The 144,179-nt window shown below is 40.7% G+C and overlaps 3 protein-coding genes across 16 annotated transcripts in view; 2 read left to right on the top strand and 1 right to left on the bottom strand.

The window, feature by feature from the left end:
• ntng1a (netrin g1a) overlaps window positions 1-33,364 on the top strand; it is an 83,378-nt gene extending 50,014 nt beyond the window's left edge. For 2 of the 11 annotated variants that reach the window (XM_079662153.1, XM_079662150.1), the window contains exons 4-9: window positions 5,923-6,095; window positions 17,608-17,634; window positions 21,456-21,500; window positions 22,540-22,599; window positions 26,348-26,482; window positions 31,812-33,364. In XM_079662153.1, the coding sequence (XP_079518279.1) occupies window positions 5,923-6,095; window positions 17,608-17,634; window positions 21,456-21,500; window positions 22,540-22,599; window positions 26,348-26,482; window positions 31,812-32,047 (676 nt within the window). In that variant the 3' untranslated portion in view covers window positions 32,048-33,364. Of the gene's footprint in view, window positions 1-5,922; window positions 6,096-17,607; window positions 17,635-21,455; window positions 21,501-22,539; window positions 22,600-24,146; window positions 24,315-26,347; window positions 26,483-31,811 lie in introns of all 11 variants that reach the window. The other 9 variants (XM_079662154.1, XM_079662155.1, XM_079662156.1 and 6 more) reach the window with 9 other exon arrangements.
• An 18,228-nt stretch (window positions 33,365-51,592) lies between these two features.
• Window positions 51,593-134,241, bottom strand: vav3 (vav guanine nucleotide exchange factor 3). 4 transcript variants are annotated; one of them, XM_079661503.1, is made up of 28 exons: window positions 133,827-134,241; window positions 119,225-119,341; window positions 96,838-96,896; window positions 96,644-96,709; window positions 94,394-94,502; window positions 93,450-93,551; window positions 92,220-92,288; window positions 91,773-91,876; window positions 91,539-91,638; window positions 91,172-91,267; window positions 88,352-88,420; window positions 87,601-87,687; window positions 87,413-87,498; window positions 86,009-86,141; window positions 82,502-82,611; window positions 78,531-78,632; window positions 76,970-77,061; window positions 74,821-75,149; window positions 73,780-73,798; window positions 71,033-71,163; window positions 69,110-69,175; window positions 68,418-68,452; window positions 68,206-68,322; window positions 64,219-64,306; window positions 63,497-63,626; window positions 58,158-58,238; window positions 56,739-56,890; window positions 51,593-55,427 (listed from the first exon to the last, which is right to left on the bottom strand). In XM_079661503.1, the coding sequence occupies exons 1-28, from the start codon at window positions 134,031-134,033 to the stop codon at window positions 55,383-55,385; spliced, it is 2,901 nt and encodes a 966-aa protein (XP_079517629.1). In that variant the 5' UTR covers window positions 134,034-134,241; the 3' UTR covers window positions 51,593-55,382. The 4 variants fall into 4 exon arrangements, with proteins under 4 accessions (XP_079517629.1, XP_079517631.1, XP_079517630.1 ...); XM_079661505.1 differs by having other exon boundaries at window positions 74,821-74,843; XM_079661504.1 differs by lacking the exon at window positions 58,158-58,238.
• A 6,845-nt stretch (window positions 134,242-141,086) lies between these two features.
• LOC307026717 (crystallin J1B-like) overlaps window positions 141,087-144,179 on the top strand; it is a 5,970-nt gene continuing 2,877 nt past the window's right edge. The window contains exons 1-4 of the mRNA XM_079662312.1: window positions 141,087-141,173; window positions 141,739-141,805; window positions 142,578-142,757; window positions 143,546-143,644. Of these exons, the coding sequence (XP_079518438.1) occupies window positions 141,739-141,805; window positions 142,578-142,757; window positions 143,546-143,644 (346 nt within the window). The 5' untranslated portion in view covers window positions 141,087-141,173. The remainder of the gene's footprint in view (window positions 141,174-141,738; window positions 141,806-142,577; window positions 142,758-143,545; window positions 143,645-144,179) is intronic.

Genomic DNA, 144,179 nt, shown 5'->3' with positions numbered 1-144,179 from the left:
AGTTTTGCAAGACTGCAAGAAGTCTTTTTTTTCTAAATGTATAATGAATTATTTTTAGAGGAACATACAACAGAAACAAGAACCCCTCACCAGCTCACCAAAACAATCATTACAAATCATTTAGAGTGCTGCAATTTTTAAACCAGCTGCCATAGTTCAGCTAGGTCCGTGTTCTGAGTGACACTTCAAGTCTTAATTGGCTACTTAAGCGTATCAATTTTTTACACAACAAATATACTATTGTCATCATGAGCGCAGCCAGGCTGTAAAACGTGGCAGTTATGACTTCTGATTCAACTCCCTATGTTTATTGCATTTATACAAAATAAACCGAATTAAAAACATGATTTAAAAATGGTAAACCAGCCTGGGTTAGACTTTGGGTTAGACTAGCCGTCAATCAGAAGGTGCTTTCCTTTTCTGTAGCCTGTACATTTTTTTTAAACAAATGTATTCACCTCGATGTGAGATCTGCAACAAGTTCTGTCATCTAAGATAGATCAAATTGCATTTTTAAATACTTAAAAGCCCTATAAATCAGTTGCTCTGTAAATTACTTTTTTCGCATGCAACAAAAAATATAAGAAAGAAGTAAAGAATGGGCCATGATTCTTCTCACAATCTCCATTTGCCTCTTAACTGCATACTTTCTGATACAGAAGGATGCAATTAAGGGGAGGTTTACGGGCGAGGTCCATCCCAGGAGACATCGTGCTGATATCCCATTTAATCCTCTTCCTCCCACAATGCAGAGCAGGCTGGGGGAAAGAGGTAGAGGAGGAAATTAGTAAGTAAGACGTAAGCAGACAGGATGATATGTTTCAAGCCAATACATACGTCAGCTGCAAGGTATACATGTCAATGTGTAAGAGCTATAAAACGGTGCGTGTGCGTGTGCATAAAGTAAAGTGCATTTCCAAAAATATGGAACTATTCTTTGAAAATTATGCACAATAGGTAAACGATATAAAGATTAAACTTTGTATAACAAAATGTTTAGGAACTAGAAGAAAACAATCTACTTGAAGTCTTCTTTTTGTACACCGAACAGCAGCAATACAGAAATGAACTCAGTACATATAGATGTTAACCGTGTGTGTGTGTGTGTGTGTGTGTGTGTGTGTGTGTGTGTGTGTGTGTGTGTGTGTGTGTGTGTGTGTGTGTGTGTGTGTGTGTGTGTGTGTGTGTGTGTGTGTGTGTGTGTGTGTGTGTGTGTGTGTGTGTGTGTGTGTGTGTGTGTGTGTGTGTGTGTGTGTGTGTGTGTGTGTGTTAAAATGTTCTATGGTATCTTTTTACCAGTCCCCATTTCGTCAGCATGGAGTTACCGTCCCCTTTCGGTAATGTAGGTGTGTGCGTGTGTGTGAAATATAACTTAAACAAACACACGCCTGAAGGCCATTTTAACAGCCACTCCTGTTTTTATATTTCCTTTTTCATCACACATAATTAAGCCTGAGTGCTCTCTGAACCACCAGACCCCCCGGACACCCCCCCACCCCACTGCCCGACCTCTGCAACCCCCTGTCTGTTGTCGCTTATTTGCACGCCACACTGAATGCAGACACAGGCTTTAAAAAAGTGTTTATTAGCCGTGTTTGACCCAATTGGCTGCATATGAAAACACCTGGGCGTTAGATTGAAATTTAATTGCTTCACTTAGTTAACCCACTTAAGGACCATGTTGAGTTTAGTCTGCTCAATTTGTTGGGTTCAGCAGCTTTGTGCGTCGGGGATGTTGTAGGCTTGGATTATGGATAATTACTATCAATTAGTGGCTGATACTTTGGCTTTGAAGCCGCTACGAGCTAAATAGAGCAATGTCAGGGAAGGAACTTGGCTAAACGAAGATGATGCCGATATTGGCTGAAGTAATAGAAAGGATACGGAATAAAAATTCTGAAACAGGGCATTGTTTTGGTCTGTTTTTGTTTGTGGCTGCTGGCATCATCAGTGGAAAGGCGCAATATGTCGCCTGAACCCATGGTGTCAATCAGAATCCCATTACTGCAGAGGTCATAGACACACTGCTCCAGGTGAGCTAAGTCCGTTGGGCCGCTCTCGTTTCCACCAGGATAAAGGAAAATAATACATTTGGGCCAAACAATATTTCCTGTCTCCCACATTTTAAGGAGAACTTTAAACTTTTGTCAGATTTGAGAATATGTGTGCTGCTTTCTCTCAGAAAAAATGGAATGTAAACTTCACTCAAGGTTTTTTTTTCTTTTCTTTTGCCAGTCAAGCAATTTGAGCTCATAGCCTCATGGGTAATTTTATGAATACATATCAGGACCTTTCGCTCACCGCCGGTGGCTGGCACACTCAATATTGCCTCAAGCAATATCACTTTGAGAGCACCACACAAAAACAAAGATGCTTAAGCTCCATGAATATTTATTAACAGGAGATTAATAGGTGGATGCAGAAGAGAGATATGAAAAGAATGATATAAAGAATGACGGAGAGTCAGAAGGAGAAAACCTACAGAGTTTTCAAAGTGAAGCGGAGCCAAAAGGGAAATTAAGACAAAAAACACACGTTGGGGAGCGCTGGAGGGATTTTGCTATTAAAATGCTGTCAAATGCACGTTTACTGAGATCCTTCTCTGAAAATGTTGCTGCTGGCACAGCGATGAGGGAGCCTCCCTTGGTATCCACATTCAGGGGCCACTGCTGATTGGCAGCACAACAGTTCTTGTGGGTATAAGACCCTCAGGGCGTGAGCGGCGGTCTCCACCATTATGCCGACGGCAGTATCATTTCTGGACGCTGATTAAATTGTTGCCGATGTTAAAAAAAGCTGAAGGTTAAACCACAAAGGGCCATGTGAAGTCGTTTCACAGCTCATCCTCCAGCCGCTCCTCACGTCCACACACTCACACACACATACACACTATCAAGACTGTTATAACAGAGAAGGAAGGGAAGTGAATTGACCAGGGCTGTGTAGGACTTCATTCTGTTCTTACCTTGATTTTAGCCACTAATGGACGCTGACTCAACTCACACCACTTTATCTCGATCAATCCCTCTGCGTCTCAGTGTGGTCTGGATATAACTGCCATAGCTGCTGAAGATTTAATCCAGTGTTACAAAGGGATGTCACAGTCTAGCTCCTCAAAGTGGACTCCTTTAGAGGCTCTAAAGTGCTGGCTATTATTTATTTGAGAATACTTAAGTAGACTTTATTTTTATATGGGTGCTTATTACCTAGATTAGGTACGACGCTTTCAGAAAAGTCCCTTCCTAGGAACAAACATCACTCATTACATTGTAAGTGCGATAAAACAAATGTGGACAATTGAAATAAAATCAGCAGCTGGGATTGCATTCATTTGAATCTGGATTGTTTCAAACTCAAAGATTGGATTTAGGTATGTAATGGGTTTCTGTTAGCCTAGGAAACAGAAACACTCGTACAGTAGTGAGTGGCAGGCAGCCTTATTACTGCTCACATCCTGAAGCTACAACATGGAAAGAACATGAGTAGCATGAGATAGGAAATGCTTTCAAATGTTTCAGACATGATATAATAACAGGTGTTATTCTTACTTCTGTCAACCTTATTTTCCATGAGCTACTGACTCCAAATAAAGACTACTCCGTAGCCTGGTACTAAAGAGTACTACAAAGTAGCCAGGTATCAAACCACAACAAGCAGGTAACTTCAGGGTCAGGGTAAAGGAGTGTTGAGTGATTTGAAGAATGTAGAACCTCCACATTATTGGAGTTTTTTATTTTTGAATTATGTATTTATTTCAAGAAGGACTATGCATACAAATACATTCATCTCAGAAAAGAGAAGATATGAATTATGCCAGATTATAGCTAATAGCTCATTTCCATCTGCAGTCCTAGTACCCACGTATCAAGCAGAATCGGCAGGGTTTGACAGAGACCAGCTGTCAAACTCATCTCTAACTAAGACGATAGCGAACACAACTGTAGGGCTGTAGGTGTCATCTCATTCACCTTTTTTAGTCTAGCTCTCACTCTGCCTTAGGAAGGAATAGAAAAATGACTTTAACCTTTCTCTTAGTAAAGAAAAAGCATTTTCAAAGTAAGAAGTCTGGTTTGTATTGTGCCATTTTGTTTGGCTCTTAGCCTTTAATCCTAAAATAAACAAACACAGTTCCATGATTTCAGGATGAGTCATGCGTGTTGGAATTCAGTTTTCCAGTTTTTTATTTAAGTTGCAGCCAGGGTTGGCATTGATACTATGTCATGACTCACTCTGCGCTTAGGACACATTACTGTTATCTTCGAAAATAAAGCATCCTCATGCTGGTAATGTTTGTGGAGTGTGTCGTGTCACATTTCTGCATTAGATCTCAGATCAGTCAAACTCTCTTGTAGCAGGCCAACCAAAACACCAGACAAAAGAGCCACTTTTTTGGTGATGGTGTTAATGTGATGAGTCCATGTCAGGTCCTCAGTGATGTGGACACAGAGGAACCTGAAGCTGCTGACTCTCTCCAACCTAGTCCCATTAATGGCGATGGGGGCGTGTCCCTCTCCCTGCTGCTTCCTGTAATCCACAATCAGCTCCTTGGTTTTGCTGACTTTGAGATGGAGGTTGTTATCCTCCTCTCTGTACGCCGTCTCGTCGCCGTCGGCGATCAGGCCGATGACGGTCGTGTCGTCAGCAAACTTCACGATGGTGTTGGAGCTGTGTGTGGCCACGCAGTAGTGTGAAAAGGAAGTAGAGGAGAGGGCTGAGCACGCAGCCTAGAGGGGCTCCGGTGTTGAGGATCAGGGTGGAGGTTGGGATGTTTCCCACCCGCACTGCACAGAGGGCACTGCTTAGCCTGAGGTCCCTGAGCTTGATGATGAGATTGGAGGGCAAAATTGTGTTGAAAGCTGAATTGTGGTCATTGAACTGTATTCTCACATATGTGTTCCTCTGCTATGCCTGTGGGATGTGATCTTATCATTATTCGAAAGGCTAATACATGTGTACACACAACAATTATACATTCTCAAATAGAAAAATGTGATCCTTATGTTTACGCACTATATCTAATATATCTAAAATTGTCCTATATCTAAAGTCAAATAAACCATTGGAAACCCCAAAGGACTATGTTGAAATGCCATGAAACAACGCTTCATGACTTCCTTTGCATACTGGATTTTGAAACGACTCACTCACATTGTCTTCTATGCAAATGTCTTTCAAAAATAAGTCTTAACAATTCCCCATATTCCTCAAAGTACGCTGCGCGAGGATCATAAATTAATTGAACAGATAGATATCCCCTCAATGCTCATCTAGCCACAGCACAAAATGAATTTAGTTGAGTTTATTGTTAAATGAAGGTTCTGCAAGAAGGATGTGCATGAGAATTAAGTGCACCTTAAGGGAGTCCCTCTCTCCAAAGTGGAAATATGCTTCTGAGATCTCATCTCATATTAATTTGTCATAGCTAACGTAGCCGTGCTGTTGCTCACCGCCGCCCTCTGGCTAACTCTGAGCTATTTCTCGCCTCGCAGATCCACAAGCCTCTGTGCCTTCGTTTTCCCATTTAACTTGGCTTGTTTTCATCAGCCCCCCCCTCGCACCTCTTTGTCCCTCTCTCCCTCCTCATCTTCCCCCTCCCATCGACTATGACCTTACAGTTTTGCATCCTCCAGTGGGACAATTAAAACTACCTTCCCGAGGGGGGGGGGGAAGAAAAAGGGAAGAAATAATGATGCCAGATTTGTTCGTGCAATTGCTTGCCTTTGAACTAGCTCCTCTTAAGTTGAACAAGCAACTGTTATAGCCGGTCTGACTGTGTTCCAATGCCACCGCTAGTCAAGGACATGCTGCCCTTCAGCCAACAAAATAGAATCTGTCTGATGTTCATTCAGTGCCAGAAAATTCACTCATGTTCACATATTTTTCCCTTTCAAATTCCCTCCCTCTCTCTACCACTCTTGACAGGTGCAAGTGCAACCTTCACGCCAACAGCTGTGTGTTTGACAAAGAGAAGTTGGGCTGCGAGTGTGAACACAACACCACTGGGCCTGACTGTGGCCGCTGCAAGAAGAGCTACCAGGGCCGAGCCTGGAGTTCTGGCTCCTACCTGCCCATCCCCAAGGGCACCGCTAATATCTGTGAGTACACACACACACACACACACACACACACACACACACACACACGCACACACGTACGCACACACACACACACACAAACACACACACACACACACACACACACACACACACACACACACACACACACACACACATGTTGAGTAATTAAAAAGGATGGGTCACATGACAATATAGGTATTAATATAGATATAGATATGAACAGAATATTGAAGACTTCCCCAAGGCTTTTGTTGCCGGTTCCCAATTAGCAGCATTCTGTGTGTCATCTAGAGTTCTGGGGTTTCAAAGCCATGCAAAGCAATAACAAATGTGACAATAAGATAAAAGTTTATTGAGCAAACAGAGTGTGGATTTACCTTCTATTGTGGGTCTATATTTAAGCAATAGCTCACGACAGGTCGTGGTATATGCTCATTATATCACAGCTAAGGGGCGTGGTTTGGCCCGACGCGAAGAAGATGAATACCTGAACAGACTTGCTTTTATACATTCTTTTATTGTTGATAATCATTCCACCAGTGTTTATGTAGTGGGTGATATGAATGCTGACATATCAGACAAAAGGTCCTTGTTTGCTATGCATATGCTACAGTTTTGTGATGATAACAATCTTATATTATCAAACCAAATACTTCTGCCTACAGATAGCTATTCATATATAAGCGGGGCCTGGCATACAACTTCATGGCTTGACCATTGCATAAGCACTGCTAATGACCATGACATTGTAAGATCAATTGAGATTGTGTATGAGGCATCAATGTCAGATCACATTCCTTTTATAATGTCACTAGATTATGGTAGTCTCCCTGAGATGTCTCAGGAGGTTAAAAATGCCTGTACCACTAAAGTGGATTGGTCCAAGCTCACAAATGAGGATAGGCTATTGTACTATGGGAGAACTGATGTCCTATTGAGTGATGTACTGTATATCTACCCAAAGTGGCAACTCTGTGTGTTGATGTGGGTTGTAATGAAAGCTCTCACCGTGAAGACCTCTGTAACATGTATGACTGTATTGTGGGAGCTGTATGGGAGGCCAGTAGACCGTGCTATACCTACTCTAGGAAGAGACACAACGTCAAGCCAGGGTGGAATAAACATGTGGCTGATCAATACGCTGAAGCCAAGAATGCTTTTGGGGCCTGGGTCCGGGCAGGAAGGCCCAGAGAGGGGCCTGTCCTGGATCTCAAAAAGCTTACAAATGCTAGATATAAATATGCAGTTTGTTATGTCAACAAACATACAGAAACATTGAGAGCGGATTCTATGTCTGAAAAGCTCCTTCATAATGATGTGACTGGCTTCTGGAAGGAGGTGAGAGCTCTGAACAGGGCCAGTACATCGTTACCATGTACCATAGAGGGAGTATCTGGAGCCCATAACATAGCGGAGTTGTGGAGGCAACATTACTCTACTATACTTAACTGTGTTAAAAGTGACCCCTACAAAGTTGGTAATGTTGTGAAAAGTGACACAGTGGGAATCACAGCTAATGAGGTTTATTGATCAATTGCACAGCTAGCTGATAACAAAGCATGCGGCTCTGACCGAATCACTGCAGAGCACCTTAAACTGGCAAGCCCGAAGGTTGCAGTTCTTCTTGCCATTTGTTTTACCGGCCTCATGACTCATGGTGTGTTGCCAGACTCTTTGTGACTGTTACTTTGGTCCCTGTCATTAAGGACAAAGCGGGCAAGGTAGGGAGCTCGGATAACTATAGACCAATTGCTCTAGCCAGTGTGTTATCCAAAGTCCTGGAAAGAATTTTGTTGGATAGACTATGTTCTTATTTATGTACCTCAGAAAAACAGTTTGGCTTCAAGGCTAAGCATGCATCTATGCTTTGAAGGAAATGGTAGAAACATATAGAAGACAGAATTCCACTGTTCTGATTGGTTTCATTGATGCCTCTAAGGCTTTTGACCGAGTTAAGCATCATAAACTGTTTTTAAAATTGAGACAAAGGGGTGTGCCTAACAGTATAATTAGGATCCTGGCTTATTGGTATGCCAATCAGAGCATGCGGATCAAATGGGGGAATGCAGTCTCGGCGCCATTTGGTGTTAATGGAGTTCGCCAGGGGGGGCTCCTCTCACCATGCCTTTTTAATATCTATATGAATGATCTATTAGATGATTTAAATGTCTGTGAAACAGGGTGTGTGATTGGTAATGTGATTGTAAACCATCTTATGTATGCTGATGATCTGGCAATTGTTTCTCCTAGCAGTGCTGGTTTTCAACAGTTGCTAAATGTTTGTTCTGATTACGGAGTCAAATTTGACGTTAAATACAATGCTAAGAAGAGCGCTGTAATGATCTGCAGAGCAAAACGGGATAAGAACTTTTGTTTTCCAACATTCTGTCTGTCAGGACAGGTGCTGTCTGTTTGCTGTAAAACAAAATATCTGGGACACATCATCAACGATGAAATGGCTGATGATGATGACATCTATAGACAGCGGCGTGTCTTATATATACAAGCCAACATGTTGGCTAGAAAATTCTCTTGGTGTTCAGATAAGGTTATGGTGAACCTCTTTAGAGCTTATTGCACTCCTCTCTATACTGCCCCCTTGTGGGTCAAGTATAAGAAGGCGAGCCTCCGGAAGCTCCAGTTTGCATATAATGACTGTCTGCGTATACTGCTGCCTTAGAAAACCAAGGTGGTGCAGTGCAAGTGAAATGTTTTGTAATGCACGAGTCAACACGTTCCATGCTCTTTTGAGAAATCTAATGTACAAATTCATCTGTCGATTGAATGTTTCTCATAACTCTGTCATTATGCTGCTGTCAAATCCGTGTCTCAGTGCTGTACCATACCAGTCACCTCTGTGGAAACATTGGTATAACTGCCTTTTTTAATTTATATTTGAGTGTTGTATGTATTGTAATAATGGACCAAGAGTCTCTTTGAATAAAGAAGAAGATGATGATGATGATGATGATGATGATGATGATGATGATGATGATGATGATGATGATGATGATGATGATGACTTGTCCGTTTTATAAAGTACAGGATATTTGTATCTGTTGTCCCTTGCTGTGGTTTAGACTAATCAAACAGAGCTATTTTGACATAAAATAATATCAAGAGCAGATATTGGACCAACAAATTACACAATTACAATAACTACTAATTATATCAAAACTGTAACAAATTATTATTACAAAAGCTTGAACTGAAGCAGTCAAATATAAGGGAACACCCTGTTCCATATCAGCAATATGCTATAACTAATGTATTACGCAAGAAAGTTTGGGGCTCTCTGCTGGAACTGCTACCCCCGCGACCCGACCACGGATAAGCGGGAGAAGATGGGTGGATGGATAATGTATTACGCATGTTGCAGTGTACAGCAGGTGCAGTAGGATTATTGCATATGTGAGCGTTACAGGGTTCAGCAGATGCCCTGTGTCTGACTTCACTCTTTGATACTGTCTTCCTATCCTTTTAAAATAACACCCACAGCAGTGAGTGAAAAGACTGCACGCCCTCTCCCTCCGTATGTGCAAACTGAGTGTGCAGGGTAAGGGCTTTAGTGCACTTTAACTGTCAATTACAAGTTTGTTTCATCTGTACTTAAGGATGAACTGCCAGCTCTATCATTCAAATGATCTCAAGTATTCACATTAACTGAAGAAAACAGTTACCATGCTGATTTAACCATGGACTGTGCTGAGTGTGCATATTTCTGAAGAGTGTTTCATCTTCAAACTTCTTGACATTTTAAAGGTTTAGGTAAAAATAGGGTTTTCTTTCTAGAATAAAAACAAGACATGACCTAGAAACATGTTCATATTAATGTAAGCAATTAGCCTGCATGTACAAATGTTCCAAAAACAGAGTGGAACCCTGATGCTAATGACTTTATCTCCCAAAAGCGCACCTACTCATGAACACTTATGTTTCATGAAGTTAAAACGAGCAATTTACAAATGTATTGTGCCGTTAGAGAGTGTGCTGAATCAAACTCATAGCACTCCTGAGTATATAGATAAGAACATAAAAATGTCTTGCAGGCGGCCCTTCCTTTGAGATATTGCGCTTTCCTGATAAACTTGCCTCAAATAAAAGAAGGAATCCAAAGCTTTTAACCAGCAATATTTGGCAATATCTCTGTTCCCTCTTTTTATAAAGGTTCTCTATCTTACACCCAAACGTTTGCTGTTAGTTTATTTGGATCCCAAACTCTTCTCAAGTGGTGAAAAAAAAGAAAATGTCTCCTTACATTAGGAAGTTTAGTGGCACTGAAGTCACGAACTAAGCTACGATCAATATCAATCACGTTAGCATAAAAACAATCACCATCGGCCCATTCTTGTTATCCTCTCCAGTTTGCCTGCCATACATCAGCTCAAACAGCAGGGTGAAGAGAGGCAGGGCTATAAGTTGGAGCGTTCCTGCATTCATTTGTAAGCCTACGTTTTATCCCGCTCTGTCCCCTTATTGCATCCGCTGTGATTTCTTCCCTCTGTGGTGCTGGAGGACTCTGGGCCACCGGCTGATGACTTATTCTGCCTCCCAGAGGATCCGTGTTATGAGATCTAGGGAGGGTTAGTAAAATGGCCATTCCCAGAGCCCAGATTGACAGCACATTATTAAAAAAGGTGACACACACACACACACACACACACACAGGTGCTCATCCAGACCTCCTTATTTCACACACACACACACACACACACACACACACACACACACACACACACACACACACACACACACACACACACATCCATAACTACTACACAAGGACACACACTCTCCCTTTGCCCTGCAAGTGATGAAAAACAGTCTTAGTATAAAGTGCATTATTATACTTTGTCTTGGAGGGGAGAAAATCCATAATGTAATAACACAGTGGAAAATCTATAGAAATGCAAGGCTTTCCCTCCTGAATAGAAAAGAAAAGTCTGACAGAAAAATGCACCTTGTGCTGTTTGGTAATTGTCAAGCCTATTCAAGTCCAATTCCAAAAGTCTCCTTCACTCTCAATGTTTTCCCCCAAGCCCAGTGAGCATATGGCAGCTCTTCGGAGACAAATTTGTCAAAGATGAAAATGTAATTAAGATTTAATTTATTTTTACTTTGCCCATCAAGACGTCTGATGCGATAAGGAGATCGATGAATCATCATTGGGGGTGTGGAGTTGGGGAGGGGGAGGAGGCGGGGGCGATATTTTGTCGTACAATGGCGTTAAGAAGAAGAAGAACATGATTTAAAAAGTGATGAAGAGAGAAAAGGATGGTGGAGATAGAAGGAGGGGAAGTGGGCATCACTCTCTGTCACAGCTAACTCAGCCTTCTGGGGTGGCTCTGTCTCTCTCGCTTTTCCTCTCTCCATCTATGTCTCTCACCCCCCCTCTCCCCTCACCCGTCTCTCAGCCTCACGCATTCTCGTTTTTTCCCTCTGTGGAGACAGAAGGAGAGGGATCAGTTTGAGAATTAACCATGGCAGTTCATTTCACTGTAGGGCTGAGGACATTGAGGGAGATAGCAGCGGGAGGGGGGGCTGGGGGGGGGGGGCAGTGACTGGTGGCCTTTGAAAAGTTGATTTAGAAAATTTAAAAATATACCCTAATTTTGTTTGTACGTGAAAATCTTCAAATGCACTTTCAACTGGAGGAAATGTTTGTGTCTGAATATTATGTGTAGTAAAATAAAACATATTAGCTTAGCATGTTAGCTGCTGGATGTCAGTAGCAACTGTCTAATGTAGCTTCAACACAAAGTATAACTCAAGCTTGAATTACTTCAATGAAATCTATATCTTTGTTTTTCTTTCCTAATAAACTGAATGTACACTTTAAATAAAGGTACAACTAGGTTATCTTTAACAATGGGGTAACAGCTAGCCTAGATCAATCCAAAGGTTTGAAATAAATCTGCCTGCTAGCACCCCTAAAGCTTGCTAATTAACAATTTATGTATTGCTTGTCTAAAAGGCACACGTTGTGTTATCTTTTGGGGAATATGCGCTGGATTCATGTCTTTACTAAGTTTAGCATACAGAGAAGAAGTCAACTCTGAAGTCTCTTTGCAGAACCAAGCTAATTATCTGCTGGCTGTAGCCGGATAAATCTATTTTCCTAAATGTTAGAATAATCTTTAAGGTATTATATTTTTAACAGACTAATAACAACTTTAATTTGCCATATATTAAAATCCATATCTATATTACCATTGCATTTTGACCTCACTTAGTATAAGTGTATTTATTCAAAAATTGAAACAATGATTACCATGCTCTGATACTCACACAAAAATTTACTGTTTTTGTGTAATAACTCTATTCAGAAAGTCATCATTTCAGAAAGTTTGAAGAGATTAAGCCTTTTTTTTCTGTCTGCTGCTTGATAAAACGTATAGATCTCCTTGTCAGGACAGGATTAGGAGACACTTGTTCAGATTTAGTAGAAGCAGCCTCACAGTTTGAGGATCTCCTTTGATCAAAGCATTTAAAAGCATGGACACGCTGTGGGTTTCACTGTAATGATTAATCCACTGCCTGAAGAGAAAAATCCACATGAGACTTTCACCATCTGAATAAAACCGGGCACTTCTCGGTCCCAGGTGAAAATGAAAAGAAGGCTTGTCATATCTGGACAAGGACAGTTATTATTAAAACAACAAATTCAACTTTAATGCTGTTGTTCTCTAACTAGTGTTCTTAATGCAGGGACATCAGATGCTACATTCTTAAGGTATTTTGCCAGTCCTCCTGGGAGATGCTGATCATAGAAATGTGACCAAACACACATACACAAATATAGACCTGATTAAACCTTCCTCTTGTGTAAAGAAAGTAGGTTTCTATACATATTTCAAAGATAAATCCAAATCCCAAAGGAACTAACAATGGTCTACATCGCATTGAAGAATAAATCTAATTATTTTGTGAATGAAGACACACAATGTTTACTGTATAGGAGCCTCTGAGACGTGATTGTTGAGCATAAATGATGTGGTTTACAAAGTAAACCAACTCCAAAAATGAATTGTTTAAATATTAAATGGATTATTGAGCCCTGGTTAGCACATTACTTACTAATGCATTGATGTAATCACATTACTTTACTAATGAAGCGCTAATAAAGCACTCGTGTAATCACATTACACATGCCAGTATGTGCTAATACACTTGTTCCATTTATAAATTCAATTCAAAAGCAGTGGTTGATAAAAAAAAATAAGGTAATCATTTTTAAATGGATCATTTCCGTTGCTTAGATGTAAAAAGGACAGACTGCTCTAAAAACAGTATTTTACTTACATTCATTTAATGCCACGTGTTTACAGATCTTCACACATACACACATTTTCTGGGCTCACATAGCTTCACTCCCATCTTCTCCCCCTCACGTGCAACATCACCCACTCATTTATGCCTCTTTCCTTTTTCCACAGCTATTTGAATTTCCTTTTTATCCCGTTCGCTTTTTTTTCTCCCTCATTGCCCGTTGTTTTGCATCCCCTCATTCTGTTGCTCTTCTGCCCTTCTTCCCCACCATCATCTTCTTCTTCTGCCTGCGCCTATTCTTGCTCCATCTCTGGGTTTTGTTTCATGCTCACATTCTCTTTCTCTCTCTCTCCCACAACACCCCCAACCACCCCAGAGACCAAGCTTGTTTACTCTGTCTTTTCCACATCGCGGCTCTGTGCAGCTGTGACGGTAATCTTTCTTTCAAATATTTGTTTCTTCCATCTCCATTTTTTGTATACTTCCCCCGTAGCTACCACCACCACCGACGTACACCTCATTCCTTCCCTGAAATCTTAAAATGTGTCTTCCAACTTGGCTCCTTGGCTCTTTAAGACTTGCCACCTTCAATTCAGATCTACACACTGAAAGAGAGCGCGTTTAGCCGGGCACTCCTGAGTCCTGTGAGGCTGGCCGTAATTTGGCTCCTAAGGAATTCAATCAAGTTGCTCGCCGTTTGCTTTTGTTTTGGCAGCCTTTCCGCTGCTAACCAGTTAGCAATGGCTGTCACTACCACTAGGCTCTGTATAGCCAAAGAGCTCCACCTGATGATGGATTGCTATAAAATGATGGCAGCCAGGGAAAGTAATTACCAACTTTGCCTGCGGGGGAAATTTAGCAGTTAAGCCCCTTTTCAGAGTAGGTGGCACCAAGACAAACAGGTGAGACACATCGAAGGTCAAAGCAGAATGGATACTGACAGAAACAATGTAATGACACACACACTGCCACGCCAACAACTACATGTGGGTGAATAAATGACAGATTAGCTTGTTCAGCGAGGAAATAGGATGTATGCCTAAGATTTAGAGCCCATAGACCCATGAGAGTACATTTGATTATTGGTTTCTGATTATCCATTAGCACGGTTACAGTGGTGATCTTGGATGGATGACAACATAGCTGGAACTGCACCAGTGAAGGATGAACCTCCAACACACATTGTAACCATGGCTCTCTCATGTGAGACTTATTGTAGATCAGTTGATGGCCCACATGGCAAAGGCTCTCTTCTGTATTTGAATGCCCACATTTGTTCGTGTGTGTGTGTATTCTGTTGCTGAGCCCACATGCGAACAGATCATGTTCAGTGAATCACACACCCCGTCGCGTTCACCACCCAACGGATCGCAACCATGATCCCTGCATAACTCCTAAAAAAATCAATGGAGGACACCGTCAACATAAGCAGCTCCTAATGCTCTTCCTGTGCGATAGGACCAAATTAGATTGCAGCCATGCCCCGTAATGGCCAGGCCCGGGCAGGTGAAGGGGATTGGAAATGACGGTGATTGAAAATTAATCGAATGACCCGACATGGGATCCTGGACATCTGCTCGAACCCCACAGGTTGTTCATAAAGCGGCGAATAATTGCTCTGACAGTCCACTGGTGTTCCAAACCATGACCTGGAAGAAAAGGTTATTTGGCCCTGAACGAGACCAAATTACAAAGGGTCCTGATTTCGTAGTCATTTTGTGTGGATCAGATCACTTTTCTGACAATGGAGTGATACACAGTAAAATCCGGAGTGTTAATTCAACACTGAAATACGGACCATATGTTCACTGGCTCTCAGTGTTCAAATTAACTCTTTAAGTGTTCATTTAACACGTAAGTGGTCATTTAACACTTGAACCCCTCCCTTTAAGTCTTAATTTAACACCTAAAGAGTCAATTTTAACACTGCCAGTGAACATTTGGGGTTAAATTAACACTCCGGATTTGACTGTGTAGGCTCAACACTTATTTCGGAAAGGCAAACACGTTTCATACAATGCAGATGAATGTGTGTGAATATGTGTCTGTGTATCTGAAGAATGTTCTCTGTGCTCCAACTGTGAACTTATAGTTTGGTGACACACACTAATGGAAGTCACCTCTCTGCTGCTCCCTGGTTTTACATTTACATCCCTCTCAGGTTAATGTAACGGGTCCCCTGCCAGATTCGATGCAGGTAGCGCCTGTGTATTATTGCACTGAGTCAGCCTAATCAGACTCGTTTAGCAATGTGTTACCTATAGTTCACTTAAAGAGCTGGAAAACTTGCAGTCTCACATGTTGGACTTTGTGAGAAACTTGATGATGTATAATTGGCTTGGCATATGCATACGTAGAGATTGCAGTAGCCTAGTTACGTTAGCATTGCTACGACCCTGTAAAATGGGTTTTGAATATGAACTTGATTGACGTACTTTATATCAAGACTGAGGCTATACCTGCTCATACCAGACAAATGAAACGGTGCTTTGTGAGTTAGGCAATTGTCCTTGCCCTTGTCCTTCCTGGTTAGCATCTGCCCAGCCCCTTGAGGTTTGACCACTGATTCGCTCCTTCTCCATATGTCAGCAGAGGCCTCCTGCACTTCACAGCTTTCAGACAGGCCACAGATTTGGCTCCCTAAATACAGCTTGCAGGCAGAGATCAGAGGAAGAGTGATTGAATGACAGGAGTTTGATCAAAGTCCACAAACACAAAAACATGCACCTACGCAGGAAATACTCGCCTTCCCTCTGAGTACTTGGAGATATTTTGTGACGGCTACATTAGGCCCCCCCAAACATCCCGCACAGATACCTCCCCGGCTTCCTCAGCAGAAGATGTGGTGGTAAGCGAGTAATTGGAGAGAAGTGAGGTAGAGAGGGGAAAAAAGCCTATTTATTTAGTTTCTTCCTCTTTAGTCGACGAGGGCGCATTTCTCCTCTTGCCCAGCATGCTTCCTCTTTTCATGGTGAGGGGGTTGTTTGTTCGTGTGGGCATGCTGCCTTATTGAGGGCAGGGAGGGCAAGTCCAAACAGATGATTAGAAAAAGTGGAGCTGGCATTGATCTGGCAAATTCCTCCCAAAACAAATAGCAACCAAGAAATATAACGCAGTTACCTTCAAGCTTATAGACGCAGAGAAAAAAGGGACAAAACCAAGATGTCGGTCTAGATCATTAGCTTCGTACAAGGACTATTTTTGCCTTCTAGACATCTCAATTAAACTCAGATCTACGGCCAGCCAACGTCCTGGTGTGGGAGAGATCTGGTCACCATGGGGATGAGACAGACTTTATTATCTGCTCAGTGACAGTCTGGCACAAGGGATTGCTTGATGGAGGGATGGACAGGCAGGCAGCAGGATAAGACATGCTCTCCTACGGCAGGAATCAGACGCAGAATTTCCCAAATATGATATCATTTGACATGTTGCGTGTCTGTGTGCATCAGATTCCGTCTCATGCGTCTTTGGCAGCTCATGTTTTAAAGACAGTGTGCTGAGAAAGGGTCAACTTTTTAACTTCAAAATATATAAAATATCAAAGTCTGCCTGTGAGCTTGTGGGCTGTGCTGAAACAGTTTTTTTCAGTGATTTTGAAATATTTTCCGGTGTGTATCTTTTGCTGTACAAGAGGGCAGCAATGACCTTTCAAGGCAACAACAGGGAAATCAAAGCAGAAATAATGAAGGGAACCAGAAGAAACTAAAGAGATATTAACAACCCTCAAACCGTTCACACTCTGTCCCTATTGGCCGGAACAAACCTTGACAGGTGTGTAGTTGAGATCAAAACGGAGGCAAGAGTTCAAAGATGGATGGATGTTGTCCCAAACAGAGCTACTGTGGCTCAGTGTCCGATCTATCAATCGAAGAGTCAGTGATTCAATCCCATTCATGTCATCAGGCAAAATGCTTAACCCTATATGCTCCTGCGAATTGAAGTGTATGTAAGTCGCTTTGGATAACAGCACCTGCTAATAACATGTAATGTAAAGCAATGAAAGAGTAAAAAGTGAGGGAAGGGCCACTTTCTACCCCTGGCCTGATACTATTGTATTGTAAGTCTTCAGTTTCATGTTATACTGCTCATCAAGATTTCATGTAATGAATTGGGCGTTGGGGTATGAACTTGATAAACAGAGAGGGAGGATGGCAAGACTAACAATACAATATACTACTAGGACGAACGTTAAAGTTATTGCCTTTAAAGACAATTAGATCTCCATTAACTTGTGTTTGTTTCTCTTTCTCTCTTGCAGGTATCCCTAATAACATTGGTCCAGTTAGTAAGTACAACTTACAAAATAACTATATGAATGCTTGATGCTTTGCTTTGCTTACTGTGCCACCCTTCACCATACATCCCTAAACTTGGTGCCAAATGTTCATTTCTGATTCCAATCTTCCTAGAAAGGTTTGCTCAACAACTGTTGACAAACCTTGTTTTTTGGGAAGACAGATAAGCAATAGCTAGGGGCTATGTTCTCATGATGTAGGCATATTAATTTACCTTATCCAGACTCAACTCAACCAGACGACTCTTGCCTGGCTCTGCATGCAGAATGGCGGTTTTTTTCTCTTCTTCTCTCCCATGCATTATAAATAAATGGCATCTAGACTTTATTAAAGTGCCAAGACGTCTCTGGCAGTATAATGTCACAGGAGGTCATTTTAATATAAGCCGCAAGCGCCTGGGCTGGTATTATCTTCGTCAACCAGTAGCCCCTAAGGAGGGGAAGGAAGAAGAGAGGTGCCATGTCTCATGTTACCGCTGCCTGGAAGGCTTTGTGATACAGGAACCATGGGACTTTATTGAACAAGTCAAAGTGCATTCACAGCCTGGCTCAATTCTCTTTATCTTTTTTGTCATTGCCCTGTTCTTAGTGAATCTTCTCTGTTTCTAGCGCATTGATTAGTAAATTGCCCCCTCCATGTCTGATCCTGGACCTTCATAGTCTGGCTAGGGTTAAAGAGACATGCTTGTTTTTAATAAACTGGCCCCAATGATCAACTTGCCGGTCAAATGGTTATTAAGACAAGTCATCTACAGTATACTGTAGCTGCAATATTGTCGGCTCTGGCTAAAATGTACTTTAGAATACACTGGAATGAAGTAAAAGGACCATTATCTTATCGAAAGTAAACCAATTTACCTTTATTCGTAAGAAATGTTAACTGGTTTTAAAGTATATTTTGATATATATGCAAAAAAGTTGAAATAGTATAAAGTCAAAATCCTTTTGGGCACATTACCAATACTCTATTAACAGCAATGCCTTATCCCTCCACTTCCCATCCAGATGAGAGCCATAGCTTGACATTCTGAGTAAACATTCATTCTTTTTTTCCTTGTTTTATAATGCGAGTGTCTACTTTGACCCAATATCTAGTTCATTCCTTAGTGTAACCAAGCCAAGCGAGGACACGATAAGGACACGCTTGTTTTCATCGTTTAACGGCTAAGATGATCACTGGGCAAGTTTCCCAAACCTTGCTGTGTCAGACTCAGGCAGAAACAGAGTGTTCCCAGGTGGTTTTAATCAGGCTTTAGATTGGAAGTGAACACTGGTTGTAAAGCCTGATGCTGTGTCATGAGTCAGAAATGGACATGTGACCAAGAGCACCAAACTACCCTCTCTAAACCTCCCCCTGCTTGCCTTCCTACCTCATCACATTAGAAATAATGTGTCCAACTAATGCACTGCCTGACGAGAGTTTAGCATGTGTGTGCATGCTCCTCGTATATACATGCTTACATAATCACGTCAGTCCTCTCTATCCCATCTAAATAGGCTGTCCTCAAATCCTTTACAGGGAGAGTGTGCATGCTGATAAGTGTGTGTGTGTGTGTGTGTGTGTGTGTGTGTGTGTGTGTGTGTGTGTGTGTGTGTGTGTGTGTGTGTGTGTGTGTGTGTGTGTGTGTGTGTGTGTGTGTGTGTGTGTGTGTGTGTGTGTGTGTGTGTGTGTGTGTGTGTGTGTGTGTGTGTGTGTGTGTGTGTGTGTGTGTGTGTGTGTGTGTGTGTGTGTGTGTGTGTGTGTGTGTGTGTGTGTGTGTGTGTGTGTGTGTGTGTGTGTGTGTGTGTGTGTGTGTGTGTGTGTGTGTGTGTGTGTGTGTGTGTGAGCGTATGTTTGTTTTTTGGGAAGGGGGTTGATGTACAAAATACACAAACGAACGTCTTCACTTCTCATCCAGATTGCCCCTCAGGGATTTAGAGTTCTTCACACGAGAGGCTGTCTTGTCACTACAGCCTCCCAACAAACAAGAAAACTGAACACACTGAAGAGGATGAGGCTGTTTTAGATGCAACACAAACCAATTTTAGTTCTGCGTTCTTAATAAAGGAAGAATAAAGTGGACTTAAAAAGAATAGGAGGTCCATGAGGTTGTTAAATTGACTGAAAGCTAAACCATTGTGGAGAAAAAGAGAAAGCACAGCGTTGTTCATGCTTTAGTTTGAAGCCAATTGAATCCCTTATTGACTTTTCTCAATTCTATTTCAAGTTTATTAAGTCAGGCAGAATTTCCTAATGCGGACCATTAAAGGGAAATTAATATTTTAAAAAACAATCCTATCGACGCAAGATTGCATTTCATTATGGGTATGGCATTGATTAAAATCCGTCACCAGTCATTTAGCTTGCCTAACCTGAACATTCCCCATAACGAAATAATGAATGGAACCCAGATGTGTATAACATCCAATCAATTGCCAACACAGAATAATTAAAAATGAACTTACTGTACCAATTAGAGGTTATAGATCCAGACAACGCAGTTTGCTCATGTGTGTTTTTTTAACAAGTCAGCTTTATTCATTAGGAAACCGCTTCACCAGGAATAGAGGAACTAAATTCAGAACAAAAAATTAAGGGACATGACAATTTACAAGATATAAGACCTGAGTTTGAGTGGAGACGTGGTGGGCCCTTTTTCTTCAGCACTTTATTTTGTAAATCTGTCACTTTCAAAGAGCCTCTCATCGAGTGTCTCAAGTGTCTTCAACCCACTGGAGGTGTGGCAGTCATCACTAATTCCACAATACCCCAACAGGATCCATTGTAAAACGTTTTTGGGGGGGATAAAACAAATAGAATAAAAGGAAGAAACGGGAGGAACTGCATGATAGTCTTTCGTTCGTGCAGTTTTAAAAATCAATGATTTATGTTGTAAAGGAGGCTTAAAAGTGATTGTCACAGTGTGCAGACATGCCAAGCTCAAACCTAATATGTTATTTAATTCCAATGCAGTGGAATAAAAAAATCTTTCAATCAATAATTCCACGGGAGAAAGTCATTTTTTTAATGATCTGGCCTGAACAGAAGTCTCGTATCAGATTCAACCTTAGTTAGGCCAATAGGCTCCATGCCAAGACGCCACTGGATGTTAATTACCCAAGATTGCATGATTCATGAGTCAATAGCAAAAGGACAGAAAGATCAAGTGAAGAGATAAGGGGCACAATCAGGAAACGTATCCGTATTCCTCCCTTTGCTTGAGTCCTCTCCATTTCCAACCAATGTATTTCCCTGACACGGAAATACGGACGTGTATGTAATTATTCGGTTATGCTACCCACAGCAGTCCCTCATTCCAAGTCCCAAACACCTGCCATTATTTATTCATTGTTATTCCTCCACCAGAAATACACTGTAATTAGATATTGATTATATAGTCGATGTGATGAATTAAACAAAATGCCCCCTAACTTCTTGATTTGCTATACATAGTTTAGATTCGCTTGCATAAATCACGACTTAAATACAAAATGAAAGATTTTTTTCTTCAGTTTTTTACTCATCATTGCCATGTGCCATAAACACACAAACAGACAGCAAGCCAATGGAAGTCACACAAATTACATACAACGTCTCTCCAATGTCCTCAATGGGTCTTTGGATGCATTCCCTTTGCTCGTCCATGTCAGCCCTGCCCAACTGTTTTTGCTGTTTCCTGATTTACAGATCCAAGTCATGCAAGACATGTCCATGTCTCCAGTTCTGTGTGTACACCACCACCACCTAGTCCCCCACCCCCCTTTAGACTATATGTAAATTGCATCACATAAGTGCACATGAATAACTCCTGGTTTCTCTCAATTGCACGCAGTTCGGCCGAATGTGTCATCCCTAGGTGTCGCTAACCGAAAAGAAGGTAGGCATTTAAGAATACGCAACAACAATTTTTTTTTTTCACAGATTCATTTATATCTGGGTTTTTGCTAAAAGCACTCTTTTGTAGCAATTAGTATTTGTATATGAGCACGAGTATCTTTCCCTTTTCCAATCTTAGCTATTTTTATGACAAACTGAAAAGAACATCCTCCGCTTGCTAGTCTTTCTCCGGATTAAGGTTCAGGCTCCTTCAGTGGAGCACTCGACATGCTGCAGGGCCGTACATTATCCTCTCAATGTGTGCACTGTATGTTTATACATACACCCTCGATTTTAATTAGGTGCAGAGCTTCCAGAGATTCCCATCTTAGCGTAACAGGCGGGGAAAAGCAGGAGAGGTTCCGCTGTGTTTTTTATACAGATTGATGTTAGGCTCATCTCAGCCTAATCCATCGTGCAGATGTGATGTGCAGTCACCTCGCAAACAACAAGCACACGACCACTGAGCACTGTGTTTCCATGACTGCAGCCAAGCACACTCACTGTATGTTAGGGGCTTATGTCACCTAGTACAATAGCAGAGGCTGGGCGTATTCATTATTTTCCCACTGTTTGTTTTATGACCGTAAAGAATTTGAGGGATTGATGTGTTCACTGCTAGCCAGTTTCCTTGCCTATGCTCCTGTGCACAAATTTATAGGGTGAAAATTCTTGGATGGCCTCCATCGAGGTGGAGAGTAGTTTGTCAGTGGACCGTTTCTGTACGGGGAAACACACATAGAGGCTTCTGAATTATACAAAGCACTTGTTAATGAAATGAAGCATAAAAGAGGGACCATAATATTTGAATTCTTCTGCATCTAAAGCATTTGTAACAGATGCTGCTACATGCAGCCAACTTCACTTGGCAATGTCACTCCTTATTTCCCAATGCCATCATTCATCATTATTGCGCCTGTTTATTTATCTTTTTAGAGTTACAGTTTTATTAAGCATTATGCTCAGTAATTCTCTGACATTACATGTTTTGTTTGATGCAATATCATGATTTTTTTTGTTTCTTCTTTTAATTTGTCTAGTAGCTCCTCAGGTTGCATTATCCACTGCCCCTTCTGTCCACGTTGCAAACAGCAAGCGAGGTAGGAGCTGGAATTCATACGTTGCCCCTCAGATGACCCCCTGAGCCCCTCACTGTTTAACTGATGTTTCTGTTTTACTGTAAGCCCCCTAACCCCTGTAGCACTAACCCAATGCTAGAAGCCTGTGTATCCATATCTGGAGCTCAGTTCTGGACCGATGGTCTTCTCTGCTCAGGGCCCATTGAGGGTTCATTCATCTATGGAATCGTTTCTAAGCACTATAAAAGTCCCTTGGAATAATATCTCTTTCAGTTCAAACAAAGTGGGTGCTGGAGACTAGAACTATTTTTGGTGAATGTGTTTCCAAGAATCAAGACTTTTTATTCCTCATTCGTGCATGATTTATGACCTTAGCCTATTTCTGGAAAGGAGAGATTATTTGTCTTCTGAGAGTATGTCTGCGAGAGTGAGGCGTCTAATGTAGAAGATTTAAGCTCACAATTGGACAAGAGTTTCTGCTTTAGGTGAAATGTAGAGTGGGCTAGACTTCATTTTCAAAGCCTATTCAGGTTGTTAGCATCCGGACAGAGAGACCTGACCTCAATACAGATCCTTAATAACCACAATCCTTTGGACGAAAGCCCCATCCGCCACCACCCTGTTCTGGATCCGCAGGCATTCTGTCTGCCAGTGAGGCTTAAGGTCACATCTGTCTCTGCTGTGACACGTGGTGTCAGTGGTCACTCAGTGTGGGAGAATGATGTTTAATCGGAGAGTGGCGAGCTGGGGCTGCTGCACCCCTCAGGGTGGGCTGCCAGGAACTATCATAGAATGCAGCATGAGGTTTTACAGTCCAGCTACAACTCCATACATCTAATTCAGCATGACATAACCCTGCATAGCAGACACTCTCTGCCAGTGCAACTCAGCATATGCTCACTTTCCTTATTGACTGCTTTCCGTTGTAATAAGCCTTTAAATACAACTATCTAACCGTTTAAAAAAAAAAAAGGGGGGTAAATTAAGAGTTTTAAAAAATCAACGTCATTCATTTCATTACAGAGGGGTGTGAAATGAAGTATCTTTGAACGTTTCATCCTGCTACCTCAAACCATATTGTCCATGACAGTCAAGAGATCAATTAGAGAATTATTCTAAAACTCCCCAATACCATTCCCTGAGTTGAAAGATCCATTTCATTCATGTTCTGACCTGCCTTACGCTTCCGTTGTTGTTTCCAATGTGACCGTGTCTGTGTGTCATAATTTTTGCAGCCTCTCTTGCCTTGTGTCGTGGTGTGCTTGAAGTGATGTGACCTCTTGGGGTCCAACTAACGCCGTGCTTATTTTGTGTGATGTCTTCTTACTCTGGCTGTGTCCATGTCAGAATAATCATTAGTTACCATCCCTTTCATCATTTTCCCAACATCTCTTTCCTCACGCCCAAGTCTCCATTTTTAACCTTGCATGCCATGGTGCCTAAATTCGTGCTAACACAGCCGCCGTAGCACTCGCAGCAAGATCAACAATGCCAACACTCCCTACCGCGTCTCTCTCTTCCTTTTTCTCTCTTTCTCCCTTCTCTTCCCCTCACACTCTCTTTGCAAGACTGTGAATGCTTCGGCCACTCCAACCGATGCAGCTACATCGAGCTGCTAAACACCGTCATTTGCGTGAGCTGTAAGCACAACACTAGGGGCCAGCACTGCCAGCTGTGCAAGCTGGGCTACTACCGCAATACCTCAGCAGAACTGGACGATGAAAATGTGTGCATAGGTTAGTCGCCCACCGGCCCCTTTCATCGCCACCCTGCTTTCACACAAACTGTTCTCGCCTCACCTGTTACCAGAGAAAGTGTCATCTTTCATCCCCCACGGCTTCATCATCACTACACCCTCCTGCCTCCATGTTTTTCCGTGGTCTTCACATATTCCTGTATTGCTTCTTCTGCTCTCACACAATTTGTAGGACTTATAATTCAGCTTTAGTCAGACACACACGGTTTTAATAACTGTAGAATGATTCGTGAGTGCTACTATACCAGGGTTAGCTAGCTAGCTGTATTTATTATTTGAATTATATCATATTTATTTAATAGCTCCTTGTCTGTACTTAAAAAAAAAATAGCAAAGCATTAATAGCTAGCATAATCAGATTTGCAGGTACATATAAAAGAATAAATCTTAATGCACAACCTAATGGAAACACCTCAGACAGTCTGATGTCTATAGAGTAACATGGAGCTAGCCGCACGTTAGCATAGCTAGCTGTTTCCTATTGTTATCTATCGTTATGCTAATATTCCCTCAAATGTATAAGTAGATCATTCATGAAATGGGGACATGTCATTATACTATAAGCTTGTAACCTAATGCTTGTCTAACACCTTAAATATAGAATTACAGATTACTAGTATTCAATTTAAGATGACTTGTCTGTGAAGATATTGTCATCTTAAAGATTTTGGAATTAAAAGGCCATTTTCATCTGGTGTTTCTGTTATTTTGTCCATTACCTTTACACAGGGATTCACGCACTGCATCATTGTTTTTTTGTACATGTAAAAATGTGTGGAAAATTAAATTTCACATAGTTCCTAAGGCAGTACTTTGGTTCCCTATTGGATTCTTTAGATAGCGCGCAGAGTGTGAGTTCTTGGTACCCAGTGCCAGGTGCACTTGTGAGTCCTGAGGGGGGAGTCTGACAAGTAACAAGACTTCTTAGAGAAATGTCGCGAGGAAGCCACACCGCCAGTCAGAGGTGCCACACAAGTGCATATGTCATATAGGCCTACATGAAATGGCCTCAGGAGTAGCAGCTGAATCCCGTCACAAGGCGTTAAGAGTCACCAAGGCGTTACTTTTTGCAAACTTGACCTCACCCTGCCTCCCTCCCACTGACCCCCCTGTTTGTCACTTGCCGTCACCTCTCTCCTCTCGCCTGACCCTCGGAAGTCACTCGGGTGCAGCCACGTGCAGCCAGCGGGCCACAGAAGGTGCCATGTGACGGCCAGGACTGTCAGAGAAGGTGTCACTTTGAATGCATAGTCGCTGTTGAAAGCACCATGTCAGTTGAGCGTAGGGCAGCAGAGACACGAGAGGTGGGTTTTTTGTGTCTAATTGTGGCTGATTACCATTCTCTTATGTAAACGACAAATAGGCATTTGAAGATAATGCCAAATTCCTAGACAATGTTACATGTATTTGTTAATAAGGAATAGTTAGAACATATTACAACAATGCCCATTTCAATGTGCTTTACTCTCATTCCTCTGAAACATGAACATTCACTCTTTGTCTGTCTGTGTTGCCAATATCCACCTGGTAACTATTCATCACATGTTCCTGTCTCCTCTTTTCATCTTCTCCTAATATCTATCTCCTCTGTACCTGTGTGAATGAATACTATTTTGGAAAAGCATGTGCAGATTAGCTCACCTTGTTCATCTTATATCAAAGCTACTGATAATGCTTTGCATATTTGGCTCATTGCACGTTGTATAGCTATATACTGTAACAGTAACGTTATTTTTATTAAATGACAAATATGCTGTAATGAATAGAAAGTTTTCATGAACCTAATCATTCACTCTTTTCTCATTCCGTCTTCATAACAATTGAAATGGTAGCATTTTATTCTGTATGAGTCAGATTTGTGTCGGTTGAAAATAATCAGACTCTATGTTGTAATAATGACCTTATTATTGAACTTAAGGACGGTGGTCCACGCTGTGAAAATCCTAGACGTGTAGCAGGAAGTCAAAGCCACCCTGTTTCCAGCCTTTGTTTGTGTGTGTCTTGTTTTTCCAGAGTGTAATTGTAATCCCTTTGGCTCAGTCAATGATCGCTGTAATGGCACAGGATTTTGTATATGTAAGGAGGGCACTACAGGGCCTAAGTGTCAGCAGTGTCTACCTGGCTATTTGTGGGACGATGGCTGCAAATGTAAGTAAAACCACAACCCTCCTCACGCAGCTCCTGGCTATTCTCCTCCTCAGCTCTGTCTCTCTTTACTATCCCTCTGATTCCTTCTCTCTCTGTTTGATTCCTGAGCTCTGGCTGGAAGAATGTGCTGCATATGCGCAGGACTGCCCGGCTGCCCGGACAAATACAGACCCATAACATGAGCTAACCCAATTTACTAAGCCCTTTACTAAACCTGCAACTCACACTTGCTGCAGCTGTGTAACAATGTAAGGTGTCCTCTATGGCTCCGATAGGAACAGAGCAATGGCATGGCAGGATGCATGATGCTCCGTAACTCAGTTATCCAGCCATGTCGCACATCAACAAACAACAGCTGAGTCAATATTGACTGCTTGACATGCTGCCTGTGATCTGTTTGAGTAGCCATCACACCCCTCGCCAATCCACACCAGCACAATGCCATCCAACACTAACATTTTTCAAAGGAGAATGCTGGTCATTTTCAGTTCCAGCTCATTTATTATTATCTACCATTTACATTTCCCCAGGCCATTTTACAATGCATGCCCTGTGAAGTCATTTGTCCTCAAATGTCACCCATTTTTCTACAGGAGGTAGCCATAAGAAAGTACACACCTTAGGAGGAAGGATTCAAACTCTTTGATAATGAAAGAAACAACTTTAATTTACAAAATACCCATTGACAAACACTGTTTATACTTCATAAAGTACTAATGGAAAGAGCACAGATGATTTGGCCCCTCTGGAACTGTGCCGGTTAATACATTCACATAACATAGTGTCATAATTGCTGCTAATTAGCATTTCATCAACCATGACCTACCTTTGCATCACTGTGATCAATTTACTTCAGAATGATTTAACTTTCCCAGAAGGTGATGACATCTATTTGCCTTCCTCCTGTAGCTCAACATTAATCTTTGTCCTAACTAACAAAGGCGTCCTAAATAAAGCGACTCAACATTGTCAGGTTTCCTGTTTTGTGGAATTAAATTCTACTCGTGACCTCTACTTCTTCCTCCTATGGATGAAGCAAGTGTAATATTGCCATGAAGAATTAGGGAAAAATCTTGTCTTCTTCCTATGACGTATTTTTTCAGTCACAAACCATGAAGTATTTCCTGATCCAATCAGGATGTGAATAGGTCTAGTCATACAGTAGTTTATAGAGGCAGTACATGCAGCTTGACACTAACATGTTGGAAATAATATGATTACTACTTGCCTTTGTTAGATTTTTGTTGGCCTTTGTTAGTCTGCGAAATGTAAAAAGAATGTGTCAGGTGCAGATGAAAATGTGTGAAATGAATAATTTGTTAATTATAGCTGTTTTTGACACAGCTGGGTGTTCATTAAATTGCACTGTGTTTGACTAATAGATTCAGCGTTTAAGTGTGAATACGCACTGTCAGCACACAGAACTGTTTCTACACAAAAGGTAGAGGTTAAGGCATATGTCACATTTCATCATATGATAAAAGTGGAATCCTGAGAATGCTGAGCTGCACAACAGAAGTCATTACATGTTGGTGTCGTAGTAACAAGACAGGTAAAAAAAGACAGGGCCGATTCATACAGATGGGAAGTCTGAATGGATCAGAAGTTTTATTTGTCAGATAGGCTGTGAAACAGTTATCAGGAAATCAAACAAACACTATTGTCTGAGGTGTTCTCAAAATGCCAATGCCAACGTTTATTCTTACTTAAGATCAGACCAACTTGAAATATATATTTTGAATAAATGTTCTTCTATAGTGTCCACTCCAACTATTCTCCAATTATTTTTCATTCAGTTTTAACTTTATTGTCAATTCCTCTATTTGTGTTACACAGACAGGGGGATCAAAATTATATTTCTGACCACCCCAGAGAATAAAGAAATATATTGATGTAACAAAAGTGCTCAATAATTGTAATTCAAATAAGCACATGTCAAAAAATATTTAACATCGTATATGAAATGTATTAAACGGGAAGTACATATATGTAATGTTTATAGTGATTATAGTTACAAATATCCAAAATAACAGTAAGTACAACTGAGTAAATATAACTACCCAGTCCTACCACATCCATTGTTGTTATCCATGTAGTTTTTATAAATAAATCTCTTACTGCTCTGGCAATAACATATATATATATATATATATATATGTGTATATATATATATATATATATATATATATATATATATATATATATACAGTGAAGAACAGGCTTATTGTTCATATATATGAACAATAAGCCTGTTCTTCACTGCAATTATAAAACAATTTTTTTTATTGAAAATCATATTTTCTGTAGAACATTTAAACTAGAAACCCCTGAAAACAATGCCCGTCCAAGGAGCTTATCTTTGTTTGAGTTACCTCTCGACTGTAAAAGAAAAAACTTTTTTCAGTTTTTACCTCTCCTTGCTTCTTTACAGACAATATTCTATCTGCATGCAAACTGAAGAATGCAATTAAATCTCAAATCTCTCATCAAACACCTCCCAGTCGCAGACAGGCACACCTAGTTCAGCGGTCCTCTCTCTAAATATTATCACTCATATCAAAAGCAAACGCTACAAATCTCATCATTTACTGCCTGTGCTGGCTCTGTTTACACGCAGAGAAATGGTTCATTTGAGAGAATGAAATAAGGTGTTCTCAAAATAATTCATCTCAACACAATGCTCCACTAGAATCTTGAGTTTAACCATAATGCCCTTTGCTCTCCCCCCATAGTGTCACAGTACCTTTAATCTCATTGACCCTGTTATACATCTTTAATAAACTTGCTACTGATGTTTTTAAAAATCTATACCTCTGTTTTTTTTGGACTTCAGCGATGCTTAGTTGGCAGCAAATGAAGCGCTTTGTCTGCAGGGGTCGGCCATTACCTGAGCTTTACTTTGAAGTCAAGTGAACGTGCTATAAAGTGTTGAGCACCATGCATAATTAATATTTAAAGTAGGAGCTCAACTTAAAATGAAAATACGCTCTCAATACCTACATGTAAACAAAATGCAAGCTAGTAGGGGCTGCTTCCCCTCATTAGAAACTGCTGAAGGCCACTAGAAAATAATCCCATTTTTGTTTCTGAATACCACTCTGTCTTTCCACTTGAAAATAAATAATCAATTTCTCCCACTTTATCTCTTGCTGTATTTGGGCTTAGCCTACTTTCTGGAAGACAGTGAACCAGTTTTAAATTGAGGCTAAATGCGACCTGGGGAGAGTATATTTGCTGTTGGAAGCTATTAGTACTCCGTCATTCCCACAACATAAAGCAGCTATTCTTAGCCCACTTTTATTTGATCTGCTTTTTATATTCACTCACAATATTGTTTAACCCTGAAATCATGTTGTCTGTTGGCTTTTTATTAATAGGTGGATTTATCAAGTTGAGATTGCTGCTAAAAGTAGTTGGCAGCTATAACACAATTAACCTTCTTGATTTGGAGATGAATATAGCTTAACTAATATGGAATTACTTAATTCTGTTTGTACCCAACAGTGTGGGCTATTATCATTGCTAAAAGCTAATAATCAGCTGTTAGACGAGTCAGTGCTATTTGTCGTCCCAGTAAATAATGCAATCCTTAATATGGTGGGAAATTAACGTTGACGTGCTGTGTTCATCAAACTAATTTGTGTAAGGTTTGCATGCACAATGATGTCATGCACTTCATTTCAAGTGTTGTGTAATACTTTTAAAGCAAAAAAGTAATGCAAACCACTTTGAACATCTTTAGCAAATACAATTATAGAAGCAGGAGGGATAAGATAGACCGGGTAAGAGTAGTTCTGATTAAAGGAGCACTTCTGATCATATCAAGACCACTTGGGGAAAATCACCGGTCTTGAATTTATAAATTGCTCCTCCTTGTCGTCTTGAAGGAGACATTTCTGTTGCCATGTGAAGCCGCCTCGTTACGAGGAGAAAAAAACGACTTCCGAAGAAGGAAACAGAGGTTGCAGTTTTATATATTGACGTATTACTTTAGTTTCTGCTGAGTGGCTCAAATGGTCTTGAAATTGATATGTAATTGGGAGACAAAGACAGAGTTCAGGTGTGTGTTTTGGACCGAGGTGTGCATGGTGTTGAGCAGTGACCTGAAACTAAACTCACAGAGCCAAACTGCAGCTCCCTCTCTCCGGCGCTTAGACAAACAGGATTGGTGGAGTCAATGTTTCTTAACAAGCCCCCCCCCCCCCCATCAAAGCCCTATTTGGCTATTCCTGGGAGAAAGCAGCCATCACTCCTCACTAGTAGGAGAGGGGCCTGCTATTTGTTATTGTGATATTTACGTCCCGTAGAGTTCATAGATTGCTCACCACATTGTTTTCCACTCCCATAAAGGAGTGGAATGGGCAGGAGTGGCCCCCGTGTTTATCACTGTTTATTTGTCTCTGTTGGTTTATTAGTTTGTGTGCCGCTGCTCTGTTTGCCTGCAGCTTGCTTGACAGCCAGCCTCCTACGGGAATAGAGTGGCCTCGCTGTCCCAGCTCTAAATATACACCAATTTTCACCTGACGTTCAGTTTGTCTTAAGAAGCCGCTGTTTGGGGGAAAGCCTGTCAGGCTGTGAGGATTTCTGTACAGCAGCACTACTGACGGGAGCGGACTTTAATCAACTCTGATGTTACAATGCAAATGATTAAAAGGGAGTTTACTCACACTAAAGTCAGAGTGATCATGTTTACATTAGAAGATGATGATTCTTCTTTATTTTTCTTTTAAAGGTGGCATTGTATTATTAGAGGAATAGATTAGAGGAAGGTACAGTAGAAGTTATTAATGTGTTTTTGATTCTACCACCGGTAGAAATATTATACATTTTACACTAGGGTTAGGGTTTTAACTAGTGCTTTTACCAACAGATTTATACTAACATTACTAACCTGTTATAGTCAAATGTAACCAAATAGGATGCATGCACTGCAGAGTTTGTCTTAAATAATAATGTTACGTTACTTTTATTTATCAGGGATTATTTTTGATGGAAATGTTTACGAATGGTAGTAGAAATGTACTTTTTTGAGTAATATGAATATTGATACCACTTTTTTAAACTGCCCATGTAAAGATTCAGCTGAATTAAAGCTGCTATAAAATGTGGTAACACTTTACTTGAAGAAAATATTCTGTCAGTTTTTGATTTGTTCAAATCAGAACATACTGTAAGAAAGTGATCCCAATTATTTCAGTTTAATGTGATTTGAAATTAATTAGATTTTAGTTTTGCTTTTAATGCAGAACACTTCAGGTAAAGTGTCACCAGAAAGTCTGTTTCCTGTGTGCCTCTCACCCCTCTCTCCTGTCTCCCCCCCCCCCTGCAGCCCGGGTGTGTGACAACGAGCTCCTGCGCTGCCAGAATGGGGGTGTGTGTGTGAACAACGTGCGCTGCAGCTGTCCCTCAGACTACTCCGGCCTGCTGTGTGAGAAGTCCCGCTGCGAGGCGGAGCTGGGGGGCTGCCGGGGCCCCGACTCGGGGGCCGCCCTGCCTCCCCCCCCCCTCAGGCTGCTGCTGCTGCTGCTGAGCTCCACTCTGCTGGGGGGGGCCTCGGCGCTCTGAAGAGACCGGGACCTGGTCGGAGTTTGTCACTCCCACCTTCTCCACTCTTACCCCCCCACCCATTTCAAATAATCAACCATTAAACAAGAACATGAGCTTTCTGGACTATCCAGAGCTTGTCCGCCAGACTCTAAGGACACTCCGCTGACGATAAGAGAATGTGCCAGACTAATGAGTGCAAACACTTTTCATTGAATTTCAAAGAATATATAGAAATGAAAAAAAAACATATACTTCTAAAAATGCCAGATATTATTTAAAAAAAAATAGCCTAATAAGAGTGAAATGTGCAAAGAACAATGAGACCCCCCCCCACCCCTTCTAAGCCATACCAGGTACTCCTTCCAGTTTGAGAGGGGATAACTGAAGATGACAGACTTGTTCTCTTCCTCTCTTATTGCCACGGCAACAACAGCTGCGACCAATCAGCTCTGGAGTGAGCCGGCAGTGGTCGTCGATCCCCCCCCCCAACCCCCCCCCCGGGACGCTTCTTGCTGCTTAACGTTGGCCGGGCCGCTGCTGAAGACTTATCAGAGAAACTGAGAACAGGAGGCATTCTTTGCTGTCAGTGCATTGTGGATAGAAGGAAATCTGTCCGGACTGCCACTTTGTGACACAAACCCCCCGCCCACGTCGACCCCCCTCTAGCTTTCTGTTTCTTCCTCATCCCCCCCACCCCGCCATGCTACCACAGACCTGTGCTTTCGTGAACGTTACTCTGTAAAAACCCTTGTTGGTTGAAAGATTATTTTGTCCGATGTTAGTGATGCACATGTGTAAGAAGCCCCTCCCCCCTCCTCTCCTCCCCTCCTCTTGCAAAAAAGGTACTCCAAACTAAGCCGTCTGATTCTTTTTTCTATCTTAGAGCCGCCACGCTCCCCACGATCATGATGCGAGGATAGTTTTCGCCCGAGCAGACGAAGAGCTTAGAGAACCATCGGTGTATTTGCAAGTTCTCCTCTCGACAGAGCAAACAAAAAAGATTTGTGTAGTCCTTTTGTATCTTTGCCGAACTGTGATTGAGAAAAGGCAACCTTTAATGTATCAATTGATCCAAATGAAGAAGCAATTGTTTTTTGGTTTCTTTTATTTTTTATTGGTTTCCATTTCTTTCATTCACTTATTTTATTCGTTAATATTTCTTTTAGTTGTGCAGTTGATTTTCCTTTGTATTGGCAACGTGCTGGCATCAAAGAATATCAGTTTACATATACAGTATTAATAAAGTGTAATAAAATCCCACCAAAGGACATTATAAATGTTTTGTTCTTGCTTTAACACTTGAGAATTTAAGTGAATAAAAGTTAAAAAATGAAATGGTGTTGATCTTTTGTTGACTGCAGGTAGGTATATTATTCATTTGTTACTGAAATTGCATATTACTTTTCTGGACACTTTAACTAACTATTTGTTGGATTTATAAGTGTCTGAGTTGTTCTATATTGTTATAATATGTATATTTGCCCACGCAGCACACACTGCTCAGGAGTGCTGACACTAACACGAGATGCCCTAACAAGGCCACCCTGACAAAACAACCGCATACAAAATGTGTGTATCAGCTCTGGTGATATTTCCGTGATATTTATCTAGAATTCAATCTGGTAAAGATTTGTTTCAGCGGCACGCATTGTCGGAGGCAGTGAATTAAATATTTACAACTATCGATGTGTCAGAGAGCCTGTGTTCAAAGTTTATATAGTGGCTCCTGTCAGACACACGACATTTTATCCATAACCTGAAATATTCAATACGCAGCTCCGGCTAAACACACTCCATTTGTTTTTTAAAAGATGCCTGGGAGTAAATAAAATAACTTTGGACTGTTTGTTACACTAATAGGTAAAATATGTGTGACATGTTGTCCTTCCTTCTCAAAAGGAACACTACACTTCTCCCCTAATTTACCAACGTTTATGATGGATCAGATTTTTCTTGTTTGTGTCAGATCTCATCTTTTCAAACATCTTCAGTGTACTGTTGTAGCACTTTCATTTAACACATTTTCGAAAAATGTAAATAATGTAATGTCTTTTACTGTATTTTCTTTTTAGCTGTACACACAAATATTTTTGTAAATAATATAATATAATAATAGTATTATTTTTATAATTAATATATTTTACTTAATATTGTAATTATTCAATGTTTTTCTTTGAATTCATTGTAGTTGTCTTGTTTATGCGTATTTAATGCATAGTAGTGGAAATAAAACAATGCTTTTATAGTACTTCTACTTAATACTTAATGCTAAATAGAACATAAAGATGAAAATAGCCGCAAATGGATAGCAACATTTTTCAGAAAAGGAGATTTACTGCTACATGAATGAATTTCAAACCGGAAATGACCACTGATAGATAACAAAAGAAAACTAAAAATTGTCCTCCAACACGGTAGTGTGTGTGAGAAGTGTCCGGGGACGCCCTGATAAATTCAGTCAAAGTCACTTGTTTGTCAAGGTCCCCTGCAGTGGCCCTAATTTTAACCATGTGTTCAGCCCAGGTGTCGATGCACCATGCTGCGCGGAGAATTAAAATAGAGTTGACGTCGTTTGGGGAGAGGACTTCATCCCAGATACCTCACCTCCAGCAGCTGCCGGCTGACCCCCCCATGAAGCATTACGAGAAACTTCAGAGCAAACCGTCCGGATTATCTCCCTGCTGTAACGTGCTTTGTGGAAATGAATGGTGAAAAGTGTTCAAAGGGGACATGTTATTTTTTACTTCTGCCCTGTGGCAAGAACAGTGCGAAAGTTATCTGTGGGGAAATCAAAGACTTAAAGAAGGCATTAAACTACGGAGGCTACGAATGTTACAACTTTTTTTGTCACTCTCAGGCCACCGTAGCACTTGGGACAAGTGTCAGATTTCTGCAGGTGAAAGGTGAGTTAAATCCCGGAACACAACTCAAAACTTGAGAAGGACTTATCTTAGTCTTAAAAATCAAACATCTAAACAAAATCAAGAACTTCATTGAAGTCTGTGAACTAGTTATCTTGTGTTTTTCAAACAGTTTTGCACGGTAACACCAATGCCTCACTCTTGCAGCAACTCTTGAGGCTTTTCCCATTTGCTACCGGGCCAAATTGCCATCTGATGCATTCAGCAAATTATAGGCATCTTGATCCGTCCGCCATCTTTGCATCCTTGTGTTTTGGAGTTGTACATCAGCTGTTATGCCAAACTACATAAGAAGGCCCAGAAAGATATTTAGAGACGGTTAAAAATAATTAGCTTGAATGAAAATGTGGATTATATAATGTGTTTCCATAACAAGAGGGTGTCTTCTGCTAAAACAACTTTAAAGACGTACACACCAAATCTGATTTACCCAGACTTAACCGTAAACTCAATACTACTGAGACAGTTCTACCGACAATGACCCCGTACAGTTTGTACCCGTCTGGCTTCCTCTGTATACCAATGTTGTCCTTTTGTTCAGACCAGACAAGTCATCATGTGTCTACATTTGACAAAAGAAATCTCTGGATCTTTATCTTTGATTTTTTTTGTCCCTGAGATTCTTTGAAAAACGACCGTCTGTACATATCACGAAGGACACACGAAGACTTCAATCATCTGAAAACATTTTCTTGCCAATGGACAGGCTGTGGTTTAAAGAGAACTCTGTATTTGTTTCCTCACCCATCTTAGAATTATCATTGGTTGCTAAAGTTCAACTTGCAACTGCCAACACCTTGAAATACTTAGCATCTTTAAAGGAGTTGAACTGACAGCATGTTACATGTTCATAGTGTTCTTTCTGTACATCAGTTGACTGACGCTGTGTTAAAGGGCAATGGAAAACAGGCCTTAGCAGACTCACATTTGCTCGGGTTGAGAGGTATTGACCTTGCCCCGGCGCTCTTTTTCCCGCTATGGTTGTGATGTGTTTGTTTGTGTGATGATCAATGCACTTATTGAACTGCACACAGCACTCATTGATTAGTTTATTTTTCCTCCAGTGAGCACTGAGTGGTTCCTCCGAGCTGAAACTAGACGTACAGTATGTCCATTAATGGATACTAAAGCTGCTACTCAGCGAGAAGCCCGACTGAAGTTCTTCGACTTTCTTTTAGAAATGGTGCTTTTGAGAAGCTGAAAAGCATTTTCTCTTTCCCGTATGGCCCACATTTTTCTTTTACAGTAAATCACACTAGCATTAGCGGGGTAATCTCAATGCTCGGCTAACTAATGAATACTTTCAAGGCTCCATTTTTCAAAGGTACAGATTCCTTTGGAGACCAGCACACCTGAGAGTTTCCGCGGTGGTGCTACCGGGGTAATATGTCTCCCTGCGAGTGATGAAGTATTTAACGTCTAGAATCCTTACCTGGCTGGAATATAATGGTGTTATCCTTTGGAGCATTGTTGGTTGCAGTGCTATTGTATTGCTTTGTGTTATACTGATAGTGTGTACCTTACTAAATAAGGGTTGAGTCACATGTTTCTTTTTTCCTTTTTCACAGCTGTATAGACTTATTCATTACCTTTGATTCCCATAATAACAGCACAACGCCGGGGCCCATCACATCTCAGAGTGAGACAACACTGATGATTGAGAATTGAGACTGAGGTGACATCTTGCTGAAGTGAAAATGTTGTGCTGTTGTTATGAGAGAAGCCATCGGGATTCCAGCTTTATCATGCTCTTTCCCAATACTTCAAAATACTCTGCGCTCATGATGGGCTTCCAGCTGTGAGCAGGGAATGTTTGAAGTGTAAAGCGAGTGAAACTTCATCGTGGCTCAACGCGGTTGATGGATGTCAAATTCTGCTCTCATGCCGGCGAGAGTCAGGAGGGAAGAGGAACTGAGAGGCGGTTTCATGTGACAGTTTGGCGATGACAACCTTTTCCCGGGCCATGGAGCGATGCACCTGTAGACTAATATAATATACTGAGAATGGAATTACAACAGGATTGAGAGCTAATCCTTTTTAAGACAGTAAATCTGGATTAGCTAGCTGTAAGGCCTTGTTAATGCTACTGCAAACAAAGTGGACAGGACAACAAACAATGACTCGGGCTACATTCTAAATATACTGTACATCAATGAAGTCTGCAGCAGTGGACATTATTTGATATTATGGTAAATACTAACTCTGCCGTACCGAATCCGGAGATATAGAACGTACATATCAGTTGTTTTTAAGAAGTGATCTACTACTGATTGTCTATTGAGACATTTTTAGAATCTAATTCAGAGATCTAATCTGAACAATTTCCTTGGCAAACATTGGGTTATTGCACGGTAGTTTAACAAACATATTCTAGGATTCAACGCATCTTAGTGCATCTGTGCATTAATGCAATTTTCTGCTGCTAAACCCTTCAAACAATTCATCGCCAATCCTCAGATGTCCGTATGCAGGACTGTGGGTAATATTTGTGGGCAACTGAATGGATTCAGATTGTATTCACACTGAGAAGTCACCATCAAGGAAACAAAACTCTTTCAGATTATTATTCAGACTGTCAAAATGTGAACTGTCAAATATTTTAAATTCAATATTCTTAGAAAAGAAAGGTATTTTTATTTAATTTGTAATGGATTCATGTCTTTAAAACTATTCTTTGTTACTATATCTATGTATTATTTATTTTCTTGTATTTAAGTTTGGACCCCATAGTGAACTCACCTAATTCCTGCTATTTTAATAGAGAGCCGAAGTCCCTCCCTTTCCGGTGGAACTCCATGGGACCTTATTTTGGAAAAAACTATCTATAGAAGTCAATGGCGAGAGAAGAGTTATCTTTCGATCCCGTTTGAATTGTGCCATGAATTACACATATGATGTTTGTGAATCTTAAAAAATCATTTCCACGTCAAAAAAGTCACAGTTTTGTCGTAAAACTGTGAAGTAACACTTATTTGTTCCGCTCAATTAACTACATCTCTGGTCTCGCACAATACACGTCACCAACACCAGAATGAGGCGGAAAGCATTACACATGGTGAAAATCATTACACGTCTGGGCATGTTGAGAGCTGCTATTACACAAAAGGGGAGTTACTTATGGCACATTTCCACTGCAGCGGGGTAGCCCCGTTTAAGCGTCCCTAAGGGTCCTCGCTGCCTCGCTGGCCGTCCGAGGCCGTGGCGCATTTCCGTTACAGTTTAGGACCTGGGGTAGCAACGCAGTGTAGGCGGGGCATCTGTGCAGAGACATCCTGGAACACTTTCACATTTTCGAGTTGTTCCGTCGAGCTTTTATCATCCCCAATGAGATGTAGGAACGTCAAAAAACGCTGTGTATAAAAATGCTGCAAGCTTGCTTCTAGATATATATGCGACGCTAGGGATGATCTCGCGCGCGATCTTGTGACAATTCTCTCTGACCAATCAGCAGTCGAGAGTGTTGACGTCACTAGTTCAGCCCTGGCCCTGGTCTGATAGAGCCACGATTTTATGGGGCCGGAAAAAGAGGGAAAAAGTACCCGCTAGCCGGTGCTGCGCTATATGGAAAGGCCACCAAAAACTGGCGTGGCCGCTTGAGGACGATTAAGGACGCTTAAACGGGGCTACCCGCTGCAGTGGAAAGGCGCCATTAGTCTGTTCCATAAGAGCCATCACGCGGGACCGGCTGTACAATGTTTCGGTGAGTGTTAAACGAGTGTAATGTAACGTTAATGATAGCTAACATTAGCTAACAAGGTACTCCCGTGTTTTGTTTTAGCAACTAGTTTTCTGTGTACCTTGTCCTTGTCAACACTAATGTTATCCACAGCATACACAGCGATCACGCAGTTCTTTACGAGAAAACTAGTTGCTAAAACAAAACATGGGAGTGTACCTTGTTAGCTAATGTTAGCTAGCTGACATTAACGTTACACATTACACTCGTTTAACACTCACCGAAACCTTGTAAGCCTACAGCCGGTCCCGCATGCTGGCTCTTACGGAACCGACTAACTCCCCTTTTGTGTAATAGCAGCTCTCAACATGCCCAGACGTGGTGGGCAATGATTTCCACCTAGTTTAATACTTTTCGCCTCATTCTGGTGTTGTTGAAGTGTATTGTGCGAGACCAGAGATGTAGTTCATGGAGCGGTTTCACACAAAAATAAGTGTTACTTCGCAGTTTTACGACAAACTTTTTTTTTCTTGACTTGCAAAATTATCTTTTAAATTTACAAACATCATATGTGTAATTCATGGCACAATTCAAACGAGATCGAAAGATAACTTTTCTCTCCCATTGACTTCAATACATAATTTTTCCGAAATAAGGTCCCATGGAGTTCCACCGGAAAGGGAGGGACTTCGGCTCTCTAGGACAGACAGCTGTGTGCAACAGGTGAGTGAGAGAGGTGGCAATCAAGCCCACAGAGTTCACCGTGTGAGGGAGAGGTGTGATCAGGCAGGATTGGAGGCACCTGTGTGGGCGGAGCCAAGGTGAGCAGAGCCTTTAAAAGTCTGAGTCATTCCAGACAGAGCTTTTCATGCGTGTGACACAAGATATCAGATCTCCATAAAATGTGTTGTTTTCAGGGGTGGCGTATGATGGGAGGATTTACAAAAATGAGGGATATAGGATATAGGTTGCTTTGTTCAACTTCTATCAATTATTCTATATTTAGTACTCCGGCAAGGAAAAACATACTGTACTTCAATCAAGTCTCATGTCAAAGGAAAAAAAAAAAAAAAATGACAGATGAATATACAAGTGCTGAAATGTAAAGTACGAGACAGTGTTTGTTTTCTGTGTCACTATTGTATCAACCTGAGTACACACTCACCGTTTTCCACAGATGTAGTGTGTGCTGTGGACAAACGCCGTGTGCAACCCATAGTGTCAACACTCTGATTTGCTGATACACTGAACAAACACAGTGTCAAAGAAAAAGGCCCAAAGCCCATGTAAAAATCCTGCGAAACTAGATTCTGTTTAAGTTTAAGCACATTTTTCTCTTCTTTGTTTTGATTGTAATTACCACATCTTAAATTGCTTATCTCTGAGTAGGCATGGGCAAATAATTAAATGAATCAAAGTTTTAAGGGAAAGTCGTTGTATTGTGACTGAGCGTGGATATGTTTTGACAGTACATGATGCCACACACCAGGTACTCATTTACACATTTTATTTGAATGCAGTTCTGATCAGCGCTCACTGTTGTGTGTTTCGGACTAATCAGACAAGAGACGGCTATCTGCAGAAATGGAGTTGAATCGCTGCCATGCCCACGGCGAAACACCTGATGTATTTCAGACATGTGATACTCACAGCTTTGTCTTCACTAAACCACACTTGGAAGAGACAACAGTCTGGGCTAAATGACAAATAACAAATGAGTCAGTAATAAATAAAGAACAACTTGTCAGTCAGCCTGATATTTAAATCTCATTGTTTCTGTAAAAATGAGGACACAGTTGACATATAGTGATATGGTCATTTGAAGGTACTTTACCATAGAGGAGATGGAGGTTAGAGCATTAGCATCACTGTTGCATTGTCCACCTTCAAAGAGGCGGGCTAATTCCTGCTGTCTTTGATGTTCCTGCAGGTACACCATGTAGTGGGAAACAGGAGTAAAAGGTGACATCTGAGGGAGAGAGTGATGCCTGCTAACTACAAATGAGGGCCAAGATTGTCATCTGTGCTATCATTAGCCAGCATTCCTGCACCTTCCCTTTTATTGGGAGAACAAAAGAGCATCTCTGGGTGCTGTAAATACAACCGGCTTCACTGCTGGCATCCCTGTGGCTTTAATAAGGACGGGATAATCAGCCTTGTTGTGGCCCAGTCGTACAAATGGGAATATCTCAGCAGAGGCTCTGGCATAGACACAAACAAAAGGTTTTTATTTGGATGGTAATGAAACACAAATGGCTAAAAGTCTATTGGCCTGGAAACTTGACCAATAGGCAACCTTCAGGGTTTGGAAAGCACAGTATGTTCAGTGATGAAAACCAGGGAAAGTAAATAACCCCAGTGTTTGTTTCTCATCTACTGAAATGTAATCCAAAAGGCATCCGGTGAAATCAGGAATAGGCGTCTTGTTAAAATGGTTCCATATACGAAGATTAGCTTGTCTTAGAGTCACTGGAGACACCTGAGTGAATTTTTTGTCTTTAAAGAACAAAGTGAGAAAGGATAATGAGAGGACATGTAAGACATTTTTGTTTCCTGAAAGCGGTGTCCAGCCAGCGGAGAATCTGTGTCTGGTCTGAGCTGATGAGCGAGTGCAGTCGTAAAATAGATTGTTGCTTAGGAAGACCTTCATTAGGAGATGTCTCTGAGCAGTAGAAAATACCTTTTTGCTTTTGCTTATCCCCAAGGACACAAACAGGTGTGTGAGTGAAATAATTATGCAAGGCACGTTTGCTTCTGCACAGCTTTGGTGTATCCAGTGATGAAGATATAAATATATGTGCGGTTTCCATGATGAAGGGTATCGTTTCCTGTTTTAAAAGAGTCAAAATGAAAAGTGTGAACTTTCTGTGGAATTCTGAAAACATAATAAACCACTAACTAATATTTAACAATGACTGGGTTATTCATGTTGGCTGGAAACGGTGGCTAAAAAAATCATGATATAAGGTCTTCTAAATTTTTTGCATTGTGGCCATACAGAAGTTCACCGCCACTAACTACACATCCATTGTTTGTCTTTATCGGCAAAACCACACATACATTATACATGCTTGAGGTAAAGCAAAACGGCTGACTGTTTACTTCTGATTTAGTGTCAGTGACGGGTGTAAATATTCTCCAATACTTTGGTTTATTGCCAAATACCTGCACATTAATGGCATTAATCAGGGGCATTACCTGTACCTGGAAACATCCGGGGCTTAGCCCACAGTGGCGGCGCCAGAGATTTTCTTTTGGGGGTGCTGTGGGGTAGTTTGACGTTTCATAGAGGGTGCTCAAACATGTAGGGTTTCCCATTATGGTACTGGGCGCTACAGTGGAATTTTCTATTGAAACACTCCCCACACGCCAGAGTCCTGCATCGGGTCGGGTATCCGCGGGTACCCGACGGGTGACCCGCAAAAAAGGTGATTTGCGGGCTTTTTTCCGGGTTCGGTTCTGGGTAAAACAAAGATGATGCGGGTCGGGTTGCGGGTGTTGCATAATAAATATATGTAAATAATAATAATTTAGTTTAATGTTTAAATCCTCAGACCTCTCCCCCGCGGGACCGAGCATAATCATAACCTATCTGCTGCTGAGCGCGCCACATTGAATGGCTGAGGTGAAGCTCTCTAGCGGAGAATACAGCATTTTCAATAACTCTTCCTCAAGAGGGAAATCCAACGTCTGGGAGGCTTTTGGTGTCATCCTAGATGGAGAGAATAACCAACATCCCACGCTTTTTGAGCCAAATATGCAACTGCGTGTGTTAATAATTGCACGTTTTCACTGCTCATATATATGCGGGTTCGGGTCGGGTTGCGGATCTTGTGCCGGCGGGTCGGGTCGGGTTGCGGAACTAATTGGCAATATGTGCGGGTAGCGGGGCGGGTTTGGTATTGCACGTCGCGGGTGCGGGGCGGGAGCGGGTCTTGAAAATCAGACCCGTGCAGGACTCTGCCACACGCACACACACAGCACACCCGCGACTGTTACAATGGAGGCTTGATAATCAGCTCACGGCATATACAGTGTGGCAAAAAAGTATTTAGTCAGCCACCAATTGTGCAAGTTCTCCAACTTAAAAAGATGAGAGAGGCCTGTAATTTTCATCTTAGGTACACTTCAACTATGAGAGACAGAATGGGGGGAACGAATCCAGGAAATCACATTGTAAGATTTTTAATGAATTAATTGGTAAATTCCTCTGTAAAGTAAGTATTTGGTCACCTCCAAACAAACAAGATTTCTGGCTCTCACAGACCTGTAACTTCTTCTTTAAGAGCCTCCTCTGTCCTCCACTCGTTAACTGTATTAATGGCACCTGTTTGAACTCGTTATCAGTATAAAAGACACCTGTCCACAACCTCAAACATTCACACTCCAAACTCCACTATGGCCAAGACCAAAGAGCTGTGAAAGGACACCAGAAACAAAATTGTAGACCTGCACCAGGCTGGGAAGACTGAATCTGCAATAGGTAAGCAGCTTGGTGTGAAGAAATCAACTGTGGGAGCAATTATTAGAAAATGGAAGACATACAAGACCACTGATAATCTCCCTCGATCTGGGGCTCCACGCAAGATCTCACCCCGTGGGGTCAAAATGATCACAAGAACAGTGAGCAAAAATCCCAGAACCACACGGGGGGACCTAGTCAATGACCTGCAGAGAGCTGGGACCAAAGTAACAAAGGCTACCATCAGTAACACACTACGCCGCCAGGGACTCAAATCCTGCAGTGCCAGACGTGTCCCCCTGCTTAAGCCAGTACATGTCCAGGCCCGTCTGAAGTTTACTAGAGAGCATTTAGATGATCCAGAGAATGTCATATGGTCAGATGAAACCAAAATAGAACTTTTTGGTAAAAACTCAACTAAACGGTTTTGGAGGAGAAAGAATGCTGAGTTGCATCCAAAGAACACCATACCTACTGTAGCTAAGATAAATGTGGCACTGGGTATACCTTCTAAATCCAAGCATTTTAGCTCTGTCATTGTTAGCATAGCATTTAGCTCAAATTACTGCTAGTACAGGTGCAAAAAGGCAGTGCGGCTTTAGAATCCTATAAGGCAATGGCTCACAAATAGTAGAAATGGTTACATTTTACACTAACAATTGTTCAGGGTCCTTAAGAATCAGGAGGAGTAATCTAAATAGTTTATTTGATAAGAGAAAATGAAAAGTAGAGCACATGGCCCCGACGAAATCTTGAGTACATTGACAAAAGAGCACATTAGAGCAGGCAAAAAACGACTCCAGCAAATACACACAACGATCCAGTGCATTGTTATTCTGATGTACCTGCTGTACTAAAAATGGTTCCATTATTTCTCAATAACCTTGAACATAGATAGCAATAGATGTTTAAATAAAAACACATCTATCCTCTTGGAGCTGCAGAGCAGAAACAGCAATGACCGCTTAGCACCAAGGATTAGAAAATAATATATATATCTCACATTACCACTTGAAAAAATGTAAGACTGTAAGAAATCCTGTGTACATTTGCATATGACCTTGTTGAGTGTTCTGGTGAAACACAGAAAGGTGCTTCTCTGTGCACGCATCTAATCAGACAGCGTGATTAAACCGGGCGGACCCCCTGTTGCATGAGGGCTCTGTAGCTCACGTGTGCGAGCATACACTCATTTAAAAATCAGGGGGAATGAGTGTCAGTCAAGGTCTGACACACTGTCTTCTCAATAATCCTTACATCTTAAGTTCAGAGAGTTTTTTCCTGTGTCTTTATGGACATTTTGGGGAAATATAAGTAATTTTGTGAGCTGTTTTAACAAAGAAAAGTTGAGGATTTTATAGAAAAATATGACCCTATTATTAAATATGTATTTATGATTATATGGAGAATGAACTAATAGGATTGAAAGTGTCTTTCCAATTCACTGTGTCTCTAATGCTTCGGATCTTCTCCCAGTGTATCAAATATCAGCTAATTAACTTCCCTTTCTGGCTTCACTCATGCTCCCACTCCCTGTCGGTCTTTCTCTCTCATTTTTCTTTCTCCAGCCCATCCTCCTCCACCAGTCACACACACACACACACACACACACACACACACACACACACACACACACACACACACACACACACACACACACACACACCACCTCACTTTGTCTTCCTATGTCACTCATGTTTTCCATCTTTGCTCATTTGGTCCAAGTTTATCTTGTCATCTAACGGATTCCTCTGCAAAGTGAAAAATGACATTTTGGGTCGGGGACTTCAAGGATGGTCAAGTTAATGAATGGCCACCAGATGGCCCTTATTAGGCTAATGTGATCCCCCTCTCCGCAGCCCCAGCGCTCGCCTTGGGAGTTAACTCGCTGGCAGCCGTGTGTGTGTGTGTGTGTGTGTGTGTGTGTGTGTGTGTGTGTGTGTGTGTGTGTTAAATCGGGTTAAACTGAGGAGGATGGAAGGACGCTACACCTCCACTCAGCCGCTCTGTTTTGATGGGGTCAACTGTCCACTGCTGTCCCGGTCACTCCGGCACCCAGCTGACCCCTCGCCCCCCCCCATCTGACAGCCTGACACCACCGCTGCACTCCAGACTGAAGTTAACATGCAAAAAATAGGATTTAGGGAATGAGCATCGAGGCTTTTTCCCCTCCAATCTGACAGCGTGTTAATTGCCTCATTTATAATCCCTGCTCATCAAAATGAATAATTGCTGTAATGCTACCACAAAGACCTTTGTTAAACTCCCAAATAACACTAAATATGGCAATTCATTGAGTTTAATGTATTAGATCGTCATCAGTGTGCGCTGCCTCTGGGCCCTTTGTGTTCCTGGATGCTGTAGCTGTGAGGGAAGAGAGCAGAGCTGTCAGAGCTTTTTCAAATGAGCGCCGCCATTAGTCTCCGTTAGCCGCCGTTAGCTGCTCTACAAGTGACTACAGGCCACAACAACATCTCCCTCCGTCTGATTAAAATTCATAATTTCTCTGGTTTTGTGAACAGAATTGAATTAGTAACAGAAAACAATGGCTTGGTGTGAATGTAACCATACATTCTGATTTAACTTGTTCACTATTAGATCACACTATATGTGTATCCACACGGAACTGTTGCATTCACAAATTAATGTATAGGCTAAATGTTGAATATATTGCATGCTGTGTTTGTAAGGCCCTCTGTCAGGTCGGCTCTGGATATAAATGCACTTATGGTTCTTAGGCATTTGATATTTACATTTAAGTCACACAACTGACTTGAGGTTTTTCACAAGATTTTTTGACGTCTTGAAATCTTGACTTACTGGGACACAATATAAAAGGAGTTGTGAATGTTATATATTTGATATGAAAAAGGAAAAATGTGCTTTAAGTGGCACCATACAATGTTTGCATGCACCAATTAATAACAAGAAAACCTTCTCAGCACATTCAGATGTGGAATTGAATGGACAGACGTAGCTAACAGATCTATGAAAAGTGAGCCGGCACATAAATGAAATGCAACTGAATGAGCAGTCAATGCGTGAGTGTGCTTGCCACAGTAGACTAAATAGGGCAACAGCATCATCATTATCCATCACTCTGAAGGTATAAAACTGTAATAAGGGAGTAGGGTGACCCCAGGCGGGTTGAAACTCTCGTAGTGGTGGTGCCGCGCCATCAGTGGAGGCTGGGACATAACTGCTGACGCCACCACATTCCCAGGAATGACAAATGAGAGCTGAATACATCTGGAGGTGCTTCAGGGGACACTGGGGAATGGGCACATTGCGAATGGCACGATTGCCAGTTGAGGTTAGGAGGGAAAGAGGGAGGCAAGCAACGAGTGATAGCGACTCAAAGACCCTAAAATAGAAGCTCTGCCTCCCACATTTCCATCATCCCTCTGCCACACGGAGGAAACGGGGGTCTGCATACATAATATAGAGGACTGCATGGGTGTATACTATCAGCTAAAGTCCCTCTAGCCACAGTTATGATTTGAGCCACAGTATAGAGTTAAAGTCGAATCAACGGCTGCAGCCAAATAGAACACATTCACACAGCTCACATTGATTGTGTATATTAAAGATCCTCAACATACTGTCATTGTTGCTTTTATGTTTAAATTCCTTTCATACAGTTTATTTTTATACCTTCAGCATATTTGGTCATACATACAGTAGTCTATATTACTCTAATTTGGTCTATTTGCCATGCCATATGTGTTATTTCCGGTGGGAAGAGTATGAAAAGCCAGTTCTCCCTTTTTTGGCTCACACAATTTCTGAGGTCCAGATTACATTTTTAATTGTTATTTATTAATATTGATATTTTCCATCAGACTAAACATTTCTGGTTGCATTTTGACCTTAACACTCAAAACCCTTTACCCTATTATCTCTCAGAAAGCCAGCACAGGGCTCCAGATTTAAACACACAAACGTACTGTAAACGGCCATTTCTATGCATTGCACAACGATCCAGATAAATAATGGATGTGAAGCTCCCCAGCAGCACTTAAAATAAAAGTATCTGGTGATTTAAACAAGATGCACTGGGGCATGTGTTGGGCTCACACATAATGTTAAACCCCAAATCAAAATCTTTCACATGCTGCTCCACACCAAATATTACGGACGAGCAGTTAACATGCCAAACGTTAAAGTCATATAGATAATTGATACGTCAAACAAATGGCTCGTCATGCTGCCTGTCTGTGGTGGTTGTTCCAGCCGTGGAGATCTTGTAACTCGAGGTGTACGATGCCGGAAAGTATTCCAGTCCCACTTCAATATCACAAGGCCTGATGAGCTAATGCATTTGGAACAGAGGGGCAAATGAAATGTAACCGAGACAGCAGCTTTCCATGCAGAGTGATGGTTTCCTCATCTCCTCTGCTAAATTGAAGTGGATCAGTGTGAGCTCCACACTCCAGAATAAACCACGGGGGACGGAAGAATCACCGGCACCAGTGGAAGTTCCTCGGCTGGGTTTGAATTTCACTGGAGCACAAGTCAAACTTAAAATCTACTGGACTAAAAACAAAAGGGCAACTGAAGTTAAGTTACCCCATTTTAACTGTATGTTTCCAATATGTCTCAAACGTTGCCTTAAGAGTTCTGATAACACTTTCCACATTGTCACATGACATAAAACATAGGCTAATTCCATATATGTCTATTTTAGTGGTGCCTTGAAGTGATATTATATTAATGTGGGGAAAAATATTTAAATCTTGCTCACGCAGGATTGGACATTTGAGCCTTTTCATCTATTTTCCAACAATAGAGCATGACAAATAAGGGTCTTTTGGAAGTCATCCGGACACTGATTGAGTTGTTTTAAGATGTGTGAGATTTAATAGTACAATAAAATGTTTTGAGGTGAAACTCTAAATTCAGACATTCAGAAAGATTCAAGGTCAATGACATTTAAGAAATGGCTCTGGTGAAATCAACACATTATTTGAAGCCTCCACAATCTGCTCTCTGTACAAAAAGGAGAAACCCAAATACATATTTTTCATTACTTGCGTAAGACTTTTTCCTGTTTTCTATATTTCTATATGTCAAAATCGATTGCTATACATATAGAAAAGATTGGTTAATTATTTGTTCACCTATAATTTGTATGTGTTATGTTACCTGTGCCAGCTGTTCCCCAAATCACATGCAATATATGAATGCACCAGCTCATATCAATCAATTTTTTTGCTCATGCTTAGTTTTTGAATTCCGTGTCCTTGTACAAACATGACACTGACAATGCAAACTACAGGTAACTAATGACATAGCTCCTGCAGAATGTCAGCCATACGCATCATTATGCAGCGGCACGAGAGCTGCTAATGATGTGTCACTCATATGATGATAATAAAGAGTATTCTGTGATAGTATCACTAACAAATGTGGGTCACAGATAGGACACAAACACCTACATACACACCTCCAGATTTCACTTTTTCCTTCAATGCATGCACACAGGGAACAAACTAGAGAGTGGAACAAAGGGTGTCATCCCACCAGAGTATTTATTTAAAGCTCAAACTGAATATAACAAGTATCAGTCACACTTGTTCACGCATGTTGGATGCTTTTGTTAAGCTTGTATTTGACTCAAACTTCAGCTGTCCGGCAGATACCTGTTGACCTTGAAACTGAATTTTGAAGGACAACTGCTTGATGTTTTTGTACCCTCTCATGAGCAGAATTCTTAAATATGGAAAGTATAATGTTACCTGCCTTTAATCAAATTAAATTATACTTTTGAACTGTTTTATGATGCAGAATATTATCAAAGGCAATGTGTGTGGCACCATATGTTACTGAAGTGTGTCTATGCATATGTGTGTTAGGGACACTGCTCTTTTTTGTATGTGTGAATAAAAAATAAGGCTACGACGAAGAACTGCAGCTCTAAAAAGTGCACTCGAGTATGCATGACTGTATGCCTTCATTTTATGCCACTGCCAGTTGGAATGCAATCACACTTGGCTGCTGAGAAATGCCGAGCCATGTCAACATGCAGCGCTGTGGACGACATGCGCTCTCTTGAATCAACTTTGCAAGACTGCATATGTATGAGAATAAACCAAAGGCTATGATAATGTAGCTGCAACCTGTAAAGAAGGCTGCCGATACAGGAGTGTTTGTGTGTTTCTGAATGGACTAGTGTGTGTGTTTTATGGTGATGAGCTGTCTGAGTGTGCTCCGTAGACAGCGCCTCAGTGTTTATGCAGTGCTGATAGTCTCCAGGAAAAACAAGGGGGGAAAGAGTGCTGCTTGATATTTACACACAGCAGCTATACCATCTGGCAATGATGATGGCTCCCTCATTGCCCCAAAAGACAGTGATAAACCTGGAGAAAGCACGAGTGAGAAATAGACTGGGATATATGGAGTGCAGTCGAAGAAGTCAAAACATGACAGATTAGATGAATTGCAGGGAGATGGAAAGGAGCGTGGAGGGATGACTGCAGTGCTAAACTAAAACAAGAGAGTAAACTGAGCAGGCCATTTTGTTGCAATGGTCTTCACTGGTGTTTATTCATGTTCAAGACAGTTTGCTTTCACAGACATGTATTCAATATGCTATCATGTATGCTGCCAGGAATCCTCTGAAAGAACGTCTTCTTCCAAACATCATTTATGTTGTGTCATCATTTATGTTTGATAGATATACATTCGTCCTTACCCGTGACCATTTTACATCTATTTGTATTCACCTTATTAATGCTGCTCTCTTTAATACCAACCTCTGACTATGAAGCAAATTCATTTGAGATCAATTAGATCTAGGATAGCTAGCTGGTTTGGAAAAGCATCCAATTTAGGAGTGTGAAATGCACTGATTTCATCTGCACTTATTGTTAGGACTCATTGGAATGTCATACAGAGATGCTTGGGAGGGGGCGCTCCTGAGCCCCTTAACCCCCCCTCTGACAGACTGTGTCACGCAGGAAGGTTCTCAGTATGTACTTTGTAGACTGTGCCAGGCCCTCTCTGATTTGGGAGCAGCCTCGCTGTAACTATCAGCCACCCCTGCTCCTGTATTATCAGTGACAAGAGCTTCTGGTATTATCAGTGTCAACAACACAGAACTCTTTGCTCATCTTCAAAATCCATTTCATATCAGAGAGGACTGCAGCGGTCCAGAAAGTTTCTCCTAACAATCTTAGAGTGCTGAGAAGAGGGCTGATGTCACCGTCTCTCCAGCCATCTGTCACACTGGAGGTCCGGCCCCAGCTGGAGGAGGGGGGGGGGGGGGAGAGAGAGAATGCTGGATCCAGACTGCCTGGCCCAAAAAAAAAAAGCCCGTCTGGTGGGTGTTCAGTACAGTGTCTCTTCACCCCTGTTGGGCCACCAGTGATCCTTTTGGTCAGTTTCACTTTAGCCCCGGCAGGTAGTCAGACTCCAGATGGCAGAGGAGACCCCCACCTAACCACACGACCTGCACTCATGCATCATTTTTTACGAGAAAGCAACCATAAGCATTAACTTAGTAAGGTGTGCATCTTACTTGCAGTTTTTCAGTGTCCCCTTTTTTGCATTGAGTTTAATTTGCTATGTTTGGACTGGAGGTTTTGGTTAACTTGGTTTGTTATTAACACCTTGTTGTAATAACAGGACCTGCACGTTATCCCAACATTCAATCACACTCACATGTATTAGCCAATGAGCTAATGAGGAACAGCACCCCACTGGCTGCAGGTTATTTAAGTCCTGTGGAGGGAATAGCAACAAAACACGGCAGTAGCACCACGGCAGCTATTTAATGAGCACTACGACATTTCAAGGACTGAGGCCTAAGTTTAGCCAGGAAGTCCCTTCTGAGCCCGCTGAGCTCACAGATATTAGACCACTAAAAAGACAAAATGCTGAATTACTGAAAGAGTTCCCAACTGCATTGCGATCCTGAACCTACACATAATGATGTCAGCATTTAATAACAATCTAGGAATGCTTTATAATTAGAGTCGGAAAGGTTGAAAATGCCTTTTAGGTGTCATTATGGTTTTGTATAAAAGGGTTTATTCATTGAAATATGTCATTTGAAGGCTACAATTTTCAATAACTCTTCATTATAATTCATCATTACCATGACTCATCAAATGTAGCACCCAGCACAATATGCTCCTGCATTCCCTTAGGGTTTTTTATTTGAAATATCGTTCAAAATCCTTATTAGAAATTACATACAATTTATGTTGACTACATGGTTACTTTTTGTCTTCAGTTTTTTTCTAAAAACACAGTACGTGAGAGGCTAAAGGGCGGGACATCTCTAAGCGTTCATAACATTGCTGGTCAGCTAACCAATCAGAGCAGACTGGGCTCTGGTTTCAGACAGAGGGTGAAAAGAGGTGCTGCACCACAGGCAGTATGAGAACAATAAAGAGCTTTTTGAACATTAAAGCATGGAGACATGTCACAGTAGAGGCACAGAATAATAATATGAACCTGAATATGTCCTCTTTAAGTATATTTAATAAAATGACAACACATTAGAAGAAGCAATGTATATCTTTATTATATGCTATGTACATATTTTACAGTATGGTACAGCAACAATACACGGTAATGCTACACAGTTGAGATTGCACGGTTTTAGAGTTAGGCCACAGCGGTCGGTACCGTGGTTCTGACACAACACTGAGTGTACAGGAAGTACATCTTTGGCTTCAGGGGATCACAGAACATGGAGCGGGGACACAGAATGCAAACTTCAGTCAGGAGGGAGCAATAATACACAGAGAGGGAAGGGGGGGGGGGGGGGGGGTGATTGTGACTTGTCATTGGATTAAAGGTGGATTTTGAGCGCTGGAAGAAAGACACATTTCCTTCATGTATGGGTGATAGTATCCTGTTTCTGCTCAGGTTACTACACAAATGTCCTCATGTTGGTGGAGGAGATTGTATCCTGAACCCCTGCTGGGCTAAGACTTGCTCAGCCCTAAATCCTGTCAGAACATTTCTTCACACGTACACGGTGTGTGCCTCTGCATATAGACAGAATCTGTGCACACTCCATAGGATGAGAGGACAGAGGTGACAACCAATTCATTCTCTAATTGCTTTTATTTCGCTCTATGAATTTGCGGTCAAATTTAAAAGCAGTCCTCATTTAGTTTATAGAGAATTGCCTCTTCTATTTTCCTCCCGCCAATACAGCAGTTACAGCCTACAGAGCATCGGGGTGAGGGCCAGAATACAGAGAGAAAGACAGAGATTGGATGAAAGATAGATGGGGAAGAGAGCAGTAAAGAGAGGGAGAGAGAAGGGAAGTGACAAGGTGAGAGAGAGCGAGGGAGAGGAGTCGACAGAGAGATGGATGCAGTGGGGTCGCCGGGGTGAGGAGATGGTGTAATGATTAGATCACAGATACCCTTGAGCCTTCCTCCCGTCCCTCCTGCACACAAAAAAAAATCTGGAAGCGCACTAGGAGTGGAGGAAGGCCTGCAGTTGTAAATGGCCCAGCTGTCAGAGTTCATCTGGGCGGAGGAGGCGAGCGGAGTGGATTACGGAGTCTCTGCCTCCGCTCTGCTCCCAGGACGGAGAGGCGCTCGGGCCGGATCACATTTGGGCCGCTGCCTCACCGCAGAATTTCTAAAGATGTTATAAATGTAAAGTTTGACTGCTCAGAGACTTTTGGGAACAGGCGAGCAGGACAAATAAAAAGTTCTTGGAAATCTGGTAAAAGTCAGGGAATGTCAAGAAACTTCACAATACAACTTTTTCAAATCATTTCATATCTGCATATTTTAACCTGCTTTACTAATCCGGACGCTCTACTTCTTCAACACACTTGAATCTTGTCTTTACACACTTTGGATTTGTCAGTATGTCATCCTCTTTCCCTCATCTCCCAGCAACATGTGTGCGGCGAAGGCTAAATGCCTAAATATTGTGACCCTCCTTATCGGATGATGTCATCTCCAAACTTAAGCAAGTTGAAGGTGACTGGCTTTGGGAAGAGTTGTGTTTAGGATGCTTCCATCTAGTGGTCACTTAATGACACTGATGATACACCATTTGGAAAAAAGGGGATGTCACAATGTAAAATACATTAAGATGACTATTTCTGACACATCTTCAGTGCAGTTTTAAACAACATGACTGAGAGCAAAAAAATATATTGTCATACGTATCATAATGGCAGGGCTGGCAGGGGGTTATTATGGATGTCCACACATAATGGCTCCATTAAGAACATACAAAAGCATATCTTTACAATAAACTCTTACTTTGATTCACAAAATATATTTCTGACACAATGACATGGACACAATAGAGACATGACAGGGGAGGATGAAGGCTTTGAATAGGAGTAATGCCCTATCAGAGGTCCACTCAAACTTTCCTTAGAAAGTTCTGAATTCAATGTCTGATGCTTTTTTTTTTTGTCACCTCGAGAATGCTGCCTCTTAGTACCCAGTGATGTATGTACATTTTATTTTTACCTTCCCTTAACAGAAAAGAGATGGATGGTTTTTAAAATGTCATGTGTAGGCGTGTGTGAAAGTATATGAGGGGAAATGTAGCCAAAGTACAGCTTTAAAGAAAGAAGAATTTAAAGGATTAGTTAAAAGAGTTTGCCATGAAAATATGTACAGATTTCAAACGGGGATGTACGGTTTGTAGTGTGTTTCTCCGTCTATCCAGGAAAGAGAGAATCCTGGCTGAGATTAAAACATCGCTGCACAAAGCCAACAGCTGTTTCTGTTCTCACCTCCAGACATACATTGATCACTATTTTAATTCTGTGCACACTGTCTTCCCACTCTCTCTCTGGCTATATAATGGCTGACTAGTAAGTAAAGTGGTTGTTTATTCCCCTCAAATGTGGGAAAATCCTCTTTAAGTGTGGATTAAGGAGGCAGTGTGCATAATGTACCCAGGGGGCGAGGGTTGAACACAGAAGATACCTCGTGTCTGTTAATATTGTGACGCATAATCTGGTTAGAAATCATGTTATACAACACATCTGGGTCTCTTTCTTTTTCAAGAATGCAATCAATCATCCTATCTATCATATCTGTAGATGGTGAAAGTGAGAAACAAAGCAGAGAAAAACGTGAGATAAAAGATTAAGAATGTTGAGCTGCTCATGTTTTCTATCGGCTTTATGTTTGGTACAGGTGGCTTCGAGGTAGTGTGGCTCGTTCCCCGACAAGCTGCTAATGCCTCCAATAAGATAAACCCTGGGCCAATGTGCTCCTGTCGACAGAGCTGCCACCGATAAGAGCCGAGGATCGCTAACGGCCCAGACAACTGAAAACATGAGAGGCCGGCTCCAGATAAAGAATGTAGGAGGAAGGGAGGAAAATAGGAACAACAGCGATCAATTGCTGGCACTGCGCAGCGATGCTATCCGACGCAATCCCTCTCTTGCATCTCCTGTAGGAGTGAGTGTGTGAGGCGATCCTAATCTGAAGGGGAGGAGAGGTTGGAGGTGTGTGTGTGTGTGTGTGTGTGTGTGTGTGTGTGTGTGTGTGTGTGCGTGTGTGTGTGTGTGTGTGTGTGTGTGTGTGTGTGTGTGTGTGTGTGTGTGTGTGTGTGTGTGTGTGTGTGTGTGTGTGTGTGTGTGTGTGTGTGTGTGTGTGTGTGTGTGTGTGTGTGTGTGTGTGTGTGTGTGTGTGTGTGTGTGTGTGTGTGTGTGTGAGAAAATCTGTGTCAGGGATTCATCAATAACCAGCAGCATTAGTGGAGGAAACACATAGGCAAGGTCAAAACTCACTGAAATCCCCTCAGAGAGAAGGAGACAGAATAGTGTGGGTCTTTTCCGCCTCCAATTGCTCTATTCCCACAGGTGGGTGGGGGGGGGGATGCTTGTATGGGTGGATGGATGAGCGCATGAATGGAGGAGTAGCATTTCTACTTTTTGACAGACTGGCGACGGCCGACTTGGCAAGCAGAAACAGGTGGGAGCTGGGGGCAGAGAGGGGTTGGGGGGGCGGGTTGAATTATGGATGGATGGATGATGTGGGGGGGGGGGGGGGTGAGGGGTATCTGGCGAGGGCTCGAGCCCCGCTGAAAGGCAAGCTGCTATTTGGTGGAGTCACTTAGCCACACAGAGTCAACCAGAAATGATGGGGCATCTTCGCGTCCCTTTTCTCTCCCAAAGGATTCTGGGAGTGTTGCCGGCGTCAGGACTCCATCGAGGAGAGCGCTTCACTCCGAAAGTAACAAGCAGCGGTGCAGAAGCTCACTCTTTGTCACTGTTCTGTTCACAGTTTGCTTTCTGCACTGCTGCCGTTCTTCCTATATCTTTCTCTTCTTCCCGTGGTGGACCTTTCACTCCTCACCCTCCTCTACGTATGTGGAGGGGAACCAGCCCACCTGAGAGGGGGGGGGAGAAACGGGAATCAGTATCCACACATAGTCAATTATGCTCTCCCAGCTTCCCACATTAGTGATGTTATACATTGACCAGAATTACTTTTGGCAATCTGAAGTGAAGAGCTGTAGTGACAAAAATAAAAATGTATTTGAAATGCTAATTCTGGGATCAGAATGAATAAGTGAAAACTATGTGTGATGCTGAGGCCCGATGTTAGGCTTGGAAATTCACAAATGTGTATTAAAAACTCAAAGTTAACAAAAGTGTTTCTAACTATTAGCTATTTAATTGGAGCTTGAGCTAAAAAATAAATAATAAAAACAGATTGAGCCTGATTTAAATTTGACACACAATGTCATTTTATTCAATCGGATAAGCCAAACGATTTTTGAATAGATTAAATCTTGTGCCAAACTAGACTATTAAAATCCTTATATTAAACTCAGAAGATGTTAGCCGTACATTCCTTAAGTGTTTTTCAATTGGAAAAATCCAGCCTGCTTTTCTCGCCCAGCTGTAGCGATTGTTTTCCTGGTTGAAGGCTCTACGGAGAGTCTAACAGCTCTCGACAGACTCTACATACAGAGGTTAGTTTCCACCGGAGCAGCATCAACACACACATCAGGCTTAGTAAAAGAGAAAAGCTTCTTCATTTACAACAGCTGTTCACAAAAACACTCACGACACAGACACTGAATGCTGCAGCACACACACAAACAAATAAACAAACAAACAAACACACAGGCGGAATTTGTCACTCAGGCTAACACTCTCCACCAAGCTAAAAACGCAGTGTGAGTAGGAGTCAGTACATATTCCCCGCATCTTGAAACAGGATTTTCTCAACGCTGCATGCCTGATTATGAAGCGCTCTTGGTGTATGTATTTAAGACAAGAGTAGCACATCTACTCTTCAAAGTGATAATGTTGGGAAACACTCATGTTGGAAAGGTGTTCATGACGAGATAAAATAAACAGTCCCTTCCAGGTACCTGTACACAAGAATACCATCCTCAAAGAACCACTTTAAGCATGAGCTAAAACTGGATGTAAGGCTGTAAATAGTGAATACAACTAATACACATTTTCAAGCTGTTCTGCCTTGACTACATTTCATGAAAAGTAGACATGAATGCAGTGCAGAGCTAGTGCACAATATCTTGTACCTAAAAACGTGGGCCTTGTTCAGGGTTTTTAACAAAGTGGTCACCTGTGATCTCATATAAGACCCCAGAAGAAAGAAGATTCTCCTCATTTTGATTGGTGACTGTATCCCATGTTCACATTCCCAGTTTAAGGCTGAACCTTACCCGGCTGTTGGCCTCGCCCCTCCACCAGCCGTTGGCTCCCGACTTGGTGTAGATCTTCACCACGTCTCCCTCCTGCAGCGAGAGCTCCCGCGTGTCCCGCGAGCTGAAGTCGTACCGCGCGATCGCCACACCGATCACCTTTGGCGCAAACACTACGAAAGAAACAGAAGACAGTTGGACATTAAAATATGGTAGTTTTTGTTTTAGGTTAAGATGGGTCAAATACATCAGTTTCATCGTCAACAAATGTGCACTACATACGGATACACAAACAGATGGTGATGGACCACTTTTGTCAATTCACCCAGAAACACCTCTGGCCATCTTTCTTTCTCTCTCTTTCTTATGAAATGTAAAAATATCAGCCAAATTATCTTAATAATGGCAGAAATTCAGCTAATTCATATTGGGTTTACTTTCCAACGTAGCCTAAGTCTTTGACTAAAAGTATATTTGGGCTAAATGACATTACATGACGGCCCCGGAAGGTGTTATTCCATGCTTTTGCCGGTACGAAAATTGGTGAAAAAGCCAGGAGATCTTCCTTCCTCTACACACCATGTAACCGCCAGATGTATTTTTCAGAAAGAGAGATAAAAGAAATGCTGAATGACACTGACTTACATAAACTAATGGAACAGTTCTTATCCTACGTGCATCATAGTTATACTGTTTCATATTGTTTTGAGGGCTAAAGTTTCACCTGTCACTAGTTTGACGACAGGACTAGATGTAATGTGCGTTTATAAATGACAGTGTGTTTGTACTAGTGCATGTGATTTCATATAAATGACCGAACCACAACAAAAGCGTGGCCCAACGAAGTGCTCGTGTGTTGCACTGCTTTAGTTAAGATGGTCCAGTTGGAGTGCTGACAGCTGTGTGTGTGAGCAGACAGCTGTGTGAAAGGCAGCTGTGGAGAAGGTGAGCTAGTTTCCTCTGCTCCATCCCACACTTCTGCAGACACTGTCATGTGAGCAGGACTGGGCTGAGCTGACAGGTGGAAATGGAATGTCAGACCTCCACAACTTGGCCGTGGGGATTGAATATCTAATATAAAGGAGCACTTGTTTGGACACCTCCACCTTTACTTTGACAGACGGAAGCAAACACACAACCAAACTCAACCACATACGCCTCAAACACCACTCCTCTGCCTCACACGCTGATATGTACATGCACACACACACACTCCAAATAACATGCAATAGTTAAACAGCCAGTCCCTATTCTCCTCACAGGATGCCATGTATGTCCACACCACCACAGAAGAGGTGAAATGCTGCAATAGGAAGCTGGATGACATTCAGACGGTGATGTAATGTGAATACAGAGCTGCAGCCAGCATGCTAAGCAACATGAAAGGAAACAGAGGGACATGGTGAGAGAGGCAGACAGAGAGAGAAGAGATACCTGTACCTGACCAGAAGGGAGCAGAGGAAGGAGGAACAAAGCTGTAGCCGGCAGGAGTTACAAAAGAGAGGCCGTAGAGCAATGGGGCTAAGGCGGGGCGGGCCAGGCGGGGGGTGTGAGAGGGGGGGGGGGGGGGCAAGGGATGGTAGAAGGAGAGAAAAGCAGAGGAAAATAAATAAAACATGTCTTTTTTAATTCAAACTCTGAGGTATAAAGCATACAGTTTGAAAAAAACAAGATAAAAAGAGCTTTAGCAAGTGATACGTCATCTCTATATTTCTCTACTTTCCGGTCGCCCTCTGCTTTTGTAACTGTATCCCTCTTCCTGTATTTCCACTGGCAAAGAAGAAAAGAAGCTACAGGCATTGATCTGCTTCCAACAATGTCTGAACGGTGGCAGCACCCTGCTCTGGGGACAGAACCTCTAACACTAAAGGATCAGGATTTTAGACTTAGAGATACTTTTTTGGTCCAATTGGTTATGTTGGAATGTCAACATAGTGAGTATGGCACGAGTATAGTCAAAGGAAAAGGACAGTACAAAGTGTAAATAACAAAATGGTTGACTTAATGGATGCAAATTAAGGATTTAGTCCATAAAATGTTAACAAGTATGAATGAAACATCCAAGTCCTGGATTTATTTGTACTATCCAGGCAATGAAAAAGACATTTCAAATTCCATTAGACAGATGCAAGGAGTCAGAAGAGGATAGGTAATAAGTGGCTCATTAGTATAATGGATGTATTACTGAGTGAGCCTATTGGGACCAGGCCCGGGACCAGAGCCTCTGTATATATTGACTGTAGTCAAACTAAACAAAAAACGACAAATAGCGATGCGACATGAGTACAAAAAAAAAGAAAAACGACCACAAAGAGAAGCAAAAGAACTACAGTGAGATTCGAAAGTCATAAATAATGCAAAATGAGTGACACAACAAGTGACAACAAAAAGATAAAAAACGACCACAAAGACACAAAACGACCACAGATGTTTGCTCCAGCACAGGCGTACAATTCTGCCGCTGGGAATTGAAAATGTAATCCCCAAAATGGAAAATAAATGCCCAAACTTTATGAAAAATATGCCGCTCCCGACAATACTTCTGACAAGCTAACTGGCCGGGTTTATTGATATGCTGTAAGGAGAGCAGAGCTCCATTGGTTTTTAAAATGAATACTAATCAGCACACTGAGAGACAGCTCAGCAACCGCTCATAGTGTCTAGGTACGAGCAATATTAAGAGGGATCAACGTGCACTTCAAATAGCCATCAAAACACCAGCTGCATTTTACATGCCTCATTTTTTGCAGAATCTGATTTGTGGGACACACTGGAATACACAATAAGGGCTGATTGGCAAATGAAAGAGACTTAGATCAAGAGCAGTACACACACCAGCAGCCCAGAGTCCACAGTATTTGTCTATGGACACATATTCATTTATATGTTGGGTTTAACATTGTGTTGGGCTGGTGTAGTTAGTGAATTAGTTCAAATCAATCAATCAATCAATCAATCAATCTGTTTTGCCTTTCGAAGCTGTCCAAAAAATAAAGCATAAACATTCATTAGCAGTCTTCCAGCCGTGCTCGAGGAGGATGGAAATCAAAACAAAAGAGTCATTTAGAAGTGAAAGAGAGAAATGAAGTCTGCACACCGGGAGGAGGCCGCCGAGAAGAAGGAGCCCACACCGGAGCAAAACTAATTTGGACTGAAGCTGTCTCTGCTTGTGTCTTGAAGCAGAGTTTGAACAACAGGCTTCTCAAAGAACACCCGAACAACTCTGCACAATCTGTTCACATTTCTCCCGCTCGGAACGTGTTCGTCAGCAAGCTGTGACTTTTTTTATTCCTTTTTCCCCATTGCATGCAGCGGCACACAGCGTTCAAATGAAATCTCATCTTGCCACTGATTGCGATAAGTCGTACATTTTCCATTTGCCAACTGATGGGCACTGTTGCTTTGCCTGGCTCACACACTGTTTAATACCTTTTCTTCTGGCATGGCTCAACATTTAGCTTGTGAGGGGGGGGGGGGGGGGGGGGGATCATGGATGTTTGAGAGGGCAAACAGCACTTCATTGTTCACACCTCTCTTGATGGGTTTTCAAACGAATTCCCACCTGACATTATTAGCCAAGGCGCTAAAAACAGGATAAAAGTGATTCTACACCAATTTATTTTTATGTCTTCTGATTCTTGACTTTTTTTACTTTTAATGAGTGAAAAAACTGTTTTGTAACAGAAATGTCTGTTCACTCCTGACACGACTCTGTTTCATGTGTTGCTTCACTTCAAACATCATGTCATTAAAATCTCTTTTCAAAGTCCCACACATCTGTTGCATACAAAACAAACATCTCTCTTATTCAGGCATCTTTTATAACATACATCACCTGACTTCTGAGAGGAGTCAGGTTAGTAAGTGCAATGACGGACAAAGCTGCTCAAATGTGACGGTAAACCACAAGCATAAATAATCATCAATTTGCCCCATTTAATAAAATGTTGGTGACAAGATGATGAGGTGTTGCCAGATGTGTTCATAACAGAACAAACAGAGCATTCTCACAGGAGAGAAATATCATGCATAGCCCACAGATCCACCAGACAGCACAACATCCACAAGGACAACGTTCGCCAAAAAACGTCTTGAGACATGTTTGCTAGCAAAATGTAGCCTGTCTGAATTTTAAAGTGTTACTTCACTGAAATGTAACAATAACTTGATGGTAAGCTACAATTTCAATATCAATAACATTAACTTTGTAGGTAAATTGATTCATGGTTCAATTATCCTTTGTTTTTAGTCAGAAACATGAAATATATGATATAAATGTTTGTTTTTTTGTATTAACCTATGGTATTAACTCATAATGGATGATTATTGATCTACATTCAGTAACACCCACACGGTAGGTAAGACTATAACTCTGATTATAAATGCTTCTGACTATGGTTAGCTCGTTGAAGGGTCTATCCGATTATCTCTCCTTCCTCTGGATGTTTACTGAAGATCACATCGATTTGACTTTCACAGAGTGTTATCAAATCTAATAACATGCTTAGTTGATTCTCCAACCACCATTTGACAGTTCGGTCAAAAGCGATTAACGTCAAAAGAGACCAGACTCTTTACCACAAATAGCTACCTAGCACTTTTAAGGCTGTGAAGATGATGCCAATGGAATGGAAGCAGTGTGTGAGAGAAGCTGAAAAGGTGATGGATAAGTAGACAAAACAGGGAGCTGAAGGAGTGATGGGGGGATTCAGAAGAGCCAGTGACAGCAGCATGTTGCAGGTTAAATAGAAAAGTATTTACAACAAAAGGAACATGAGTCTTCGTTTTGGAATTTTCAGATTTCAAAGACATGAATCTAGGACATCCATCCATCCATCCATCCATCTTCTCCCGCTTCTCCGTGGTCGGGTCGCGGGGCTAGCAGTTCCAGCAGAGAGCCCCAAACTTTCTTTTCCCTGGCCACATCAACCAGCTCTGACTGGGGGATCCCAAGGCGCTCCCAGGCCAGAGAAGAGATATAATCCCTCCACCTGGTTCTATGTCTACCCCTTGGTCTCTTCCCAGCTGGACGTGCCTGGAACACCTCCATAGGGAGGCGCCCAGGTGGCATCCTAACTAGGTGCCCGAACCACCTCAACTGGCTCCTTTTGACGCGAAGGAGGAGCGGTTCAACTCCGAGTCCCTCCCGGATGACCGAACTTCTCACCTTATCCCTAAGGGAGACACCAGCCACCCTGCGGAGAAAACCATCTCGGACGCTTGTACCCGCGATCTCGTTCTTTCGGTCATGACCCATCCTTCATGACCATAGGTGAGGGTAGGAACGAAAATGACGCGGTAGACAGAGAGCTTAGCCTTCTGGCTCAGCTCCCTTTTCGTCACAACGGTGCGGTAAAACGACTGCAGTACCGCTCCCGCTGCTCCGATTCTCCGACCCATCTCACGCTCCATTGTTCCCTCACTCGAGAACAAGACCCCGAGATACTTGAACTCCTTCACTTGGGGTAAGGACTCATTCCCTACTTGGAGTGGACAGTCCATCGGTTTCCTGCTGAGAACCATGGCCTCAGATTTGGAGGTGCTGATCCTCATCCCAGCCGCTTCACACTCGGTTGCGAACCGACCCAGTGAGTGCTGAAGGTCGCAGACCGATGAAGCCATCAGAACCACATCATCTGCAAAAAGCAGTGGTGCAATCCTTAGTCCACCGAACTGCAGACCCCCTCCCCCACGACTACGCCTCGAAATCCGATCCATGTATATTACAAACAGGATTGGTGACAAAGCGCAGCCTTGGCGGAGGCCAACCCTCACCTGAAATGGGTCCGACTTACTGCCGAGGACCCGGACACAGCTCTCGATTTGGGAGTACAGAGATTGGATGGCCCTGAGTAGAGACCCCCTCACCCCATACTCCCGCAGCACCTCCCACAGTGACTCCCTGGGAACCCGGTCATACGCCTTCTCCAAGTCTACAAAACACATGTAGACCGGATAAGCGTACTCCCAGGCCCCCTCCAGGATCCTTGCGAGAGTAAAAAGCTGATCCATCGTTCCACGACCAGGACGGAATCTGCATTGTTCCTCCTCAATCTGAGGTTCGACAATCGGCCTGACCCTCCTTTCGAGTACCTCAGAGTAAACTTTCCCGGGGAGGCTGAGTAGTGTGATGCCTCTGTAATTGGCACACACCCTCTGATCCCCCCCCCCCAGAGAGGTGACGTTCCACGTCCCCATAGCCAGCTTCTGTCGCCTGGGTCTGGTCCGTCGAGACCCTCTGCCTTCACTGCCACCCTTTTGGCAGCGCACCCGACCCCATCGCTGTTTCCCGTAGGTGGTGGGCCCGCGGGACGGAGAAGCGGAGGTGTTGCCCACGTCTCCTTTTCGGGCTGTGCCCGGCCGGGCTCCGTGGCAAGCCCGGCCACCAGACGCTCGCCGACGAGTCCTCCTTCTGGGCCTGGCTCCAGAAGGGGACCCCGGGCTTCCTCCGGGCCAGGTATCCTCTCTTCGTGTGTCGTCTTTCATGAGGTCTTGTGAACCAATCTTAGTCTGGCCCCTTGCCTGAGACCAATTTGCCATGGGAGACCCTACCAGGAACACAAGGTTCCAGACAACACAGCCCCCAGGTTCATCAGGGCACACAAACCTCTCTACCACGGTAAGGTGCTGGTTCTTCAGAGAATCTAGGACATTTCTTCATAATTAAAAATAAGGGAATTGTCACAACATTTCTTGATAAGGAAATTAATCAAGAAATGTCTAAATAATTAAACTACATGTTTTAGAGTTGTATTGTTTCTATTCTTAGCTCTACTCACTTTGGCCACTGGAGCGGTTGAGCTGGTGCATAGCAGCGGTCTCCGGTTCCCGGTAAGGGAACTTTAGAGTCGTGTCCAGACTCCTGAAACCTTCTCTCAACGAGTGGTGTTTGTAGTACTCTATCAGCTCCTGGAAACACACACAAACACACATACAATTAGTCAGCAAATGAATAGATATGCTGGCATTTGACTTTACTGAATGTACATTTTTCCTTGAAAATAAGATAAATTAGCCACGTTCATGTTTTTCAGCTCTCATGATGGAAACGTCCATAACATGTACATGTCAAATAATGAAGAGTCTGCTTGAAAAAAATCATGCTACATTATACTGTCTAATGTTATGAAAGCTGATTGAATTAATATACCACTTCATCTGACAGACATTTAGATGTTCTTTCTATTCTATAAAATGCAGTGAAATTATGTTAGGGAATTATTAAAAAGTATTTTTTCCAAACATTACACTTCAAAATGTATGAACAAATCTCGGGTTCAGAGAACACATCGCTGATTTGAAGAAAACCTTCCCAATATGCTCTTGACTTATCTATAATGCTGGAGCCCTGGGGCCGGTATAAACACGTCTCTAATCATGGCTATTTTTGTGCACACTGCTAAAATAAAATTCAGGTTTTGACAAGTCATTAAGCGAACATGATGATTTATTTATGAATTGCAGTGGTGGAATTAAAAAGAAAAGAGGCTGAAAGACTCACCAATATGCTCTTGAACTTCTTGTTCTCTGCGATGTAGAAGCAGAAGTCCTTGGTCAGGATCTTTATGTGCTTCACGTCGCTGTTGTACCTGTGGGCCATTGAATAAGTTATGAGTCTAATTTCCGTCTCTGATCACAGCCATCGATCGGTGGCTGGCCCCTGGCCCCTGTGGAGCAGGGCCGTCGCTGCAGGGTCCCAAAGGTCTGTGACACGTGAATGATGGCTATTTAGGAGAAAATGTGCACATGTGTGTTTCTGCTCCCACACACCCACACGCTTGTGTAACAGGGTGGCTGATGGGGCTTGTGGTCAGGGTGGGCAGAACTCTGTCTGACATTCACATTACTCAGCTGATAAAGGGACTAATGCAGCAGTTAGCTTGTTCCCAATTATCACATTTATAATAATATATGGGATTTTTATTGCGCTTTTCATAATGCTCAAAGATGCTCAAATGTAACCTTTTCAAAATATACTCAAACTTATCATTTCTTTAAAAAAATACATGGTATTGTAATAAAGTGATAGAAATGTGCGTACTGAGATGCCTTCCCAACATTTAAGGAACAATTCAATACCAATCTGATATCCGTCTGTTAAATCTGAATCTACAGCCAGCTGCTGATTAGCCTAGCTTAGCTAAATGAGTGGTGATGGGGCCTTGTTATAAACTGTCAGTGGCGGTTCTACGGAGCTGCCACCCCATTTGGCAGCTTTGTAACTCCTCCCCCCCCCTGGCGCGAGCTTGGAAATATGATTGGCGGCGATTTCATTTGAACGGGAGGACAGCGCAAAACGAGAAGCATTTCGGATACAATTAGACAGAAGGAATGAGGTATTTGCGGTCAGGGTATGGCTGGGGTAGGCTACAGCCATACTAATAAATGGCTTAGCCCCACCATGAAAAATGATGTTAAAGTAAGCAAAATAAAGTCTGCCAACTCGCGCGGAGTAAATTGCACAGACAGCAGTTAGTAAGATTGATTTCAGTAGCCACTTGTCTGGAAATACCGAAGACTAGAAACGGTGTTGAAAACTTTTGTCTCGTAGTGATCGTCTTCTTAATAGAACATCTTTGATAATGTCTTCTGGCCAATCAGAATCACGATAACGGCGTGGTGTTGTTGCAGGAAGTCCCGACGGAGAATACTTTTGCCGTAGTACATCTCGATATACGTCGGTACAACTATAAGACCCTACGGTTTGATGATTGATAGGTGTGTGGACTGTCTTTCATTTTGACACACAGAACAATGGGGGCTATCCACCCTTATCCACAATGTAAAGTAATTCACACAGCCTCTTTCCTCTCCTCTCTGTGAGGAGCAGCAGGTTCAGCTTTAAGAACAAAGTAACAAAAAACTAAAATGACATTCATTTTATTAAATACCTCGTGTAGTAATATATATTTATTTATTTTTCTTCTTAAGAGAGCACCAGAATGTGTATTTGATGTTAGTATTTAAAAAAATCTCCTGGGGGAGAATCCCCCCAGACCCCCCTGCAAGGGTTGGGTTTTCAACTCTTTCACGTGTCGGGAAATTGCAGGATTGGCTCCAGGTCACCCTTTTTATTTACTACAAGACAAATGTGCCTTTTTATTTCATACAGTTCAATTTGGATTGAGACAGGGAAATAATCTAAACCTCACGCGTGGCGTTTCACTGTCAAGGGGAGCCTGTATGTTATTACATTGCAAATACTGACTTGAGCCCCACCACTGTATGGGTTAGCCCTACCATAGATTACCCAACACAAATACTCTGGCGCCGCAACTGTTTGCGGTCTACTATGACAAAGAAGAGCCTGTAGGTACGGGTATTCCAGTGGATAATAACTGCAGCGATGTATGTTTTAGCTGAATACACAGTTTTTTTGTAACCCTAACTGATGCAGTTAGTCATTTCTTTAATGTTTGTTCTTTCTGATGTAAAGTCAAGGTTGTAACTGTTTGCAATGAAGTTCTGGGGAACTGAACTGTTCCTTTGATTCTTTTGAATTATGATAGTAATTACTGGTCTTTCAAATTTGAAGGAGGGTGAGCAAGCATCTTGAGGAACGTTCATCATTAACAAAAAATATAGTTTATTTAATAATAACACTGAATATGTGAATCATAACAGTGATTGACAGCTGATAGGAATAATATGATTGTTAATATTATCATATTCATACAGACACACATTGATGAGACAGTTAATTAATGTATTTATTGCAGCAGTCTGCATATTTGGTACCCCTGCTGGTCTAAGAGTTAAACCAACTCATTCAGTTAAAATTCATTAAATTACGTGTGCCACCTTATATATTTATATTTAAGGCTTTACTGATGTGCCACAATAATCTCACCTAATGTTATTGAGTTAAAATATCAATATTGTGGCTTTCCAAGTTAACATTGATTGATATGACTGCGATTAAATCAGAATATACTTCTGCCAGGGGATGCCACCCCTCAAATTCTCCTGCCACCCTCTTGCCACCCCATGAATATGTGTCTAGATCCGCCCCTGTAAACTGTATAAGTGCTTGACTGTTTTTATACTTTTGGAGAAAGTGTTTCTTGTTCGCTGTGCAAAATACATAATTTGACATATTCAATTGTTGCACTCTTTGAAACAAACAAAATACCTTTTAGACAAAGTCAAGCTAGCTTTTGCCTGCTGTTTGCTATGCTAAGCTAAATTAAGCTAACCGTGTTCTGGCTTTAAATGGTGGACATAACATGAGTGCTAACAATGTTACTCTCTTCAATTCAGCATATTCATGTTGATTCCCACAACGTATAACATTTCCTTGATCTATAACACAACACTCTGAAATATAACACACCATGGCTTACAAAATCTCAAACTAGTTTTCAATGGCAAAACTACATTGTATGTAATAAATACAATGCAACTTCCAAGGTCTGATTTCAAGATTACATTTTTCTTTCAAGATTTAAAAAGCTATAAAAACACTCATGTGCATGGCAGGAACTATCCAGGAAGCAACCTTTATGCCTTGGAAATACAGTAAGTTAAAATGCTAGATCTTAATCTGAACAGAACGGGGGTCTCTTGGCACATCATAAAAAATTCTCTGCCAGCTCTACTCCGAGAAACCGAGATGGCCATTTCCATTTGTGGCTATTGCTTTTTGAAAGTCGTTCCCACAACGGAGGCTTCTCTTTCCACTCTGCTTCTGTCTTTCACAGGGACGTTTTAATAACCTTGAACAGTCTTACAGCTGTTCAGACAACCCTTCTGTGTGCACACGAGCAATTAAGACTTCAGCGCACGAGAACTTGAAGGGAACTGAAAGCGATACTTTCCAGGGAAGAAAAGGATGCCAAAAGAAGTTGAATGAATTTAAAGGAATGTCTCCGTAGCCCATGGAGAGGAGTGCTGGTGTGCTTTCACTGCCTACAATTTACACTGAGATGAGATACAATGGTAGAGTCACTTAGCATCCCAACCTTCTGAAATGTGCTGGGTTAATTTATCACTACCAAGATTTTAATAACAAACAAATATGATTGTTTTAGTGGGTTGGGAGCTCAAACCATGATAAATACTGTTACATGTGCCTTTATCTGCTCAGGCTCACACACATCATTGCGGTTAACCACAGGCTCAAAGCACATTCACTCAAATCTTGTTGTAAAGCCAGGAGGTCAATACTGTGGTTTGGCTTAAGTCTAGTAGCCGCAGACATGCAGAACAAACATGTTAAAGTGAACTCATAAAATCTAAGGACTGTTGAAAGCTGGACCCAGGACGAGCCTTTAGTTATCACTCAATAAAAAGTAACATGTCAAATATTCATTCTGTTGTCACCACATACACAATTTTACTAATAAAGTAGTGCTCTTTAAATGTAATGTGTGATTGATGATACAAATGTATTATTTTCTATCATAATAAATCAATGAAGTCCATCAATCCAGGTGTAATCAGAGCATATGATGTTTCTTAATTGACTTTATAGAAATATGAGACTTACTTTATACTGATGGCGTACTCTGTGAATTCTCTGCTGCGATGGCGGACCAAGTAGGTGCTGTTGACCCTGTGAAGGAGTTCTGTTCCTGCCTGAAGCCGCTCCATGGGCCCTGCAAACCTGCAACGCAACAGCCAAAAGAAAACAATGAAATCGCTGTCTACATATCATTCACCTTTGAGAGCTTTCAGACTGCAGCTGTTTCGTGAACATACCAAGCTTGAGACGAGTAATCGACAGGCTTCGGGACCTGTAGCAAAAAGAAGAAGTGGAGATGTGTTGTCGTTATTTTCAATAACTCGCACTCATCCAAACTCAATGAAAGCACACCACTGCAGTAAAGTACTTGGCGCCAGGTCTACAAAATGTTTTCATGCTGATGTTTTGCTCTTATATAATACAGGTGCTTTAACAACCCCAATAAAAAAATCGTAATGCGCTCCTTATCTTTACAAAAGTGTAGACATGGTGATTTGTTATCTAGATTTTAGCTCATATCCTGAAGCAGCTGGAAATAGTGTGAATTTCATTTTTTCAAATGCAACATGAAAATCCAGGAGATTTATAAAAGGAGGAACAAAAACAAGCAATAAGTCAGTGAAGACAAAACACGCCATTATTTCTCCCTCAGTTTTTCAGTTAAGTTTGCACAATATAAAGTATTGCTTTATCCTTCTAGGACATTGCTCTTGTTCTTATTGATAAAGTGAATTAGACAGTAACCCACTTTTATCTCATAAGACAACACAAGATCCTTGTGCTCAGAACATGAAAGCCAATGGGCTGTTTTTCTTCTCATGCCAGGTTAAATACCTTACCTCGCCACCGCACTACAAGGAAATACATGTAGCAAACACAAGTTTCTACAACAGGCCCTCATGTAGTTCGAGAAGGAAATGCTGCTTACACATGGGCAAGGCTTCACAGCGTCGCTTGGAAAGAAGCCAACCTCTTTCGTCGCCAGGATTTTGCCCTGAAACCACAGAGATAATTGCGTTACGTACATCTGGCTGACTCTGTCTCCATTATTCAGAAACAATTAGCTTGCAACACAGAGCAGTGTAAATGTACAGCCTGGTTAACTATTGTGGAAATAATGGCTGACAGGAAGAAGAAAAGAGGAGGGTTCCTTATTCCTCCCATGGTGATGACTCGTTTTACTGCCTTGATTTATAAACACCGGGGAGAACTCAGTCTGTATAAATAGGGAGGCTGTAGTGGGTTTCCTCTGACGCTGTGTTAATGAAGCTGCTTTTGTCCTGTGCACCGACACAACATTTGATTCGTATGTGACAAACATCCAGTCATGGATACCATAGCTGTAAGAATGTGATGCTTAAAAGTCAAGCAAATTAAGAATGTGTGCATATGCATTCTGCTGTTATCTGGCAGATGCACAATAACCTGCAGCATGCAACCACTTTGCATGGTCTCAAATCACTTTTTATATACAATACATGAGTAAGGATATTGAATGCAATGTGTAAATAAGCATGATGTAAGATGTTTTTGTTTTTATCTCCTTGCATAATTCGAGTTGTGCATGTCATAAACCACACCTGCAAATTGCAGGAGTGTCCTGCATTCATCTTAATCTAAATCAATTTTTTATGATATGGTTTAAAAATGATCACCACTTAGCCCTTGCTGCTATTTGTGCCAATCTCTTTCTGTTTTATTATTGAGAATTTTTAATACATCTTACATTTTCATTTAGAAATGCTATTTTAATTTACATGACACTCTCCCAATGTTAAGTCTAAGGGCTGAGTCGTTTTTGTAAGGACTTTATGTATTTGTAGCCAGTAGCACTCTCAAGACATTTTTATTTTTAACATGTGTTTATGTATGTACTGTGTAGTTTGCAGATCTGTAACCACAGAAATAGCTGGAGCACTAATATGCGATATGCAAGCTGCCTGTTTAACTGTCAGACTTAATAATGTCATGTTTTTGGGGATTCTAGAGGTTATAAAGGGGACATAGGCTTCACCCAGGGGTGTGTTTTCAGACAAAGCCACTTCCAGCTCAGCCCTTTTCACTGGTTTTGTGGTTGTCTCCTATGCTGCCTCCTTGCTAACAGTGTGATAATGATTAGAGCTGGTCACACTGACAGAGTAAACAGATGGTTGCTGCTGAATGAAATGAAATTACAGTGATCGATTTTATATTTCCACGCATCCCAAGATGAAGCGAAACGATTATGGTCTGCTGCCTATGAAGGTGATGGATATTGATTTTTTTCTTTAGCTGCCTCCAGTTAAGCGTTTATGCAGGGTTAATTGAAATCTGTTTTGTATTAAGTACTATGAGATTTGTTGGTTTCCTCATTACATGTCTGATTATAATACAATAGTACAGTAGTTAATGTCAATACAATGCCCTTTTCAGGCCTCAGTTAAAACCCCAATTTTATCATTATGACCGCTTTGATTCTGCCTCTGAAACACACACTTAGACACTTCTACACAAAAACGCATCTCATTTCCAGTGTGGCTCAGTTTAACTTCCTCGTAATAAGTGCTCTGCTGTGTGTGTAATTGTCTGCGGGTGTTAACATGTAAAAACTGCAACACACAGCTGGAATGCTACAGTATTCAGTTATAAAATGTCCTAAATGAACGTATCTTTAATTTACAAGACACATTAATGACACATTTTGAAAGAGCGGACCATACCAGATGTGAGTTATAGCAAAATATGACTTACTGGTTCCCCTTGTTACAGAATATGATGGTGTTGACAGTAGGAATAAGTTACGATGTATATACAGCAGCTCAGTTTTTTTGTGTTGTTAAATATGTGATTAATTGATCGTGTGAACACTGACCTGCCACCATGGGCTATGGACGTCGGCGCAGATTAATTCGATGATGTCACCCGTCTGAATGCTGAGTGCCGGACCAGATGTTGGGCTCGGCACCCCAAAGTAGTTCCTGATCACCAGCATCTTGGGCAAACCTGCAGGAAAGATGCAGTTAGTTTCTGCATACTGTTTGCAAAAGCAAACAAATCTGCCTCCCCTAAAAATGTATTTACCAAATCAAACAAAAAACATTCTATTTTAAAGAGAAAATGTGTTTACAATGGTTGTTTTGTCTTGTGAACTAATTGAATGTTTTAAAGGTGGTAATAGTTTTATACGGAATACTATTTTTTTATGATCTAATGAATATCTTGAAATAAGGTGAATTTAGTATAACTAAAAGCCAACATTTGAATTTACAAACTATTTTCGTGTGATGACAGTTTATTTAAATGTCCTTTTTATAAAAACAACCTGTATATATCTGAGTAGAGGAGGACAAATGTAAGTCTCTTCCCTTTGAATGCCTGGCTGCATGAGACCATATATACCTGTGTGAATATGCAACAATGACCTCAGGCCAAAAAGGGCATGTTTGCTATTCTCAAAGTGTGTCTTTGCTCTACTAAACTATTCATGGCCCCATTAAAGGTGGTAATGAGAGGGAGTATACATATGTACACACACACACAAACACACCCCTTGTCACCAGTGCACTGCCCTTGCAAATCATTTGGACCCATTATCATATTACTGATAAGCAACAGTGCACCGTGATGCATGGCTGGTTATCAGGCTCGCAGATAAAAGATAAGCAAGAGTGAGTGGACACTGTTTACTGCAGGACAATGTATTGAGAATTGGGGAAGATGTATCAAATACATTTTTTTCCATCACGGGTATGTGACCAAAACTTGTTGAATTCATGTATTTAGTTGTCACCATTTCTATCCATTCAAGCTGCATCACTTTTCCTCACCAGCTATATATACTAGTGCAAATACTAAATGAAGCACTCGAGCTGTTATAGATCACATAGTAAGGGTTTGCACTGGCACTTAAAGAAGTGCTTTTTAATAATGCTGAAGTTGTTTGTTGAAATAACCTCAGTCAGCACTATTTGATTTAGCAAAATGGCCAACTTTGATCCTATTATTCACAGAGAAATCACTGAAACATGTCAGTTAAAAAACACCCTCCTATGTTAAACAAATCAACAGTTCATATTTCACATGCTTAATTAAATGCAGTGTTTTGCGATAGTGTTGTGCAGGAATACAATACGAGAAAAAAAAAATTCAAGTGAGAGCATGAAGGAAAGACCGGAGCAAATAAAAGAGACGTCAACAACATTGCATTGAAAGCTAATACATCTATATCAGGCTTTCAGGGTCTGTTCCAGAGCAGCAGCACTGGGGCTGGCAGCATGACATGAATAGGACTTCTAAAGACACAGGGCCGTGGAAAATTGAGTCTTGGGGGCTGAATTGCATTCCTATCCACACAAGGACAAGCAAAGTGTTAGCGCACCTTTGAAAACAGACAAAGAGAGCAGCGTCGAAATATTATGAAATGCCGAGGGCCAGGGCAATCAAACGCCTATTGATTTTAATGCGTCTTCAGTCAGAAATGATTTTCTGCAGCATAATGGATGGAGGGGTAGAAAAATGAGTGTTGAAGCCAGGTTTATGAGAGATTAAAGGCCCTCTGTGAGGTGGAAACACACACACACACACACACACACACACACACACACACACACACACATATGTGCACGCACAGCTCAAAGGATGCTGCATGTTATTCACATTCTACAGGAGGAAGATAGAGAAACAGAAAGCCGCAGGAGGGAGGCATAACATAACAATAGCTATATTTACTGTACACACTTGCTATTTTGTGCATTCTATTTTTGGTTTTATTTAACTTAAACTGTTTACACGAGCATTTCGCACTCAGATTGAGTCTCAGCTGCAATGATAAAATGAGGAAGTAGCCACGGGCTCCCTTCCTCCCGCTGAGCCTGGTTACCTCTGATACCAGGAAAAACAATTATATGACACCATGCTAGTAGCAATTCATGCAAAACTGTTGCCAGGTTGCTGACACACAACTTGATAGAAGGAAGTATTGCATTTCTACTGGTTGATTGTATTTCTACTGGTTCAGCGTGTTTCCACTGTATGTGTGGGTAGTGAAACCCAAAAAGGGAACAAGTGTGTGCACAACCATGGTTAATACGGAATCTAATTACCAGAAGAACAAGAGAAGGATTTGATAGCAATTGTGTGCCTCTCTCTATATCATTATAATAAAAATGTCTTTGTGTTTATTATTTCAAATACGCTATGTGAAAAAGTCACCTTTGGCATTTTAACTATTTACTTACATCTTTTACACTTAACAATTAATCAGAAAAATAAGCATCAGATTAATCTAAAGTTAAATTAAAGTTTTGCAGCCATAAAAGGGGTTATATCTTAAAGTAAGATCATTTTAAATAAAGCTATATTGATAGCTGTCCGAAGTGAGAGCCATCCAGGAAAAATGTAATCATTTTTATGAGGTAAATTGATGTTTTCAGAGATGATATCAGCGGAAACTTGCAGCATGCTGATATTTCGTATTACCACATCAATAGTGGCCTGGCATACATTTCAAAATCTGGATTGGTTTTCTGTCTGTGCACATAAACACTGTCAGTGGACCAAGAGAAAGCTGAGTGTGAGGTGGATTGATATATGGTGTAGTGCTGTGTTCTGGATTCTCACCTGGATCTCTATCTTTGCTCTGAAAAAATACACAAAGAAAGTTACACACTGAGACAGGAACACAAGGACATTCAGACTGAAAAGTTTTTTTTTTCTACTGATCACAGGTCCAGTCTTAATTCTCTCCACACATAAATCACAAGCATGGTGAAAGTATATTTAAACATCTCACGTCCTCCAAAGTCAGTGCAACATTCATCCCATCATACCACCTACTGAATCAATTATTAGCTACACTCAGTGAGTTGTATATGTTCAGACACACAGCCTAATGCTACCAATACCTCCATCTACTGATGCACACACATAATTCATATTTCAACCCAGTCTGCTATCTACTCTATACAGGCCACATGAGGCAGTTCTGATATACTTACATATATCTATTTACATATTTAAACCCAAACCACATGCACTGAAGCCACAGGCAAAGAACTGTGTTGCAGCTGAAATATTTCAAAGCTGTGCAGTTCTTCGGGGAAATCCGGATATATTTCATATGATTACTTTTTGATATTTTGGTGATGGTCTAGCTGGCATGTAGCTGTACTTATAAATAAATAGTACTTATGCTTTACCATTAAGAATGACAGTAAAACATGCTGTATTCATGTGCATGTTTGTGTATTGCAACAAGTTTTTGCGATATAAAATTTGTGTTGAGCATTATTTGTGCACAATCTTAATAAAAAGTAAACAAAAATGCACCCCAGTTTTGTGTTTTCGTTGATGATATTGGATCATTGTTGGCTAAAACTGCATTGTGCATGTTAGATTTGTATGCATAATTGTTGTAAGCCCACTCTAATTTCATGCCCGAGCATTGTAGCAGAAAAGCCCACTTTTTATTTAAAAACACCGCAGAGGCAACTCAGGGTGAATCTGCAAAAATATCTTGTGTCAGGAAGGCTGCAGCGAGTAAAGTCAATTGGAGTCTCCTTGGCAAATAGCTGCAGGAGAGAGCAGTCTTCAAAGTGCAGCAGAGCTTTGGAGAGGAGGCGAACGGCAGACAGACACTACACACACACAGCAGCAGCTCACCTGAGTTCTGACGGAGCCGGGATCTGAAAGAAGTTTGAGAACAGGCATAGTGAATGACGGGTTAGCAGGTGCACGCAAACACTTGCACATACTCGTCGGTACAAGGCAACACTCCCTCATTAGTGGAGGAGGTGGACGCTCGTGTCTGACCGGGGTTCGCTTGTTTTGCTGCGCTGCCACTACCTGACAGCCAGGATAGAGGAGGTAACGAGGCAGTGGGGTGGAGAGGAGGGGGGGGGGGGGAAGACCTGAGGTTTTTGCTCCACCAGTTTCTTTCATTGGCTCCCTGAGGGACAGGTTACACCCCCTGTACACACACAGACGCACACCTTTGCACACACACACACACACACACACACACACACACACACACACACACACACACACACACACACACGCATAAAAGTACTCCTGTACCTGTACAAACAGCTCAGTTGCATAAACACACAAATACCTTCACACTTACACACACACACTCTAGCAGGCAGAAAGCCACAAATGTATGCACTGTACATGCACTGCCTAAACACACACACACACGCACACACACACACACACACACACACACACACACACACACACACACACACACACACACACACACACACACACACACACACACACACACACACACACACACACACACACACACACACACACACCTCTCAGTGGGCCTGTTGTTCCTTATGTGAACCTTGACCTGTTACGCAAACACCTCACAGCTGATAACAGAGATAAATTGAAGTAAACAATGGCTTATCTATGACACACAAACCACACACACACACACACACACACACACACACACACACACACACACACACACACACACACCTGTCTGCTGTGTTGCTGTGATTGTGTGCTTGTGCAGCCCTGCATGTGTATTATATCTGTACACACTGACATTAAGTCGGCTTTCTTAGCATTTGAGTGAAAAAGTTAATTATTTTTTGGTCAAATGGAAATCAGACAAAGTTGCTGCAAAAAAAGAAATCTTGCTATTTTTGTAACTGGGTAGACATTTTTTACTTTTAGGACTTCTTAAAGTTATTTTCCTTTACTATGCTGCTAAAGCACTGGTCCTCCTTGGCCTTGCACATTTCCCTGCACCAGCAGAGGGTGGGTCCTGAGTGGAGTAATGAGAGGGGGAATTCAAACCGACACCCCAGTCTTCACCGGCTCTCTGCCCGCCGGTGTTGCCCAGATCTACTCAGGTACCCAGCGTGCCCAGGTGGGCCTGGCCGCGGCATTATTGCCTCTGCGACCTGCTAGCAGCGTGACAGATGCCGGGGCCAAACGGAGCTGGCAGCTTGCCAAGGGGAATACGGACAAACACGACATTGTGACATGCGGGGTTGTAACAGTAAAACCTGCTCGCTTGAAAAAACATTGTGCAGAGTTTTAGAGCCACTAGAACACAAGCATGCACTTTTAAGACCTGAAAGAGTTTTCACAAACAAAAAGTGTGAATCTAGTTTTTTTTTCTTCATGCATTCTCTCACACATTTGCCAAGGACATGCTAAGCTGGTTTCTGAAGGCCTTCCTTTCATTCCACATGTACTGAAGTTTTCCCGCTATTTCTCTCAGAGCTGTCAGGGCTTCTGCTCAGGGAGCTGAGTGACAGATGCACAACAGGGGCATAATAAAAAAGTCAAGAGTTTCATAAAACTCCTCAGTAAAACTACTACTAAGCTGTGGGGAGCGGTGCATGATACACAGTGACATTGCCTTTAAGGTGCTCTGAAGTGTCAAAACCACCCAGCGAAGCGAGGGAGCTTTTGAACGAATATCTGCAATATTGATCTACAACTCGATGACCTTGGTTGGTGGAAATAAAGGCACCGAAAACTTCTTGTTTATTAAGAGCAACCCTAATACCCACAATTCCACTTTTCAGAACATATCTCTGTAGCTATTTTTCACAACTAACCAGTAATACGTATTTTAACAGGTTGTATATGTCCTCTGTCAATATGGTTTTATTCCAACATTAAAAGTGCATTTATGTTCAGAGTAATTCAAGTGCTGTCATTTTGTTCTTGATAAAATGTTACCTGATGAATAATCACACTCTAGATGTTCCTGATATGAGGTTGTGCAATAAAGTGATAGAGTTGTATTTGCATGTGTGAAGCAGGAGTGTGTTACCTGTTTTTCCACAGCTGCCAAAGCGGCCCAGGCATTCTTTATGGGCACCTAAACCGCACTTGGAGCACAGGTAGCCCTGGTTAAAGATGCCCCTGCAGACAGACGAACAGGAAAAGTCATCACTTTAATTGCTCCAGGCTGTTCTACCTCAGCAGCACTAGGACATCAGCCAGAAGTTTTAAAAAAACAAACATTGAAACAGGTGTGGTAAGGGAAGCTCTCTCCAATGACTTTCACTTTAAACTATAAAAAAGATCAACAACATGCATCAGCTCATACTTGAAAGAAGATACTGACATTTTTTGTGTAAATGATATGTGCACACACAAGCAGCAGTGTTATGTTTTCATTCACAGGCTTTAAAGGGGCCCTATTCTGCTCATTTTCAGGTTCATATTAGTATTTTGTGTCTCTTCTGTGACATGTTTACATTCTTTAATGTTCAAAAAGCTCTTTATTTGTCTCTCCTGTGCACCTCTTTTCACCCTCTGTCTGAAACCAGAGCCCAGTGTGCTCTGATTGGTTAGCTCTGTTGTGATTGGTCAACCACTTGAGATGTCCCGCTCCTTAGATTATCACGTACAATATGTTGGATCTCAAGCCAATAGAAGCGTGAGTGTAACATAACATAGTGTGAAGTTTCATGCAGGGGGGTTAGGTTGAAATAATTTAAAAGGAAATATGTTTAAGACTTTCCTTTCAAATGTAAACTTCTACAAGGTTCCTGGGTATCATGTTTTCTTATTGTCCTTCAAATCACCTCAGCAAATCATGTGCTCTTGTATTTCTTATCATACTGAGTACTAGTATAGTACACAAGATGTCTGATATGAGCTGTTGCTTTTATAAAATAATATCTAACACATCTTAAAAACAAATAATCGCACTTGGCTTGATAGATTATGATTCATGAAGTCATTATATATTTGATACCTGTTAGATAAGAGGTTACAATTCTATTGTCAAGTTAATCCAGTGTTAATTAAAAGGCACTTCAAACAAAGGCACAATAGGTCCAATGAATCCTTGTAACACTTCAAATAAAAGACACGTGGCACTTCACATGCCGATTGAGACCTTCCCTGCATTATTCTTGTTTTTTCTTCACACTCTATCCTCAGTAAATGTTGGTGAATTCAGTGTGTGGCTCTCAATAGTCGCAGTGCAATAATCCTGTCCCCTACCCCTCCATTGCCTTGAGGAAGTGCTGGAGTGTGACAGACACTTCTCTACCGGTAGGTGAAACCGCTCAATCGTTCTCGCTGTGAGACCGTGGACGCGGACCTCTGGGTGCCGATACCATTCAGCGAATTCAAAGGAAACTTCGCACAACTAAGGCACATGTGCAGAGGAAGAGAGGAGAATAAGGAAAGTGACGAATAGATTGTAAGGCTGCACAGGAGAGGAAGAGGAGGTGGAGGTCTTTCAAAGGAATCCTGAGAGACAGAAGGGAAGGGGTCTCGTCCCCGGTCTTTATGTTTGACGATAGCTTTGAAGGAGTTATGGGCTGCTTCCACTGTGTGTGTTTGTGCATGTGTGTGAATTACAACTGGCCTCTTACCTCAGCAGCATGTGGCAAGAGTTGCAGGAGGTGATCCTTTCAAAGGTGTGCATGTTGAACTCGTGGAGGTTGTTTGTGGCGTTCTCTGGGCGAATGTTGGATCTAAACAAGACATAACACACAACAAACATTAGGTGTTGATTGGTTACGATCTAAGATTGTATTTGCTGAAGAATATTCCAATTAAGTAGGTTATTATGTTAGATGTTTTGTATTAACGCTTATTTAGAATTCTCATAAATATGTACGTATCCTATGCCGGACAACCTAGCATCTACACTCTATAAAAATGCATGTTTGTGCATATCTGTATTTAGACCTATCCATGTGTGTTTGTAATGTTAATGTTAATCTTAAAACAAAACACCCAATTTAATTTCCGCAAGTCATCGGATGTATTCTATTTATTGCGTGTGGCACGTTTGGAGTAAAGAAACACAGTAAAACTAGTGCTAAAGATAATGTCTTACAAATGATCTCATTTTAATAAATTGTTACTTTTTGACGCAATTTTCTTGAATTATTGGAAATGTTCGGATCACACATGTCAGAGAAAATCCTACACAGCCACCACTGGACTCTCAATCAACAAATCTTCTAAAACGAATAATTTTAGATTAGTTTTATAAGGATAGCAGCAACAGAAGAGTTTTGTGAATAGTTTTGATGTATTAATGGAGTCACACTATTGTGCACCTTGCTGTATTTGCATTCTCAAAGTTTTTATATATATATATACGTATATATATATATACCACTTTTCAGACTGACTTCCAGAAAAATCACCTTGCATGAAGTTGAAGTTTAGTTGAGATAAATTGTATGGCAGTATCACATGATAATGTTCCCCAAAAATGCTCTTGTTTATGAATTGAGGTTTCTTCAACTGACACCGGGATTTGAGAGTGATGTGTCGAGAAGAGTTGCATTCACAATGTCAAAAGATCCAGGGGAAAAACAATAAACAAAGCTTTCAAAAGACTAAATGCAATGTTTCTTCCGTTCACCAAAATGGCAAGAGTTGGAATGTGTTAAACGCACCACTGAGTTTAAATGTAGTCTCTGCTCATAACTGTCTTACCATGATCATACAGTACTAAGACTTGCGGAATGAAATAAAAGCATATTGGATGACATTTGGGGTTAATAATTATAACCAGTATTTCACTGAACATACCGACACTGTAGTAGGAGTCCCAGATTAACACAATGAATGAAGGAAAACACGTTTCTGTGTTTGTTACTTAACTGTTTTGTTCTTTGATGAAAATGTGAATATTAAAGGAAACAAAACCCCGCAAAAAGGGCCACTTATAATTGCAGGAAACACTGATACTCTTCTTTGAAGTGGGAAGGAGAGAATTGCAAATAGACAGGCAAGGTCTTCCTGACGTGAATATAGAAGTATTCTTGGCCCCTTGGGATATGGATGAATTGATGTGTGTGTGAGAAAGGAAAGACAAAAAGAGTTTGCCTGTAGCACAATTTCATGTTTGTTTCCAATTGAAGAGGTCTGTCTTTTAGTTTTTTTCATTGTTATAATAGATAGACATGACGACACAAGCTTTATATGCACAGGTGCTACTTGTCAACTCTAAATTAACATGTTTTGGGAAGATTGGTAAAAACGTTGTCAAAGAAGAAAGAGAGACCTTCAGGGTGTCATCTCCTCTGTACTGAGACGTATCCATATTGAACGGAAGATTGTTATCAACTAGACATTTTATATTGCTGACAAGAAAGAGGGTCAATTTCATCAAATAATAACACCTAAATATATTGGATAGTGTGCTATACTGTAGGATAAACATTGTGACTCACTTTTCTTGACTTTCAGAGTATGACCGCCTTCTTCCAGTTCCACTCTTTCTGAAGCGTTTAAAGATGTACGATGCAACTTTGTCGGACCGCTGAGAGTTAGCCGCGTTAGCCGAGATTTGAAGGACTTTAAAACCCAGAAATATAATATGACTTCATTTTCAGTCTTCTTCTGACTTTCAAGGATGGGGTGCTCACATCACGGCTGTTTAAAAACCAGTTTCTACTTTCGGTATTTGTCTACCGAACATTTGTCATGCAGTAAACAGGCGGCATGTGAGAGAAAACAACCGTTCACAGATCAGCTGTTGAGCATCGCTGTGGGAGAGTGTGATCGTCTGGCAACGCCTTTCTATTCTCGCAGCTCGTTAATTTAGCTCCAAAAGTTAATCAACCAAAGCAGCTGTTTTCACATCACACCACATCTTCCCAATCCTCTTCCATCAGGCCTGTTGCTTTCTTTAGCCACTTAAAAATGATATTTCACAGATCTTTTTTCTTTCTCAGTTGTTAACTAAACTGATGCTAATGGCAATGTGTTCAAGCATCTAGCAACAGGTATCTTATGCCTAGCTGACAGAAATGTGTTATTAGTGTCATCCACTAACATAATGCATAGGATGTGTGTTTCTCTAATGAGTGATTTTAAAAAAAAGTCTGTTACTTTGCAATAAAATACTCTTGCCTGCATTCCTCACACCTTCAGTTTGTTAAATAGGCTTTCTGTTCAAATGCAGTCTTTGAGGCCGGACCAGTGTAACCCTGACAACACACCGCCATGACATCATCTGGGTTACGTTTTTAAACCTTACAAAGAGATTTCACAGCTCCTAATGGACCTGTTGTACTGGGCATGTAGTATTCTGCTTCACTGTGCAATATGTCTAGTTTTTTCTGGTGCCAATTCCATCAGACAGATTCCTCCACATGTCATCTAATGTCATTCAATTGTAGCTTTATTTCATGGTTTGAAATGAGGGAATGGACCCCCTACTGCAGATTGTTGTTCCCTCCCTCCTTATTCTCTTTCCTCCCCTCTTTGCTCATTAGGCACAGGTGCTCCTGATCACTGATTGGCTGCTCCTTCTGTCAGGTGCTGCTGTCCTTCTTGATGCTCCATACATAAGGAAGGCTGAAGGAGAGAGAATCTGGCTGTCTCTCTGTTGATGCGTTCAGACACTACAGCACTCAGTTGTCCTTTTTGAGTTTGCTCTTTATTTATATTAGTATATTTTGAGGTTCAGGGATCTGGTAGACTTAACTAAGGCTTTATGTCTTAGTTTAGTTCTATGTATTTGCCTTTTGGTTTAGGGGAAGGTCAGGGTCTGACCGCCCCTGGTGTGACTGGCCCGGACTTCCCTCATGTTTTTGGCCAGTCCTCCAGACTCGCGTAGTTTGTTTTGAAAGTAGTTGTTAAAGTATCTCTGGTTTGGCGTCTCAAATATCACAAACTGAGCTACAACATTTTTTATTTTGTCTCGTGGCTGTAACTTAGATCAAGCACCAGCAACATTTCAGCAAACAATGCCTAATCTTTACACAGCTCCCTGTGGTTGAGATACTCTTCTGTTTTCACACTTTGTCCAGTGTCATATAAATTGTGTTTAAGACTTCAGTTGAAATTCAAATCTAGATAACTTCTCCTGAAGTTATTGTATACCCCATTCAACTTGTCTGGCCTGTATGTGTCAAAGCTGTGAAAGACAGAGGTGAGTACATTAAAAAGATGAGTCTTTTTTGGCTCCAGAAGTGAAATACTATAGTTCTCTCTTGGCACTGGTTTCAGTCAGTTCAGATGAACTAGATTCCTGTTCAGGATGTGGACTCTTTTTGGCAGTTTAACTACATCTGATGATCCATTCAAGTGTCTAACAAATAGAGTGAATAGCACTAAATATTATTAAAATACTGCGAAATTAACTTTTTTGTGCATTTTCAGTCAGCTTCTGCTTTTGAAAGTTAGTGACTAAAACACGAGATTATAAATCGCACACAGTGTCGCGTGGCTCACAAATCATCAAGTAGCCAAACTTGAATAACAGGACAAACGGCATGAGTTTTTTGATGCTGTGACAAAATGCAGCGGGGACAAAGAGTCACACACTTCTGTGACGCAAATACACACTCTCGCAAAAAAAAAAAAAAAAACTCACATGGCCATGCCAAACTGCTCCAGCCACTTCTTCTTCAGCTCTTTGGTCTTGAAGAAGAATTCAAAGCCGCTCTGGCCCTGGTTGTGAGTGAGGTAGAAGCCGTAGGACCACTGCAACAGGAAAGAAAAAACACGCATGTTTCAGACAGAAAATGAGACAACGGCAAATAAATAAATTGAGGGGTTTCAAGTGAAAGACAAACGGAGCAGAAGGGGGCAGGAGCTGAAGGAGACGGGATGCAGGGAGACAGATGGAGACAAAGAGATTCAAAATGAAAGAGGGATGCTTAGGGGAGAGCAAACACAAAAGCTGAAGGGTGGCAGAACTGACAGATAGAGACGAGAGAAGAAGGAGACGAGCATAATGGAGACAGGGAGGAGTGTGAGGTAGCCATGTAACTGCTGGGCATCAGACAGCATGCACGTACCCAAGTAGTGCGAGTGGGCCTGTAATCGGCCGTCATTACCCACTTCAAAGGCTAAATATGAGTCTATTAGCTTCTGTGTCAACACATGCCTCGGCTTTTCAGATGGCATCACTAAACAGATGCTTGTGTGATGCACTTTTTATGGCTCCTATGTGGGGTTTTGAACTTCTAGCACTCATCTCTGAAGGCGAAAAAACATGCCAAGCTCTCAGTGCTGTCAGGCAAGCGCAGAGGCTGATCCTTTCTATTGAAAGAAAAGAGAAAAGGAAAGCATCGCTCTGCAGAGGCATTCCCAGTGGACACCAAGACTTGCGCTCGGCAAATATATCTCTAGCAACCAATTTGTAGCAGAAGGTAGAGGTGTTTGTCTCTCAGTTTGGACTTTTTGTTTTCTTGGTATCGCCTTAGAAATGTAAAAGGATCATACTTCCAGACTGATAATGAAAGTAATTCCTTTGATTTTCCTAAAATACAAATAATTCAAAGCCTTTCTGAAGTGTTTTACAGTAGGTCAATCTGTCAAAGAGAACAATAAATGTGTTTGGCCACTCGAGGGGCAGCGGAAACATGCATATAACGTTCACATATTATCACCTATTAAGTAAATAACAGCTGAAAATGTTGTCCTTAGTCTATTGTATGCGCAACACTTTTTTAACTGCTGTGTACATCATTCTAGAAACGATTGGACTTGGAGGTTATTTGGTTTTACCTCCAGATGCACGTACATGTGATTATTTTGGTTCTAAGATTATTTTTGCTGCTTTCTTCAGACAGCTACTGTCATCTTTGGCAATTCCACAATCAAGGAAACTGCATCATGTCAGAGGTGAATGACACTGATAGAGCGGAGGTTTCAATACAAAAACAACGTTATACGCCCATATGGGTCTTAGCCTACTAATGTCTGCTATTTACAACATCATTATTCCCCGAATCATTGTTTCCTGGCACGCCTTAGATATCATTCCTCATTATGACTGGCAACGTGTGTGTGTGTGTGTGTGTGTGTGTGTGTGTGTGTGTGTGTGTGTGTGTGTGTGTGTGTGTGTGTGTGTGTGTGTGTGTGTGTGTGTGTGTGTGTGTGTGTGTGTGTGTGTGTGTGTGTGTGTGTGTGTGTGTGTGTGTGTGTGTGTGTGTGTGTGTGTGTGTGTGTGTGTGTGTGTGTGTGTGTGTGTGTGTGTGACGCAGTCAGGCCCAAAGCGAGGTTTAATGATAGGACCATCTGGGAGGAGGCAGGCTGTTCTAGTCTGACACTTTCAGTATTACGCTGGTGAATGAACAAGACAATGTAAAACATGTGCTGGAACAAGCATGTATCAAATTAAAAATTAAATTGAATCTTTTCTGGTTATTATTTTTCTTGTTTGTGTTATGAGCTGCAAAGATTCAGCATGTAGTTCATTCTAGCAGCACATTAGGGTATTCGGGGCACAAATGAAAGCAGTGGGACGTAGATGTTGGTACAGGTGCTTACAGTATAAAATACAGTCAGCTCCATTTTTACTCAACTTTATAAACTGCCGTTTATCTGATAAATTGTTATGGCTGCTCATTATGCTGGAGTATCACTGTTAATTGGTTTGTCAGGAGTCCAACTTGGTTCCTGAGCTTTGCTGACTCAGTCATAAAAAGGCAATAATGAACTCAACAGTGCAAGACTTCCCTCCATTATAGCTTTAGGTGTAATATCAGATGCTTGTTTTGTTCTTTCTATTATACAGAATATTAGAAAGTATGTTCTGCTACTTTCTTTTACTTTTACGTGCTGAATATCAGAGTAACAGTGAAAGCAGAATATACTCGTTACATTGATTGAGCCTTGGGTGAAATGAAATGTAATCAAAAGCTTTTTAGCTGTTATAAATCACTGTACATCACTGCTAAAATGGGTTATTGGTTGGAAAAGGGTCACACACCATAACATAAACAGCTTAATGCTTGAGAAATACTGTATTTTCCTTTATATATCATTGTATATCAGAATAACACCCAATAAACTAAAGCGTTCTTATTCTAGCTACAAACACAATACATTGAGACCTGTGCTTCACACTGTCCAATGCAGTGTGATTTTCTTCCGGGTTATGAATTGTTAACTGTAAAAATAAGCCCTTCGACTGCCAGAAATACTGGGACATTTTGTCATTGGATTATTTAATACCATCTGTGCGTTCAAATAGCCATACTACCAAACTATTTAGTATGCCAGACTAAGATTTGGTAAGGCCCAATACCTACAGTAGTATGTCAAAAATACAAGGATGTTCTCCGACATTGTCCCAATTGTATGTATGCATTTTGCATTACATATCTTTTTAAAACAGCTGCAGTACATACTAAAACAATCTGTGATTTGGAACATGGCCCATCTTTAATAGCTGGAAGTCCTGTCTTAAGGGTTCAGCAAAACAAGAAAGGAGAAAAAATTGGTGTAGCTTTTGTGCAAATAAATGAAAAACTACCAACAAATGGTGTCTGCTAGCCTGGAAGACATTTTCTTTTCCATTTTACTTCAGTTTTAGATTTAATTGAGGCTAATATTGGTGCATGTCTGAGCTAAACATCCTCCCTGTGGCCTCTCCAAAAAACGACTAGAGTTACTCTCTTGGCATCGAAATGAACATTTTCACGAAGGCATGAGTTGCTGCCAAGAAAAAGCTGAGCATTTGCCCTAAAAACGATCTAATGTGTTTGAGAAACACTGCGCATAGTTAAGTTGATTCTTACAGTGAATATTTCAGACATTCACACAGGTGTAACCACTAACATACATTAGTAGCTGCAATCGATGGCTTACAGCGGTGCTAAATAATACAGAGCCATGAAGACTCGTTGTTACCCAGGAGACAGAGCCATCATTAATCGGGTTAGTTACACCTGTGATTAAAAGTGTCTGAAGTGAACAAATATTATGTGTTACTGTTAACAGCTTCATAGTCTCACCAATAATAAGTATTCTTATTAGGTAAAAATGTCTACTGTAGCAACTATCAATGACTTGCCACACCCTACTCTTTGGATGGGGAGACTAGTCACAATCTTGTCTAAATTTGAACCATATCCGTGTGTGTGCAGACCTTGCGGTTCTCCTTATCCGATGTGGGGTTGTTGGTGATCTTGAAGAGGTGCAGGTCAATCACTTCTTTCATCTCGTAGTTGTCTCCTCGCCGCTTGCAAACGATCACCGCCGCGTCAAACAGAAAGATGTGCCTGCGGATCAAAGAGAATGATGTCGAAGTTTATTCATGTTTTTATGCCCAGTGCATTTTGGGAAAAAAGTGATATCTCAATAATAATAATTATAACTAACTATTCTCTGGTTCGTATTTGAGGAATTCTTAAAGGTGCCCTATTGTGCTCATATTCAGAGTTGATATATGTATTGCGTGTCTCTACTGTGACATGTTCCCATGCTTTAATGTTCAAAAAGCTCTTTATCTTTCTAATACTGCCTGTTGACCTCTTTTCACCCTCTGTCTGAAACCAGAGCCCAGTCTGCTCTGATTGGTTAGCTAGCCCGCTCTGTTAGTATTGGTCACCGCTTAGAGATGTACCGGCCCTTAGCCTATCACATACATTTCAGGTGAGAAAGTGCCTCTGAAGGAAACTTTGGGATTTAGCCCCAAATATCATATTTAGATTTTTATTTATTTTTTGTTTACATGTAAAGCAATACATGATTGTCACTAAAAGCCTTGTCTCTACATTACAATACAATATACAAAATAATGTATTCATTAATTTGAATAAAAATTCAAGTTAGTAGCTATTAAAGGAATAAAAAGACAGAAATGACTAATTCTTTCTTTAATAGAAATGTTTCTTCTCTCCGTAAAGTGTCCAAACCAGGCTTTTCTGGATAAGCGCATTTTTAAAACATAGTCATTGTCCATGCCGGTTTCAGTTGGATTATTTGTCTCAGTTGCTCCGATCAGATCGGTCTCCTCCATTTTGTAGATTATTTACGACTTTTGAATCCACATAAACACATCGGCAAAATCCGGCTTACTTTGAGCATGTGTTTTAAACAGTTTAATCCCTTTGTGAATTGTTTGCACTTCCGCGCCGTCATTTAATTTCAGCATACAGTGGGAATCCAAATGAATTAATCCTGAGTCCAATAACCATCAAAGTCACCGCTGTTGCGTGTGTGGGGGGGGGGGGCGCAACTTCCAACAGGAGTCATTTGGGGGGGCTCTTGGGAAAAAAGGTTGGGAACCAGGAAAGTGAAACCAGGAAAGTGAAACCCCACAAAACACATGTATTACTCCTTATATTCTATTTGTCTGGAACTCTGCATGGTTGTACTGTAACTATATAACCTTGATGTTCACTTACTGGATTTTGTTTTTAAAAAGACTTTGGCTTTAAACTTTGCAATACATACTCTGGCAGTTTTCCAAACACAGCACCTGATCTGGTTAAGCTGCAGTCAGTCAGTCAGCGTTTCAGTCAACCAGCATGTCACCCTCACATCTCACCTGTCCTGTTTGGCTCGTTTGTCCACCGAGGCCACCCGTACCTCCCCGTCACCTTTGGGTCTCCCATAGTTACTCAAAGTCTGATTCTACGGAAAGAGAGACAAATGGATGAGGAAGGCAATTTCCAATGAAAATCTCAGAGAAAATTAGATTAGCATTTCATTATTTGGAAGGAACAGGTGGCTTACCAGGTTTTCGATGGATTTCTGATACTGATCTATTTCTCGCAGTGTCTCATTGTCTCGCTTGACTTCGTTGACGTACTGAGCCAAGTCCTGTAGACAAGTAATCATTCAAAAGTCTTTCCTTTTTCCTTTTCACAATTTTCCCCATTACATGCAATGGTTTTCTTTCTTTTTGAGCTCTCTTCTTCAAAAGTGACTATTGCTGATGTACACTCCAATTAGACACTCGATACGACATTGGGAACAAAAGTGCTCAAAAAGAGCAGGACTTGCTTCACTTGGTATACTCGTTTCTTTACGTAAGGAGGTTCAATGAACTGCAGTATCTTGTAGATTATTTCCCGGACATACTGTAATAAGGTTATTTTGTTAGGTTACACAAGCTTTTATAGCGAGCTGAGATGACATGTCAAGAGGGAAAATATTATTTAACCCAAATATTAATGATGGTCATTGTTTTTAAGGACAAATAGGAACAGGAAGTCAAACAACAATCCTAAAGAGACAGAAACCTTCCAAGGCCTATAAACAAATATTCCTCTCATCAAAAGCAACATTTCAATCAAATCTATACATAACAGGACGCCTAACCCAGACAATCCTAAGGCGTTTAGGGGAATACAACATGAATTAGGAAATCTAACTGGTTTGTTTTGAAGGGGTTACTGTTACTTATGTTTGTACATGTACAAGTTATGCCTCGTGGGATAAGAGTATGTGTAAGTAAAATACTAGGATCAAACTGATGTTGTACCTTCATAGCATCCAATGCCGTGCGCAGATTGGTCTTGTCGGAGGAATCATGAGTGTGTTTCATCAGCTCCTATTGGACAGAAACAAATCAATAAACACAGATTTAGTTAAGCAAGTTTTAAATGATGAGAACTATTTAACTTTGTATTGTAAAACTGATTAAAAACAATAACAACTAATGTTTGATTATACACTCAAAGTTGGAAATGAAAGGAAGAAAGCTAGGTTGCAAATCATAGAAAAACATGAGAACCTAAAGCTTCAGCTCTAGATGTGAATAAGAAAAGTATTGAAGGACATTGGTAGCCAAATAGCTACAGCGCCTCATCCAGGGTTCGATTCTGGCCTTGGGACCTTTGTTGTCTCTATTCCTCTCCCCATTTCTCATCAAATAATGGCGAAAATGCCGAAAAAATAATCTTAGAAATAAGAAATGAAAAGGATTACTGCCAGAAGAATCCTGTCCTGAAATAAATCAGATATTGTGTGTGTGTGTGTGCACTCGTCTGTTCCAGGTGTGTGGGGGCAAGTGTCTATCTGAAATTGCTTGCCAGTGCCTGACTGCAGCGTAAACAAGACATCTAGACCTCAGCAGTGGAGGATAAGGAAGGATGCCATGCATGTCCTTCATACAGGCCCATACAAACTGCATCTAGACACACACACACACACACACACACACACACACACACACACACACACACACACACACACACACACACACACACACACACACACACACACACACACACACACACACACACACACACACACACACACACACTGAGCCGCTAAGGGAGATATGTGTCTGCTCGCTACTGCTCAAATCCCTGGTGTCAGTCAAGCTCAACCTGGGCATTATTATCACTAGCAAGGCGACAGAGTCCTATTTATCAAGCCCTGCTCCCACCTCCACACATCCTCAGAGATAGGGGGAAGGGAGTGGTCCCACTGATAGCCGGGACCAAACATGATGGAGTCATTGAGGGAATCGTGTTCAGGGGGGAAGAGAAATGATGAGCGGATGCAGTGAGAAAGAAAGAGAAAAGGACTGGTGAGCGAGACATTTGGTGAGCGAGACATGTGTTGTTCGGATTCTGGCTGTCACCGTGTGGGAGAGTAACCAGCGGAGGTTTTCATGTCGCTGGCTGTTACCCCGCTGTTCAGCAGGGAACCCGGCACACACGCTGTTACTGTGTTGCTACAGGGTTTTTTCATTTTGATGGGACATGCAAACATGACACATCACAAGGTTTCAGGGTGTCTGATTTAAGGCTTTTTATTAAAAACCCCTGAGGGAACCATCTCTGACTAAACAGGACAAATAGAATAGGATCCATTTAAAAGCATAAATTGGTGTATTTGATTATTCTCGATTAATTTCAGTTTGGACATGGCAGATTTGCTGTTATTATAGGTAATGCTAAATGTTAAAAGATATAGCGCAAACCAGACTTGCATGTGAAAATAAATCTTAGAAATACTTTTTTATGTAGTAAACAACTGAATACCTAATTGCAAAAGGTAGCTACTAATGAAAACTCATTGACATTTTTGAACCCACATAATGAAAATTTATTTTTTATCATTAAATTATAGGAATAGGCCGTGCTCACACACACATGTGACAAACACACACTATTTACTCCGAGTAAATGTAACTTTGAACTGGGCTATGTTAAAGATACATATCATGATTTAAAACAATAATAAAAACCACTAAAGAATATTTTACGTAGTCAAAATGTATCATGGAAGAAAAGTCCTCAGAGACATTTTAGATCTTTTAAAATGTTCTTTTTTTTGTCACTTGTTAGTAACTTTTTCCTGACTTTCTCCGGAGTCTCCACTAATGTATTTTAGCTTCACATTCAGACTCTCACCACTTCAACACCACTTCACCTCTGCATCTGTCTTTCTTCAGTTGTTTGTCTTGTTCTGTCTGCTGTTCTCACTTTCAGTCCTCACTATATCTATTTTCTCTCTCCTGCTTCTCGATTCTCAGATGACAATTATGTGCGTGTCATTTCAGACTGAGAGTAATAAAGAAGCCAGAGACAGACGAGAGGAGCCTGAAGGACGAAGGCAGCGGGAGGGATCCAAACATGGGCAACAGCTCCACCCAGTGGCACAAAGTCCAGTTGCTCATGAAGCCTGATTAGGAATGGATGAGGCTTTGATGAATAGCATCTCCCTAATGGGGCTGTGTCACTCACTCACAGCCATCTGTAAAGCCAGTGAAGATTTTTAACTGTAACTTTCGGTCCAGCTTTGATCACAAAGACAGTGATTGACATGATATGGATGTATACACAGAGGTGGAGGTAAAACAAATTGTTAATAAGTAAAAGGTAATACAAATGTCTCTTCAGTACATTTTGGGAGGAAAGCATTTTTTATATAAATGTTTTCATATGTTATTGAGGAATAAATAGTATATAATTAGAGTGATATTAGCACATATTTATATTTTTAAAATAACACTGTAAAAACAAAAGTCTACTTTTTAGTTTGGAAGTCTATGCCTATGAATAGCAGAACATATATACAATTCAATTTTTTTGTTTTTGTTATGGTCCACAGACATAAAAGTCATATTGTGTGCTTTGATTTCATTATTCTTTAAATCACACTAAGTTATGTTATTATAAGTAAGGCTCAGTATTCATAGATTAGTATGGTTTCAAAGGTTTGTGCAGAAAAAGAGAGAGAAAGAGAGCTACCTTTTTTTCAAACACTAAAGGCTACGGCTTTATAGCATATTCATATCACTTTATGATTAAAGTATAAATAGTGCAGAGGAAATATTGAAGTACTATACCTGCAGGAGGAGGTGATACTTTAAGACTCGCTGCATAGGAACCACAAGCAGATCCCTCAGTGTGAACTTGCCGTAGTTAGCTCTCTTTGAACACTCCTGTAGGAACACAACAAAGAAAGCAAATCTTACAAATTAAACATCCTATAAAGAAAAGAAAAGCCCATGACAGTGCATAGCGTGTGTAACCTCAGAATTAGAATGGGATAAAGAAAAGAGTTGAAATGATAGAACAGTTTTTATGCGGTCATAAATCACCCGCAGTGCCTCAGGTGAACACTTGAGGGCATTATCTGACTATTGTGACATGATCAACACTTGTCAAAATGTGTCTCTAAATAACCATTTACTGACAGTAAAGACGTTTTACCTCTAGCTTCATGCGTACGTCCTCCCTTTCTTTGCAGATGTCATCCAGACAAATGATGGCTGTTTCCACGTGGCTGCAGTATTTCCCATAGATCAACAGCCTAGAACAGGTTAAGCACATGTAGTGAGGCGACTTGGAGTCAAGGACTGTATATCATGACTCACAGATGCATCATTTATTCTAAGAGTATTACAGAAATGTAAATGGATTATGGTTACAAAGTCCATAGTGTACCTCTCTTTAAAAGTGATGAAGATCTGGTGGAGGTTCTGGGCACTTCTGTGGTGGACTGAGTCTTGGATTTCCACCAGTAAACCTTTGTGAACTTTAACCAGGTCCTAAAACCAAAAACAGTGATCTGCATGACATATCAGTTACTTACATTAAGGGCTATAGTCTACAAATTCAATTTAATTAAGCATTTCCTCACAGAGCTGTTAGCATGTCTGCAGACTCTTAATCATGTTACAAATGTAATAGTATATTAGTAGAGAATATTAAAATTTATCAGACATTTAGTGGGCTTTTTTAGAAATAAAATGCCATGAACAAATCAACAGTGAAATTCCTTAATGTTGTTTTCAAGCCTCTATTTGTCCTACTGCGATATAGCCCTTCAATAAAGAATTGTGTGTCCTTTAGTTGACCACCCAGTGGGATCATTACACTTTAAAGACTTACCGGGATATTCACAAACACCTTTTCCATCTCGACCATGGATAGGAACATTGTGAGGGGTGTCATAAAGTGCTGCAGCAGAGGGAGAGAGAACATAAGAGAATGAGGCTCGTCCCCTCTAGACTAAGAGTGGGAAAGTCATTTTGCGAGAAGCTATTACATTATGGGGCCAAGTTGCGGCAGTCAGCAAAAACAAGCAGGACTGTCTGGGTCACGACAATAATCTCATTTTCAGAGTTTGCAATTTAATGATTTCCTCTCAGACTACTCCCGCCGAATAGTCACCTCTACATCTCAAAGGAGCGTGCGAGCACAAACTCCACCAGCCACTTCATATTGAAAGTCATCTACTGAGTATTCCTCTGGGAGAGCAGGCAAGGCTTTTTCCAGACGTGAACGTACACAAGAGGTAGAAGACAAGTAGCTGGGGCTGAGGGGCGAGAGACGGCGGGCCTCCCACAGTCCTCTAAAAGTGCAGCGTCAGGTGGAAAACATCCACGACAAAAGAGCTTTTCTCATAGTTTGGTTTAAAGCAGCGCTGGAAATACTCATTACCCGCTCCCAATTTCACAAATAAAAATATATTGTTTCCCTTTCTTCTCTCTGGGATTACAGATTTGTTACACTAGTCATTATTTTTTCCATTATACCTAAAATTACAGTCAGTGAGTTTCACAGTTCTCAGACGGAAAGAGATAAGAAGGCCAAATTGAATTCTAGTGCTTCTGTCATCCTTTCAGTGCAAGGAAATCCAAGTTAACTTTTATTTTTGAGCCAGTGTAGTTGAGTGTGGGCTCACAGAGACTTGTCACTTATATAAATATATATTACTGTATACTTTACACTTCTAAATACACCACAGTCACAGTTTACATATAAATGTACCGACTTGGTCAAACTAGGCCAGGTGTTTTCCAGATGTAGATGTTAAATCTAAGGGAATTAACAATTATCATTTACAATTTATAACTTTTTTCAACTAAACAATTTCTGCATATTGTGCTCCTTCAAACCTCTAATTAATTGAAATAATCAATCTGGAATAAAAAACTATACTTAAACGTCTCTCAACTCACAGAAATGGTCACACACAAACACCTGAAAAGGTTGGAACCCACTTATAATATGCCCAAGATCACAAGTCTTCATGGAAAATCAGTGGATAACAGAATGGATATGATTTCGTACTACGTTGGGAAGAATATACTAAAAGGCAATTTAGTAAGTCAGTACCTTCTCTATAGACTCCAGGGTCTCAGTGTACTTCTCCTCTGTCTGCTTGATCTCTGACAAACAGCAGCTCCTGATGTCAGTCTCTGCTTGCTTCTGGAACGCCTACACACATGGACACACACACACACATGGACACACACACACACACACACACACACACACACACACACACACACACACACACACACACACACACACACACACACACAGGACTGTTACTATGTGTCAGCACTGTGGGCTGACAAACTGTTGAGTCTTCAACCAGATGTAATCCGTGCAACCCGGCGCAACCCTTTGAGCAAGGTCAGAGTTGCACATGCTAGCTCGATTGTCTGCCAAATATGATAAAAGTGAGGTATCATCATATTTTATGAACAAAGCATTTGTAATTTTAGTACAAAAATGAATTAAATTCATTTCTTTTTAACTTTCACAAAAAAGAAAATGTTGATCAAGTTGGTATTGAGCTATAAGGCCATTTCAAACACTTGACACAAGATCAATTTAGCCACAGCTAGCAGTCAATTAGCTTAGCTTAAAACAGATGGGTGCGTGTTACTGTCCACTCACATTTGGTTGTTCTGTTACCCTTTTTGAATAAGCTAAAAGAAAATCTAAAAAGTTCTCAGTTAACTTAATTGTTGCCTTAAACCCAACATTTCAACTTAAAATACTTCTTCTTCTTCTTCTTCCTGCAAAACGATACAAATCCAGATGTATTTGTCATGCTAGCGAACTGGTTGCTTTGTATAGCTTCATAAAGTTAACATACACAAATGAGAATGGTTTCAAACTTGTTATCTCTTGCGAAGAAAGTAAATAAGTAACGTAAATGTAATACTGCTTATTTAAGGCATATAGTGACTAAATGTGCTAAAGAAAGTCAGTCTGTATTAATGAGGTATGGTAAAGAAGTTATTGAAGTTAAAGAGAAGAGGACTAACCGGGGGAGCGATGGCCTCTGTCTTCATCAGATCTTCATAGATCTCTCCTCCATCTTCATCCTCATACACACAGTCGTACAAATCCTCCTCATCCTCCACCCCGTTCTCACTGCAGCGCATAAGACAGAATATGTTACTGACATTTCTTTACATCACACAGCTGTTTGATCCTGAGGGTTACAGTGAGCGGGTAATGGTTTTACTTCTTGTGACAGCCACATTAAAGGTTCAAACTAAAACACACACACAGTTGTGGTTTTACAGAAATTGATTTTTTTATAAATCTTGTTAGCTAGGGACAAAACTTAATCCAAGGGCGTGAAAGTGGTTCAGAAACACACATGGACACACACTCACAAGCAAAGAGTGTTATGTGTGACGCAACAGGCCAATTACTGTGTGTGTGTGTGTGTGTGTGTGTGTGTGTGTGTGTGTGTGTGTGTGTGTGTGTGTGTGTGTGTGTGTGTGTGTGTGTGTGTGTGTGTGTGTGTGTGTGTGTGTGTGTGTGTGTGTGTGTGTGTGTGTGTGTGTGTGTGTGTGTGTGTGTGTGTGTGTGTGTGTGTGTGTGTGTGTGTGTGTGTGTGTGTGTGTGTGTGTGTGTGTGTGTGTGTGTGTGTGTGTGTCTCTCCACTCTCCAACCAGGGCATATAAAGCCATTTTAAGCCTGTTTTTATAATAGGGTGAAGAATGAGAATGGTGAGGTGAGGGGGAGGATTCAAGAGGAGATATCACGCTCAATTTTCAGTTCATACTTTTGGGTTTTATTTTTCAAAAAATGCATTATATTTCCTATTCTGTCAATCTAAATATAACTGTATCCCCCCTCTGTTTTATACACCTTGTTTTGGCATGTATTGTATGTGGCACAAAGATAGCATGCTGTATTTTTGTTTCCATACGTGTAACAAGTTTCATTTCACCTGACACAGTGCTGTATTTTAGATGTTATTCCTGCTCATCCCACTGCTTGAAGTTAACAGAGCTTAGGCCAAATGAATGCATATACTAAATAATTAGATTTTCTCAAGAGATCAAGAAGCATCTGGTACCTTGGCCTGCTGTTGCATCAAAGTGAATTAAAACAATGGCAGATCAAGAAGTCAGATAATTCACAGATTTTTAAGAATATGTGATTGTTAAACACATAACTGGCCTAAAACCTGGGTCCTTATTTTTGCAAGTTGTTATAGTTCAGACAGTTGTCTCTAAGTGGTTAAAGGTGGAATTTAAGTTCTCCTGTTGGATAAATGTGTATGTTTCTTTACATTTGCTGCTGAACGCTGAGCAGATGGGAGTTGAGGGGTGAACACGGCTCTGTTCAGTGTGATCCAGGCTGCCACTTCCACCTCTCATCCACTGCCGGCTGCTGTCAGACTGCTGTTTTCCTCTGTCACTAATAGTGGGCTGCTTTCTGCTAGGAGCTGTCAGCACTAAACATAGACCAGCTCCGTGTCAGAGTGAGGCTCCCCAACAGCATTTCCACTGTAAGATTATCTGTCTCCACTGACTTACACAAGTTGCAGTAGCTCGACTGCCAAAACCATTTCCTAATTGGTTAATGGTTTCTGCTAAGATCTCGGAAGTTACATATGACTGAAGACCAACACAGTAGACTAATAACAACCCTTATTAATCAATAGTAGATAACTCTGTTTGACCACATAAACATTTGAGGAATTAAAACGTGGGGAAAAAATATATATATATATATATAATGTGTGCATACTGACAGTTTCAGTCTAATAAATATATTTTAGATACAGATGTTATTGATGCACCAGGGGCTTTGTAGGCCGATCGTGTTCCTTGTTCCCTCTTCAAGGTTGAAAAATGCATAATTTGTTGTTTTTTATAAATTAATTCAGATCAGAAAATGGTTAGCTATCAACACATGTTTAGTGCAAAACCCCTAGCTTACATTTCAGTAGAAAAACCAAACCATATCAGTGATTTCATCAGGTAATTTGAGATCAAGCTCAAACTGGCTTTAAGAGTATTTGAAGAACTGAAACCATTTGTTATTTAAACCTGCAACACTTTCATAAGTGGGTGGGAAACAAGGTGTGAAAACAGGCTAAATAAAAAACATGAAGCCCACACGACTTTTGGTTAACTGAGAAAAGAGTGGGGGGAGCTGATGTTCAAAGCCTCGGAGGCGGTGGCTGCCTTCCAGTCAACAACCAGGGAATAAATGATGCCCACGCCCACAACACCCTGTAGTGTGTGTATATGAGAGGAGACTGAACATACTCTATAAGGTCCTCCAGGTGGTTGTAGATATCCTCATCTTGAACACTCTCCTCCGATGGGAAAGGCCTTTGAAGGGAAATAGGGAGCATGCTGTCAATCTTCAAATATAATTATTATACATCCTGATTGTGTCATATAATACTGAATTATTGTGGCACATTTTATTGTGTTTGGGTCATTTCACTCCAACATACCTGATTCCAGTTTGTTGGGTAATCGCTGTTTGGGAAAGTTTTGATAGTGTGTCCATAACCTACAATAAAAAAAAGGATATAATCATTATTTTTTACAATTTAGAGAACACATATAGTCTGGAAAGCAGGATGTATGACTTAATGTGGTTTATAGTTTGGCTTGTGGTGCTGCACTTCTAAGATAAGACACATGAGGGCAGCATTCTCAAACGGACAACACCGCTGATGTTTAAATGTTTTATTTATTTGTGTGCAATAACAGGCACACAGTTACATTACATGAGAGCTAATCACACCAGCCAATTTATATTCTGCAATAATAAGAAATTTAAATATATTATAATACAGCATTGGTTTGGTGGGTTTAACATTCCAGTGGGGCACATTTTGGAATAATCTCAACTACCACAAATTCAAATCACGTATATGTACAACAAATTGTTAAATATGGAGGGAAACTGTTGTCTCTGCTCAGAAGAATGACTTATTGTACGCACAGTCAACAGCTACAGTTACAGTAGCAGCAGAGACCTCACGTGAACTGATTCGTAATTGATCGTGCTGTGAAGTTAACCGCATGCTTTCGTGGACTGACATGATTGCTACAGTATTAGTATGACATGTAATTTCACGCTGCTGTGCTCACTCCTGCCAGTGCCCTTGACCCTCTCTGCGTGTTTGTGTGTGACCTGCTTGACTAATCATTGTTTGAACTGGTCTGCAGAATGAACGATACAGTTTTATTATCTGAGTCAAAGCTCCACAGGGAGCCCTTGTCATTCACAATGTTTTGCAACCTGACAAACGGCACACAAACCATATCTTGTGAGTCATCTGTCCACTGATATAATGCCAAGATGGGCCGATAAAAACATGTTCTTATCACACACCCCCATTACAAATGTAACAGTAGACACATCTGGCCTGGAGCATATGCTTTCACAGATCAATACTGATCACAAAACTGGCCTTTCCCTCCCCCCACCAGTAAACAGAAACAAGAGGTGAACACAAAGGACAGAGAAAAGGCAGAAACATGTTACTGCAGACACCCTTTAAGCAATACTAATATAATAATTTAATACCGCGCACAACTGGTACCAATATTGTGACTTCACTAAATGAAAATGAATGTTTGAACTATGTAGCCTGCTAAAATAAAAAATAATCAAGTAGTTTTAGAGTTTTAAACAACTGACTTAAAGACAGATGAGCAAACTTGTCACACCCATCAAATAGAAGGTGGGTGACGCTGACTGATATTCTAATAAATCTGTCAGAGTTCGACTTTGTTGATGCATTTTATCATCATAGTCGACTGGTCATACGCAGCAGCGCATTAATAACAACATGAGACGGAAATCCAAGCTGAGTTTATCAGCAGTAGCTCTGATCAAAGGGAATATTAGTGGTGAGAAGCTGAACAGTGGGAGGGTGCCCAGCTGTGTTTGAGACACAGCTAAATGGAGCCCAGCAGCAGTGATTACACATCATGAGCGCGAGGTAGCACTAATGTTTAACACCTGCAATCATGTACATATAAGTCACTCTTACATATAGCGGAATTATACATCATGACACATCTTGTTTGAGACTTTCATATACATAAGAGACAGATCACAGGTCTTTTTTACCCCAATACAGGAGGTCGTAACATTGTTTAAGCCCCAAGCAATGTCTGCAGGACTCACTACAGCCCCAAGAACCTCCACCAATAACAAAAAGCAGTCTGTAAAAAGCCCAAGAGCAAAAACAGGGCCAAAAAAGTATAGGAAAGCACTTGCTGCAGTCTGTCAACAGGTGTTTTGAAGTGCTTCTATAGATTGTCTGTAGTTTGTGTTGAACAAGTGATGAGGCAAGATTTCAGTCAGTATTGGTTGGGGCTGAAGACTATAAGTTTAAAAATAAAAGAAATCTTGGAATGTGGAGTTGGAAGGAAGTGTAGCCTGCTTCTCATCTCTGCTTCAGGATACAACAGCTGCTTCTAACACCCAAATCTCAGATCAAACTGCCAGGTACCACAAGGAAGAACAATGTGTTAATTCAAAAATATTCTTGTATCGTGTTCTTTTGATCGAAATATTCAGCTCTTAAACAAAACAAAGATAGTTTTTTTTTAATAATGGTGCTCTAAGTTCACCTATAGGAGTTTGAGGTTAACATACAACAATGTACAGTATGTGTTCAGGAATATATGTAATTACAATTCATCCATGTCAGTTTTGCAACCCAGACTGATATGACATGAGATGATTTAACGCATCCTCTAAAACTCAAAGGCATTTTTCCAATTATAAATCCTAACAGTTAACAGACAAAGCTGAAATCACCTTACAATAATAAATGAAGGGCATAGCATCCGGAGGCCAGTTGGTAGGTACAGCATGTGCAGAGCTGGAGATTCACTGCGATGAACACAGCTTTGGAGGCCTTCCAGTTCTAGCTGGCAGGCGAATCCCGAGGACGAGTCATGTAAAGTTGTGCTTTTTGGCTTCAGTGAATACATGAGTCACTCTCACTCATAACAGAACTGACCATCTGCACACAGCCAAGCGGAGTCTCTGAAGACTCACAGCAACCATCAGCTGTTTGCACGGTTAATACAAAAATGACCACAAAGGAAATAACTTTAGCGAGAGAAAAAAAGGATACAATAAAAGCCGCCTACCAAATGAATAAGCTCAAAGGTCATGCATTAGCTTAGGGATGAGGCTACACAGAAGAAGAGAGAGTGTGTGTGTGTGTGTGTGTGTGTGTGTGTGTGTGTGTGTGTGTGTGTGTGTGTGTGTGTGTGTGTGTGTGTGTGTGTGTGTGTGTGTGTGTGTGTGTGTGTGTGTGTGTGTGTGTGTGTGTGTGTGTGTGTGTGTGTGTGTGTGTGTGTGTGTGTGTGTGTGTGTGTGTGTGTGTGTGTGTGTGTGTGTGTGTGTGGTTTGATACAGGGGCATGTCAGAGGCACTGTCTGCTTTAAATATATTTCAACAAAAATAATCTCTTCAAACTATAAGTGTATACTTCAGCATTGATAGACAGAGCATGTTGAAGTAGAACATTGCAGCAATTTAGTTATAATGTCATGTTTTGGCATGTGTGATTAAACTATAGAATACACCTTTTAATTCCAGGTCATATACTGTACCTAAAATGCTCAATATTGTTATAATGCAAAACCTTTGATCTGATTTTAAATGGAAACTGGATCCAAGTTGACTGGTTTCACAGAGAGATCAATGATATAAGCCTAACCTAACCCTACCCTCAGGAAACAAACAAAAACAATTTCCAATATCTACTATTGCCTTTCAAAGCCATACATGACTGCTTCTTTATCTCTTCGAAAACATCATTCACTTTCTCTCAACGAAAAACCAGTGATGCCTTTTAGATGTATGCCATGCCAACAGTCGTCGCACAAAATCAAAGCACACTGTCCCAGTTTTCTGCAATCCGCTTTCATTCCTCCTTTCTGCGGCGCTGCATTGCAAACCAACAAACAGAACTTTTCATTCCTGTTTGCAGAATGTAATTGAGGTCACCTACCCACTTCTGAAATAAGTGCTTAAAATGGTGCTTAACGACAGCGTGTCAGATGAAAACAAAATCAAGACCCAATTAGCTGTATTGCTATGTTGGGGACAGTTTGTACTGTAAATAAAAAAGCAATTAAGTAATTTAAACTGCAGTCTTTACCACAAATAACCCAGAATTCTGATTAATGGTCCAGCAAATAGTCAACCAGTGCTATTTTACACACAATACATGCAACTTTATCATAAATAATAACAAGAAATATTTTGTTGCTTCATCTCTCCTCATATATTTTGAACCACTTCGAGTTTCACATGAAAGCAGCTGTGGCTATTCAACTGAGGCTGACCAGGGATCAGCTGTTTGCTTTAGGTTTTTTTTTCACCACCACATTAACAATGACATTAACCAGGAGCAAAAACCTTGGGGGGGTTGATCCGCCCGAACCAACAGGCAGGTGTGAGAGCATGTTCAGTTTGTGTTAGCATCATCTGCAGCCCTAACTGACCACCTGATTTTCCACCTGATGCTTGAGAGCAGTTTCGAATTAGAAACAAAGACCACTTTCTCTCATGGGTTAATGACTTTTCTTTGCATGTGTACATCAATCAAGTTTTCAAAATGTTCATTAACCGTTTAGTGCCCCTGTATCTAATTTTTGCAGGCTGTGCGTGATAAAACATTTTTGAAAAAAGCAGGAAAGGAAGTCAGCAAAATGGTGTTTGTGGGTTTTTGAAAGGGAGAAAGCTGAAAGGGTCTTCTCTCACACTCTTTTCACATCAAACATTTTGCTGTTGAAACTGTTTGTGACTAAAGGACATGTGAATATTTAACAGCCTCCTCTCTTTCTCTGTTACTGTGCCTAGTGGCAAACAATGAATGTTAAATTCACATTAAAAAAAAGCACTTGCATTTGCAGACAAAATACAAACTGAGAGAGAGCAAACACAACCAGTCTGATATAGCACATGTATGAGTGTGATTGACTTCAGCCTGTTTCCTGTGTGTAGTACGTCAGATTGGTAATTGTTATTTGTGCATTTTAATGTCTGTATGTGTGAGTATTTGATAGATGCAGCCGGTGTATAAAACTCAATCCACACAGAGAGGAGCCAATAAAAGCCCGATTGGCTCCAAGAGGGAGACTAGCTAATGTTTGGCAATCAATGCCACGGCTCATTAACGCCCATAATACATAATTAGTGTGTTTGGATATAGAGATGTGGAGCTGATTGGAAGGCGACACACGTTTGCCATTTTCCCCTCAGTCTTCATCGCCTGCATCATTTAGTCCAGCTCTCTCCTCATCAAACGCTGCGTTGCTGTATTAACTCTACAGTCGAGCAAATGGTAAAGACAGCAGAGCTTTACCTCAAACCCTTCCCATACAAATCTTTCTCTCTGGGTTTTGGCCCTCTGACCGCAAATGGAACTTTTCACCCCTGAGTAAAATAAAAATGGAGCCGACGTGCTCATATTTAAATGTGGATTGGAAAAAACAGACTCAAGGAATAAGCAATCCGTCCATAAGGTTCTTTAATCATTCCTTTTAAAGTCATTAATGTTGTCATTGATCTGTATTTATGGTGTCATATGACAAATCAAATGTATATTGTTTCAAAAATAGCAACACATTTTTTTAAAGGGGCCAAATTTATCTTTTCAGACTGGGCTCTGGTTTCAGACAGAGGGTGAAAAGAGGTGCTGCAGCACAGGCAGTATGAGAAAAATAAAGAGTTGTTTGAACATTAAAGCATGGAGACATGTCCCAGTAGAGACACTACACACTGATATGAAACCTGAAAATGAGCATAACAGGGCCCCTTTAAATATGTCACCATTATTCATTGTAAACTGCAGATGTTCAATGAATGGAAAATATGACACTACACAAGCAGTGTTCCATGTGGGTTTCTTTGTGTATAACACAGCAGAACTTGCATATTAATAAAACATACAGTAAAATGTGCCACAAAATACAACCATAAGCAAGCGTTTTTGTGCATTCAGACCAGCTGTTGAGATGTATACTATAACTGGTGTTCCAGCACAAACTTTGGAACACAATCTGTCCCAAAAGGAGACACTCCCAGTCCTCTGACTATGTCACACTCAACCTCTGAACCATATTTCAGTTCAGTGCTTTGCTGTTAACACCAGGGTATGCTTCACATTTGACTATGATCCTCTATCATACTATAATAACTGCATCTCAACAGGGTAAGGTCGAGAGCAAGGACATCATTGCTGTCCAGGTAAATCACATCAACCTCCACTGCAGCCCCTCAGGATAAACACAGACACACACACACACACTCCCACCCTCCCCAGTCACCAAAGCGGATCCCTTGCTCCTTGGCTCCCTGAATGTTTTATGTTTACATTCTAGGGCAGAGACTAGCCTATTACCCACACGTGCATATTTTACACACAGTCAAGACACACAACCACACAGCAGCATACTGATGTTCCCACCCAGCGCCAGGCCTTGAACACATCTCATCTGAAAAATCCTCACCTCACTGACAGGTGAGGTAACTCCAGCTGAATTTCACACTGTGTGATTCAGCTGGCTGCTGACATCGGACCAGCATTCATACTGTACCAACACTCTCGTAACACTCTGATGCACAGACAAGGAGAAAGATGCTTTATACATGGCATATATAGGATTTAACTTCGGGTATAAGAGGACTTTCTTTGCATTTTATTTGTTCTTCAAAAAACTGCAATGCCAAAGGTCCCTTTTATTTAGGATTTCGGTCTTATTTCCATCATTTGTGAATATAAATGTTTGTTATCAAGCTTTGGAGCGTTTGTACGATAAATCAGGCAATTTAATGGCATGACCTTGGGTTTAACAGGATTGTTATGGCCGTTTTTCACAATTTTCATGGCATATTATAAACCAATCGATAGGCAGCTGCAGCCCTAAACAAAGCAGCAGAGGGATTCTGACTTTTGGTACGAGTATAGGTCTTCCAAAAAAAACATTAGATCCTTCAATTCCTACAATGTAACCCAACGCAGAGTCATTTTCGACACCTGTGAAGTTTGAAACAGCCTTTCTGTTGTTTATAATCTCGATAAGAGTCCAAGAACAGTTTATGAGTTGCTTTCAGGAGAGAAAAAGTGAAGAGCAAACTGGGAGAAAATACAAAACGGTGGCTGATTACACAACACATTAGTCTCATGCAAGCAATTTGACCAGGCTTTCAATTGAATGGTGAAATGGTGATTGTGTAGTTTGATACGTTTAGAAAGGAAATGGTTGGATAATTGATTTTCCTCTTCCATTCTTTATTCTAAATTGCAGCCTACTTAATGATTTTCACACAATGAAAAGCATCTGTTTATAACTTCCAAATGTATGTGCTTGTAAAACCTCCAGACATTACAGATCTTCCCTTCAGTCCGCTGATCACTGCGGAGAATCATCCACTCGCAGCTTCTTGCTTTTGTGTTCACTGCTGTTATGATCATTGAACCAATTGTCGCAGCCATGCTAAAGACATAACCTCATCCCTCCACCCACTCCCTAACCAATCGACAACGCAATCTCCATTGTTTCATCACATTGACATGACGATCTCATTCCCTCGCCGCTGAAACATTATCCCGCAGTTAACTGAGGATGAAATGAAGCAAACGGAGAAAAGTAGTCTCCCAGAGGGGTGTTTCAGCTCTAAAATATAAACTCTGCCTTTAAGAGTCCTTCTGAAACTGCTCTAGTAAAGTTATCAGGATGCTGTTTAAAAGCCACAGATTTCAGCTCCTTGTAGACTCATTTGGGGAGCCAAGACTTAAAAGACAAGTTTGAGTGGGATGTCTGCGTTGTAAACGATGTCCTAAGGCAGTCAGTGAAAATCCATATGGACATTCCTCAGGATTATTTTTTCTTTCTTTTCCTTTGATCAGTCAGTCATGGACCCCCACACACTTTTAGTCTTCCCTCTCTCACCCTGTGGGACTATAGGATGCAATAGGGGACAACCAAATGCTGTAAAGAAGATTTACTACAACATGGCATCAGAGAGAGGAAATACAGAAGCTGTGGCCAACATCTACATCAAGGCAGGCTTAGAGTATGTTGTGTTCACACAGGAAAGTGATAAAACTTAAGAATACTCAAAGGTGGGAATATCTGTAGTAAATTTGCTTGATTTAGTAGTGTGTTGCCGGGGGAACATATAGTCCCACAGTGCAATGCATAAAGGAAATTCAAGTAGCAAAAACAAAGAAACAGGGGGGAGAGCTTCACAAAGAGCTAACAACTGAAATTAAAAAATGTTGGATAAACTTTTACATTTTCAAATGTAACATTTGAAATGACATAAGATCAATGATTTTTCCAGGACATGTATTTAAAAATGTTCTGTTTGTACTAAATGGTAAAGTATGTATTACTATTTTTAGATTACTTCAACAACAAAAAAGGTAAAAATAGCTGAATAATGACTGTTTAAAAAACTCTAGCTAAACAAGGCAGTGATTTCAGCAGCCTTAACATTAATGGAAGGCAAAATGGTTTAAATTGTAATGAATACATCTTTAATTATAAACTCACTGTATGATGTTATATTAAAATAATATTGAAAAGATAAAGTATTGAAATAGTTAATTGTGTCCCACTTCATTAATTAACTATTTTCAAAGCTCAGGTGGATTGTAATGCAGCCCCCTAATGAGGAGCTGAGTGCACCTGGGACCCCAGGTGAGTGTAATCAAGTCGTTAGGAGGAGAGAAAAGCCAGCAGGTCTGTGGGCTCAGGAGAGTCAGCACTGAGCAGCTCTCTAGGGACACTACACCTAGCAGAGTGAAGAAATGCTGCTCTGCTCTCCGCATTAAATAAATCCCTCTCACTTAGACCACCTGCTCAAATAAGGACAAATAACCCTGTCTAATATCTTAAGATAAAACTTTAGGTAGCAAAGTGCACCTCAGTTTATGAGCCCCAGAAGCTCAAACATAGGAGCTTTCAGGCCAGCAGACAGCACATCTTGAGCTCTGCTTTAGTATGATTTACAACCCCTCTGACTGTAGGTAAACAAAAGGCTGAAGCAGGGTTATCCATCTTGTTGCACTTCGCACCACTATTCATCATGGTAGTTTACATGTCAGCCATTTTTATTGCTTTCCTCCATCAATGCTGGATTATAGTGTTGTCCAGAGACATAACAGACAAATACTCAAAGAGACAGTGCCATAAATACAAATCTCCAGGGAAAAAAGGTAAACATAATGTCTCCTCGAGATTAAAAGAGAATAAATGATGAGGTCCAATACTCAAGCCATGTATAGACAGTGTCACTCTACATTTGAGGTCAACTACTGCTTTATTGGTCGTTTTATTATCAGGTTTAAAATATATCCAATATGCAGGACTAATATGTAAAAAGCTACTCTTCCAATCACCAGATCAAAAAGCAGGGCTGAAATAAAGATGAGCGCAGACTCTTTGGTCTAAAATTCTGATGTAAGACATAGTAAGTGGGGGAAGTCTTCTTGATGTACATGGCAAACGTATTTAATCTTAAGTGATATTCCAAACTGGCTACAAAACAGCCGAGAAGAAGCACACAGAGAGGCTGACTAACAAACCCGCCTCACTTCTGCCATAATGCAACAATGTGTTTCCCACTTCTGTGCTGTTGAAGCTCTGGCCACAAATAGCCAGTTTGTCATATCTATATGGCATAAGTGGGTTAGCATCTCTTAACGTATACCCTGAGGAGTTCCCATTATAATCATGAACAATTAAATACGCACTGTTTCAATCTCACTGTGCAGATTCTGCACGTTAGTCATGTGCCTGTGTGCAGTCTGGTTTTAGTGTTTCTCAGGGACCTTTGGCTTCAGTTATTTTCATTTAATATGGCACTTTGGAAGAATGTTGTATCCATTTATAATAGCTTTGAATTAAATAGGGGAAAAGGCGTGCAATAGCTGTTTGTGTTTCACCAACTGAAGAATAATTCACTTAACAGTGGGGCTTTTGGTTGATCTAATTATGACGTGTTCTATATCATACAGAAACTAACAAGTATGGAAGCGTTTATCTCAATTTTTCAATCCAAAATGTATCTTTCTTGGGGCTAAAAACATTTAACATATAACCCCCTAACCCTAACCCTAACCCTAAACCCTGCATATCACGTAACTTTGAAATGTCCCTTTCCTAACCTAGTTGTTTTCCTGTGATTATAAAATTGTATGCATGTGGCGAGCGGGATTTGACACGTTGTTAGACATTAGTTAAACACAAGAACAATTAGGAACTACTTTCCGTAAGACATTGTAGAAAAACTTGTATAGGGATATGATAATTATTGAGTTTGTGTCTACAATTTCTCTGACTAAGTCTGGAACATGAAATAGACATGAGACCTGTGCAGCAACACAGAAAGAAACCTAGACAAACCGTATGTCGACTTTTACACTTCCGACCAGATGGAGAGATCAGTATTGATCATGACATCCCCAAAGACATGAGCGGTAATGGGCAACTCACATTATCTGCCATCAAAGATCAAGTCTTAAGAGAGACATTAGAAGTCATTTCATGAGGCTCGTGACATCCTGTGTATTTCAAAGAAACTAATTATGTCTATCTGTTATCAATGATTTGTTATTGAAGCTGCTATGCCATTGAGTGAATACACCTCTACTCTCTTCTTTTGGCTGTTTCTCTTGTTAGAATATAGGGACCATTTGATTATTTCTCATAAACTCAACCAGACAATGATACATGTTGCAGTGCTGTAATACTCATCAGTAGGTTCTCTCTAAACCAGGTCTTTATATATATAAACCACAAAGCTCTCCACCATATTAATTTATCTACATGAATTCAACTTTTAACCCCTCGTTAGCCCATGTGATTTCAGCAAAACTGCACATTTTTGGATGTTATATAATGCATAGCAGTGAGTATATTGTGAGGTGGGATCAGATGTTCCGAGAAGAGTGTGGAGGATGGAGATTAGCTTTTCGAAGTGCCCCCACTTTGAATGACAGCCCATCCACCCACTCCACCTCCACCTCTGGGAAGCAATACCGAGAAGAAAAGACCCCCACCCCCCTCATAGTCCTAAGAGCCTTGAGCATCTGGAAAAAGCATCGTTGACATACATAGAGGTCTGTGCATGAACGGCTTCTGCAGGGTCTTTACATTACAGAAAAACATCTCGGCGAGATCAGAAGAACATAAATGTCCCTGTGAAATCACATCCGTTGCTCTTAGCTCAGATACATTGGAGGGACGACAGAAGTTGCCTCTGGCTCCTTATGAAAGATTTACAAGAAAGTTTTTAAAGATGTGTCAGAGACAGGGATTGGACTTCAATCTCCGTCTTTCTTCCTTTTTAGATGAAGCCAGCGGGTGCCGAAGGAAGACTTGATATTTCAGTTGGGAGATAGTGGACTGAAGAAAGTAAAAATAAACATGCAGAGTATAAACATTACTCCATCTCAGCGCAGGGTTGTTCATCTGGAAGACAACTTTGACCGTGGGGCATTTTATGTTCTGAATCTAAATGAACCATATACAGTCATCTGTGCGTAGGAACAACACTTAACAGCTCTGTACGATTGAACTAACTGAGGTTGCATGCAGCTTTTTCAAAATCCAATACTTTCTATTTCAATTTTGAGGCTGCCAATAGCCGCTATGAAAATATGAGATATATTATTTTTTAAAGGGCGGTTAGTGTTACTTTTTATTTTTTTATTTTGGGTTAACGTAGACCGGATCCTGGGTAAGCTCTACTTTGTATGCTGTCATGCTGCTAAAGTGGTAGATATGAGTCTTGTCTTAAAGGAATACTTAGACATTCTGGTAGATACATTTATTTGCTTGGTTTCTGGGACTTACATTGGAATACCAGTTGGTACCACTATCATAAAAAGTGGCTGCGGCAAAGGTTACAAAATGGTCCTATTAGCATGTCTAAACCTCCATATTACCATTGTTTGCTCCTATCTACCAGAAAAAGTCTAAAAATAACCAATGCAGTTGAATGTACGTTACCGTAAGTGCTTGACTATTTCTTGGCCAGGTAAAGTCATCTCCTAAAGTGAAGTCCCTGCACCTGGCTGAAAAAATGTCTGTAACAAAATCCCCTTGACATTGATTGTAGAAGATTTGTATTGACTTTAATGTGAGAGACCTTTCACTGTCCAAATAAATAATAAATAAATACATCTTTTTTTGGTTGGCTCTTCAGCTACCCAATGTAATTTCCAAGCTTCTATTTACAGAAAAGTTCCTAATGGTTCAGTCTGTATGCTTCAACTTCCAAGTTCTGGGAGATATGATTCAGGCTGCTGAAACAAATATCAAGCTGAGTCTGAGTCTAACCCTAATCCCCATGTTTTCTTCTTGCAATGGTGAAAAAGCCTCTCAAATAATATTTAGACCATAGACACAATAAAGCACACTACCAGCGCAGTAACACTAAGAATAACAGTGACAATAAACCGTTGCTATATTGAAACATATTTCAGTGGAATCCAATTTGTTGTTACATTTCAAACAGTTCAGTTTTAGGTCACCCCATAGAAACATATTGTAAGAGTCTACATTATTTGATGATAGATTGGGGTTTTATCTTTCATATGAATCAAACAGAATCTTATAAAAACAGGTCAACAAATTACATTTCCAGGCCAGTGTCTGCCTTGCAAACCAATACATCAACGCACCCTGTCCCCTATTCTTAATGATTTAGTCACAGTGAGATGTAGGTCTCCAGTGCCAGGTAACTCAGTACTGGAGCTGGGGGGAAAAAGCTGTCAGAAAGTAGGGCAGAGAGAGGGAGGGCTGGTTCGTACACCTGCACGTCTTCAGAGTGTTTGATCCTGACCACGGTGGCTTAGCTTCACGTGCTCTCCGGCTGGCCCAGACTCAGCAGCGCTCTAAAAATACCTGGCATGTCTGCGCGGCCAGGTAACCTCAATACGAGCTACACACTAAGTTAAGCCTTCACACTAAGACCCCTGAAGGCTGCATTACTGTAACTATTTGCTACTAGTGTTGTAAATATATCTATTGCATCGTAAATGAAACGTTTAAAAACATGCAATCCCTTATGGGTACTATCTTTAATTAAAATCTATAAAGAATTACAATTGAACCATTAAAAGAGATATATTTGTGATGTATTATGGTTCATTTCTCTCTTTTTTTAGCCGTTGAGATGACTCAGAAACCCATTTTTATTGTTGTAAATGAGGACCATTTTCCTTTTGAATCTTTTCACTGTAGGACTACCTGTGGTGTTTATGTGTTACACACTCAATGGGAGTTTCCCTTTGAACTGGTATGGGGCAGATGTACACACACTCTCTCTTTCTCTCACACACACACACACACACACGCAGTTTTCCAAGTGGAGCAATTTTTTCTTCCTGTCACAGACTCCCTGTCCATTTCACTCACACACTTCCACTTCCAGGGTCCAGTGGCAGGAAGAGTGGGTACTTGATAAAGCCTCTAACAGGACAAGACGGAGACAAGCTCAGGAAATTAGGGGAAGGCCAATTGTCTTGATCTCACACACACACACACAAGCTTGAGCGCTAACAGAAGAACATAATGGTCTTGACAGGCTTGTTAGCCCCATGAGGCCATGGTGAGAAATAAAACACAGCAGGGGTGGTAGTTTTGATTCCGACAGCATCAGGAGGAGGGTTCAGCACATCTGCCAGTGTGTTGTCTTTACACACACACACACACACACACACACACACACACACACACACACACACACACACACACACACACACACACACACACACACACACACACACACACACACACACACACACACACACACATACACACATAATGATACTGTAGTGCTGGTGTAAATGAACCATTAGACCCGAAGCTGAATTTGAAAATGTCCACACACTCATATAGAGCGAAACAACTCCAGAGGGGCTCTGTGGTGACCGTTTCCTCTTCCTGTTTCCTGCAGCTTCAACTGAGACTTGAGATGAGTCAGTCCTCAGGAGAGTTACTGCAAGCTCTCTCACACACACACACACACACACACACACACACACACACACACACACACACACACACACACACACACACATGCAAATACTTAACACGTAGCCACTCAGAGTCACACTCACTTGCACGTATCTTATTCCCACATTCATATTTAAAAGGGTCCATGAAGCATTTTAATGTCATGGAATCCCCTTCAGAAAAAACATGCAATGTTAACATAACTACTGTCGCGCTCCAGCCCTACTGATGTCAATATTTCTCCAATTTCATTTGATTTCCATGAAACCCTACAGTTGGCTGCCTAATGACTTATCTTAATCTTTCGCAGTCTCACAGTTTCCTGTTTTTACAAAGAAGGCTGATTTTGTTTAACCATGTTAAAAAGGTGGTCTGTAAACATTTCCATTGGCAGTTAGACCACAATCTGAACCCCCTCTGGAAGGAAAATAATGTGCATGTCTTAACCTCATTAAATTACTTGCATTGTTAGCAAGAAAACATAAGAGATAAAAAAGCCTAACTGATGTATAAGCGTTATAAAACCTCTCCTTTTCAGGGGTGTTGAACTGCCTGCATAAACTTAGCAAAACTTTAACATAAGCAGCTAGTGTAGAGCTGTCATTGGCAGATGTGACTTAATAGCAGTGTGTCATTGATTTCGACAACTACACAGTTATCAATAAATGCCATGTCACATTGGAATGCCAGGATTATTTTTTAACTTTAAACAGGGAAAATTAAACTCAGTTTGAAACCGAGCCATTGTAGAAACTACACCTTACACCCCTTTTCCAATGTAATGGCCTCTTAAAGCTACAAACGCCCTCGAAACAACATATTTTTTCTGCATATGTCACTATGTTGGAGAGCAGTTATGTTCATTACCCAACCCACACGCTCGTCATCACAAGCCTGCTTCACTGCCTTTGTAGAAGTGTGTATTTGTGTGTGTACATATGGCAGAAAGAGCCTTTGGTTTCCAGATAAAATACCCCTACAAACCGCGATGGTTGCCACTGCTAAGATATCTAGTCTGCTCACGCAGGGATCAAACAGATGTCCACAATCATCACAGAAGTTTCTCTCACGCTGAAACAATCAAAGAAACAATCCATCTCAGCTGCATCTGGCGAGCATGGAGGACGCAGAGCTCTCTGGCTGAGCAATCTTCTGCCAGCAAGGGTTGGGTGGGTGTGTTTTTCCACATGTGTTCGTGCATTCACGCTCGAGGAAAGCCAGTTGATATGAAAAGCAAGATTTGATTGGAGGCTGATGTCATGCAGTCAGTCACTGGGAGTCCTTGGATTATACACAAAGCTTTCAGCACAAGAGCCCTAGTGCTGGTTTCATGAAATTGCTGTGGACACAACAATGACTCCAAATGCATTGTGAGAGTAAGGGAAGCCGCTTTTTCAGACACAGCATGAACACTGGGAGTCAAAGTGCACGCAAAGTGTGACAAAAACTGAACTATGTGCATACATACTATGACTTATACCTTAAAGATAAGCATGTTTGCAGATGACACCTCTGTATAACTAGCAATAATCCACATTGCCAACTACATAGACCTTCGTCAGAGGCAACTGCATTTCACAATGTCTTTCAGAGAAAGATCTGTTGTACAGCTGTCTGCCAATAAAATCAATGAATCTCTTCAGCCAAGCATACAACATGCTAGGCACCTCTGCAGAGTTCTAACCAATATAGACTTTTAAAACCCCCATTGTCTGCCCATAACATGAAAACCGTACATCATTTCACATTGTTCTATTTGAATCATGTGTCAAGAAATGCTTTTAGACATAATTGGTGTAAGGTTTTGCAGTAGAAGGCCCGACCAATGAACCATGGTGGGTTCAGGGCTCCTTAAGGCTGACTTTTTAATTGCTGGTTTAACCGACTTGACACCCACGCATCTCTAAAGTAAAACCTCCTACACAGCACTTCAAGACTAATCCTCATGAGGGTAGCCCGGGTCTGGGATGAACCTCCGAACGCCGATATTTGCATTCAATAAAAATACAATACTAAACCAATATATTGACCATCCACTACAGTGATTTAGTCTTATTGGCAGCTGTTACAAAATGTCTCCAAAGCAACCACTGTTACTGCAGCTTGGCTCTGCACTCAGAAACACCCCGAGTATCCATTAGCACGTAGCAGACATATGATATCTGATCACATAGATCTGCTGGAGAGAGCAGAGATGAAGGACAAAGGAAAGAGACAGTGAGGGAGAGATGGGGGGGGGTGCCTCGTCAGGAGATGCATCAGCCTTTAGTGGGTTTCTGAGGTTAAATTTATCACAGTCAACGGAGGAGGAAGACACTAATCAATAACCCCTCTCTGTCTGTCTCCCTCTTCCTTCCCAGCTTTGCCTTGCCCTCCCCCGGGCTGTCGCTTTCCACCCCCCACCCAAAATGATAAGTGTCTTCATCCACCTAAAAGTGCTAGAGAGGTGGAAAAAGGAAATAGATTAGGGCCCACTGGGGCTGAGTTGACACTGTCTTTGTATGCAGAGTTCTTTTTAAAATGTCTTGCCTTTAAGAGTTCTGTAGTGAACTTCTACCTTTAATATGGAAGTGTGTTGTCAGCACTCACCTGAAGGACATGTCTAAAAATGCAAAAATCAGCAAAGATACTAACACATTGATTGATTCCATCAAGGGCCAAGAGTTTGGCTTGCAGATTGACTAAGTGTCGAGGTAGGTTTGAGTTTAACAGGCTTCTTTAAAATCTTTGACTGTTTAATGAAACTCCCACATAGTATCTACGGTACATTAATGTTGGTTGATTTCATTGCCGATGAACAAATGAAAAGCAGCTGCAAAAACATAATTTTCACATTATACGGCTAAACACTTCCAGGTGTGACAACTCTTGGCCCGTCTAAAGGAAGTTGCAGCAAATTAGCATAGTCTAAACTTTGCACTCTAAAGAATGGAATGGGCAGATGATCTGAGGTGACTTTACGGAGTCAGCCCACAGAGTTCATCAATCACCCAGAAGTGTTTTGTGTCTCCACAACCTGTAATCATAGCTTCATGTTAACTTCTGTTTTTGATATTATGGTCAAAACTGAAATATTACACAAAAACAAATTCATAAAACAGTTATTTAAAAGAAGGCCTCTAGCAGTAGCTTCACAACAGCATGAAGCTATTGTCATGTCTAAGAAACTTATTGTGAAAGTTTATTCTTTATGTTAGTTTTGTCTTGTCCCTTTGTCCTGTGCTTTATGTTTATTCCAATAAGTAATTATCCCTCTCATTTCAGGCCTCCACTCTCCCCGCCCCTATCTGTCTCCTGTGTCCGTGATTGTTTTCCCCGCCCTGATTGTTTCCACCTGTTTCCCCTTACCCCGTGTATATATTGTGCTAGTCCCCTCCTGTCCATTACCAGTTTGTTTCCTCATTTAGGATACACATACAAGCCTACTCCATGGACATATTACGTTCCTCTAAGCTCACGATCATAGTCCTTGTTTTTCCTCGAAAGAGTGTTATTGTTTTTCAATGTTTTGTTACTGTGACAATACCAGTAAAGTCTTTATTTTGAAAACTACCTGAGTCTGAGTTGAGTCGTGCATTTGAGTTCATGCCTCAGAGTTCACCCCTTGACAGCTATAAGAGTATCATATAACTCTTTCCAAGACAGGAAATAAACACATTTTCTCAAATCTCAGAAGTTTGATGATGTAGATATTGATGTTTCACTGGCATACTTCACTCTCATTATGCTCAATATTTGTTTCATCATATTAGTTACTTTGTGTATGTATTAAGTCATAAACTGTGTTGTATGGTTTGAGATGATATTGTGTTGCTTTATGAATAAGATACGAAGCAGTTGTGTGGTCAGTGAGTACATCACAATCAGCTGATTGAATGACAAGCACTGTTATAGGTTCTTGGTAAACTAAAGGATGCTGCATTATTTCGTTTTTTTCCAAGTACTAAACAGCTGTCCATCATGTGACTGTTAGTATGGAGAGCTCCTGTCAGCACTTTGATTCTATTTTTGAAAGGCGCTGATTCGAGACGACTGGAATTAGCAATAAAATAGAAGTGAGACAGTTAGTCATTCACTCTCAGGGCTGACGAATGTATTTTCAATCATGTCACAACATAGAATAAATGACGTTTTTTCACACGAGATCAGAGGATAATTTGGTTACGTCAGCAAAGCTATATGCTCTATTCACTGAATGTGGAATTGTCTCTAGGACGGTAAAACTAGTGATGCTTACGGTGAAATACGCAGTTTTATGTTTCGCCTCCTTCAACTGGAAGCCACATAATGCTTCTGCAAATTAACAAGAAAACTGATACTGTAGCTCTCAGTATCTTCTGTACAGATTTTATAATATCATCTCTCTCTCTCTCTGCCAGGTGTGCATCAGTGTGTGTTCATGCCACGTTTCTCTTCTCCCTACAGAACCAAACAACCCTCCATGTGTCTACAAGACAGATGTGCAAACCAGATGTTTCTGCACTGAGGGGAAAGGGCTACAAACAGACCTGTTGTATTTGTCAGTGTTTCCTACTTTTGCAGTGTTGTGTGGATAGAGTTTGAATCCAAAAACACCATAAGCTGTTTATCATCAGATGTATGTGTGTTATCACAAATTCAAATACACAATCTCCTTCTGAGTCCGGTCATGTTTCCTAAGACCTGGATCTCATCAGGGACCCGTCCTTTACTGCTGGATTCTTTCCCAGTTTTTAAGGTGGAGGAGTGAGGAAGAATTTTCAGGGTGTATGGTTAAGGTTACCTCATGTGGGTTCAGTTCAAAACATGTCTGCTCTAACAGCAGGCAAGGAAGTACTTTAGGTTTGCGAAGAACAACTGTTAAAGCCTCAAACAGACTCATGAAGACTACCAAGTAGGCTACAGGTTATATTGTATTCAGAAGCAGTCCCGCACCTATTTGTATACACACAAATACAAATGCTGGAATTTGCAGGTGAGTGGCAGCTTGCTCCATTCCCTCCTTTCCTCACTCCATTAACCTCTGAAGAGGCATCCAAGCGAGGATTACGGGCCCTGCTTACTGTCTAATTTCAGAGATGTTAAATTCACTCTGGGTAATGTGGGATTCACTCGAGAGAGTCATCAAAGTGTTGTGACTGAGCAAACTGAAATCACTTAAGGGAAATCACAAGGAAATTGGACATCACAAAAACTGAAAATGAGTGTTCTTGAAATTAGTGTCGGGTCTCATCTGGAACTAGACAGGAGACAATGATACATTTGACAGAAAAATGCAACCTCCCACTGTTATCAAGATGAGCCATTTAGCCATTCAGTGTCATGTTATCAGAGGGCTACCTGAGAAAGGATTAAGCATAGCCTATTGGCCATTGTTTGAGGAGCCGCGGAGTAACCACCAATAAATCTTAGTCGTTTTTGGGAACATTCTTATACACAACTAACAGATGTGGAACTCACACAGAAAAAAAAGTAGAAAATGTAAAATATTAAACCATAGTTCAACCTCTGAGAAATGGACTACACTTCGCATTCTTGCTAGAAGTTAAATGATACCACTCTGCTGTCTGCTAAACTACAGCCAGCAGCCTGTTAGCCGGTTAGCATACTCGAACAGTGTCAAACAGCTAGCATAGGGGAGAAGCGGGTAAATTGAGCCAGTGGGTAAATTGAACCACCCCCTGTAACCAGGCAACGCCTTATAGTTGTAATTAAGTGACCAGAAATTATGCAAGCTCCACCAATTTCTCATTGCCTGTGAAAGAGAGATACTCATTGTGTTCTGGTAAGTAAACATTTTTACAAAAAAACGTTTTTTGCTTGTCAAAGTACATTTTCTAGATGTCAGCTATATCGGCTGTCATGTCAAAAAAAAGTATCCAGGTTTAAACATACTGTATATTGTATATGTTGCTGTGTTGGAAGCGTATTAAACCATGTGAATCATTAAGCTAAAGATGACTCTGAATTGTAATGCTCGGCTATTTTTTCTAAAATGGTGGCTATGGGGCAAAGTGAACCATGGCCTTGGGGTAAGTTGAGCCAGTTTTTCAATGGAAAAATTAATGAAAGTAGGCCAAGTTGATAATAAGAGCTCATTGTAGGCTATTCATTTACTGTAAAGTTGAATTTACCCTGTGTTTGATTGGTAAGATGTATGAAATTGTATCACCATTTGTATGATTACTTTTCCTTTGAACATGTCAAAAAGAAATCAATCAATTCAATCGAAATGTATATTAAAAATATTTGAAAAACTAAGCTTGTATTTGGTTTGTTATTTATTGTTTATAGTTACCTTTAACATTTGTTGTAGGTATGCCCAGGTTTGAACAGGTATGCCCAGGTACACTGGGGCAAGTTGAGCCACAATACTTTTTTTTTTAAAGAAGTAATATTTTCACTACCCTTGATCAAATATTAATTATTATCATTACCATTGATAGGAGACATCCTGAATTATAGGTGTGTGTTTTCATTTTTACTATGTGTCATTTCTCCTTGCTTAGAGGACAGCATAACTAAAAAATGACTCAACTTACCCTACTCTCCCCTACCACTAAATAAATTCTGCCTACCAGCGCCTTTAAAGCTTACTAATGACCACATTATATTTTGTTTATTTAATTTGTACAACAACCGCCCAAATGTTAGTATTTTTAACAGCTTTTAGTTCTTCTTACACTTAGCTAAGCTAACGGACTGCTGGCTTAAGCCAGTGGTTCTCAAACTTTTTCTGTCAGGCCCCCCCTTTGGAGAAAAAAAGAAAGTTGGGCCCCCCCAACACAAATAGTCAGGCTCAGTGGCGGCGCTAGAGATTTCTTTTGGGGGTGCTGTGGGGTAGCTTGACGTTTCATAGAGGGTGCTCAAACATTTAGGGTTTCCCATTAATGTACCGGTCGCTACAGTGGAATTTTCAACTACAACACTCCCCACGCAAATACACAGTGTGAAAGCTACAATGAAGGCTCGATAATCAGCTCACGGCATATAGGTGTAAGCAGGGGTAAAGTGCTATTTTTCCTCCTGGTCTCTCGCGCCCCCCCTGTCATGCCTCTGCGCCCCCCAGGGGGGGAGCGCCCCCCACTTTGAGAACCACTGGCTTAAGCTAACCATATTTGCTGTAGGGTACAGAGTATCAATCTTCTCATCAAACTATTTAATTATTGGGAAGTTCCTCAGACTGTGTAGACATGGTAGTGATTAACTATGTATATATGAGCTTTTACACTGGCAGCTTCATCCTATAAGCCTGGGGCTGAAAATTGAATAGAAAAGCACATTCATGCAAATCATAAAGAGGAAAAGATTATTTGGGTTTCTCAGAAGTAAGGGAAAAGATGTATATTTGCATATCCTACAGTAATTCACTAAGCCACTGTTGGTCCTTTCCTATTTTTTTTTCTCAGAAAATATTTTTCCTGTAAGGGCAAAGAAAGAAGCTTTCCAGCAGAAACTTGCATTTTAATTGAAGAAGACTTAAAGAATAGATGAGTTAACGCTCTCGGCCTTTAAGTAATTAAGCTTGGCACGCCAGCAAAGATGAGCATTCAAGTATGGATAAAAGGGACTCTTGACCATAAATAAGCCTCTCTCATTTTCCCTTGTCTAGTCTTAGAAATGTGTTTTCATAATATATGCTGTGCATTGCAGGCTATTGTAAGCGTCTTTTCCACTCTACATATTACATCATCAGAAGTTCATCTGAGGGATTATATCAACATATCATTTGTAAGTCAAAGGCTTCATTAAGTAGTAAAAGTTTTTTTTAGTGGATATTAAACAATTAAGTCAACCTCTACTGGAAACAAAATGATTAGGCCAATCATTTTCTGAGAAATGAACAGATGCTTTAAGTAGGATGATTTAACTTGGTCAGATGACCGACGCACATTGAACAAAAGCTTGCCACTCTTCATTATTGTGGAAATTTCATTCTCCGTCATTTCCGTCAAGTTTTGTTTCCATTCATCACATAATAACGTACTTCATTTATTTCCATAAAGCAATGATTCAGTATTTGTTTCCATAATGCAGTATGTGGTTTTATGTTTGTTATTTTCGTCTCTCATAATTGCCAAATAAGGAAGTACTCTCCAGAGGAAATAAGTGTACAGTTCCTTTTTATTATAAATCAGATATGAAAGTCTGTGGTTCAGTTCTGATATGATGGATATGATGACAATCATTTTCATTGGTTGTGTTGCTGAAGTAGGATCCATGTTTTCTAATAAACTGCTAACATTGTTTATGGTCCAGTAGCCTCCTCTGATTTCTAAGTTTTATTTCTAAGTTAGCCCCCTGGGGACTTTCCGGGCTGTCAAAGAGCAGCAGACAGTTTCACAGCACTACAAGCTGAGCCCTATCAAAGTAATGAACAAGAGGCCAGACTTTTAACCCCTCATAAAGTCAGTACACCAGGGAGTATTCACTCTAATGAGAGGAAGCCGTTAAATCTGCCGGGTCATGTTGCTGACTTCAGCATCAGCTTGGAGTGTGATGAAAGCTTCAACATGGCCTCAGACTGTGTTGATTAGCACTAGCAATGCCAGTAAGAACATCAAGTAATGAGATTTTAGACATGAGCCAGAAGCCATTTTAACAGTTTTGACAGTGAGAGATTAAAATAACCAAAATGGATAAAGGCAGCAGATGCATAAGACCTTGGTCATAATTAAAAAGGTCCAAGAAGAAAGAAGCTCTTCCACTTATCAATATTTCTCACTAAGCTCCGTAATTTGTAAAGTTATTCAGTTTGACACTTGGCAAACACAGTGAGGGTGGATGGGCTTTCCTCAACAGGAATGAAACCTCAACATGTGTCGCAGAGCAACCCTGTCTTACCTTTCCAAAGTCCCTGACGTCAAAAAGGTCAAAGGCCTCGAACAGCTCGCTTTTCTTCATCCCGAATATGTCACTGCACGCTGCCAGGAAAGTCCTGATGTTCTTCAGGCACAGGAACTGTATTGGGAAGACAGAAAGGGTTCATCTGTGAGCGACGTGTGTGTTTTTGAAAGGATTCAGATACTTCTGTTTTTCTGTTCTGCATGTTAACTTTCATTCTGGCTGCCTGCTAGTGAGGACGTACGCAGGTCCTCACTAGCATCACCTGCGTCACACTTGAGGACCACAGCTATAAAACAGAGATGGATCTGTGTTTAAAGGCGCCATGAGAGCATGTTGTTTCATTACATTGATGTATTTCCTGTTAAAATAAGACAGTGGAGTGGTGTGTAATAAAAGAAGAGATAACTCGAGACAGTAAAGGGAGAGAAAGTCATATTAATTCCTACTGGTAAAGCAGATTTGTCTTTCTTTCTTTCCTTATCTTTTCAGTATACAGTGTTAAATATAAAATATATTTATTTCGAAATACAAAAGGGAAGAAAATAATTGTAGATAGAAAAGCTTTCATAATAACTTGAGTTGTCTGTTAGGGTAAAATATGAATCTAAATGTATCTTGACGTTATGACACTTCCATTTGAGTCATGGTCTCATTTCCATAGAGTGTAAGAAGCTTGTTGCTGACAATAAAAGGGCAGGAAGCTCTTCCTCAGATAATTGTGTATTCTCCCTGAGCTTAATTGCAGCTATGGGTGAACCTGGACCCATGAAGATTAAATCAAATAATCAATAAGTCACTCCACTAATAAACAAGGTCATTTTCTGACTGTATTTTTCTGCCTTGTCTGCAATCTACATCTTCTGCTAATGATGTTAATGGGGCTTCATCCAGAAACAATTTATCCAAATTATGCTGCAGTTATCTCTGAGCGTTGCCTAACAACACCAATGCAACTGAGAAAACTGGGGGTAGAATCACAGGATTAAATATGGTTTTCTGAGGTGTTACGCCGTCTTTATGTTGTGTGGTAGGAAGAAAGTTCATTGGAGGGAAAGGTGGCAAGATAAGGTGGTTAGCTAACGGGTAATATCTCTGACTTACGCCCATTAGCCTTCCTGTAGTTGTTACAGGATGGAACAAAAATTGTACTGGTGAAAGACATGTTTTATAGTTCTTCATTGTTGAGCACTGTTGTACAATTCCATGTTAGAGAGATTAGATGATGCAATGTTTCAAATGTTACCCAAATATTTAGAGTAGGTATAGTTCATCTTTCATTACACATTATACATGTGGCTTCATGCAAAGTCATGCTTGCATGATGACAGTGCTTTTGGTCAATGGGTACAGAGACAACAGCATATCACAGCCAACACAAAGGCACCCAATGCAAAACCAACTGTGTGGTTGGGGCTTTTTGCATTTGAGCAGTGAGGCATTAGTGCAGCACCAGTAAAGGGCGTGGCATCTGAACTCAACAACGACAAGTAAAAACACTTGATCGCTGTACATACAAAGGGGGACTCCAACAGTGCCAGAAAAAGAATTGAAGCATCAAAGTTATGGTGAAATGTGCAGGGAAGTTTAAATATTATCTGCAACGTGAATACAATTTTCAATTCAATGGTTCAAGGCAGCATTTTTCAGTTATTTATTTCTCATTATGTCTATAGATTAAAGGGGCCCTGTATATGTTTCATATTCGTATTTAGTGTCTCTACTGTGACATGTTTCAATTTTTTTATGTTTCACCCTCTGTCTGAAACCAGAGCCCAGACTGCTCTGATTGGTTAGCTGGCCGGTCAACCGCTTAGAGATGTCCCGCCCCTTAACCTATCACGTACAATGTGTTGGAGCGCTAGCCAATAGTGTGTGGGAAAGAAAGTGCGTCTGGAGGGAACTTTGGGATTGTAGCCTTTGCTGACCATTTACATGCACAAAAACACACTACAGGAAAGGGAAAACCCCAAAAGAGCTTAATATGGCCTCTTTTAATTTACATGAATTTACTGCATCTACAGTACATATTGTAATGTCTAACCCTATTTCAATTTTTCCAGAGATATGTTTCCATATCACAAGGCTTCAACATCATCATTTCCTTCTTCTTTTTTTTCCTCTTGGGTAACAAGTTTACAGGAAATGGATTTCATTAGCCCTTTCCTGTTTCTTAAAAAGAGCATAACCCTTTGCCATACTGTTAATCTGTGGCGTCCAAACACCTGACTGTAATCATGTCTGACAACCTAAACTTAACAAGCTTTAATAATTCAGTCAGTGTCATCCTGAAAAACAAACGGCTCTGGAGAAGGAGCCGTCGGACATATTCTGTTATTCATAACACACCTTCGCCCTCGTGGTGCAAAGCAAAATCAGATTTGTCAGTCCAGCGCATGTCCCTGCATCAAATATGAAATGCTTCTCCGCTCCGATTGAATTATGCTTTACAGATGGATTCACAAAAGAGGGAAAAGCCCCCAACCAGTGAGCTCCAGATAAGAGGCAGCGTGGAGCAGCGAGCAAGTAGAGAGTGGATAATATTGAATGTTTACACTTGTACACATCACTTTCTTTTATCAGACAAGCATATCTTGTCTGCCTGGAGTCTCCGGAGATTCCCAGAGAACCTCAGCATATTATCTGAGGGAAGCAGCTCCACAGAGCGCATATGAGAGGCAGTGTCTCTGCTACACTGAGCTGAAGACAGTACAAGGGGGATTGTATTAACAAGAGTGTAGCTGCATGAGGCAACCAGTGACTGTTCAGCTTTTCTTCTGCACTAGTTACTCTCTGGGGCTCAAGAAGTCAATGGCCTCATGTGTTTGGGCGTGTGTAAGTGTGTGTTTGTTTGCACATCTGTATCGGCTTGCACACCTAAACAAATACTTATGAGTAGGTGTTTTTGCTATTCTATTCATGCTCATTTGTGAATTATTCAAGAATTAATTAGAATTTTTCCTTGGAATTATTATTATCACTGATACACAGAATTATTTGGCCTATGGTGTACGCTGGGGTGTAACAAACAAACATTATAGTACAAAAGAAAACGATAGAATAATGACAAGAAAATGAAGAAACGGCTTTCCAATTAAGTCGTTTTAGCAGTCACAAGCCCCCATCCCACTACTAAATATAAGAAATCTAATTAAACAAATGCAGGTGGTCCTTTTTGACATGCTTCTTTACGTTATGTGTGAAATTGTACTAAATCTGAGGCAAATATAACCAACAGTGTTACCTATTTCTGCATTTCAATGGTACCTACTAATAACTGCACCGTAAAGAAAAAGGAATTAAGGATGGATTATGATGTAACATCTCAGCAGGAAGCTCCAAACACACGTCTAGGATGAACATGAATAGCATAAACACGACCGACGTATGCAGGGCTTAAAATCCCACAAATTGTATCTTGAAGACCAACCATCTGGAATATTAGGCCCAAAATATTCCTGTAAGACGAGCCCTCTCGCTGCTGTGCACTGATATAAACCAGGTCGTGCTCTGTATCCACAATCAGTATCCAGTTTCTGCTTATGTATTCCTTGATACAAGTCAAAGCTCCATAGCAACAAGCTGGAGCCTTTTTATGGCCCCCATGTGTATTGTGGAGCTTAATGAAATCCTGCTCTTGTTCTCTCATAGATCTAAGCAATGAAACGCAGCCAGAGATTGGCCATCTCGATGCTTAAACCTTGTTGAGCGTCAATTAATGGCAATCAAATGGACGATGCGCCTGTCCAATTTGGTAGTTAAAAGCTCTTCTATCCGTCTGAGTCTCCTATAGTTTTACTGACAGCAGAGTGGGAAACCAAAGAGAGAATTTCAAGCAATGTAATCAGAAAAAAAGTCACTACGATATCTGTCAGTTTTAAACCCCTGAGATTTTTGTGTCCAAAGTGACTGACACAAAGTAAATCCGTTTTATCAAGATGCTTTAAAGCGTAACCAGCGGGTGACATATTACAATCCAAGCCTTCAGGTCACATCCATGTCAAGTTGGAGCTTCTCTCAGCTGTGTAACCAGGAAATGAGCGTAGGTCTGCTGGCGCTGACGACAGTGCTGCTGCTCTCTCAGACGGAGGTGGGGGTCATCCCAGCAGACAGCCATCAGCTTACTTATCTTAATGGAATATTGTCAGAATTACAGTGGTCAGCAGCTTTTCATTCCAGCAAGTGTGCTCAATGACTTTATAGTGTGTCCTCTCTGGTGTAAGGTGTGCTGAACCGTGAAATGAGCTGCTTGTTTGGTTGGAATAAAGACTTGGTTCACAACGTCACATGACTGAAGAACACTGACGTAGCATGCATATGTTCTTTCCACTCACTTTTTCCAGTCATTTTCGTGACTCTGAATATCCCCGTCTAGTTGGTGACAGCATCTTTATCTCTCCTTTATCTTCTCCCATTTCCTGTTAGGACTATTCTGTTTTTTCAGGAGTTTGGCTCATTCGTTACCTCACTCTTTAGGTGATGAGAAGATTGGTGTAAAAGTAATCTGTATTTCTAGGATATAGCTCTACGCCGCCCCTACTTCCATTCAGTATGTTAAGTAATTGTGGGCTAAAAGCATTATTTTATAGTTTGAAGTAAATGGAAACATGTGGACCTAAACATGTTAATATGAAGTTTGGATGATTCTTGATAAACTGATTAATTATAGATCTTTTAGAGGTGCTGGTAGGGGAATTCTGTTATCTTTATAAAGAGACAGGTTTGCTTTTTTCCCCTTGTTTCCCGCTCTTTTGCTAAGCTACGCTAAATGGCAACTGAGAGTAGCCGTCTTTTCAAAGGAAATAAATATGTTGTATAATTTGTTCACATATTAACTGTTTGCCAGAAGGTTCATAAGCATATGTCCCATTGTAATTACAATTTAACCACACATACAATGCAAGTGTCTAAATGAACATATTGTAATAATGTCAGTCATTTCCCTTCTTTATATTCTCAAAGTCATCTGACAAACATTAACATTTATAAAGGTTACCCAAATTGCTGAATCGACTACAATTAAATAGAACAGTCACAAAAAATACTGAAGATGACAGAAAACTGGCGTCCTGATGATCCGACCTTGTTGCTTTCCGAAAAGCTTTAATTTATCTCGTCTACACTACAGAATTAGCCTTTTCACTCTTCACAAAGGCAGGCAGGTCCCAATGCTTACTCAGATTCTTTCAAGTAATGACAAAAAGGCAATGAGGGAAAAACCATCTCCCCCCCCCCCTTTACTCCACCTCTGTACATCCCCCACAACACATTGAGTGTCTCAGAGGCCATTTTCTATTAAATCCTGGTTTTAACCCCTATGACCCCGACGTATACACAAAGCCTACTTCACCCCCCCCCCCCCCCTCCCCCACCCGATAAGGGAATTGAATTAGTGTTACGGTGTGAGATATGAACCCTCTTCGCTATAGAAAGCCAGTTCAAGTACTTTGAGCTCAGCTTTGTGTGATTGGCTAGAATAAGACGTGCAGATTGGAGAGTTGAATGTAATTTAAATGTTCGACGCACTAAATAAAATGAACACACTAAATGCACAAACACTGAGGCGTGAATGGTGAGCAGACAGCATCCCTCCCACTCTTCCTTCTCATTACTCTGATTTATACCTCTTAGAAGATTGGGTTAGAAAAAGTGTGAATAATGCTCTGCTGCGCCACTTGACAGAGCCTGGTCAACTGCTTTCTGACCCGAGTGTGTGTGCATGTGTTTGTCCATTCAGGTGTGGTATTTGACTGCTATAGCAAATACAGTATCAAGGTTGATATTTTTGGATTTAACTCAAACGTTTGCACTGATAAACTGCAAATTGGTCATTTTTTGGCCCAAAAAAGTATTCCATGTTTCCACGTTTTTATGGCAAGCCTCCAAGGAAACTGTGTGCCATGGAATTGTCTACAGTAATAACGACATTATATAGACTTGTACATGCTTTTCCTTATCCACTGTGTGCTCTGTCATACATATGGAGCCGCTACTGTTGCTATTGCAATGATTCTTACTCTTTGCCTCTCTGTCTCCATTGCACGCACATGTAAGGATATTCCTATTTCCAATAGACAACAGTCATCCATCACAGCCGCCCTGAGTCTCTTAAAGCAGGGCGCCTTATACTCACAATGAGTGTCCCTGCTGGAAAAAGACACAGGGTCAATAATGTGAAGCAGGCGTCTTCCACGCACTGTGCACACAAAAGGTTTAATACACGTTCCATTGATGTGTATTAGGCAGAATCTATAGGCTGAGTCCTACTATGTATCATCTTTCTGTAGGGTTTGATACAGTCCTCTCCACTTCGCTTGGCTTCAGGTTTCCACTACAGTGAACCTGACAGTAAAAGGTTGCAGATACACTGCTTCTGGCTATGACCATTGTTATATGTTGGTATCATCTGGATCTAAATCTACAATTCCTTCCTGCTCACTGTCTTCCAGATAGCTTCATGACATTTCCATCAAGCCGGAAAGAGGGCAAATTATCCATTTGCCGGCCATTATCATTTGTTATAATGTTCCCATTTGAATTTTCATAATTATACTGGTCTTTCTGGTTCGTCTAAGACCCTTAAAATGTCACTTATGATGATGATTGTTTGCCAGTAAAGACAACAGACAGTATTGACTTTCTCCAAGCTTTCAGAGCACTCAACAGTGATTAACTGAACCGTCAGCGGCAGAATTGACTAACAGGATCAACATTGATTGCAGGTACATTTCCCACCACTGAATATCTCCTAATAAAATCAGCATGTGCGTTATCTATACTTTAATGTGCACTAGCCCGTAGCCTTTACCGGTTGGATTTGGTGCAGCCTTGTTACCTTGGTGACGGAATGAAAGGTCAGTTCACTCCTTGCACGTGCACAAGAGAGGTGCAACATGTTCCTGTCTTTGGAGATATCCGAATCCACGTCACTGTGCATAAAGCAGCACATGAATATTGATGTCATTACGGTGACCCGGCGGGACAAACCACTTAATTACGCCGCAATGGAATTCTAAATGGGACGCTGCAGCCGTGCATTGCTACAATGTGGCATGCATGGCTGCAGTATTGTGCTGTTTACACACTGTCAGGTGCAATCCCTACTTCAGAATGAATCAACGAGGGCAGCCGAGCCACTGTAACTCAGAAGAAGTGATCAAGGGACTCCTGCACTGTGTCCAAACGCATACTGCATACTAAAACATGCAATTTGAAGCATGTGCAATATCAGTATGCAAATATAGGTTAAATGTATTAGTATGCATGCAATATAGATCAGCATGTTAAGTATGAAGTATGGTCGCTGAAATCTGACCAATAACTCTTCTTATGTCTGCTTGTTCCCATAGAAACAACCCAGAAAGGGACATTTTCTACACGAGATAATAGGTAGCAGAGGAAGCGGAACAGATTTAGTGTCCAATTTATATTTTATAATATATCATTTCTGAGGCAGAAAATAGCTATCACTGAAAGTTATTCTTCATGAACACATACAGACTTTGTGACATTGAGTAAAGCAGCTGAACAGTGAAATGCACTTAAAATGTCAGGTGCTGCATTTGAAGTGCTGAAGTTAGATTTCACTTATCATTAGTTTGACTGAGCAAAATGAACAAATCATAGGAAAGCAATGGTTTATATTTACTATGACTCTAATCTGAGACAGAATCACACGTGGGTGGCCAGTGAGGGCTATTATCTATCTTCTCTGTTTGATTCTGTTACTAACTCTGCTTCTGTGAACACCACAGTCTGTGATTCTGAAAAACGTGTTTTGGAAAACCCTTAGTTTTACTCCTTTTACTGTTGATGTTGTTCGTGAAGCTTTAAACAAGTTAGATCCTAAGAAACCGGCTGGCCCGGATAACGTAGAACCTTTCTTTTTAAAGATAGCTGCAGATTTTATTGCTCCACCTCTCACTACTCTTTTTAACCTCTCCCTCAGCTCAAACACAATTCCAAAAGTATGGAGGTCAGCTTATGTCCTGCCTTTACTAAAAAGAGGGGAGGCCACTTTATTAAATAATTATAGGCCCATCTCTAAATTGTCAGTTCTGGCTAAGGTTCTTGAACGCCTAGTAAGTGAACAGGGAAAGGAGTTTTTATGTATAAATGACATCCTATGTAAACATCAGTCAGGTTTCAGAAAGCAACATAGCACCATCACTGCGACAAAGAAAGTGGTGAATGACATTACGAATATTTTAGATAATAAGCAGAGTTGTGCAGCTCTATTTATTGATCTTTCCAAAGCGTTTGATACCGTCGATCATCGCATCTTAAAGCAGAGGCTACTCAGTATTGGCATATAAAAGCCCTGCAGGGGGCTGGTTTGTGAACTACCTCTCTGAAAGGTCCCAATGTGTTCACTTTGATGGGCTGTCTTCTGAGTGGTTAAACATTTCTAATGGTGTTCCTCAAGGTTCTGTTTTAGGTCCACTTTTATTTTCCATCTACATCAATAGTTTAGGTGAAAATGTTGATGGAGCAGCCTTACATTTTTATGGGGACGATACCGTGATGTACTGTGCAGATCCCTCCATTAAGGAGGCTGTTGTTGAATTGCAAGCAGTTTTTAACGTTATTCAGACTCAGCTCTCTGAACTAAAGCTTCTTTTAAATGTTGATAACACCAAGGTAATGCTCTTTTCAAAAGCTAAAAAGACACCAGAGCCTGTTGTAGATATTGTAACTACGCAAGGAATAAAAATTGAAGTGGTTACCTGTTACAAATACCTTGGTATCTGGTTTGATGATTGTCTCACTTTTAAACGTCATGTCAATAACCTGCTTAAAGAACTGAGAGTTAGGCTAGGTTTGTTCTACAGGAACAAGTCCTGTTTCTCGCTTGAGGCCAGGAAAAGGCTGGTCACTGTGACCTTTCTACCTGTGATATGCTGTGATGCTATGGTGATTTGATTTATATGAATGCACCTGCCAATTGCCTGGTCAAGTTAGATGCTGCGTATCACAGTGCACTGAGATTTGTGACAAACTGTAAAGCATTAACCCATCACTGTACCCTGTATGCAAGGGTTGGTTTGCCTTCGCTAACTGTACGGAGGCTCAGTCACTGGTACATTTTTATATACAAAGCCATGTTAGGGAAACTTCCATCCTACATCTGCTCCCTGATCTCACGGCGAATTGTAAGTGGCTACTGCCTGAGATCGCATGCTGTAGTTTTATTAAATGTGCCAACTGCTAGGACTGTCTTAGGGAAGATAGCTTTTAGATGCGCAGCTCCACTGTCTTGGAATAGTCTGCAATTGAAATGGAAACTGAGCAATCTGGTGCCACTAAATGTTTTTAAAGCTCGGTTGGATGCTACTCAATCGGAAGCTGTTGGTACCTGCTCATGTGGATAGTTATTGTAAATTGTAATCCCTGTAATGATGCTCTATGATGTCCTTTTTGTAGTTCTGTTTTAATGTTTCATTTAGAACCTACTTGAGCAGGTCTCCCTTGAAAAAGAGATCAATGATCTCAATGGGATACACCTGGGTAAATAAAGGTTTGAAATTAAATGAAAATCTAGTTATATGGTTGTGAAAAACCTTTTTAAAGTTTTATAACGAAAACACACAGTGCATTTTATCTGAGAGTGTGACTATGCATTAGAGAGAAATCACAGTGTGTAATTAGCCTGTTTACACACACTCACACACAGAGATGCATTAAGTATTAACAACCTCTTTTAACGCTTCACATGGTTACACTTCACTTATCTATGACCTTATTCTGCTTTATTATGTAACTATGGGATTCCCACAATAGTCTTTAAGTCTCTTTGATTACACTTAAGTACCTAATCTAACCTTGCCATATATTGTACACAGTAATATGTTTACCTGCTAACATTTGGAACATCACGTCTATATTTTAATCAAAATCTGCCTTTATGACTTGCAGAGATCTTATTCTGCACTAACAAAAGGGAAATCAAGACGTTCTCTCTCTGTCTTTCTCATTCTCCCACGCTATCTCTATCGAACCCTTGTCTTAGCGAGTGAAGAGCGAGCCTTTGAAGCATGCCGTATGGAGTGCTTGTGCGTAAAGCTGGATTTTTATTTTTGTATTGTTTGACATCACAGGATTTTTGTCTTGGCCTGAAAAAATATACATGTGCACCATGTGGAAAGTGGAAAATAGTACTATATGTGCACTCTCCAAGAGTCAAAATCAGATCAGTTCGCCAACTGGTCAACACACCTGCTGCCCCTATCAAAATAAAAGCACAAAAGGCTATTTTGTTATTAATTAAGCAGGCTTCTTTGCACATGATTTTCTTAAATGTACTTAAAAAAACGTCCTTACATCCATTACATGTATTATGAGCTACTGTATTCTGCATCCTATAATTAAAATAGCATGCAATCTATTCACAAAGGTGTTGATTGAGACATCATCGCATCTGTGTTAAATCTATGAAGCCTTGTCTCTCTTGTATCTCGGTGCATTGATGCACTTTGTTGCTCTTTGAAACACTTTGTACTTCTCGGAGCTCGTTAAAATTAGACCCGGATCTTACTCAGACTCTTTCTCTCACTTTCACTTTCCCAAAATGAAGTGAAGTCTTTGAAGACGGTGCTATGAAGAGCAAAGTGTGTTCTTTCTTTTTTTTGCTATGTAAAGAGCGCGGCAGCTTTTCTCTTTATTGTCTCTGACATCTCATTGCTTTGGTCTGAGCTTGATCGAGGGCATGTTTGGTTTCACTTCCTTCCTCTATTCCATTTCCTGATTTCTTGTGCATGTTGAGGCTCACGGCTGATGTGTGTGAGAGGCTTTCAGCTGCCAGGTTTTGTTCTCACTGAATCTGCAGCTTATAATTCTGTGTCATAGAGAACAAGGCAACAGTAGGTTTAACAAGTTAGGGCTGTCAGGGCACGTTTCAAGATTAACATCTCAATGAAATGATAAGAGAATGAATGAATGATAACTGATTAAGCAGTTAAGCAGTCTTTGAACTGAGTGTATCATTAGCTGTCTTGTTCTCTGCTTCTCTGCTAGCCTGCTAGCTAGTTTGTTTGTAGCACACTCCTTTGCTAGCTGCATTACACCCACTCAAGGAGTTTCATATCCTTGCTCCAATTTAATACAAGCTGTATATGGAATATATTTGCTGTCTTCTCAGTAAAAACTGAGATTCAGCAGAACTTCAAGCCAAATGCTTCAAGAAACAGATGGATGGAAAGACTGCATGCTGCATGTTTGACCACATGGTCGGTTCGTTGCGCCACGATTAGCAATCCATGGTTCCTCTTAACGTTAAACCGCTCGTTTTCACTGGTTTAGACAAAAAACAACTACTGATTATGTGGTGATTTTGGGGTTTTCTCTGGTAGGAGATCATGAATGCAGCAGTTGCCCTGGTCCCGCCGCGTCTAGACTATGTAATTGGTTCATTACAGTCCTGTAAAATATGATCAAAGAGGGTGAATATTTTGTTTAACACTGACATTGAACCCTTAACTAGACCTTTGTGCATGACAACATTTGCTTTACTGTTTAAAATTAAGAGCTCATAGTTTGAATACAGAACCAGTGCTTCATTCCTCATCTTTTACTACAAGAGCTCACAGACAATTTAAGCAGTAAATAGTCTGATTTCATCCTCATTTCACTTTTTTTCCTGCATACATAATTTGCTGGCTCTCTGTTGTCCTTATATAAGCCCATGTCTAAACAGATATAACTTACTTTATATCACATACAAATCTCCCTAACAAAATGAATGTTGCAGAATGGGAAGCATGCCAACATCACACATGTGAATTCTCCAGAGCTTCTGATGCTTTGTGCTTTAATTACCCAGCAGTGGGCTAGCCCTTCAGGGCCCTTTATGTCCTCTGAGATGCGTCTATGGAGGCCAGGCAGACTCTTTGTAGCTCTGTCCCTTCACTGTCTTTGTCTTTCCATCGCATGGGTCCCATGGGTGAGTCCACAGTGGCATCCCGTGTGTTATTATTGGCCAATGATAAAGTAGCTGCCACGGCCCTCATGAATTATGCAGGTGAAAGGGAAGCAACTCCGCCCTCAGTTATGTAAATGTAACTTGGAGGAGACAGAGGGAGGAAAGTTGCTGGGTGGGTGTGTATGCCCATTTCTTTGTTGAACAGTGCTCATAGAGGGAGTTGGTTTCCACAATCACATGGTTTGTGTGTGTGTGAAAGGGGAAGTGACCGAGTCATGCTCTAGTGACATACATATGAAGTAGTAAAGTTCTAAAAAAAAAGATTTTATGTGATAAAGTTTATCAATGTACACTTTGCCACTATTGATCGTAACAGTAAATTCTGGTAGGTTTTTACAGATCAAATGTGTTTTTTTGATACAATAAACAGCAGACATGAGAAGTTATAACCACAATGGTTGGTGTAGGGAACGATAGTATCACCACTTAAAAACCTCACAATGACCTTAGCACTTAAAGCAGTGCTGCCACAAACGTGAACTTGCATGCACTTTGTAAATGTATGTGACTGTGCTTGAGCCTACTACTGATGCTAATTTACCCCTGAATAGCTTCATCACTGCCCTGTGTGAGTAAGCCATTCAGCCATGCATAAAACAAACTCTGCCTATAAATAACCCAGACTGTGCCAGGCCAGTACAGGCATTGAGCGTTAGAATGGGTAACAACCGCTCAAAGCATGGCAGCTCTGTGTGTTATTATGTCATGACTGACAGCAAACACTGGCCTATTGATGTCTCATAATCAGTAATTGCATTGGTGCTAGCGCAACTTCTAAGAGTAAATTGACCAATCCGCTTCTCCGCTTACAGTCCCAATCTAGTTTTCTCTGAATCTTCGAGTAACAGATCCTCTGACAGTTGATTTCCATTGCCATTGATGACATTAAAGTCCTCTATGCGTTTTTAAATTGTCTCCTTGACCCTGGTGCTCAGGTTGAATGGATACCCAATAAGATTGTGCATATCCTGGACCTATACCATCTCACTTTAACAGTGAGTGTATGTGTTTGTTCAAGGAAAAAGGCCTAATCCCCCTTTCCCCATTGGTTGTGCAGCATATCCATTTATATGATAGTATGATATTCAAACTTTTATCATCTGTTTTTCCATCAGATGAGAGCATTAGGGCATCCATCACATCATAATACACTACGTGTGTGTGTGTGTGTGTGTGTGTGTGTGTGTGTGTGTGTGTGTGTGTGTGTGTGTGTGTGTGTGTGTGTGTGTGTGTGTGTGTGTGTGTGTGTGTGTGTGTGTGTGTGTGTGTGTGTGTGTGTGTGTGTGTGTGTGTGTGTGTGTGTGTGTGTGTGTGTGTGTGTGTGTGTGTGTGTGTGTGTGTGTGTGTGTGTGTGTGTTATAGTTACAGTCTATCTTTGCAGGTCTGCTGGCTCAGTAGGTGAGTGTCTATCTCACTGTTGTCACCGAGCCAGACACCCAGACTCACTGTTATGAAGGAGAATATTAATCTGGCAAAGGCTCAGGCTGTCCTGTTATGGAAGCAGATGGTACCTGACAAGCCATGTAGACACAGATAACCCTCTTTCTTTCCGCAGTATCTATCCATCCATCTATTTATCTATCTATATCTATTTATCTATCATTTCGGGGATTTATAGCAGTAGTAGAGGGATGTGTTTGTGGTAAACTAAGAGTTAATTGAATAAGCTATTTTTGTAATATTGCTACAAATGAATACACAATCAAACAACCAGTCATGAGATTATAATTGCCTTTGTTCCGTCATGTTGTCAGGCAAGTCAAACAAATAGCCTATTTGCATGAATTCTCAATAATAATATAATAGAAAGTATTTCATAAAAAAAACCTGGATATGAATTAATGTTAATCCTGTAAAATGAATACACTTCTTTGTGATAGCCCACAACAAAGCCTCATCACCACCTAACCTCTATTGCCTGTGTCTCTACATCACCTATAGAGGGCAGATTGAGGGGCTCTGTGCACATAACGGTTCAGTGTTGACCAACATTGTCCAACAGTTACTATAAGTTACTCAATTTACAGGATGAAGTCAAATGTTTAAAGAAAGTCAGGTTTTCGTCAGTTTCGCTCACATTATGATTTATTTATAGTGCTAAAATGACCAAATAGATGTCAACCAAATCTCGTTCAGCTATTTGGCAATTTTGTGTTTTCAGCTTACTGTCAAATATACTTAAGTCAATAAGCATCAGTTATGAGCTATCCAAAGAGGGATGGATCCATGTATTCCTTCGGCATATATTCCACACTCTAATGGTCTTTAGTGATGATCATTCTAACTCGTATAATTTGTTGAGTTGAGTACTTATTTGCAGCGTTTCCCGCTACCAAAATATGCAGTGGGGGCGTTAGCGAACGTAGTAACCAAGATTTAAAAAGTTGAAATCTTATTGAAAACATGTCCTAATATGAGGATTAAATTAAGCCGAATTTGAAATATAGCTATTCTCATTTAGAATCTGCTTCAATCATGTTCATTGGGGTATTTTTATGTATGCCGAGATGCAAGGAAACTTAAAACAAGCATCATTCTGCTTATATCTGGTTGCGCTCCCTCAACGGGGCTTAGCCGTAGTTTGGATACGGGGACAGATGAGGGTTGTCTGCAGTCGTTTCTTACCTGTGACATTTGCGGTCGGAGGTTGATTTCCTTTAGGTTGATGGACTGGGGTCTCAGGTTGTTGAGCAGATGGCACAGGAGGACTCCATCCCGGAGAGTCTGAGCCAAGTCAAATACCTGAGCAGACTCCCATGTAACCCGGTGGTTAGCTGCAAGCACCTTGCAGTTTATTAACCACAGCGCGCATTGCCTCCAATACTCCATCATTATTGTGACTTCTGTGGGACGAGCTTTAAGAGAATAAGATGTTTTTAGCAAGTGAAACTGCTCACGGCTCAGTAGTGTGTCTTAAATCGTATCCATGCTATATCCGCCAACTGTAAAAGCCGATGAAAACGGAACTGGAGCACAGCTGGTGGAGGATGAGTCCGGTGTGCTGAGGCTTTGGATGGAGCGCACCCTGCACTCTTCCTCTCTCGCTCTCTCACTCACACACCCACATACACACACTCTCTCACTCAGTGTTTCTCAATGTCTCTCTTCCCTCCCCCTCACACAGTTCCTCACCTCTTCCGCTTGTCATCCATAGGCTCTTAGTATATGAAATTACAGTAAATATATAACAACTAAATACTTAGTACAGAACACATAATATGCTGCTGTGGAAAAACATGCTTTTCCTCAATTGTATGCATTCATTTTCGTTATTTTGTACAGCTAATATGATCAAATATGTCCAAGTTCCTCTCTGTATGCAAATACTCCAGGGATTATACAAATAGGGCTTGTCAATTAATGGTTAACAAACTTTATCATAAACCAATTGAAACTCATCAGTTGCCATTTAAGTATATGAAGTACAGTTTTATAACTTCCTATGAATTGAATTAAGTAAAAGGCAGTGTATAATTGTGCACGTATATTATGGTATATCTTATTATTATATGATCAAATTTTACTGCAGCATCATTAAATGACAGGTTAGGTGACACCTTAAAACTGTGTTATTTTCGTATGTAAATAAATGGCTGCTTCTCCTGTTTAGTGATGCATATCGGATGTTTTTACCAGAACTCTGTACCTTACATTTGCATGAGTGAATCATTAGTCCAGGAGGAACATTTGTTGCAAAAAGCAGATGTGTGTTATTTACTTTTTGGTAAAGTGGAATTTCATTTTAGCTGAGTCCAATTTGTTCTTGTAAAAAATATAAACACTGTAACACTGCCAATATCAAAGACGTACAATACAAGCTGAATTACTTCTTTATTGAGTTGTCTTGAAATTAAATTCAAGCAACAAGTTCTTATTTTGACGCCAAAAGGCTGTTGGACAATACATAGTCGTATGGAAAGTTGTTTTTAATTGGATTTACTGACTGTATTTTCCAAGAAGCCCACAAAATGACACAGCCATTAAGTCCCCGTTGGTTCCCAATCTGTGTTAGCCTATTACCCCAAACTGTCTCTATTAAAGTAATGGTATCACTTTCTGCAATCAAACACCAATAAGGTCCTTATCTCCATTTCCACTTTGAGATTACCACCCCTTCAATTGTTTCCTCTGTTTTGGAGTAAGTAAACAAAACCTACTTGTGTTTTCACTACTTCCATTCTAACTTGCCATTTATAGATGACGCATTTACATATTTGTCCAATACAATATGTTTGCATTTATGGTTTGAGAACAAAGCTTTATGTGTTAATGACAGTATTTTTCACACAATCATAGCCAAGAAAGAGGCAAGAATTAACATTTCTAACATAATGATTTTGCAAATGCATGCTGGCTTCTTATCATTTCACTAAGAGCATGATTGGTGTGACTGAGCCAATATATGGTCCAACTGAAGCTGGCTTTATCTCTTATTGCTTCTGTGAATAAATGAGGAAACTCTCCTCAGATTCTGCTGCATGCTGACATCTCTGGTTAGACTTATGAGCATCAAATTAAACGCTTTAAATTGCTCTGTAATGTGTGGAGCCTGGCAGGGGGAAATATAAAAGATATATATAAATATGTATATACTGCATTAAGACCGCATACTAATTTGTGTGCACATTATATAATGTGTTTCCCCTCAATTGAAGTAAATCCTTCCCATGTTTTGATGAATTTATGAATACAGATTCAATTTTTAAATATTTGTTGGAAGTTCACGAGGCCAGGTCATTTATTCCAGCCACCACCAGTTAAAGCACTTGACCTTGATGGATAGAGACTCTTTTATTAATCTTTACTTATGGAGGAATTGTTGTTTAATTGTTATTAAATGGAAATGCAAATTACATTCTACATTTGGATGATCTACCAACTAACTCACCTTGAAAGCTAATTATCAATGTAACTTACAAATAGCCTAATGCACTTTAAAAATAAATATATCAAGGCCTGGATTCATAAATGCATGCCATTCAACAGACCAGCGTTTCTCCCTGAAGTTCAGCCTTAGGCTCTGTATGGTAATGGCAGCATGTTGGGTCATAATGGTATGCGCAAGCCGCCTTTAGCTTTACAAGGTGCCAGTTTATTGCGTAGTATAGCCCAAACATACAGAGTGGCGAAGAGAATGTGGCCAAGAATGTGAAGCAGTAGAATTACTTCCTCTGTCACTGTCAAGATGCTCTTGAGCCCCAACTGATCCAGAGGAGCTGCAGAGTAAGAGTAAAATACTGCAGCGAGTAGCTTCCAGGCACAAATGTGAAGCGAGAGTGAACCTGCAATAAAAGTTTTTATTGATCCCTGTTGGGCTATCACCACAACGCTAAAGCAAAAGGCAACATAAAAACTGAGTAAATGGGATGACATCCAAATCAGGATATGCAAAAAGGGATTTAGGCGTCAGAGCAGCTGCAGCGCAGAAATAAATGATATATTTAGACCATTCTAGATGTGTTACAAAATGGTATGCATTATATAACAAAACAGGAATAGGAAAGAAATCCAATATCTGAAAGCATAACTCTTTGTATAACACAAGGGGTGCTGGTAATCACATTAACAGTGCTACATGAGGCGCCTCTCACGGCATGTGCAGAAATAATGAGAGATAAGAAGAGCAGAATTCCACACCTACAATATTAATTTACTTTCCAGATAAAAATGAGACTCACAGAGATGTTAAGATTGCAGAGTAAGGATTCTTACAGGAAAACAGTAGTACGCAGAACAAAAATAATGTATGTCGATGAAACACATTTAGTTCATTTACATATAGAGCCTGTGCAAACAATACTGTGAAGATTAGTCTCCAGCATGAGCAGCTGTAAACACGTAGAATTCCTCATCTCCACTTCCACTCTTCATATTTGTGCAGATGATTTGGATGAATGTCAGTCGCTCCTACTCTATTGTTTATCCACATTGTATTCAAATGAAGACTGATTGTAATGGAAGGAGTTTGTGTGGCTTAGATGTGAGTGTCCAGCTTTGTCTTCCACTGGCCTCACACCGGATACCATGGCTGCATAGCGCAGATGACAGGAGAGGTGACTAGCGGCCGGATGCTGGCATACTCTAAGCACCCTTCTCCAGTTTCAGCTTCCTCTCTGAGACGAGAAGGACAACCATGCAGCGAGGCAATTATCAGCATTCCTCTGATAAACGCTGTACAAGGACTCAGGGGAAGCAAACACACACAGAAGTGTAACACAAGCATGCATTTGGGAAATTGTGATATTTTGAGTTATTTTTTTAAATTGCAAAATCAACACATCAAAACACAGCATGTTTGAACTCATTTTCATCAAAGCACAGATTGCATATTTCTGGGTTATTTCACCTGGAATAAGACCAGAATTAGTTGTTAATGACTAGCTATGTGAGCTTCCAGGAAACAGCATGATTATGTCTAGGCACATATGGCAGATGTGATCTAACTGCCAGGGTATTTTTTCAAAATCACAGCACATAATTAAAGTGCTTCTATAATCACATAAGAGATAAAATGTTCATTGGGTCACTGGAGATAATGAAAAAACAAGATGGCACACGATAAGAGGATATATAATTATTTTAGGACATCAAAAATTAAAAAGATATTACATAAAATCATGTAAATAAACTAAAACACAAGGACATTCTACAGCAGCCATGTGTTAGCCTTCTCAGACTTAGCTGTACTTCATGTTTAGCGCTAATTAGCAAATATTATCATGCTAGCGTGCTAAATGGTTAATGTTATTCATGCTTAGCATTAGAATTGTAGCATTCCCATTTTTGGGGCAGGTGTCCAAGAACTGAAGTTAGCATTGAAAACAAAACACTGTTGTGCCTCACAGCTATATAGCAATGCTATTGACGGTTTGTCTTGCTATCTTTCTGGTTAGTCATATTTGCTGCCTTTTCCCCAAGCTAGAGCCTGAAAGAGAAACCCCCCACATGGAATACATCTGAAAGTGTGTCCTGTTCAAAATGATCCCTTCGTGTGGTTTGCAAGTTTTGGCATAAAGAGAAATCCTTTCCACTCCCGACTATCTTGCAAGATGATCATAGCAAACAAAGCTTAGCACCTCCCTGAACATGCGGGCACTGCCACATTGTCCGCACTCCTTCAATATCTCCTGCAAATTCTGCCAGGTTGAAATGTATAGAGCCTCACCACCATGGCTCATTGTGTCACTGGATCTGGTGGCAGTGTCTGATCTATTTGTGCCACTCTTTTATCCCCTCTGTGAAGGGCATGTTTTTTCCCCTGCGAGTGAATACAAATGCTCTCCTTTTATAGCAGACTTAGAAGAATTATCTCTCAGTTGCACCTGACACTGAATGTACGTGTCTCTCCATTAAATTAAATTAACTTTGACTGTCCTTTCATAATCCGCTCATTCAAATGTTCTTCTATTGATGGAACATTTCAGTTTGTCCGCCTGAAACTGGATTTTGGTGCACATAGCAAGTTCAAACACTAGCATAAATATATTTACATTTCCACAACCATGACAAATGTGACACTGGAGGCGACCCCAGCAGCTTTTGTTCATTGTTTTCTAACTGCTATTGATTACATGACCCTACCCATGGCACTCTATTCTGCTGGTTTAGGAGGCAAGAAGAGAAATCAATGTCCTGGGATACCCATGAGAGGCAGGGATAAGTGGAGCCTGGCCCGGCCTCTCAGGGCTCCATCAGAGCTGGAACAGGGGGATCAGCTGGGGAATCATCAGGATTGAAAAAAAAACACAACAAATTAAAATAACAAACAAAGTCTTTGAAAGCTATTTAAATGTATAGTAATTCTCCCTCTGGCGTTGCAGTATAGTAGTCGAGTGCAAATTAACTGATACATAAAGTGTTTGGGTTGTTTTTATAAACCGTCTGGAGTTTAGACACATGATCGTGAGCAGGAATAGTCCATATGGCTGGAGCCCCAAGCTCAGTGGGTGAGGGGGTGACCCCCAGTGTTTCGTCTGTGAAGGGCCTCAACAATCCAGCAAAGCAGAACTGTTGCCTCCAGCTGCAGAAAGCATCTCCAAATGGTCAGTGGTATGACAAAATGCCACGCAAGCTGAGTCAGATCAATATGTGTGTTCTTTCTTTTGTCTTCTTTTGTTCAGTCTCCTTTTACTTCTCACCAACTTAAACTGAAATATCTTGACAATAATAAGATGGATTGTCAAGATATTTCAGTCAAAAGTTTAATTGGATATATCTTAAACAGACAATCATTGTCCCCCTTGAACATTCTGTCTATCTGTGTTGTGCTTTTGGGTTTGAGTTCATTTTAAACATTACATAATCATAATTTCGTTCCTACCCTCACCTATGGTCATGAAGGATGGGTCATGACCGAAAGAACGAGATCGCGGGTACAAGCGGCCGAGATGGATTTTCTCCGCAGGGTGGCTGGCGTCTCCCTTAGGGATAAGGTGAGAAGTTCAGTCATCCGGGAAGGACTCGGAGTTGAACCGCTCCTCCTTCGTGTCGAAAGGAGCCAGTTGAGGTGGTTCGGGCACCTAGTTAGGATGCCACCTGGGCGCCTCCCTAGGGAGGTGTTCCAGGCACGTCCAGCTGGGAAGAGACCAAGGGGTAGACCTAGAACCAGATGGAGGGATTATATCTCTTCTCTGGCCTGGGAGCGCCTTGGGATCCCCCAGTCAGAGCTGGTTGATGTGGCCAGGGAAAATAAAGTTTGGGGCTCTCTGCTGGAACTGATACCTCCGCGACCCGACCACGGATAAGCGGGAGAAGATGGATGGATGGATAATCATAATTACTATAGTGATCCTCTGACTGTGATCTGTCTACAAACGCATCTCAATGTGTTCTTTAATTAAGTTAAATAACTTCACATCTACCTAATAGATTCTGATAAGCATGTCTAGTGAATGCAGCTCAAGGCCGGACTCCTCCCCAACCGCTCCCCTCATTAGAGCAGAGTATAAAAGGCACCTGGTGGCTCTGCTGTCATGGTCGCTGTTACAGGTGGGCTGCATAACTTATTATATGGATACATCTGCTAGTATTTCATGCTCACTTACTACTTCCTTGCAGATTGTCCTGAAGCTCAGTAGTGTTCCAAAACCTCTTCCTGTGGTGAGTAGGGCAGACCTGAAATGTGAGGCAACTGTAACCTTCATTGAACCATTGCTTTTAGGTTCACCTGCTGCAGTTTGGTTTTTGCTGTTTATTATATTTTGATTAGTTTAGCCTGATTTGCATCTGTCTTTTATAAAATAGTTTTAGCTTTTGCTTATTTTGTATAATACTGTGTTTTGCCTTTTTAGTCAAGTTTTTGTCTTTCTTTATATATTTCCCCTGTTTGTTTGCTGTTTGAATAGCACTGGGGAGCACACATGGACTTTTAGTATTACATGTTAAGTAAATATTGTAAACCAATTTGTTCAATAAAGCTCATTTTAACTGAATATTTCTTGTTGGTTGTTTTCTAATCAATGATTTTTATCTTTCAGCAACATTTCCTGAGTTTCCTTTTTGATTACATTTAATAAAAAGTACTTTATTTGGCAACACCCCCTCAATTAACGAATCTGTGTACTGTTTTGCATCGTCTTTCTGTGTCTGTTGAATGTAAAGGGATTACCAAAGTGCAACTGGGAAGTTGATATGATGGTTTTGACTGAATTATTGTTTAGTTTGCTTTCATTCAGCCCAATCATTAGGTCATACACTTAAGTTGTTAAATATATGAAAACATCTTTCTTCATACTATTGATTCTTATTAGTTTGAACCTTACACAGCAACTCTACTCCAATAAAGATGTTATATAACCTCTATTTACACTACCAGCTCTTCGGCCTCTATCCTGTGACAAACTGTTTTTTTGAGGTTGTCATTGGTCGATGCTTATCACTGGGCTGATGGTACCCTCCCTTTGCGAGAAAACTGACATTGATACAACATATTTCAACACTTCAAGTCTTAAGAGGTGAAGAAGAAGCTTGAAGGTAAGGATAAAAAAAAGTCTGTATTTGTTAAGGTCTTAAAATATATTTTTGTACTTCATTAAGATGCACCATGTTGCTTCAAGGACATCTGTTGTATTCATTGGAAGTATGCAAACATTAATATTCTGATCATATTACAATAACTTTGACTAAATTACAAAGTGTGTTCTGTCTAAGGTTATATTAGTCTTCAATGTGTAAGAATAATTCTCTAATATTTACCAGAAGTTATGTAATCAAATGCTGTGTTGATGCAGCTATCTTCAATTTCTACAAAAAATAAATTGTAGAAAATGACATGCAGACAAACTTGATTGACCAAAAAGAAAACAACGTCTAATGCATGTGGATATATTGAATGCATCATGCATAAATTCAAACCCAATGTGTAAAAGTACTTTTGCTAGACAACATCCAACCATTATAGAGAGATGTAATTGGATTGCATTATTACAATTACAGGCATAGAGCGTAAGTTTTTCTTTTTTATATATATTTTTTAAATTTACAATGAAATCTTCATTATTTCATGCATGTGCTGTACTTCTGTGTGAAATGAAAACAGATGGCCTCGACTCTGGCAGACAGAGCCATTGGCGCCATTATTGGGGCAGCAGTGGCAGATGCAGCAGGTAAGATAAACTGTGTGATACAAGTTCTGTGACTCAGCTGCAGCTACAGGACTTTCTATATTACTTTCCATAATATCTGCTTCCTTCACTTCACATCAATTCACAGGCCTTTTGCATTTTATGAGGCTTTTATCTCGCTTCAACTGGTTCCTGTTATACGCATGTCTATTTGTTGCAAATGTCGCCTTTATTCACAACTAGTTGGGGTTAAATATCTTTAAAAAGCTTTCTAGTGGGTTTTTTAAAATTTCATATTGGCTATAACGCCAGTTTATTTGTTTTGTTGCATAGTTACATTGTCAGAGGTATTGTCTTTAAGCAACATCTGTACATGCTGATTAAATACAGGGGCGTTTACCACACAGTCTATGGACTATCTATGGACAGTCTATCTAGTCTACACAGTCTTATGAAAGTCATGTTGACGTCACACATAGCGTTATGAAAGCACAGTTTCTCCAATAGTATCATCAATATTAAACCACTTAAATATGATAGATTTTATTTTCACTTCCACATCATTCTTAATTCACAGCATAATGATGCATACTAAATGAGTAATTCAAAATGTTGGTTCCTGCTGGGTGACTGCTTCACATGTGTTTCTTATTTACTTGCTCCATCACAACACACTTCTCTTTCCCTTCCCATGTTATCTGTTATTGACAGGCTGTATATACAGAAGATCATTTCAAAAACACTAACATTCAAAAGTATTGAATGTTCCACTATTTTTCTCTCTCTCGTGTGTGTGTGCTCCCCACCCATACAGCCCAGCCCATGCATTGGATCTACAATCCTGATACGCTCAAAGAAGTTCTCTCTGATCTGGAGCCCTGTCCGGAGTTTCGGCCTCAGTCAGCTAATCCTTTCTACCGCAGGACTACGGGCGAGCAGACCTGCTATGGAGACCAGGCGTACGTCCTGCTGGAGTCCCTGAGCCAGTGTGGAGGTACGGAAACAGGCAGCACCAAATACCCTGTTAGTGCCTGCCAAAACCATGGAGTATCATTGTTTTCATCAGCAATAAATTGATGGCATCTCAAAGACTTCAAAGATTCCCCTCAAAATGTCTAGTAAACGTTTGAGAAAAGACTGTGCGGTGTTGGTACATGAAATATGAAGAAATAGTACTGAGATGATTATTTTATCTTAGCATAAAAACCACAAGCAGGCGGAAACGGCTAACCAAACTGTAGTTTAAAACAGATAAGTGGTGGTTTTATCTGGGGCTAAGATGAAGACTTGTTCTCTTTAAATGCTCTGACTTCTTATAAGGGTTACTCCCTGAACATCATGCTGTATTGAAGAATACTTGAAACTAATTATTAAGATCATTAGCTCAATAGAAACATGTTTACAAAGATGATAAATCAAATGAGAAGTTGGGTCATGTTCTCATAGACTATACATTCTGACTTCTTGTTGTTATAAATTATTCAGGTTTAGGGCACTTCAACATTGGTTTAAACGCAAATACTACCTATATATTACCCCATTTATAAACTAAGCTAAAATATTCTCATCTACTTATCTGTGAAAAAAGTGAATAAGTGAATTTACAATGTTAAGATTTCGAAAATGATCTTCTTCTCTTTTCTCTTTTTTGGTTATATGCCACATTTAACAGATCACTTGCCTTTTACTATTTACATTGTACAAAAGAGGATATTACATAAGTGTGTTTAATACTTTTAATATTATTTTTTATGAAAGAAACTCTATGTCATGTGTTGGCAGATGTTAATGAAGAAGATTTGACCAAGCGCATCTACAAGTTCTTTGGTCCAGGAACAGTGTACGACCTGCCTCTCAATGATCCTTACAGACAGAAAGGAGGTACTGTACCTGTTCATCTTTTATGTAAATGGAGATTATGTGATGTCCGTATGTATCAATCATCAACCTAACTAACCTAAAAGGATGTGAGAGCCTCTGTTACTGTCTGATAACACTGTGAATAATGTTTTTCCTACCAGCTGATGGGGGAATTCCCACCCCATGAAAATATTCCATCCAGTCAGACTTCTCTTTTCTTAGTTGGTGTTCAGAGCTTTGGATATGTGCTGCTTTTTTTACTGTCAGGATATCATATAAATACAGTGCTACTGTAAAGCACCGTGGCGGCACAGGGCACTTTTGGGTACAGTAAACCACTGACATCTTTATGTCCTAGAATAATATAAGAAGAGCTGTGTCATCATCACTGGCAGAGATAGCTGTGGCTGAGCAGACAAAGAAAAGAGCTCCACCTACAGAAACTTGAACTGCATCAACAGAGAGTAAAAGGAAACGTTGCTTTTCCTGTCCCTCGCTTGCTTGGCACCAGCCACACTTCTCAGATTCCATATAATTTGAATGAAGCCGTAAATCA

This window comes from Notothenia rossii, assembly GCF_949606895.1.
Source record: "Notothenia rossii genome assembly, chromosome: 12".
NCBI lineage: Eukaryota > Metazoa > Chordata > Actinopteri > Perciformes > Nototheniidae > Notothenia > Notothenia rossii.
This window is presented reverse-complemented; position numbering and strand designations above follow the sequence as displayed.

Excerpts from the sequence above, each read along its gene's own strand:
- vav3 (XM_079661503.1), bottom strand. The coding sequence starts at position 134,033 with ATGATGGAGTATTGGAGGCAATGCGCGCTGTGGTTAATAAACTGCAAG. Across the intron at positions 91,877-92,219 it reads AGGTGTTTGTGAATATCCCG|GACCTGGTTAAAGTTCACAA; the intron begins GTAAGTCTTTAA and ends TTTTGGTTTTAG. Across the intron at positions 82,612-86,008 it reads CGGATAAGGAGAACCGCAAG|TGGTCCTACGGCTTCTACCT; the intron begins GTCTGCACACAC and ends TTCCTGTTGCAG.